At 35.3% G+C, this 144,179-nt stretch overlaps 6 protein-coding genes and 1 long non-coding RNA gene across 19 annotated transcripts; 3 read left to right on the forward strand and 4 right to left on the reverse strand.

Moving 5' to 3' along the window:
• Positions 1–30,481: 30,481 nt before the first annotated feature.
• Positions 30,482–50,775, reverse strand: LOC138311077 (innexin unc-9-like). Of its 5 annotated transcripts, none has more exons than XM_069252516.1 (2): positions 49,871–50,775; positions 30,482–33,796 (listed from the first exon to the last, which is right to left on the reverse strand). In XM_069252516.1, exons 1-2 carry the CDS (start codon positions 49,879–49,881, stop codon positions 32,527–32,529), a joined length of 1,281 nt encoding a protein of 426 aa, XP_069108617.1. In that variant the 5' UTR covers positions 49,882–50,775; the 3' UTR covers positions 30,482–32,526. The 5 variants fall into 5 exon arrangements, with proteins under 5 accessions (XP_069108617.1, XP_069108618.1, XP_069108619.1 ...); XM_069252517.1 differs by lacking the exon at positions 49,871–50,775 and adding an exon at positions 45,443–45,592; XM_069252518.1 differs by lacking the exon at positions 49,871–50,775 and adding an exon at positions 41,582–42,149.
• Positions 38,369–49,876, forward strand: LOC138311078 (uncharacterized). The gene is made up of 4 exons (XR_011206520.1): positions 38,369–38,568; positions 42,864–43,026; positions 44,578–44,750; positions 46,821–49,876. It is a non-coding gene; the product is annotated as an uncharacterized lncRNA (long non-coding RNA).
• Positions 50,776–58,081: 7,306 nt separating the features above from the next.
• Positions 58,082–66,936, reverse strand: LOC138311079 (innexin unc-9-like). Its single transcript, XM_069252520.1, has 2 exons — positions 66,779–66,936; positions 58,082–62,123 (listed from the first exon to the last, which is right to left on the reverse strand). The coding sequence occupies exon 2, from the start codon at positions 62,120–62,122 to the stop codon at positions 60,890–60,892; it is 1,233 nt and encodes a 410-aa protein (XP_069108621.1). The 5' UTR covers position 62,123; positions 66,779–66,936; the 3' UTR covers positions 58,082–60,889.
• A 10,937-nt stretch (positions 66,937–77,873) lies between these two features.
• On the reverse strand, positions 77,874–85,848 carry LOC138310284 (innexin unc-9-like). Of its 2 annotated transcripts, none has more exons than XM_069251421.1 (3): positions 85,439–85,848; positions 80,403–80,502; positions 77,874–79,374 (listed from the first exon to the last, which is right to left on the reverse strand). In XM_069251421.1, coding segments are annotated over exons 2-3 (1,269 nt in total). In that variant the 5' UTR covers positions 80,405–80,502; positions 85,439–85,848; the 3' UTR covers positions 77,874–78,107. The 2 variants fall into 2 exon arrangements, with proteins under 2 accessions (XP_069107522.1, XP_069107523.1); XM_069251422.1 differs by lacking the exon at positions 85,439–85,848 and adding an exon at positions 80,676–81,105.
• A 177-nt stretch (positions 85,849–86,025) lies between these two features.
• Positions 86,026–90,013, forward strand: LOC138310285 (glyoxylate reductase/hydroxypyruvate reductase-like). 2 transcript variants are annotated; one of them, XR_011206389.1, is made up of 4 exons: positions 86,026–87,120; positions 87,688–87,858; positions 88,616–89,878; positions 89,938–90,013. XR_011206389.1 is itself a non-coding variant. In XM_069251423.1 (3 exons), exons 1-3 carry the CDS (start codon positions 86,814–86,816, stop codon positions 89,212–89,214), a joined length of 1,077 nt encoding a protein of 358 aa, XP_069107524.1. In that variant the 5' UTR covers positions 86,026–86,813; the 3' UTR covers positions 89,215–90,013. The 2 variants fall into 2 exon arrangements, 1 of the variants encoding a protein (XP_069107524.1); XM_069251423.1 differs by having other exon boundaries at positions 88,616–90,013.
• A 4,545-nt stretch (positions 90,014–94,558) lies between these two features.
• Positions 94,559–113,987, forward strand: LOC138311174 (syntaxin-17-like). Of its 4 annotated transcripts, XR_011206540.1 has the most exons (9): positions 94,559–94,765; positions 99,438–99,595; positions 100,182–100,425; positions 103,221–103,408; positions 104,748–104,798; positions 105,306–105,392; positions 105,808–105,937; positions 108,299–111,062; positions 111,236–113,987. XR_011206540.1 is itself a non-coding variant. In XM_069252652.1 (8 exons), exons 2-8 carry the CDS (start codon positions 99,443–99,445, stop codon positions 108,445–108,447), a joined length of 1,002 nt encoding a protein of 333 aa, XP_069108753.1. In that variant the 5' UTR covers positions 94,559–94,765; positions 99,438–99,442; the 3' UTR covers positions 108,448–113,987. The 4 variants fall into 4 exon arrangements, 3 of the variants coding, with proteins under 3 accessions (XP_069108753.1, XP_069108755.1, XP_069108754.1); XM_069252652.1 differs by having other exon boundaries at positions 108,299–113,987; XM_069252654.1 differs by lacking the exon at positions 94,559–94,765 and adding an exon at positions 94,858–96,921 and having other exon boundaries at positions 108,299–113,987.
• A 160-nt stretch (positions 113,988–114,147) lies between these two features.
• LOC138311175 (ly6/PLAUR domain-containing protein 6-like) lies at positions 114,148–135,017 on the reverse strand. Of its 4 annotated transcripts, XR_011206541.1 has the most exons (6): positions 130,426–130,827; positions 117,921–118,091; positions 117,440–117,520; positions 116,649–116,788; positions 115,574–116,089; positions 114,148–115,540 (listed from the first exon to the last, which is right to left on the reverse strand). XR_011206541.1 is itself a non-coding variant. In XM_069252656.1 (5 exons), exons 2-5 carry the CDS (start codon positions 118,012–118,014, stop codon positions 115,901–115,903), a joined length of 504 nt encoding a protein of 167 aa, XP_069108757.1. In that variant the 5' UTR covers positions 118,015–118,091; positions 134,442–135,017; the 3' UTR covers positions 114,148–115,900. The 4 variants fall into 4 exon arrangements, 3 of the variants coding, with proteins under 3 accessions (XP_069108757.1, XP_069108756.1, XP_069108758.1); XM_069252656.1 differs by lacking the exon at positions 130,426–130,827 and adding an exon at positions 134,442–135,017 and having other exon boundaries at positions 114,148–116,089; XM_069252655.1 differs by having other exon boundaries at positions 114,148–116,089.
• Positions 135,018–144,179: the final 9,162 nt, after the last annotated feature.

A 144,179-nucleotide genomic window follows, 5' to 3' on the forward strand; every position in this document is an offset into this window, starting at 1 on the left:
GTTATATTGCTCCCTCTTACTTAGATGTAGTTTCTGTTAAAGAACGTGAACAAAATATCACAATTTGCTTGATTATGTTTTTTTTTATTGGTTTAGAGCCAACATGTGGTCATCAACTCTATTTGACATCATTATCTCGTGACAGAAAATTATCTTAATCTAGCGAAAACCCTGTCAATATTCAACTACACCAAGTTGACAACATAACCACAGCTAACGCAAAGATGACCATATTTTTCGCGTTGACACAGGACGTGTAGTTTACATGTATGGCGTACGGATTATTTCTCTGCTTCCTAGCATTTTCTAACTTTATTTGATTGAGATTGAATTTGAATTTATATCAATACTTTTGTCAATATTATCATTCACCTATTTCTTGCTTTATGAAGGTATTGGTGCTTTGTTCACACACCAAGTTAATCAATGGTATTGGTTAGTGGTAACCCGTTGGTGGTATGTTGCTACTAGGGATACTGTATGATGCCTTCAAATGTATGGGTCTGGTAGCCAGCACTCTAGAAAAAAAACACAATCAGTTTTCGATAACACAAAACAACACAATAACCACACCCATATTTCGCATATAGATGTGACATTACGTTTTTCCTCTTTTATTAAAACAAATTGAAACAAAGGATACAAAAGACATTTTTTGCAACGTGATCAAAAACAGATAAATATGTTATTCTTGATTCTTATCGCGATATGTCGAATTCATGTTTCAATTAATTCTACAGTAGTAATATATCACGAATTAATTTTGTTGAAGAAAACATGATAAATTCCTACTGTCGTCCTGACCTTGTATGACATTGCCAGTGTAGACTTTAATATATCTGTTGTCGAAACACTGTGTCGCCTGCTGTACATCAAACGTAATGTTTCGGAAAGGAAACTTCTTTGATTGAGGTCAGAGGTCATTATCTATGTTGTTAGATTGACGTGTCTGTGATCTCGTCAGTGAAATCGTAACGACTGTCTACAGTTGACACAAGACACGTACTGACCCCGGCTTTGATTCTACTACCGTTACTGATAGCACGCCGAAATAGCGTGCGTAAACCACGTGACACAATGACGGCATTACCATAGCAACGTAACGTCATGTGGACAAGTACATTAAGATAAAGACACTTGCAAACATCTGTTTTTCTTGTTAAAATTCCTTATATTTTTTTCATTTAACGAACATAGTTCAATTTATTATTTTGACAAGAAGTAAAGAAATGTAGACAAATCTGTATCAATATCCGCAAATGTATCCAAATCCATGTTAACATCCATTAATTTTTATGATTTAAAGCAGATAACTGATTTTTTGCACAAGAAGTCAGGGAATCTATCCATATAAGTATCAATGTATGTTATCATATCAAAATGTAATTAAATTTAAATAAAATAAGGAAACCAATTTAACATGCATACTTAGCAAAGATAAGAAAAAGTTTGATGGAACGATTGACAAATAGCGATGTTACTTTTAAAACTATTCCGTATGATGTGTTACCCATGCCACCAGCTCTTCATGTAACATAACAATCCTCACACATGATAGATTAGATAGAGTTATTGTGGTACATATAGCGTGTAGTTGGGAGACAGGCGATGTAGCTCCCTCTCCTCGGATCAGCGCTGCTGTCGACAGGTACTACGTCTTATCGGGAGACTCAGACACATCAAAGCAGTGAGGGTGGCTGTGTTACACGGCATAGATAGTGTAACAACTTTCTCCGTCACCTACATCAATATAACCCGAGGAACGTACAGCTGTCTGTACCATACCTACCAATAGGCAGCGTCATATAGGTGGTAAACTACTGAAATATATCGCCAGACATCGGGACGATGACACTTGTTTTAACCAAGCCAATCTGAATACGACGTCGCCTCTGATAACGTCATCTTGATTTAGTTAATCAAACATAACGATAACATGTAACCTAATGTTTTCCAGGTATTTTAGCAGCATTAGAATATATTTAAAAATTTAGATAACGGAATCTTTTATCCATCTGCATGTGAATTTAAAAAAGAGGTTTTGTGAAGCCTACTTCCAATAATAGGTTAAATTGTTGATTAGACATTATGAAAAGCACTTATGTAGACAATTGATCTGTGATTTTAAATTTGACGTTCCTGATACGATATAACAATACCGCAGTCTCCCAAAACAGATATACATTCACACTCGCAACACATGTATCCAGGAAATGCGTCCGTCAATGACCTTATACAGCTTATCAAAGGACGTCAAACCAATGAACCGACCAACCTTTGCAAACAAAAATCTTTTTGATATCCTTTAAAGGCTAGAAACACCTTTCATACAAATATATATGATATGGTACCAATGTTAACGAATGGCGCCATTCATCCGCGATAGATTTTGATAAATTACCATACACTTACGCCAGGCAATGATAATAATGTTGATGTAATAACATACATCATGTACACTTCTCACCAGGATGGGTCAGTGGAGGGGTCAACATCACGAGTAGTATATGATAAGGAACTTGGTGTTACGTTTCTCACACTTAACATTGGTTGGATAATAAAACCGAAGGGTCATGCTCTCTCTGCTCCCTTTATCTTTTTGGATAACATTTCCTTTAAAACTATGTCAGCTTACAGGAACTTATATTTCAGGGTTGTCCATGGCTTCTGTAGGCAATAATTATTGTATACGCAAAGAAAGTAATGCGGATATAATAATTCTTCTGAGTAGTTGGTTCTTTACAAAACACAAACAGTATTGAAATTTGTCCTTTAAAGAATTATTTCAGGCAAATTGTTTCTTTGAGGTGTTCTTAATCGTCACACATAAAATAATGAATACAAAAGACAGAAATTGAAAATGCAACAAAAGACTCACTGTGACGATTAAAAGCAAAGATTTATATATTGTAAGTACATTTCTTCTTCATATAATCTCTCATTCTGATTGAAGTTGATTGAAGTTCCGAATCATACTTCCATGCCTCCCTTCTCGCAATCTTCACACTGCCCACTAAACTGGCTACCAGAACCTAAGTTGTTGATAAGACTTTCTCAGCACAGTTCTTTACTAGATTATCTCCCACTAGTTTGAAACTAAGGAATCTAGAATCAGACATGTAGAAGAGACAAAAATAATCAAGCCAAATTTTAGTGATTCTTGTTCAATATTCGAGAGACTGGTTTCAGTCTAACTGCCAATCTACAATTTTTGTTTTCCTTCCTACTCTCGCCCTGTTCTTACTTTCTCTTCCTCTAAAGCATGACATGTCTAACCCTTTGTTGCACGCTCTACCTACCTCTTATTATTACGGCAACTGACTGGTCTTAGGATAATAATGAAATTGAAAACGCTATGTAAAAAGTAAGTAAATAACACCTGTGAATATCACATTTCTGAGTGCTTAAATTTAACATAATGACTCGCTAAATATAACTAACTGCAGTATAAGAAATGATCTGACAATATCAGTTTGACGTCGTCAGCTGAGAAGCAGTGAGCGGGGCATGATAGTTTACGACCAATAGATATAAATAACAGAGAGTCTATATTAACATGGTTCTGCAATAAAATGATATTTATAGGGTAACAAAGACGGGCGACTCATGTGATGTAGGGCTCTATATGAGATATGGCTGGTGTTTATGGCTCATTGTTACAAAGCCTCGTCATATAAACCCAAACGTAAGGAGATACCAAGTAGGTGTTAATGCTATGTAATGATATTTCTCGGACCTATGACATTGTCCAGCTGAACTCTTTCACATACAAATATATATTTTATACGCAGTATACTGAAGCTATACTAATGTTAATGAGCACAATTTTCAGCTCACTCAAAAAGTTTGAAGATACGGGTAAAACAACATGCTTGAATTTTGACGGAAAAAAAATAAAAAAAATGCCAAATCATTGCATCAACAATCAACATATCATATGAATAATCCATTCATATAAGCTACGAAAACGTTTCTTTGGACTCTTAGGACCAAGTAGTATCTCCGTAAATGGAATCCCAAAGAAATACTGGCTTCAGAAATATCATATTGCCTCAATTATATCCTCTGTATGAGTTTTATTTCATCGTAATCCATGTCCATAATATCGGTCATAGAATTATTTAGCACTGTACACTGTATTAACTACAATGTCCTTGGGGAAGCCTGGTATTGTTATGCTACACGAGAAGTTGTTAACCTGACACTTTCGGGTAGCTGACAGTTAAACTGATCATTTTAGAATGAAATGTAAACAGAGGCATGACTAGACCACGATAGATGTATCGTGGGTAGACATCTCTTAATATATCTGGAGTCAGATTTAACACAAACATACCTCCCTGAAGTGGTGTGTGTAATATACTAATGTGATCTAATATTACAAGTATCTTCACTTTAGGGTGTATAATACCTCTAAAATGAGATGATGACTATGTGATTATAGGACTTTTAATTCCAATATGACTACAGCCTGTATTCATAGTCGATAGAATCTTATGGTTGGATAACGATCAATACAAAACAAGTTACAGATCATTTTTCATCGAATGTATACGAAAATGAATTTTCAAGTTTGTCAACTGATGCACATTGGAGTAATTCAGAAGCCATCATCGGCTGCTTTGTACAAACATTAAACACGATAGCATGAGCGCAAAGAAAATGGACTTTAAAATACTGCTACAAACGGAATATGTCAACAAGAAAATGAATCCATCGGTATGGTGCATTAATGATTAAATAGACATCATAAACGAAAATTATAGATTCACATGCAAAAGAAAATATCTTTATTTCAATTTGTTAGGTTGAACCTTTTTTTCCCCCTTTCATTTGTTGCTCTTTTATCCTACCATTGATACTAGCAACAATAAATAGAGGTCTAAATTTATGAGAGACTGACACAGCATCATGCATAAAATTGGTTGAGACACGTGGATTTAACATAACACATGATATACTTTTCTTTGGGTAAAGGAGGCATTGCCTTAAAGATACACACAAAAAATAATTCATTTCAATTTTAGTACATGGGCAATCAGTACTTCATTTAATAAAGGGCATAGTGAAGTAGACTGTAACTGAAGAAAAATACTATTTTGTCTCTATTTTTTCATAGAAAAGAATACCATTCGTTAGCGAATGAGCATCTTAAAATTAGAAAATAATGTCGGTGTCGAAAGCAATGAACAACCAAATAATCTTAAAATGAAAGTTCCAACATTTCTTTCCTATTAGTCTATTTCGACCATCAACGAAAAAGAGAATATACATCAAAGATTCATTGTGGAGAAGAAAAAGGAATTGAGAGGGTTTGTTTGACTGCATACTGTCGCTAATTGAAATAAATTGAGTACTTATTTCCATGTTAGGGTACATTTTAACATATACCATATAATTGGCATACTTTGTGGTAGATACCGTATCTATGGAATCTAGGTGTGATAATTGTTCTGTTTTGACCAGTATAAGGTCCTAATGCCTCGATAACAGAGATACAATAAAGGTATTCACCACACTTAACGGTATATGATATGATAAATTACAGACTCATCCACACAAAGTCCTTACAAAACTGCCATATGGGATGGTTTAGTGCCCATGATGAGCAGTAGGGGTCCTACCACGGAACGGGACAACAGACGATCACAGCGATACACAAACTGGACACCTGCCGTCTAGGTAGATAGGTAGGTATCTCACCTGTACACAGGTGTATTCTGTCCACCTATATACGTATATAGCTAGATTACAGAGATGCCCCGGGGCCATATATCCTACAGAGACGGCACAACATCCAACATACCATGTGACCACGCCATCCGCAGAAACTAGGTCACAAATGATAGATATGATATATTATCAACCGATCGAGGTCAGCTTTTTATAAAGAGAAACTATCAAGTATCAAACTTGTCGATGCAGTAAAGTAATTTATACTCTTGTTAACGTTAGATTTGTTAAGATAAAATCATTACTCTGTAGCAAGTTAAGAAATGTTCGCCACCAATTATTTTCCCTGTGTATCTTTAATCGTAACACGCTAACAATGCGTAAATTCCCTACCCTTTTTGATTTGGTTATAAAGCAAGTCCAATGCATTTGGATACGTTCATGACTCATTTTGCTTTTTAAATGTATTTTTGTTGGCTCGTTTTGTCTGACTCTATCGAACTCTTTGTTTCTTTGACTTTTATTTTCGTTTTCCTGGTTGTTATAAAATTGTAAGATTTTTGTTAGGTTTATGCGATGTTCTGGTTTGTTGCTTTATCCTTTCTCGTATTTGTCTAGCTTGATTAGTAACTTCTGTCATCCATGTTTTCTATGAACCCACAATGACCTTTTCGTCTTCCGTGACTTTTGTGCCCATTGTCTTTCTACCTTCAATTACGGTTCGTTTCTTTTTTGTCAGATATGGTTATGACCTAAATGTATTACTGTGACGAGATATTCCACTTATAACTGATGAAAAAGAAATTGAAAAAGTGACATTTATCTGACAGATTCGCTGCTGTATCTACATAGGTATACACTTAATACATTAATCAAACGAATATATGTCACTGTTTTACATATACCACTTAAAATGACCACGATTTTTTCTAACTGTTATTATAAAGTCTTTGACCTGACACCAATCATCTTATTCTACATGACAGATTAACTGTTATGTTCGAGGGAGGACAATAGGTACCGACAGATGATTGTTTTCACCTGACAATTGTACTGGTAGGACCTCCCCCTCATCAACATACAACACTGTATCTCTGTTTAATGTTATGTCTGTATGCTAATTAGTAATCTGTGATTAATTGTTTTATTACCAAGGTCACAAAGGGCGTCTCTGAAAGTAACATTCAATGATAAAGGGTCGTATACGCATATAGTCTTAATGCTAAAAAATACATCAGGTATATCACATTTGTATAAAATATGTATTAAAATGAATATGCAATGCACAAGTAACAAAAGATAACGCGTGATATATATAATGAGATAGTTAATTAATTCTGAAGCCACACATAAAACAAATGTAAATGTAAAGTACCCCTACCAGCTTTCCTTTACCTAAAACAACGAAGAAGTGTTCGGTATATTACAGACCATATTTATGTTTTACAGTTTAAATAAGACATTTTAGATAAGAATAAGTTATGTTAACTATTATAGAGTTATATAATGCACTATAGTCGCCATTTATCACAGTTTGTTCTTGTGAAGTTGGAAACTTAACGTGACTGACGCTCTCCTAGTGAGAACCACTTAACATCTTTTTTATTGAAAATTAAATCACAGTGCAGTAGTTGTAACATTAACTTGGTTATTCTAATTTACATAACGGATAGCTACAGACGGTGATATGGATATACATGTATGTGCTAGTATCGCTTTCATTTCATATTTACAGATTCGCGATGGTCGCTTAAGAGTTTACAAAAAGAAATTTTAATTAGTAGTTCCTAAATATATTACCCAGCAATTAATCGACCTTGACATTGGTAAACTTGATCTTTTACAAGTACATACATTATATGAATTATATACAAAGAATTGAGAAAAACCAAATGAGCTAGAAACTGATTCAGGCTGGATCTTCTTATCGTCAATATACGTCAAGGTGTGAATAAACGATGAATGCAGAATGCATATATGTTAAAAAACTAAACTGGAAATGTAATTTAAATAGACGCCGCATCCTGATGTCAATACAATTTGATGTGCAGTATATAAAATCAATGAAATCTTCAAATTGAAATTGAATTAATGATGTTTACGCCGCCTTTCAGAGCATTTATCGTAAAGTTGAGAATACCGTCAACAGGCCTATTTTAGCGGTACTAATATTATTAAGTGAATTTTTGAATTTTGCACCTGATATGTTGCGCTAAAATTGGATTTACTGTATATCGTTTACAAAGCCATTATGGAGGTTGCTAAAATTCATTATTGCGCTATTTTCGATTCAAGAAATTGACATTGGACTAAACAACACGCAATAACTAAGTAAATGTTCTCCTATTGTAGGATGTAAGAGGTAAACTGTTCATAATTTATCTGGTTGTAAAATTTGATTCTGCCGAAATAAGTACGTTTGCATTAGTTCCTAACTACCAGTTTGTATTTTATTGTCGATCATATGATCTTTCATACTTTGCCTATATGGGTACTATTTGAAACTTTTAAGACGCTTGATTCGACAAAGTTAACATTTCATTTCGTGCAGAATATAAAACATCAGATTGGTCTTCCATGATACATCAGTGTGCAAATCCATCAGTCATTATATAACACCAGCGAGTTCATTTCCTGTTCAGTTTAATTATAAATGTCGGATGAGATGTGTCTAACAATCATGTAAATTTTGTATGACTGTTAAATATACCTGTCTGCACCTGTGATACGTAGCTTTTGTCTTATATAATAACAATATCCATGTCAATCCATCATTGGATCTGTCAATCCCAGATTAATTAAGATAGGGCGTTCACGTTAAAAACAACTAGTGACAGAGAATATCCATTTAAAAACAACATCACAATTGTTTTACCTGACGCTAAATGGAAAATGAAGCCATTTTTACCAACAAAATGGAATTACTTGGTGTATTTTTGGTCTATTATGTTTTGATATGTACAAAGACTTTGACGGATTCAACTTCGATATAATTCGTGTTTTCGTAGAAGATAATTTGTAGTTACAAAATCGTCTTGTAATAAATACCATGGAGAGAAACGAAGTGTTCATGTCGTAGTTACAAGTCATTGTGCAATGGTAAACATGGAAATATTCCATGTCTTTATTTTGTAATTAAACGTCATTGTGCAATGGTAAAACAAAACATATAATTCTGAATAATTTGTCAAAGCTTAGTAACGTTTACAGGCAAAATCTATCCATAATGATGTTCATTCGGAGATGAAACCCGATGTAAATTAATAACGCCGTTCACACCTCGATACGGTGAACTCTAAATTTGGTGTAATATGACAGACATCAATAAAGAAGATGATTTGTACTGTAAGCCACGCCAGCTTTGATGTATTATAGCGATGGCAATTACGTACAATGTTATATATCTACATAATCCAGACAACTACCAAAGTGCTCGATCATCCAGCATTTTCAGCAATATTATCCCACGTCAGTTTTGCATTCAAATAATCGACGTCAATGCAAATCAAATGAAAGTGAAATGTGTATTCGGTTCAAAATCTAGAATATTTATGATTCAAATCTTCAAAGAATTTATTAGTTTTCTATACATAGGTAAAACCCATCAAGAGTCTGAATAGCATCACTGTAGGTCTCCTCAGTCCGTCTGCCTTACAGGACAAGTCAGCTGGAAAGCAGCTCGGAATCACACCAAAGGTCTCTAGCTAAGTCTAGTTAAAAGGAAAGTGAAAATTGAAAGCGATCACAGCAATGGGAGGAAGCGCCAATAGTTATTTCTTTTTAATATCCAGACATTTTTTCAATCATGTCTCGAAATGAAGTGAATCGAAGCAGGACGAAAATATGTATATACAAATAACTTTATCTATTATTCTGATTTTATGGCTGCTTTAAGCCTGGTGCTAGGTTGTCCCGTTCGTCGTGTTTGTTCGTTGGTTTTGGACATCAGCCATCGTCAGGTGATGTTGTTAGACACATATCATTCCCTGTCGTCTTATCTCGCCTCCGTACGGAATTGATTTTATCTTATTACTTTCCCTTGATCCCCGTATTTTACCTTTACTTACCTGTGCAAATTACCCGTGGTACGTGGAGAAAGGACAGATTGACAGATACCTGGTGGACAGCCAACTCCAGGTGCAACATCAAATATCAAACTAAACCCTTAAGCTTTCTGTTGCAATATTAAATCTTCAAATTCAATACATTATTCTTTACTTCATTAAAAGTGGCAGTGGAAATTGGAGCATCCAAAGGTCATTGCTTTGCATTCGGAAGGTCTAAGTTATATAAATATGTAGGACTTTTACTGTACATTGGTTAAAGATACCCACAAAGGTGTGGATATCGTACCATATCCAGGTTTAATTTGAAACGTGCTTATATCCACATACGAGGTCAACTGTTTTATCAGGAGGGGACGAAGATTGGACCGCTTGTCTAAAATTATGCGCCAACTCGTTTTATATATGCCTTTTTAGATGAAATAATTACAATGTAAATTTCGCTTTCCTTTTTAGATAAGATTAGAAAATGACCTTCAGTACGAACATTCCGTTGTATACGTGCGGTTAAGTTTGTCTACAGGTATAGAGAAATTTGTTATACCACGTTTGGTACATAAGTTGGACATAATTAATAGTTTACCGCTTACAATTAAAGATGCTTTCAATTCGATTTCAAACACGATTCCTATTAGCATAATCCGAATACACCGTATCTAAATTTTAAACAAATGTTAGAGTTGAGCAATTTTGCTACTTCCTTTCATGTTATTAATCATATTTCAGAAACATATTAACATAACATCAAAATAGTATTTTAATAAAAGATGTATTATTGATGTCAAAACATCTATTGTTTATACATTTATCTGTGTGGAAATTACAACGTATAGGTAGAGGTTTTGTAACATAACAAATGAATGTTTATAAGAGACATTTCAGCTACTAGAACAGTATGGACAATCAAGTCGTTTTGTTTTCAATAACGTCGCTACATGGCGTTATGATTTTGTATTGTTTTAGAGGTAGATATGTAGATGTCTTTAGTTCTGTTGTATGTTATATTCTTTCAGTTTTATGTCATGTCTAGAAAAGACGAATCATACATTAACAGTCCGTCATTGTGTTTCCTAAAGAGAAATCTTTTCTTGTAAAATTGGGGTTTTAAAAGTTTAACCATCTTACCATGAGTAATTTAGCCTATACCAACTGACATCTAATGAATCATGACACATCACCAACGGCCAGATAATGAGTTAGTATATCTGAAGTTAAAGTCGTGCACAGCAAGCAATTTATATTCATCTCATTAAGTTAATAAGTAACTGGAAGTTTTCGCCCAACTCCGTAAAACACTATTTCGTTTTGAACAATAATAAACACAAAATTCAAACATATTCAATGATCATTGTGTGAAATTGGTTAAGAATAAATTTGGACACACTTGTTTGCCGCCGGTACAACATAATAGTAACCACTGTGTGTGTTATTCTTTCTTTTAGAGGAATATTTATCTATTTTCAAATACTTTTATTGACACATGATAACCGTAATCTATCCAGATTTCATATATATTTTTATTGCAATATATCGATTTTGGTTCTTGTCCTTTAAGCATTTAGATACCTTCATCAAACTGTCCGCGTTTATGTGAATGTTCAAAGAGACTGCATCATTAAGATAATTATGCACAAATATGTAACAAATACAGTAATATTATCATTAGTGAATACCACACGAGAGATATGAGGGTCCAGTAGATAGTATACTTATGTTAACTATTTACGTGGGTACACATCAGACAGATAGGATTAGACGTTATATTGACTCAGTGTGGTTGATAGGCTGTGACCGTATAGCCGATACTTCACGCCGTGACCTGACGCCAGTTTATAACCGTCCAGCGTCCCCACGCGCTCCTAGGGTAATTTGATGTGACTGTCTACGTTCGTAAGGTCACGCAGCATATTACCAAACTCAAATATTGTTTACGACGAAACAACTTAAGTCATCGACAAGCCACCTATGTCCGACCATTAATCACTCTATTAATGGGTTAAATACTTTTATCACTAAGGACGTAAAACCGTTACTGCAATGCGACGTTTTTGAACTAGATTTGAATATTTGAAAAAAAATATACAAATCCTTATCTTCAGAATGTTTGAAGTGGATATAACGGTTAAAACCATTACTGTATAACGACCTTATTGACTTAAATTTGAAAATTTAAAAATTTGAAAATACGCAAATCCTAATCTCCAGAATGTTTGAAGTGGGTATGCGACAGGTAAGACGTTGAAGAGCTTTAATGATATAGATTACACTCTCCATGTGTCACACATTTCTTTACATACTGAGTGTATCTCGGTGATTTGACGATGCAAGGAGGAATGCTGCCCAGGGAAGGTGTAACGAACGAACAGACAGTACCTGTTCAGTTAAAACAGCTGACAGACTGTTAGATAAAACTTGTGTATTGGAAACCCAAATATCAGACGCGTCATTCCGGTAACATGACAGGATCGGTCGAGTTCTCAGCTGAGGTCAGACAAAAGGGTAGCGGTCGTTTATATTGGAAACTAAGGGGAAGCTTTGGTATTCATTCTATTTCACATTTTCAATAGGGGTTAGCTTTAAGGTTGCGTCACTAAAACAGTTCGTGTTTGCGTCCATCTTCAAACCATATATAAATCTGTCACAAATACAAACGAAATTCTTATTCAAGCCCATCCTTAAAAGATTTCGCAATGAAAGTACCGTATAAGATGACGGGAAAGTTCGCGTTTTTATACCTGGATTTCATTAAAAGGTTAACCAATAATAATACGCTATGTGAGGCGCAATTTGAAATCATTTTCCCTATTGAAGTTCAGATAGCATTAATCCTAATAACACGGCATCAAAGACTCTAAGGCGCTTTTAATTTAATTAATAAATTTAATTTTATATCCCTTTAATGGCATTTTATTTTGGCCCATTTGAAAACTTAGACATTAGTCTCGACATTTCATCGTCTTCAATTGCAATTCGTGTATTACTATAATTATGAAATGATGATTGAAAATGCCGTTTGTATTATTATTGTTATAGAAAGGGAGCCATTTATTTGTAAACAATTAATTTCACCGGATATAATTGTTACATACAAAGCATGTCTGTATAGACAAGTGCACATAAAATCTGCAATATCAATAAAACAGAAGAATGTTGTTGAATTAATTTGGCACCATTCCTATTTAATGAATGGCTGAATATGATATGCTTGTTATTACGCGAATGCGATTCCAACTGTCCGTTGTGTCGGACTGCTAATATACTTTGTTTATTGACAGTCTCGGGAAAAATGTATTAAAAAATCTTTAATAAAGAAACATAAATATCAAAGGTAGCATTTAAAAACATACACAAGATACCGTCACAAAGTCACGACCTCGTCAAACACGGTTATAACGAACATGGTTATAACGAACATGAATATAACGAACATGGTTATAGATAGGTACTTTCCATTCCTCGTCCTGATTTCTCTACGTGTGTGTAATATACGGAACTATACAGATGACGAACGTATGCCCTTAGTCCTCAGAGATTCGTGATTACTGTGGTATACTGTTTGGGTTTGCTTCCATATAAAAGTTACAAAGTATTGGACTTTGTCATCGCAACCAGTTAGAACACTGGTAAAGCATTCGGAGGTCGTAGTAGGTTTGTAGGCTTCTTTCACGAATGTTTCTACCCATAACGTCGTTTTTATCCATAAATTAGAAAGCTTACATCATCTGTCTGTTCTTTTCGTATAATTTCTATGCTAATAAACATGAAGGGCAAAATAACTTTATTTAGTTTGAATTTAGATGAAACCATTTGCACATCTCTCAATAATGCTACCTAAGTTCACCTAATATTTTCCAATATTTCAGTTCTAGTACCAAAGTCCAAACCAAAGACATGTAGATATATTCTAGACAATTTATCAAAACAAAAGCCTATCTCTCTTTTCGGCACGCATACATATGACGCATTGTAAACAAATGCTGTTTGGAAACTTCACATCAATCTCCTCGAAGTTGTTTGAAGCTCTGAAGATCCTCATACCTTTGTTTACCAACCTATCGGTAATACGCCACAATCACCGTGTTTGTTTCACCTGTACAGACAGGTAAATTGTGTCTACAGCTAGGATTCTTTCTTTGCAAAATTGACATAGAATGTCTTAGTCCTTTAACTTTGTTGGTGATAACTGAAAATATATTCAAAATAGTGTGCACTTTGTCGCATTCACAATGATAACTCATATATTGATTTGAAAGATTTAAATGAATATTTCATATTCGTGTTTCGATCTTATTCTTCATGGTCATATAGAGAGTCCCTAAAGATCATAGACAGACATTGTTATAACATTTTGTAATAGAAAAACAAAGATTCCCAATTATCATTTCTAACATTACGCGATTAATCGTGATTATTATTAAACATTTAGTCTTACGTTTTTAAATACATATCACATCATTTTTGCTAAGCAAATTATACTGTCAAAGTAAAATAGCTATGTGAATTTGCGACTCGCCTTTTCGTCCTATTCTTTCTGTAAACTGTATTGAATATCTTTTTATGATGCATAATGAAAAGATATCCAGCGAAATTTGCGGTAAGTATAGGACCAAACTTCAGAATAATTTACTTCGAACACTTAATGTGTTACATGTATACAACATAATGTAATTGATGAATAACGTGTTAGATTATCATTTCCAAAACTATACAATACCTGTAGATTATCATTTCAAATAAGATGATAAATTGATTACAAAGGTTTAACCATATAAGTCAGTGCCAGTGATTATGAAATTGTTTCAAATTCCATTTTTATTGATTTTCGTGACAGTGCATTTGTATATTGCATCATCGTGTCATCCCAAATATACAAAAGGTCAAATGTTGTGTAAATTCAACACGATAGAATTGTAAATATTTTCTCATTTTACAGGTCGATGGAGAGAGTCCCCAAACATTTACCAAATTCATTTACAGTATTTGTACGAAATGTGGTGATCAATAAAACCGAAACAAAATATGTCAAATTGTCTGAAAACAAAACTTTGTATACCCTGTAGGAATTGTTATTGGAACAATTATTGACAATGTCTGAACGCTCAATTTTGTAGAATGTTTCCTAAACATTCAACGGAATTGTTATTGCAAACATGTATTTGTTATCGGTTCCAGAATAATTTTCAGACAAATGAATATATACAGCAATCTACTGACCGGACAACAGTTATCAGTGTACCTACCACTCATACAATGGAAAAGTCAACAAGTCTTGCATTTGTTTACAGACTTAGGAGAAGCAGAATCTCTTTTATTGTAAAGGTTTCTCCAAGGGATCAGTCTGGATCAGGATAAGACATGATTGTGTAAGGTTAGCTTAGATTGCATTTTACCTGTGTACACAGGTGTGTTAGACAGGTAGGTATTAGGTAGGTACGTAAAACGTGTTCTGACGAAATGGTTTACACTTGGACCTACGTAAGATTACAGAAGGTTGGCTAAAGGTCAGGATATAACGGTAGAAATAACACTAGACGTGTAACGTAATCACGTAAGTCAAACTGTTCAGGGTAGATAATCCACTTTAGATTAATTAAATCTACTTTAAGATTATCGTTTAACATACGTTTTTTGGAAAAATTATTGCTTATCCTAAGATGTTATGTAAGAAATCCCCTCCCCTTCGGTGATATCCTGCTGTAATCTGGGAATGATATACTGTCAACCAATTCATCACGCGGCTTCTATATTTTGCAATTGCCGATTGAGGACAAGCTTGCTTATTTTTTAACAAGAATTAAATTTCCAATATTTTTATAAGCATACCCTTTCTCCGAGAAAACTCTTTTTATCTTCATCGCAAAATTCATGAACAGAATTCGCATGCACGTGAAAGTTGGTCGCGATTGACCACCCGGCGCCTCAATGCCCTAATAGACCATGGATTTAATATCGAAATCGTTTGGGGAAAATATTAACACTTCAAAGGGAAGTACACTGTTTTATATAATTGTATACGTTTAGAAATATATTACTTACCGTTTTAACAAATACTTTATCATTAACATTTTGAATGAATGTTGCCCGCAATCAAGGAGTACAGAGTTCATTTCTGATGAAATTTGTAGTGATTTCAAAACTGATGAAACAAATTCGTTTTATTGCAGTATCAAAAATGTTCTTATAATGCAGGTTTGACGGTAATGTATGAAAACAATGATACAAAAATTATATTCAGTTTTTTTAATCTTTCTCGAATATACCTCAAACCTAGATAAAATTGATCAGCGGCATGATAAGAACATAACATGTCCATACTAGATTTGATGGTTGGTGTTTAACATATGATAAATGTCCTTCTTGAGATATGTAAGTTATAATTTATACATTAACATAATTTACGAGTCGGTCAAGTACCTTATATAATTGTATTGGATATGTAAATCGTATCTTTGCTTTCAAAGTTTAGGTAAACAAACTAAACAAAACATGCCTGTATTCATAGACATAATGAATCTTTACTGAAGCTCTTAAGTGAAGATCCTTGTAAAGATCATCACAAGTTATGGTAAATGCACCTTAGCGAATACAACATGTTATCTCTATGGCATTTTCACATTGCAAGATGTTGAGATGACAGTCTACTTGTAAATTGAACTATATTGAATTTTCCAAGTACTCTGAAACAGTATTGTGCTTTACCAAGACGACAGTGACAAATCCTAAATAATGCAGTATACAGGAACACGAATGAACATCCATGAAAATGTATGGCATAAGATATGGTAATGGGTATCATTAATTTTTCTGATATATCAAATTGTATTTATTTACATAGAAACACATTATAACTGTTTTTTATTGATTCGTCATTAAGAACTAAATCTTGGACAAACGTCATTTACAAATAGACATCTACTATCATATTGTCATTTACAGCTATACATCTACATTTATAACTTTAAAATATCTACTTATAAATCTGGGCTAATAATTATCCCATTGCATCAAATAATATAGTTTTTGTTATTTAATTTCATCTGTAACAGTTGCTATTTGTTGTATTTTAAAAATGATTATGTGAAATTTTTTTATGAAAATGATGTACTTTCTAGGTCAACATGAACGAGATGACACAGAGAAACCTGCATGTGTTTGTTTAGTGTGACAGATATTGACTATCTCCTCTCTATATTTGATCCCTTGACGTATTACCTAGTTTATGGGTAGTTAATCTGCTATCTGACCCAGTCGTACAGTCTCTACAAATACACTACCCAACGGCAGGCCCAGACGTGTGACCCAATATCTCAAAAACTACCGCGTCAAAGCTTTGTTTTTACATCTCTGAAAGGACAACAGCACCTATATATACTCGTACATCCGAAGACTGGCCAGCAGCCTATAGTCTCTGTAATGTGAAAAACATCACTTCAATTAGACTTGACAAGTTTGTATCTGTGACATGTCTGATTTTGATCCAAAGTTTCAAACTTGGGGCATATAATCAAGAATTGGAATTTTGCTTTGAATGAATTTTCAGTAATTTAGGGAATGGTGCTCAGCCAAATATATCCGTAACGCCATGGGTATATTCTTCTGTAAACGGCCTAATGTTTCGTTAAATCATTTTTCAAACTATCTTGGTGTGAGAAAGTTCGCTTTGATTTAAATGTTAAAATTGTATTTTAGAACATATTGAAAATTGTTTGTTATCTATGAAAAAGAGATAAATCTTAAGAAACGAATGTTTTTATGATATATATGAGACTTTTTTTTAGTGCTTCGAAATGGGACTTGACACTAACTTTAATTTCGTCTGATGAAAAGTACATGCATATTTACATCATTCATTAAAACGCCAATACATAGTACCATTATAGTGTATTTCATGATGTCTGTCTAAATTCAACATACATGTAAAGTTCTGATTTCCTTTCAATCAATCGAAAGTTTATATTCTATAACAAATGCCCTCTCTACGTCTACTTATCAAACCTATCCTGTACATTGGCGGTTCCTAAAAGTTTGTGAAAATTATATATTCCCCCTTTGGGAGCCCCTTGATATTGTTCACTCATCCGCGATCGACATTTTATATGAAAAATGATGAATGTATCTAAATACGGAATTCCATGATGGTCAAACATCGGTCATCCGGAACTATCTCGCACTTCGTAATTCCTGATCTCTATTTTTAGGGCCTTCCACTGACCATCTGCGATCTTCTCCTCCGGCGATTCGGACATTATTCGACCTAGATGACCATGACTGTGACGTCATAACCCGTAGGGGACGGTCGGTGTTTGGACCAGGTACCATGAGATGACCAGGTGTATGAGGACCAGGAATATTGTGTGAATGAATACCGACATCTGGTCCTTGGTGTTAATTTGTTGATGTCTCGTCTAATAGCGATGAGAACATACCACCATACTGTCAACAATACTCAAATGATGGTGATCTATTTTCGTGGCAAACAAGGAAATAATACAAGTAGTATTAATTCCATATAAGCAACAGTTTGATCTATTCGACTGTCCTCATTAAATCAACTAAGAAATTCGCAAAAATAATTTTGTCTTAAAAAAGGTTCGTTTTCATTTCCATCTTTTGCAATAGACAGACGTTGCGTTAAATAAGGCTGGTTTTCATTCAATGCTTTTCGAACGTAAATAAACCTATTGATCGCAATTAGGTACCATATTGGTCCAAAATAGATAACATAATCATACCATTCTGAGTAATGTAATTCAATGTTCAGCCTAAAAGGACCAGTCAAACAAGAATGACTTGGAACGTTAGTCTATACACAGTGGACGTCAATAGTATGATGCAATGGTCAACTCAAGTTTATTGAAGTGAAATGAAATCATGCATTGTTAATTTTGAACCCTAATATATCATTTGTCTATGTGTTGTATAATCCACCTTTGACCTTTCATCACAAGCTGACTAATCACCACCTAGATGCCCTAAGCGGTCAGAGATTGTATCATACGTAATTTACATAATCTTGCTATTCCAGGTCATTATAACTGGGGACAAGGGGAGATAATTTTGTCGGTTCCTTACAGGTAAGATTGGAGATAGCGTTAATGCAAACCAGATACACGTCAGCTGTTTTTATTACTAACATGGCCCCGAGGGAGTTAGTTTTTACCCTTCGCTATCATTAATGATTAGTCAAGCGGTACTCATACAGGTTTAACCATAGGCAATAAATCAAGGGTTATGTAATTTTTATGATAGCTTTTCTCGCTGATTTGACAAAGTCTAAATATCACGTATAATGTATTAGGACAATTAGCTGCCCTGTGTAACCGAAATAAATTTTTATAAGCATTGTGTTCAAAGAAGATGAAACTGTGCATTAAAATGCACTCGAGATAACATTACATATTGCCTATGAATCAAATTTAACGACACATGTTTTTCAATGGGAGTTATATTTTGTAAGTAAAGACCCTGTTTCGCTGTCTGTGAGTAGGTGATAAAATATGATGGCAGTATATGATGCCCTTATTCATCATTTTAATTTACCATACGCAAAAAAGCCTCACACCGAAAACAAAAGTAAATGCCCATGTGATCAGTCAGTAGTCATTTTAGTGATGTGTATTGCTAAAATCAGATGCATATCGTTTCTGATAAGATTGTTTTAAAAACTTTTTTTTTCTTTTCGAAGAAACCATATTAAATCGAACAGTCATCGACTATAACTCTAATTCATATAAACATTTGTCGCTTGATTTTTTTGTGTGTGTGTTTTTTTTGTTTGTTTTTTTTTTATTTAAGGAATATCTACCGGGTATTTACATTATGTTTTTGTTTTTAATGTTCTTAGTTCTCGATATACTGTCAAATGATATATATAGCTCGTTTTCTATGCTTATATGCGATATACATGTTAATGTATGTCAAATGATTCTTAATTGGCGTACGCATAGGCTAATACTAACTAATGTCTTATGCGGTATACATTCGACAGAAAAATAAAGGTTTCTTTTCTTGTAAATAAGTCGATTTGGTATAAATGTCTACCTATATATCATACACTCATGTCTGGTGGTTGACATAGACGTCGCTGTAAAAGTTCTTGGTGATCCGACATCTTGGTATGATATGACACATTGATGATGCGCTTGTAAGCATATTAAATGCACATCTACCCCCTGCTATCAGGGCTGTTGGCGCGAACTGACAATCTGATTGACATGTCTGGTGGGAGGGCAAAGGAACAGCCGGTCAGACATTCCATCTTATGTAACGTTACGTGCCACCCAGCCGACGTAATTACTCCCGGGACACTGATGCCTGGGAAACTACACTCTCGCCTTTGTTTCCTTTGTCCTTTCAACACCTTCCATAGATAATCGTTTAACAACTAGTTAGTGCAATGATTGACAGATAATCGGTTTCAAGGGTGTTCGTCTATCACAATAAACAGTAGTCGGGCAGCTGCCGTATTAATTATGTGTATCACAAACAACGACCTATTATATAAGTAATATACTGTCGTGTTCCTTTTATTCGCGGGATTCTATTTCGCTAAATTCGATGTCACTTTTCTTCCCACGAACGTAAATACCTGTTAATGAAATGAAATGAATGATTGTATAGCATGATATACTGGTAAAAATCGACATAGTCAGGCCGAATTTACTCACGAATTTTTATCCATGAAAATTGTTCCATGCGAATTTAAACAATTATACAGTTTTTCATATTGCTTTTGTACGAACAGGTGCGTATTTTTTCAAGAACGTGTGGTTCTAGGTCTTATTCCAAGAGACATGTTTTCGTGAACAAACATGAGGGAGTCCTTAAAATCACCACTATTGTTGACATAAATGTATTCTGACATTAGTTTTACAATATTCTACGTGATGACGTTAGAATGCTGTAGTTCCAGGCAAAGCTAATGCCCTCAAACGGTATACATTTGCATATGAGCGAGAAATCCGACCATTTCCTCTTTCGTTTGATAAAAAGCAGACAGTCTAGTTTAAAACAATACATCAGGCGTAATTACCTGTGCAACGTATCCCTAAGGCGACATTCAAAGTTAGTATTATGTGTTAGCATCTTCTAATACGGTAACGGGTTCTAGGGGAAAATCTAAAAAAGAAAAGATATGATAATATTCTCAATATAAAAGTTATCAATATTTCTCCATGTTTAATTACACGTGTACAGTAACAATAGTATGCTGAAATTCGTCATAAGTTTGCCTTGCGTTATTTATTGTAAAGAAAATATATTGTCACATGGTTGATGTGTCTTATCCTTATAAAATACAGTCCAGGATTTAGTCAAGACCGCAATAGACATTCTATCATTATAGTCTATGCATTTTTTTTCTTCTGGATCTTTATTTTAAAAACAGTAACACCCTATGTTTTGTTTTCATTTGTCATGAAGGAGTGCTTTGATTGTGATCATCAGGATGTGTGATCAGTAAAGTCCATAAAAGACTCGGTAATTAAAACTAGACGTGTATAACCTTATTAACATAGAATGATAAATTTAGAATAAAACTGAAATGTAATAGTCGTAGTAATTGCCTATTTCCTGATTTTACATGCTGTATTGTAGTATATGTTGTTTGTTGTTTTGATAATCAGTTGTTTGCTAGATAACATAACGAAAAATAACATCGATTCTCAGTGTCTTATGTTTCCTCGGATATAATTAATGTTTGTATAATGATTTTGTTGGTGTTTTACACTAAAACTTAAATACTTACTATAACATCATTAAATTTATACTCAATTTTATCTTAAATTAATCATTGACCATGGACATATAATAAAATATGGTTATTGCATATTGCGGTCCCCCACATGCATTCTTTGTATTATTTCCGTCTTCAAATAAATCACTTATTAAATAGTCTATATATTTATTTGTGTTTGACCTTTACTATATCTATCAAATGACGTCATTTGTGTATTGCACGTGCGAGGTCATCAGTTGTCGTTGCTATGGAATCAGACATATACAATTAATTTTATGTATGTGTCTTTATTTTTAAGAACATTAGGTGCGATGATATCATTTAAAAACACATTGTATGAGAATGAAGGAAGACATGCATTTCTTATCTCATTTATCATCTCTACTAAAGGAAAGATAATTAACTATGTAAATTTATAATTTGACACTTTATATATAGAGTCGGTATTACGTAATAGGATATTTCAGACATTCCACAGAAAATGTATCATTATAGCTATGTAGCTTGTTTTTGTTTTTATATTTCGATATCGAATTTGCATATATATGAAATGTGGCAATGTCTTGTAAGATAATATGATATTTTATTACGATGACATTGCATTACATGAGCCGAGAGATGGAACTTCAGAATGTATGGGTCAGTTTCATTTCAAAGACAATCTAGTGCACTGTATGTTTTTATTGTCATATTGCGATAGTCTTTTTTCTCGTTTGTTTGTATTCAAAACACACCAATAAACACAAATCAGCGGGCCTGTAACATTAAAGAAAGAATAGCCGTGTACAGTTTTTATTTCGTATTTTAATCAGGTTCTTGTTCCATCTAATGCAAGTCATTATGTTATTGCTTTTTTCCACGTCAAACAAGTTAGGATGGAAAAGGTAGTTGTGATTTTCACACGTTACAATACCATTATCAAAGCCGGCTTTGAGGCCACCATCCAACTTGGATCTTTCTTCAATACTCAAACATACTAGCAGGTCGTAAAATAGAAAAAGGGAAAAGAGATTTCTTGTATCAAAATTATTTTATTATAGGACAGTGTGTGGTACGGGTCAAATGATCCACAAAATCCTTTAAGTTTTTAAAAAAATAAAAGAAATGTTGTATTTGAAATATTTATTGCATCTCTAATTTAATAGTAATGAATGTCTTCTTTTTTGCAATTGTATATAGACTTGTCATGCTAATTATGCATTAATTAAGCGGATTTGAAATTTTGGTCATTTCTTTAAAAATAATAGATTCTGCTTTAGCAATAGAAATTCGATAGCTTTTCTTGACTGTACCTAAATCCATTAAATCCATGGAAATTCTAACCATGACCAGCTGATGAATGTCTCACCTCAACACCCAATTTAACAAATGTGAAATTATCTGTTGGAAAATAAAACGTGGCTAGTAAACACCATTATATTCACTACATTCACTTTTAAAGTCATTACATTGGATGTGTACGTTCCCTTACTAATACAAGTCGATTCCTCCTGAAGCTTGCCACCGTAAGTTCTCCATACAAATCCTTGTCTGTTATTCTCTTAAGCTTGGCATCGTAACTTCTCCATACAAACTCTTACTAACTTTACTTTCTCCATAAATACATTAATTGTCTGATAAATCAGAATTGCGTAAGGCTGTCTCTCTGGTGACTTCACCTGCTTTAGTGCAACGCCTTGCTTCCTTATAAGGAATTGGACCAGGCGATTAGCTATTAAATATTTTGGTGTGACGTCATAGACATTGAGATAACAAGTGTGAAGAGGTTAAGCTTACCCTGTCAGGTATATGGGTCCTTGGGAGATATCATATATATCATGTATACGTGCGAGGACGCGTCTTGTTACATTGCGTGATCTGTACTTTGGATAGTACAGTCATGTTCTGCTACTCTTCTGCTTGTCAGTTTTTAAGTCCGTTATAAATTGTCACCTTTTTGTTTCGTGGTGTTCAAAAATCATGTATCCCATATAATGGTTCCCAAAAATAGAGAAATACTATCAACCCTCTCCTTTCTTATTCAACGAGTTTTTCATTGTTATCATATCTTATATTTCATTTGTGCCATTATTGCACTTAAATATTAAAATCATGACTGAATTGGCAGTTGCTGGTTTTGATGGCTCATTCTCATCAGTCTCAAGTCTGGATTAAGGAAGAATAAAAGAACACGTACAATCGATAAAATAAAAAAAATCTTTATTCGGGAAACCTTCGATGACAAAATGATACAATTATACGTGTATATGTGTAACCATCTGAAATTTTCATGAATGCTATTATGTTCGATAAAATAATTGTTTTCTGATGTCAATAAATTATGGTTATTTTGTAGGATTGTTGGACAGTTAGTTTTAACGTCCTATCTACATGTAAGTTATCTCAATGACGGCCACTGCTGTATGAAATGGTGTCACCAAAGACACCGAACAACACACCCCACCGAATACTCGCCGATAGCACTGACAGCATGACTTCCCACCGAATACTCGCCGATAGCACTGACAGCATGACTTATATATGAAAAATGAACCAAATAAATTTGCTTTTAGGGTCCATGTGTGTGTAGTTGTTTCTGATCAGAAAGTGCCCACTGTCCTTGCAATAGTCAAATGTGCAGCGAATGGTTGACGTCAAGGATTGAGTTATGATTTGAGGTGTATACTAAATCACCTCCGCCGACCGGTGTGTCATTCAGATGACGGTTACACCGTCAGAGCTGACATGTGTTTGGATTAGAGCCATATAGCTACTCAATGGTGGCTTCATGCTGCACACGTTTTCTGCATATGCACATGTCTACGTGCACAAATATGTACCGTTCAGGTAGAGGAAGCTCAGGTGAGAAATCGAAACGGATAATTGATAGTGCATGTTCGGTAAACAAACAGACCAAGAGTGTACTACAAAATATAAGATAGAGGTCGTTGGTAAGACAATAATTCGGTTAAGTTTTTTGCATCAGGCATGGCTAATTTTTCGATTACTACATGAACAAAAACAACAAAATAAAACAATAAAATTTCTAAATAGAAACTGTAAGCACTTTATTGTCCAACTTTAACAATGGAGTAACAGAAACGTTCAATCTACAAATAAATTCAATTAATACATAAATGCATATGTTTTCTTTTTGAGCAATAAAATACACCGCAATTGACAAGAATAATTCGTCCTTTTTTATTAGAACAGTCGTAATCTGAAATTATAAACTATTATCTAAAGTAAACATATAAAAGCATTATTATTCATTCTGCTTATCGCTGAAAACCAAAATGGTGGTATGAATACATGATTTTTAATCGTTCAATGATCAGAACAATAGCAAGGAGAAAGTAGACGGATTCAATGTTGATATTTGAAAATGATGAATCATTATTAATTTTGTGATTTGTATTTTATACTTAATATATAACTATTCCGTCTCCTTCTTGTCAGAACTAGAATAACCACTAAGTTGTTGGTAAGATTTCCTCAGTCAAATGCCAATACTAGATTGATTTCCCCTTATTTAAACCTAGGATTAGACATGTCGGAGAGAGAAATAATAGCAGGACAAATTTTAGGGATGCTTATCATTTTCTAGAGACTGTTCGCGTGTCTAAGCCAGTATATTGTTTATGTTTTATACTGTCCATGTTTGTGTGAACAGTTCATTGTAGTATGATACTAAGTCCCTAAGGTCTCCTCCATATTACAGACCAAATCGTGGCACTAATTTTCCAATCTTTACTGGTGGAGTCTGGTAACAATCCCAGCATAATATTACGTATATATGACCTGTACAAACATGTCAACTACGTAAAGCAAGCAAAGTTAACAAGGAACTCATTGCAGACAAATACGTACATACTGTATATCGTTTTGTCAATTACCGACATCAAATCAGACATTGACCTTTTACATTTATTAAAGCTTTGTCAACTTCTATCGCTGAAAGGTTTTACCAGGGAATCGCAGAAGTCAAATGTTGCATGAATGATGAACGTCGAAGAATACATGCAGCAGATGTTTCTTAACAGTTTACTGAAATACGGTAATAAATATCTGTGGTATCGTCCAAAATAAAGACCAATCGTGGTACATTTTCCCAACTTTGTCACTACGTAAATCCTTGGTAAATATGATTTTGGAAGATGCTTCTAAACTAATTCGTTAAGATTGCGTTGCCACACAGATATTTTTGCGTATCAATACTCATTATTGCAACGGCGACAGCAAAATTCTCGTCTGCTCTTCACCCTGTTCGTTCTAGACAATTCATTCTTTACTGTGACGTTGATTATGTCAGCCTATAGCTTTAAATCTTTAAAACAAAAATCCCATGATTAGTCAAACGTCAGTTAAGCTAGCTAAATCTAAATACATGATATAAGTCAACAAAGATAGTTTTCTGTTTTGTTCTTCAAACACTTTTGGGATTGTTTAAAGGGGAGAATTGTTTACCTGATCTTGTTTAGTGTGTGTTCCGCTATTCTGAAGAAAACATTTTAAATATGAGTTCTTATAAAGACACTTTTACTGAAATGGTTCAAAGGCCCACACACTATCTCTTAAAACAGCACAAGCTAACCAATCATGTCATGACCGGGGGCATTTCAAAATAAAACAACATGACGGGCCGGATGTTTTTGTTTTCAGAAGGTCACGTGATAATGCTATCCAATGAGACGCCTAGTGTGAATGATGTAATGAGATATTTCTATTGTAGTTAGACACAGTCTAATTTTGATTCCACTAACTATAAACCCAGAGGGCAGAGGTGAACTTTCCATCACATTTACTTTGAAGCCTATCCTGTACATGTACATATATCAAGATTACATGCGTCAAGTGTGACGATTTGTTAGGTGATATTCTTGTTTCAATACACTACTAAACGGGCTCCCACAAAGTTCTGTAGACTGACCTGTAAACTAAAATGTATTTATATTCTTGATAAAACAATAATTGTGTTAAATAATGCATCTTGCGGTTGATGCAGTTGATCAATGCCTTTGCATAATGCCTACAGTTAGTCTTGCAGACATTTATGAAATAATTCCACAACACGTTATGTAATGCAGGTCACTTATGAAAGACACATGATTCATAATATTTCTTGCATTGGAATTTGCTTAAAAATGTTTGACAGTTTTAACAAAGTATCATTTAGTGTTTGCCTTAGAATTGTTCAATACAAACGACTGATGTCGATTCAATACGGAGCCTCTTTTTGTATGAGACCAACTACAAATTAATAAACCTAGGTAAGGCTAGAGGTTTGTACCGAATATACGATATTTTCGATGAAAACAGAAACTTACAAGGATTGGTTCAGCGAAGAAATGGCTGAACGTTTAAGGTTGAGTTTTTTACGAAAATGTAAAACTGTTGTTATAGTTAATATCACTCGATATACTGATTTAAACGCCACACTAAAATGATAAATATTAATGTGAGCTTAGTGCACTCATACTTCTCAGAAAATTCCGTGACGCATTCAGATGGATCGTTTCCTTGGAGACAAGAATCGTCATCCGAGGACCTGATTGGCTAAATGGCAGAACAACTGTTCCGGCCTGTCACACTTGTTCAGTTTGGTGATGTATCAGCATGGTGCCGTCACGGTTCGCTGATTTCATACTTACACTCCTTCGTGTGGTAGCGGTTAGATGGACACCACAATTCCATATCATGAACATGAAAGGGAAAAGTGCAAGATAGCTCAATCATACAGTATTTATACTGTATTGTTTGATACATCTCTGTGTAAGTTCTCCGTACATAAAATATGTTTTTGTTTAACAGTTGGACTTCTTGATCTTTATTTTCCCCAGAAAGCACAGTTTACTGTTAGATTTAATTGTTATAGGCCTTTGTTGGCGTCAATATGGTGTTATATATTCTTACAGCGTTGATAAAACACCATGTCAATCGAATCAAAAGTAATTATGTTTGTATCAGTTATGCTTATTTTTAAACGTCTGTTTTACAAATTCATTTTATTTTCAAATAATCGTGCTACTTCTTATTCCACACATGAAAATATAGCAATAAGATATCTACACGAAAAGGAAACAATGTTTTTTCTGGTTATTGGATATTGTTAAGATCAAGGTTCCATTTGGCGAGCGACAGAAATAAAAAGAAGCCGATAAAGTTAGAATTGATATGGATAGGATTTCGTCAGATGTGGCAGCTGTCAACAAACTACCGATAAAACGACCTGATCCAGACTTTGTTTTTACTTCTATAAGACCTGATAAGATTACAGATTCAGCTGCCATTATGTGGCGCGTCATGGGATACATAAGTAATGCCATCATCTGTAAGTCTCATGACAAGGTCAACTAAAGGTTTGATTCATATACACCGTGTAAATTAATAACTTAATTTTGACAGACACATTGTGGTGATGCATACAGATTCCGGTTTATCACTTACATTGCATTATGTGTATGTGCAATGGCAATTAGAATAAGAACTTCAATACATGGAAAACACTTGACAGAATTGCTACTTATAACACCGAGCACTCACAGTTTCCTGAATGAGACAGAAATTAACCCATTCCTCATTTGGGAGTGATTTCCGAGATATTTACGTCATCATCTGACTATTTTACATACATGTGGTTTATCGACAGTTTCTGTCTGGTTTTGTTTGTCATTCTTACTGGTGTCTTTTTGTGAATCATATCGGTATAAATATAGAAACTGATACCACATGACATATAATTTCGTGTAAACGAAATTAAGTATATATATTAAGAAACTGCAATATCATATGTTAATGTTCTCCGCCGGTATTGTTATTTGTTTTAAGGAAATACTTTTTCGTTATTTTGTACAATAAAGGAGAAAAACACTGATATCATACGGTGACGGTAGATCTTTTAGTTTAGTGCAAGCGAACCTACAGGGCCTGATGACCCATCAGAGTGTATATAGACGTAAATGAGGGTTCTAGATCAAAAATCGGTAAAAATTAATTGAAGTTTACCAAAAACGAATTTTACCGATTTGTTTTTATCCCAACCCCTATTGGCACTCTGATGGGTCCAAATTGATTTAAATTGTAACTAATTCCCAGACCCCTGCAAGCGAATCGACGGTAAATAGGTTAATACAACTGTAATACGACATATCTTAGGAAATATGTTAATATTCTCTGTACTAGGATTTGCGTAAGAACGTAATTATATTTTAAGAATTTAAAGGATTTTATAATGATGATGGAAAGCAGCGAAACAAACAAAACACGTTAAGAATTTGACATGATTGCGAAAGTAATTTTTCGCCCTTTAAGTACGCGTTAACTAATTTGGCTGTTGCATAGAAAAGTTTATTGTGAAATAACAGGGGTGCTGTTATAAGTTTGTGAAATGGCAGCGAAAGGTTTAGACTTTACAGTAAAGTTTGATTACATTTCAATTCGATATCAGTAGTTTAATCGTGTATCTTGATTGACTGATGGAGCTGAACGTGCATGTTCCGGTTATAACCGAGCCTACGTTATCGGTCAACCAGTGGTTAAGACTAAATTACAGTAAAGTTCTTCACAGTCTCCTTATTATCAAAGTCATATCCTTATGAGAGCCATAAAATTACATTACGGAAAATGACGAATTAATTTAGGTCTAATGGCTAAACAATTTCTACTTTCACCACAGGAAGTGAGTCGATAGCCTTCAACCCAAAGTGACACAAGAGAGCTGGACTTTGATTGGCTGATAATGATCGACTTTGGGCCCCTGATTGCTGTCGAGATAATTCGTCTCACGCTATGTGGAGATGTCACGCTGTTTACATTATATACCAGACCTCTGGCATTTACACCAAACTATCCATCAAAGTACCCTGCCGGACATAAAGTAGTGGTCAAGTGGTCAGTCGTTACAAGTATAGCGTTGTAATGACCCATAGAATGACCAGTATCCGATCAAATCCCGTCTTATGATGAGTGTCAGGTTATGATGTAGGTAATTATACAGTTGGTGTGGCCAGACTGACTAACTGACCATTAGGACTTAGACTTGTAAACAACACTGGACAATGCCTGATGTCGTAATACTGTTTGTCCACTTAGACTGACCATAATGACCCTTCACTCCCGTGTGAGAGCTAGGACAATGCCTTCAGCTGTTTAACACAAACTTTCACACACAACTAAGTGTTCTGCACTCAATTTACAATAGACATTCAGAGCTTAACACAATATCCAATGTCTCCATTGTGACGTCATGAGTGGCACGTGAAACGCACGTGTTTTCCACACTAAATGTCGGTTTAATATGACCAACAAAATTATTGACAGCTACCATGGATAAGACCATTATTGTTTATAAATACCTACTTTATCATTCCAATTTTATTCTATCTAAACGATAATTATTTATTTATATATCTTTATCTGATATGACAATGTCAGAGGAAGGCTTAAATATACCTCACCTGTTGTCCAATAGTTTTTAAAACTTTCATTAAAATTGATTGAAATAAAATATCCACTGTGAATGGCTGATCTACAGACGATACAGAGATCTATTAAAGTATATAATTATGTGTAAAATCACATTTGAAAATTTGAATTATGGACAAATCTTTTTTATAGATATCAACAGAACCATCAACATTGGTGATATGTTGGTTTCATTGTAATGTTTTGTTCTTTTTTCGGCTGATGTAGTTCGGTATTAGCGAGTGGTATGTTATCTCATTGAAATCAACATTCCAAACCTGTACTTGGTATAAAGCCCATTGTTTAAGTATCATAGCGTTAACAATTAAGTGATAACAACATCCTGTATTTTAGCCCTATCATTAGCCGGTGTGCTCCGTGGTAATTTTGTTGTATAATGATGATGGATATAATTATGTTGGATAATAAATACACTTAAATAAATGTGAATTAATCACCATGAAAAACATTACATATGAAAGTAGTAATTCTTAGTTAAGTTGATCAATATTCAAAGAGGAAATTCAATATCAGGCAACCTTTAAAGAGAAAAACAAAAAACAGAATGTTTTCAAAGTTTTATTTTCAACAGAGAATATCATATAAGACCGGTTCAAAATCAACTAAATATATTTACAATATAAATATATACGGCTAAAAATGTAATATAAATTTGCATATGCATGATTTGTTTTTAATTGGGTAATAGATATATTGCTTTCATTGGCAGAATATAAGCAGAAGGAACACTACGATTTGAACTAGACAGTAATTGACTTCTGGTGGAGTTGATAATAATGTTTATTAACCCTAGGAGGCAATGCAAAATTGGCTCTATAGGTTTACCAAATCATTTATCAACTTGAAACTCAGACCAATCACTAAACTACATTTACGTAAATTAACAGGGAATCAACTGGTATTGGACGATTGCGTATTACAAGTGATATGATTAAAAATTGATTGAAAATCAAATTCAAGAAATACTTAATTTTAAAAAATCTAAATCTATCATGGTATAAATGAATGTTTGTACATATAAATGTAACTTGGTGTATTGACAATTTCATAGAAAAAGTAGGCACGGTCAAATCAGCCCGGAGTAAGCAATAAATCGTAATAACTACTGATATCCAATAGGGGAAAAACAATCCCCCAACATTTACATTGATTCTGACAGTTAACAATTCCAAATAATGGTTTCAGTATATATCGGTCAGCGTTTGCGTATACGACTTTGCGTAAATGTACTGGCAAGGTTTGAGTATTGCTTTATTTACCTGAACATTTTATTTTAAAGCACCAAGCAGTTTTGTTTTTGCTTCAATGTATAGTGCAGACAGTCTCTAAATTAAAATGTCAATTAAACAAAGCTATCAATGGAGGAGAGAGAGTTAATGAAGTGTCATATACACAAGAGCCGTATTTACATGTGTGTTTACAGATCCAGTATAAAACAAACGCTCATTCCTAAGTGATTGATAAAGAGTAGAAAAATATCAAAAATATCTGACTTTAATATCACTTATTAACAACAACTAACAGCTAAACAATGCTTATTACTATTGTTTAACATATTCAAACCTAAACACAAGTTTAAACTCTTCCTGTTCAAAAGACAGAAGAGTTCATTATGAATTTTCAGGGGTGAATGAGTTAGTCTAGAACACATTAATACAGTTTTAATACGAGGCATGTTAGGAGTATATACAATACATGAATTAATCACGATATAAAAAAAATAATGTATAGCACCGTTATACATTGGATGTAGACATGTAGGAGCACAGTTGGTCGCGTAATATACAATTTGTTATCCCCCAAATAATCGTGACTTTCTAAATTATAAATTTATCTCAATTAGATTGTTTAAATGAATGAAAACTTTAAATCAGCAATCGAGTTTCTATTTTTTCTTAGCTATTTCTACGAAACAAACACTACGATTTTGTTTATAATTTTGATGTGTGTACCATCATATTCAGTTCCTTGTTCGGATAGATTCCATTTTCTCTCCCTGTCAGGGTAATGGCTTATTCGAAAACTGGGTTGATGACGTAGCACACATCAATTAGATACGTCATATACAAGTTTTTTTTTGCCACAGTCCATGTCGTTTTAATAACAAGCGTCTTAACACTATATACTGAAGTCTCGTGGTAATCTGTTCGGAATTAGCTTAGTCACATGATAACAAATATAATTTTTATCACAACATGATCACCCAAGACAACAATAACACAAACGTGATAGCACCTAGTGACGAAGACAAATCCACTCGGGGATATCCCCACAAAGGGGAGGGCGAAATGCGAGGCATTCCGCGGCAAGAAGTGTCGGTTCGGAACTTCTCGTATCAGTCCCATCGCTTCAAATATCATCCAATCAATGTAATATGAAAGTCATGGTAACGAAACCCACCTGATCGCCATCCTTCACCGAGATCGCTATGGTGTTCCATACATACGAAAAAGGCTAAATGACAAGCGATTTTTATATGCGGCACTGTAGTTAGAATAGGCTTCATTTGAAGTCGGACAATTTTAGATATGAAAGCGAAGCTGGGGCTGAGAGCTCTCTCTACCCTGAAATATCATGACTATCACGTGGTCACTGTGGCTGGTATGCACCGTCGGTGAGCGGTTCCTTTTCATCGAGAGGTGGCGCCATGTCGTTGGTGTCTTCGATTCCTGCATGATTATTCATGACGTTGTTATTTGGACTGTGTTTCGCTTTGAAGATCTTCCACAATTCCCGCATCAGGTCCACCACAACTAAGTCTGTGGAATTCTTAGCAATCATATACAACACAAATATACCGTCATTACGCAAATATCCCTCTGCGAATTGCGCACACAACTTCTTGTCATAATTGCTGTGAATTTCATTGCTGATTTTAAGATATTTTTTCACGTATCTGACTTTGTTTTGCTTGAAGATGTGATATATCGCGGTCTTCAGCAAACTGAAACATGCTAGCGTAGCAACCAATACGAACCAAAACCACAAAAATATAAAGATTTTCTCGTTGAACAGATTGATTGGTAGAACACATTGTACAGTCCATGGTTGAACATTCTGTAGTTGACGGATCCGGAAGTCACAGAGTGTTACCCTGGGAAATCTCGGATTTTCTCGTACAGGCTCGTTATTGATGAGACTTTCGATGTATTGGAACCCGTACATATTGTAATCTGTAGCCATGAAGGCGTTTAGAATAAAGAACTGGCTGATGACATTGACGACGTAGACGATTTTGATGATCATGTAGAGGCCTGTGAGGAAGGTTCCGGCGCGTCTGTTCATCAAACAACACATAACCTTGGTCATCTGCGCGCGCACTCTCACGATAATGTTCCGTTTATATTCCTGATAAGTTCCCAGCCATTTATCCATGTACTTAGCCAGATTTTCGATGGTCTCCATGCGATCTTCTGGTGACCCCTCCTGGGTCTCCTCCGCCAGTCTGACAATCTTGTCTATATTTATACCAGCCTGTGTATTGAGCATGCGCCATGCAATGTTAGGGATTTTAAAGAGGAATGCCTGGAGAAGCAGAATCAGAGGTATCCATTGGTAATAGGTCAGTTCCTTTTCCTGTCGGATTTCGTCCTCGTCCGGAATCGAGTCCTTCATTGGGATATAGTAGGTATTGGAAATCCAGCAGACATATTTGGTGTATTCTTCGAAAGCGTCTGTGAATTCCGCTGGACACCAACAATGTATTGGGTCGCCGAAAAATTGGCCGGAACTGACCACAATGGCGAAAATGACCAACATGATGACAGTATACATGTGGCTGATACGATCGATCCAGTCATCGCTGGTACTCCCCCGGAGTTTGTTCAGGGAGGGGACGAACCCCAACACCTCGGACACCCTGTAATATACAAATAAACAGTAATTAGTGATGTGATAATGAAACATTAAAGAAACCAATTAATATCGAAAATACAATTTCCGTACCGTCAAATATTTTCGTGGAACTTGATATTTTCGTGATTTCACGGGACATTACCATGACCGGGAAAATTTGATTCATGAAATATTGAGCAATGGTCAAATCATATATCTTTCTAAAGGCAGATCGCGAAAATTTAAACCCGCTATTATTTTATTATTATAGTGAAAATCGCGATAAAATCGACCCACGGAAATACCCGGATATACAGTAGATTCGAAACAGTGTAGTAAATATATACAGTTTATAATGGGAACAAACAACGGCAATGAGCAATGAGATATGCATTAACAACAGGAGGAAAACATGTATTGTCAGCTCCATACAACTCAATTACGATGCAAGTGAAATGTCATCGAAATGCAGGACGGTTTGGTTTCCACATGACAAGACATAGAAGTGGATACAGACATCTTATATATTTGTTCATTTCCATTTGTTGTCATTGTGGTGGCTACGTTACCATTAAAAGTTAATACCATCCTAAGGCTGCACCATTTCGCTATTTATATGACAAATCAAGAAATATGAGAGGATAATGTCACCTCAGATTTTAATCTATTAATTATTATCTGATTCTTTTTACTTCAATGCGTAACGGATATATGTTTTCGAAATAATGAGTCAGTTTGACCATGGATACCATAGTTCCAACACACAAACATGACCTCGACATTACAACATCAAACTAATGTTTCAAGCTGAGATGAGTTTTCATGAATCTCGGTTTGTTCATTTTTTCAAATCGTGGTCAACTATGTTTATAGTGAAACATTACATACAAAGCAATATTTCGCAAACAAAAAGGAAACTTTGTAAAGGCCTTTAAGACTGTAATCATCCTTCCATTGACATTCATTGAGAGGAATAACGCAAAAAAAGGACTTTCGAGGTTTCTTGATTGTTGAAAAGTTATGTACAGTAACATGGTGATCTTCCATTTTCGTTCAGAATAAGAGACATAAGAGGTATTTTGGAAGTTTATACGATAATTTTCCGTCCAATAAATATTATCCCATGTGTAATATAGCCTTATTCTGGCGAAACCAGTTTAGGTACCGGGTATTGCCTCATATATGATACCCATAAACTGATGACGTTTTCAGCAATACTTATCTGGATACTTACATATTATACGACAATCTGATCTATGTGTTTTCTATGTAGCTACTTTATAGTGTTTGTAGACGACAACTGGCTGTAAGTGGGTCACTCAACAAAATAGGTCTAGTCGTGGGATCGCTAGGTTTATACTCGGGCCTATTTCGCAATATACATATATAGGGAGTGGGTATTGGGAAACGGGCCTCTTAAAACGTCATTTATTGCCAAATTGCTGTAATAAAATGTTACAACTCTTGTAAAGCAAAATTCAAACGTGATGTTCGAGGATTCTTTACATAAGCGAAAAAGAAATCTGGCTTATTGGATCTTATATACGACAGAAATCAATTACACATCAATTTTATTAGAAACTGCAGACTGCACTTGGAATACAAAGCAACATTTTGATAAGTTTTATACAGCATAGTTTTAGCTTAAAGGGTGTGTCTGAAGCTATTTAACAGTTAACGTATGTACAGCGTGGGTTTCATGCATGTAAACTTGTATGGTGACATTTTAAACCATAGATATGTTTGTGGTAAAACACATAGTGGGCGCCAGAGAAAACAGGTCCCTTTGTAGGCGACGTGCATCCGCATCACAATCACGAAAAACAACATTTTTGTGGATGATTTCTTTACATCCACACAATCATTTTTTGGCTATTGTAACAACATCCTTAACTGTATAAATCATATATTTATTGTTGTTTGTAATAAATATCGAGATTGTTTGGATAATTTTGCATCATTGATGTTTGTTTATCAAGGATAAAGCTGACTACACTCCCGACACTTATCTTCGTATTTGGGATGGAGTAGACTTATGTTATTGCCAAGTGGCGTGACAACTCTGACTACAAAACCAGGCATGCGTGACGCTCAACGTTTACCTGAAAGGTAAAGTGATGATTCTATACATTTTAGACTTGCTCAAGTCCCTAATCCTAAAAACTTTCAGTCGTTATAGGTTATCTCGTGTCTCAGCTGAATAGGAATAAATATAAATGGAAAATAATTCTAAAGCTCACAAATATTTATATATGTTTGAACACATTTGATGCTCCTTCGCTGGCAACAAGAGCAGACGATTTAGTATTTTTCTTCAGTTACAAAAGTTACTTACTTTACATCATTACCACCATTGAAAAGTTTGAGCTTCTAATCTTATTTAAAGATAAAAATATCAAAAATAATTAATTGCATCCCGAAAAAAATCCGAGGCACTATGTACTTGGAATGAAATACTGGACACAGAGTGTCAACATGGAGCAACATTGTGCATTAAAATGACAATACTTTACAAACAAATGTCGATGTACATTCTAAATTAGGAGCTTGTTATCACGTTTGTAAACATGCATACAATCAGATAGCATATCGCCTGACCATCACACGAAGTCATCAAGTGTGTTTATAGCACTGGCGCCCTCTACTTCCTGTACATAAGGTCACTTCAGCCATCTTTGAAATAACATTTATTTAATTTATATACTCAGTAAGTGCAATACATATGCATATTTCCATGTAGTTGTCTATGATACTGTTTTATTCAAACTTTCTACAAAATGACAACCTTTGTCCATTACCAGTACTTGTCCTTATAAAGGTATATCCTTTAATATTCTTGTGGTACAGTTTCCATACAGTTGACTGATATTGCAGACATATTTCACTTGTACTGCTTTTTATGATGAGGCACAAAAAATGCGCGAATTTCCTCATGAGTTATGATCATACTAAACATTTGCTCGATTCTCATCTAGCCTGTCTATTTCGGGGGGGGGGGGGGGGGGGGGGGGGGGGGGGTAGGGGGTAGGGTAAAAGATCCATACAACAGTGATGAAGAGAGTGGCCTTAGACCTATTGTGTGAGTGAGTATCTGGTGAACCGAGGGTTTTTGAACTGGACATGGTCTCAAACATTGACCAAGGCCACGACTCAATGTCCTCTGTCCCACAGATATGCAGACCCTAATATTTTCAGTATCTCCAAATCCAGGACTAGAACAATACAATTACATTATGTGATTTAAGGGGTGAGTATTGCCTACAGTGATACAGAGAGGGGCCATGAGAGGAGGGTAAGCACCTGGGGGACCGATGTCCAGTAAATTCCCAATTTATCCTCCAATGACCCCTCTCTGCCATACAAATTAACACGTTTTACTACATATACTGTTGTTGTACCCTATTTCATGATTACAATGTCTAGCATCATCCATTGTATTAAATCAATTGTACCGAATAAAAGCAAGCTTAGTATTACACGTATATCAGATGAGATGGGTGCTATTTTTCAGATGTCAGATGTTTGATATACGATCATTCAACAATTGCTCAGGGTTTTGTTACAATCAAATGTAAGCATTGTCCAATTGCCTTGAAGCAATTTAAAATTATCGTTGGGGAACATGATGGTTCCAAATAAAGTTAAGGGGTGTAATGTCATTCCTGGTTATTATCATTATTTTTCCAAGTTGTTTGACTTGATGTCATTTCATTGACATTTTATGACGTCACAGTATAACGTGACGTCATCAATAACTTAATTAAACGGTACAAATAACAATATCATAGTTGTCTTATCTGGCATTATCAGCAGTCCAGATACATTAACAGATGTATCAACATAAACTCAGCATAACCCGATTCCATATACACTATTATACGAATCAGAAAACTCACTTTCTCTCTCTTTCGTCATACGGAATTACAAAACTCTCTTTCGTCACACGAAATCTCAGATCTAGCTTTTAACGTGTCCTCCTCCGTTCTGAAATGGGAACTACAACAGACAGGAGGAAGTAAACATGCTCCGCCATTGTGTGACATTTCCTATAAAACATCACGTGTTTAAATACCCTATATAAATGTTACGTACCACTCGAATGCCCCGATTTTCGTTTCTGTTAATTCATAATCCTGATCCTCGTAGGTTTCAGCGGCTTCGGCTGCCTCCGCCATTGTGGTCAAGGCGATTCAATATTATATAAAATGTCGACACAATGCCAAAAGATGGCCGACGATTTGCCCCAAAAATATCTACCTATTAAAAAACTTTCCCAACATACAGGGTAGCAGTAAATTTGAATACACAATCTACGTCATCGGTAGGAAACCCACATGTTCTTTATATACATTTAAATGCCAAAAATGTGTCGTCTGCTTACCGACATATATTAGTTATTATTCCCAAATGTTAGCATTGATAAACCTGATAAGTTTGAGATATATATTTATTATCTTGCTTTGATCATTTTTTCTATAAATAAAGACAACACAGAATCATGTTTAGGACCGTTCGGAGCATCTTTGTTCGGACCTTTACTGATAATATAAACACATTGCGTCATCGGCGTTTTACACAGAATAATGTGTATTTATAGTGACAAAAATTTCCAAAACAGAAATTCCTACAAAATATCAGAAGACGGCAGCGATCGGGGCGACATTTTGAAAGCGATTCTGGTTATAGAAATATAAGGACATTTCCAATACAGGAATAACAAGTAAACAATGTGTTTTACAGATGTAAACAAAGGAAAATGGCTGTTAGGCAAGGTCGGGGCACTGAAGGAAGACGAAGGTAAGTTTAGCGTGTTGATGGAGTAGGCCATACGGAAAGCTTGGGGAGTCACGGGGTGAAACTCAGACAAACAATGGCGGATCTACGGAATGTTGTCAAGTTCATTTCTTCATAAAATTTTCCCACATTCTAGGTTTTCAATGCATACTGTGTATAAATAAAATTGAATAACGACTTATCTCTTCAGTTTTCTGGTTAAGTAGGTTTTTATAAACAGCTGGGTTAGACTGTAGGTCGTGGTGGGACTACTGCGGACAATGACACTAGGTAATATAAGTAAACTTGTCACCAAAACGTATACGCCATGGTCCCGGGGAGAGGACGTGGGGGTCATATCTATAGTGGGAAAGGGTATCCGAAATGGCCGAGTGGTCATTCTATCACCGTACTAACCAGTAACACAACAAAAGTAATATTCCTCCTGACGTATCAAAAGGTAATACTGTAGGGGGATAATCAATAAGTAGGAAAGGGGGTCCGAAATGGTCAAGCGGTCAAGTTACTATCCTGACATTCCGTCGTTTGTCTTCCATGTGGTCATCTTCCCAAAAGCCTATGAAAGACTAAATGGTGTGGACAGTTGCAAGAATGGAAGCACAAATGACCAAAACCAAATGGTCCTGGAGTTGAGTCCCAATCATCAGCCAGTCCCTGTGGTAGTGTTTACGCATGTTTACTGTTCACTTATTGTCATGGCATGTGTCTTGACCTCGAAGGAGGCAAGCGATGTAGACAAAACGATTGAAGATTTTGCAGAAGAATAGTAAACGTTGTCATTATACCAATACCAATTTGCGAGCCCAGGAACTTTTAACTCGAGTTATTGTCCCTGGTCCTATTCCTTACGGTATCCAGGCTACAGACGAGTGTGACAAACATCTTAAAAGCACCTGTCAGTAAATGTATGTATTATATATTGATTAGGACTATTTATTTATTTATCTATCGATGAGAGTGAATAAAACCTGGAGTTTTTACATACCCCGGGTACAGGTCGCGAGGGAATCGCTGATAGGCGACACAAATATTACGTAACAACTCACACTCACGTCTATAAACACACACAAACATTTACATACTTAGGTGTAATAAATACCCTAAGAGACCTTCAGACATTTATGGCAATGAAAGGGCCAAAAAGGGGGTTTCTTCTGATCGAAAACAAATTTCAGGGTTTTTTTCTGTTATAAATTCTATTATCACTTATGGTAATTCCAGGTTGAGGATAGGTTTGGCTGTCAGTGAGAGGAATGTTTAGGAGTAGAACTTCGTCATGTTTAGTGAGAGGAATGTTTAGGAGTAGAACTTCGTCATGTTTAATGAGAGGAATGTTTAGGAGTAGAACTTCGTCATGTTTAGTGAGAGGAATGTTTAGGAGTAGAACTTCGTCATGTTTAGTGAGAGGAATGTTTAGGAGTAGAACTTCGTCATGTTTTTGTAAGAATGCTTTGTATCCCTTATGCATACTTTATAGCTTGATCTCACTGAAACGCTCAAACAGAAACCCGGAAAGATCGACTACATGACACCGACAAAGGGCGAGAAATAGTCCACCTTCCTCTTTCCTTTCATAATTGATAACATTTTAGAGTACAGTTACATTATTTGACAGACACCAATTGCTCGTGATATCAAATTTTATATAGAATTTCTGTTCTTTAGAATATATTTTAATGCAACATTTTTCCGAGAACAAATACCGAGGACAATATTTAAATGTCAGCAAAGATTAGTGTATCCAGACCCGCCAATTTCAGCACGTTCAAGATTACCAGATGAAACTCTCTGACAATGCATTAAATCTGCTCACGAACAAAACTAGACTTAAGTAAAATGACATTATGTTATGAATACATGATAAGTACCATTCACGCCAGGGATCTTCACAAAGGATGATAGCACCTAGGTATTAGCTTTGTAATCGGACTATGTTACATATATATGGTTAGACACAATGGTCACATTATCATTCTACAGTCTATAAGGGACTACATCTACATGCCAGATTTAACACACGACTTTTAGATGAGTTTGTCCTCTAGAATGTCCTTTTGAAAGTAAAGAAAGTCAAGTCAGATATTCGTTCAGATAGAGTAAATTGCTTCAGAATCATCTTCAGAGTGTGTGCCAGTCTATGGTGTTGTATAGAAAGCGCGAACAGTTAAACATTCAAAACATTTACTAAACAAATAAGTCCAGGTAAGTTACTTGTTTCTAGTTTCCTCTATATCATTTGTGCTCAATTTGAATATAAAGTAAAGAACGCCAGCCCTTGAAGTGCTGTTTAGTCTCAAACACTTTCGTAAAATGGACGCCTATCTGTAAAATTCCAGATCATTCACATCCAGTTTAATCCAATGGAGGCATTAATTTGAAATTTGAAATAGTTTTGAATTTTGAATAATTGAATATTTCACTGAAACTTGACTAGAAAGCAATTTGATTCCCAACTTAAAAATACACATCACATGGCGACACCGCTTGGCAAACAAAAATAACTCGTGTACTATTTGCTTCTTTTGAACGGTTTTCAGAAGCTTGCGAACATCAATAACGGTTTTTTCTTCTCAATGCCTGTTTAGATATTGCGTTCACCTTTTTGTCATGTCCATAGTAACAGTATAGCCACCATTTGTATAGTCTTTATCATTGTCCCACCCTACTCGGCCTTCCTCGACGGTGAGGCTGAGTTCTATACTTTCAGTACTTAACGATAATAACACATTAGCATCAACACTCTCTCAATCATAGACATTACATTTGTATGTGTTATTTGTTATTTTTGTATGTTTTTTTTTTTTTTTTTTTTTTTGCAATTGACAACAAACACTTAATCATTTTTAGGGTTATATGCCAATAGTCACGATATCTATCCTTTCAAAAACAGATGCAAACAGATATAATAATTAACTTCTATTTATAACTAAAATAAGAACATATTGTCAATTATGTATTAATAAATTTATCGCTGATAAAATCTCAAATAAACGATGAAAATTATTAAAATACATACATTTTCGGTCTTCAGTACAGATTCACCATAAACGCCGGATCGCTGTCAGAATATGGCTGAACTATCCCGGGTGGGCGGGGCGTTTGATTGTAAGGTGAAAACTTACGTAGCAGGTCGAAGTCGCGAGGCCGTGAATATTCTCAACCAATTAGGGTAGGATTTAACACGCACGGCTGATAGGGATTATACCCCGTATTCTTAGGTGTGTTTATCCATTTTAAGCTTGAAACACAGAACACAGTTCTTCATATGGCTACTCTGTCTATTTAAAACTCACACGGTTGAATAAGTATCATATCACTGCTATGGACTTCAAACATGCGTTAAAAACATCCACTTTTTACAAAAGTTTTACGGTTCGTACGTTACTAAACCACGTCCAGTTACATATAGAGCTATATACCCTGAACAGCTCACGAACCCGTCCGTTCACGGCGCAAGTTTTCAAATATTTCTATCGAACAGTCAAAACCACACCTTTTAGGCCAGTAAATACGTTTTAAGCTATACAAGGTGAGACGCTCCTCTATCACATATACAGTTATAACTGTATAAATACAGACCGAGATCAATAATACTCGTAAGCACTGTTTTGCACTATCTATTTAACTGAGTTATATGTATATGCGCTGGTATATGATTATGCACTAAACATCCACGTACAAATTGAGCAATCGTTTCCGGCAATCCCTAATGCACTTATTTAAAACGACGTTCATAACTTTGACAATTTCTTCGGTTGACATTTCATAGCCTATTAATGATAACGATGAGTTGGGAAAGTGTAAATAAAACACGGGGTGAAGGCCAGAAGGTATAGATATAGTAATGAGTGTTAGTATTCTGAATGACAAGTGTTTGTCTAACTTTGATGAGTCTCCCTCCCTTAGACGCTCCCCGGGGTCGGGGTCGTGCCTTGGGAGGGATATTGATTTGTTAATGGAGTAGCTGGGTTTATGGTCTGACAGAGAATATTGGCTGTAAGTATCCATCGTCCCTGGTACAAGGTTACCATATAATACAGTCTCGCTCTATGACGTCACTTATATCCCCTGCCAAGGGAAACAATCGTCTCTATCATTTTCGCCACACAGAAATTAAGTCTATCTGTTAACACTGTATGTAATGGATATTGATATCAAAGATACAAGGACGAACTTCGTCGTTGGAACTCAAAACCTTTCAACACTGTGCTTCTCATTTGAATAAATAAATAACATTTGACTTTGAAATTTAACAGTTTGGTATGAAGGTAAAAAGTTGCTTTTCAAATCTTCTGCAGGGAGATACCATGGCTAAAATAGCCTAAGTTGGGTAAACATCCAAGGCGGATCACAATAATACCATGGCCAACAGAGGATGGGTGACACTGGATATGAAGGTCTCTGTAGTGGACTAGGAAAGGTGACAAGCGGTCATGATGAAAAGAAAACATGAGAGCGGAGGTAACAATAGCTAAACGAAATCTTAAAGGCAAACAACAGACACATTCCCAAATATAATTTCCATTTATGAATAGCAATATACATTCATCCCCAATCAACCTTGTTTAAGCACGCAACACACAAGACACAAATTCTCAAATGCAATTTCAAACACAATAAACATTATTCATATTTGACAATTACTTCGATATTCTAGGACCTGTTTTTCATGCCTTTCGTAACAAATATTGACTACCTAGATTTGTATGGTGGAAGTCGCTGTGACCTAGATTTGTATGGTAAATGTCGCTGTATCCTAGATTTGTATGGCGAGTGTCATTGTGGTCCAGATTTGTATGACCGATGTCTACGATGCAGCCGAGAGCAAATCTATCTTTTTTAATGTTGTTCTCCTATTAATCTCAAAGTAAAATGGTTTTGGATAAACTGATATGTATTATGATGCCATGCCGACTGAACTGCACTCGTCCCGTTTATCACTTCACGATTCCACGATTTAAACAATAACAGAAACTTCATCGTTATTTTGTCGCCATGACTATGCCTATTAGAATTATACTGCTTGATAAAAGTAGGCTATCGATTCCCATAACTACGACATGCTCGCGTGGCACCCAGCCGAGTCTGAACGTATCAGTAATACCTCATAGTGTCAAAATATGGCCCACGAATACCTTACCGCCACCTGGCTTTATTAGCAATATAGCGTCACGCTTGCAGGACAAACTACCAATTTTAGTCGCCTTCAGAGGTATATTAAAAATCGTAATGTCATTAAATGGTTCTATTTCACACTTATAACATATACTGTAGAGGCGTACACTGGCGGTCGGGTTCTGTTACAGAGGAAAACATTCGGGTAAACGCTTCTTCTGTTGTTTGTTTTATATTACAGCAATTAAAATAACTTTATGGACAAATAGAAAAAATAAATCATTCTACAATCACGTCACGTTATTTAAATAAAACGAGACTAGAAGAAACCAGACATTAAAGACATAAAATACATGTATATACTTTTTGGGTGTCAAATTTATTTCTCAGAGCAATTTAATATTGCTACATTAGAAAGAAAAGTTACTTTTATACGTATTTTTATTTTCATTTTTGAACTTATCTAGCCATGTAACCTATAGCAATGTTCGGGTTATCTTGAAATTTCATTCAACAAGTAGAAAGCTAGTGTTTCCTTGAGTAAAGCAGGGAAGTATAGCTCTACGTCTTAAACAAGTTCTCATAGATTAGATTAGTATAGTAAGATTGAAAGTATATATGTATGTGAAACAAATCTCGGTTGGTTGATTATTGTAGCGTCCTATTGACAGTCAGTGTCGTTTAAGGACGGTCTCCTGTGTATACAGTGTTTTGGGAGACTGCAGTATGTGCGTGTTGTGACACGGAACAAGCACACATCACTCGACCAACCAACTAACCATATCAAACTTTACCATTCTGTAGTTGCGTATTTCTGCCATCGTATAATTTTAGGTCGAACTTTAAATCAGACCTGAGAATATTTTGTATGTAAGTAATCTACATTTCGCTTTTCAGGTGAGAAGACATGAGGATATCTGGAGTAAATTACAGTCCTGTGTCTATGTAGGGAGAACCGGGGACATTGACTTGAAGGCGGCATCTAATGAGTCCCATGGGTATAATAAACCTAGATTGGACTTCGCTGTAGATAGCCCAACATAAAGACGGAATCAGTTCGCCATTCTATGGTAAATGAAGTTATATAATCTTTGTTGATAGCACGATTCAGAAACTTGGGAAAACCAGGAGACTATATTGGTTTAAATGTTGTATACAAATAAAGAACGCTGACCTCTGACATTTTGACCGCACGTGGTAAACATAAATGACGTCATAGGTCATTTCTGTATTTCATGAGTAGGAACTGTAATCTATAAGAAAGAGACTACCAAACTTGACGCGAATGTAAATAATGCATGGGAAATGACCTTCGCTGGAAGTTACTTCAATGTTTGTATCGAGAGAAATAAGAGTTCAAATTTACTTTTCTGATTTATGACGTTCATCTATTCAGGATGTTTCTATTATTGATATCACTATTTAATAGCGAAACTGTCGGCTACATGTTGCCGCGGAACATGTTTAGTAAGCTGGCATAAACAAATATTGAATATTTAGAAAAATTCATAACTAAATTAGAACATTTTAAATGTTTCAAAGATCGCGTGTTTACAAATACAGTATGAAGTCGAGCACTAGATTACATTGATCTAAATCTAAATTCGATTTCAAAATGGAGATGTGAATCAGGAGTTGGAAATCCAGAAAACGTTGGGAAAATTGAAAGGCTGTGTATGACTTAGGGAAAGTTAAACAAAATTATGATGATAAGAAAAAAATCCCACATACGGGCAAAAACTGGTCATGCTAATAGACTTACTCAGGCATAGGTGAATTAAAAGTTTTGCATACGTCACTTCCTGTAAACTCGGTATTTTTGAATCCAAGTTAGTTTCGTACAAAGGAATTCGCGTCTGGTTGATATCGGGACTATTTCTATCACTGCGAACGTCATTCACCGTACAATAAACGCATATTGGCACGAACTGGTTGTATGCACTTGTTAATTCGGCAAATGTCACGTGCGATAATTATAGATGATAACATGATTAGGGACGGCGGAATATTTCCCACAACAGCTTTGGAACAGACAGTTACAGGTTTCATATTATCTAATATATACAAGAAAGAGCCAGTATAAATGCCATTAGATACATCATAAACATAATTCGCTATAGGCGTCTGTCATTTGTATTACTCGCGTGAATACTTGTGGTAACAAGTTATATAGATTTCAATATTTTCATCAATGATATGCTGTGCCGCTTTGTTTTGACATTCTGCTCGAGAAGGACCATTATATACGGGTGACCCAAAGATAAGTTGAACAGTCTCTGTAGGTCGTCATTCTTCAAATATAGATATATTATGGTAAAAAATATACGAAAATAAAACTTTCATTCTCGTGTTTTTGTTACAACCGAAATAGGCAATGTCGTGACGTTACATGTAACCTATGCGTCTGAAGGCGATTAACTTTGAGCATGTCTACCTATGGCCATCTTTGTTGTCAAATAAACCGATATCATGTGAAAAATGTCCATGCAAAATCCTGTTAACATTTGCTCGAACGGAACAGTTGACATTTCCTACTCCATCTCATTACAAACTATTGCACTGAAGGAATGTACCTGCTAAAACTATTGAGACTTTCAGTTATGTTTTTATGTTTTAATACAGTCTATATGACTTTGCAATATCTGCGTCTCTTTAGAAACATTTAAAATAAACGTTGGTTTTATGTTAATCAATGTTATCTGTGTAATACATAAGACATATATATATGAAACTGTTTTTACTTTGATGACAAAGTTCATAGGCTATCTTCCAATTGTATTTGTAAAAGTCACACATCGCGGCTTTCAATCATATTAAAAGAAATTGAATGTCAGTGAAATAAACGTTACTGTATAGATGGTGTGGTATACAGATTGCACATTTATTAGCATGTCTACGTTATAGCATACAGTACGTGTAATAATGTACCCACGTAAGTATTTACATATTAATGTGATTTACCTCATGTTTACGCATATATTGTATTTCTCCAAGGTCATAGTATATCAAATATGGCGGATAGTTCAGCCAATATCATGTACCGGAATATATTAATGCATTATTACTTTCTGATTCACTTTGCAGCTGTATGTTAAATGTTGCATTTGTATTGTATAACTCATCATTAATCTATTAAACAGGTCTTCGGACACATTCGGATGACTTCGGTTGAGTCCGGCATTCTACGTCACTGTCCACAACGTCATTACGGAATTAGTCGAGTTAGGACGAAGGATGAATCTGATGTTGAAAGTTTCAACAACCCAGAATATGTTGTGATTATTTGGCGATTTCTCTTTGGATCTTACAACCAGAATATGGATAAGCAACGCCATCGAACTAACAAATGTAAAACGTTTTACATATAATGATATCTATAAAACCTTGTAGTGTGAAAAAGACATAGGTATAGCCATATCTCTGGGTACTTCCAAATGACCAGAAGTTATAGTTGTTAATTTCTAAAGCCTTGTTTACTTTGTTAATGTCATACTCTCGTAATTTCCATATCATTAGCATAATTCTCGTAATTAACGCAGAGAATGTCTCTCAGGCTGGTAAAGTCAAAGTAATTTTCCATAAATTACCAGTCATGAATGTTTTATATGCTTAGCAAACACAACATGTTTGCTTCAGAATGTCGACATTTGAAGTAAAAACAAATCGTAACCGCATGCCCATTGTCTTAAAGACTGTGTGTAACGCAGAATTACAGGTAAACAACACAATAAAAATAAGTTATATATAACGCCATAACAGGTGTAAAAAGCATATTTTCGATTTGATGAATAGGTATGTCATAACTTAGACATAGGGGAGGCTATGTATTACTGCTTATAAGGCGTTTTATGAAGATGGATACGATCTACACCTATTACAGTGGCACTTTAGTGAACGGTTCACGAAAAAAACTATCACTACGTATTTTGTGTTGAATTCTTCATCTAGATTTAGATATATGACGGATCTCTGCACATTTTAAATAAGGATGAAATCGCATAATTCTGTATACATTTGTTATTTTATCTGCATTAACCCGAATAAGTTATCATTAGACCTTAGTTTTAAAGTCTCTATATCATGATTGTAAGTAAAACTTAAGGTCAAAACGTCACACAAGGATCTGCTTTTGTTTCATATCATCGAACGCTAAAAGCAACATTACTGACATGCTACCTGTTAAAGATAATATGTAGAGGAACTTCCGGCGCAAAGTTTAAATCCATTTACATTACAACCCAAAACACTTTTTTGTACATTTAGAAGCTTATTTATAATTCTATGAATAATCGTTGACAATAACCGTGCGGTCTTTGTACTCTTATGATTGTTTCTGCCACATTTTAACCCGATATATCTTTGAAATTTTGCCTCCAGACAGGGCGTCAGAATGTCGTTAATAATTTGAGGACAAAACGTATATAAATTATCATGTACCGAGGGGCATTGTCGAGTCCCTCTACAGCTGGTCTATGTAAGTATATACTAACTAGGTCTCTGTAAGGATGTTATATATCTTTTAGGTGTTAATACGAGATGTCTTCCCGCGGGACTTCAGTGGCAATGTTTTATCAGATTATGAGGAATGTGTATAAAAACCGTAAACTTCGCGAATGACAAACAAGAGTACAGGAATATAAAAATTAATATATTACATATTACGGATGTTTATTCTTGTGTTAACAGGATAGCAGGATATTTAGCAACTTAAAGGAAACAACAAAGATATCGTTTTCACAAAATACAAACAAATATGTCCCGACCTGTATAACCGGTCTTTATCAGCTAGGTGTTCCAAAAGGTAACATTTTTATGTAGGTGGTTTTTCGTTCTCACAAAGTACGAAGTCACATGTTTCAAAGTCTAATGTGACGTCATAAAAATGAAAGATAAAATCAAATATATATATCGGGTTACACTTCAAACACCAATCGTAAAATAAGTGATTGAAATAAAGAATAATGTCTCATTCCATTGATTAACAGCATTTGTATAACTCTTTTACTCATAACAAAGAGTAAATAGTTTAAAAGAAAATGTCTGCATTTCCACTTCCGGCGCATGTGTGAAATGTTAGAAAATAGGTCGATTCTACACGCGGTGTGGTATGTCTTGTTTTGATGTCCAGTGTCCATCAATCATATGTCCTTATCCTTGACCACTAATACAACATCATTATTCATACAGTTGCCATAACGACATCGTCAACACTTAGTAATGATACCTTCGGGTATCGTCGTCATTCATCGTCATTCCTAAGGATGTGTCTCAAAGGCATACATTCGGAACCCCTCGAAAGTCATCTTCAAGTCAATGTCGATTGGTGATATTGTCTTGGTGGATTATTTTAAGTTAATGTCACAAATGGGTCACATAATGACATGGTTTGGACACTCAATGATCATCTTGAACTAATTACAAACATAAACACAAATACGGCGGCCTATTTCCGGTGGACCATGGTGTACACAGTATGGGACATTGTGACACAGGGTGACCACCTGCCACTTAAAAGTTCTCGATATGGGATTTAAAATGAACATACACAGAAATACTGGTCTGCTCTCAATTCTATAGAAACTGGTGTAGCTCTCGTGTATATACAGATAAAGAAAAGTTTTATAAATAGTGAATGATACTCATATACATGTATAAATAGAGAGAGTTTTGTCAAGGTGTAGGATTGTGAAGCTGTCTTATATACCAATAACGAAATAAAACTAGTTTCTGCTTGATATATTAATAATCCATATTGGAATTCAGGTAATTTTAAAGAAAGAATTTTCAGGACAAAAGCCAAATGTGAATTAATATTAGTAATTTCACATGTGCTGAAGACAGACAAAGCATGGCAATGGACATTTCTGTCTTCTTCGTGTACATTAAATCACAATAAATTCAGATATTATAAATATATCCAGTACATTTTGAGTAACAAAGAAAGCCTTGTACAAAGCTACAGAACAATATGTAAATTCTGGCATTCGTGTCTGAATTACTTAAAATTAGCATGTTAGTGTGTGTATATAAAGCGATTCTTAAGTTGTTATATATACCTCAGTTCATCTTGATCTTATCTACAAAGGTCCGAGTCAACATGCCTATCTTACTTGTAAATATTATAGCATAACAATGACATTATCAACAATTGTTTCATCGTGAACGGATGAGAAATATAACCGTAACTTACCCGTCTCCCATCTTCACTGTCGGTCACTCTGTGTGGTCAGTTGAGTCTGACCGTCTGCCGTAGTGAGGGGGTGGTCAAACTTGAGACGAACGCGGACGAAATGGCGTTTACGAACGTCTAAGAGATAAACGTTGACCTAGATGATCGCCAAGACTTCCCGCGTCATGATAACCATTCTTATAATCCCAATATATTAACTGTCCTCCCTGCTGGCCCGGCCGTTACGTTAGGGTTAATTTAGGTTTGGAATCCTAAAGCGGACAGTCATACAAAATATGTCAAACAAATTACTCTGTGTGACACATGATCTGGCTAAAGTAAAATGACTAGGAGGGGTTGACTTCCTACGCGCTGTGTCAACATTCGCATGTGTGTGGGTCACACGTGTGTAACAGACTGGATGAGAGGCGTGTAGAAAACTTTAAATGGTGAACTTACGAACAGATTCCTCCGTGAAAACTAACTTTGTTTATCTAACAAAGATATCGAACTGTTAAAAACTTTATCAGTGTGTATATAGTTTATCGGTCGTGGATGATTACGTATGCAGGTTGTTTGTACGGGCTGTCAATGTGGACAGCTGGATATATATTTTCGGGGAAATTGAATGGCGATATCATTAATGTCATCAAGTATGGGGACAGCGTCACTAGTTATGTTAATATCACACATTATAGCACTGCCCAGACTTACCAAAGTAATGTCAAGATCAATCATTGTAAGGGGGAAATAGAAATTTGATAAATTGGCCAATAAAGATATCAATACTTGGTCCTGATCGGCGCACACAAAGTTAAATCGACTTTCATCATAAAATATGACTACTTTCACTTTCAATCAAGTGTGTCCGCCATTATATTGCAGTGAAAAGTTCTCCATTTATTATTTGGATTTCGTGTTAAAAAATTAATGGCTTGATTCGGTTCAGTGAAATGCAAACTTTGCTATTTCGGCGAGCTTTAATTAAATGAATGTGAAGTGAGTTAAATCTGATATGATGACACAGCCTTTTTAACTGTGATATCACGTCACACCGGGGTCAATGTGCATTTTTCGGTGCACTAAGCTATAATTGCAACTTTTGATGTTTAGTCATTTCATTATTTTTGTCTTTGATCTTTGTACTTTTGAGATGACAATGGGCAGCAATTGTGAGATATTGGAAAGTCTAAATAAAACATAAATTATCAAAATTGATATATCATACACACACTTTACTATTTACCGACACTAAAACAATTAACATAAACAATAAATAAACAATTGATAAAATACATAAACAATAAATAAACAATTGGTAAAATCGAGATATGCATGTTCCGGATGTTGTGCGTACCGTTGACATCCACCCCTGATTTACGTCACTCACGTGGGCGGAGGAGATCGAAGCAGTGGATTGACCACGCCCATTTATTAGCATATATGAAAATGATGTAAAGTCTATTCATGATAAACTATGGGTCGCTCCTCGGAATTACAATGTACACGGTATGAGCACGCGGTGTAAACGTAATTGGATATAGTATATCAAATATCGTGTCTTTAGTAATCCTGTTAACTAGCTAATATACACCGCCAGCTGTCTGTGGAGTGACATAGTTGGGGGCCAAGTAATTCTGTGAGACTCACAGAAAGTGCGGATGTAAGAAAGTAATATTACATGTATGTGGTAAAGCTGCTAGGCTAAAACGCATATTTGTGTTTATTTCACAAACCAATCATCAATTTTCCAGATGAATTTGTCTTCATTTAATTAAGTATTTTACAATGAAAATGTTATACATGTAAAGGAGTGGCGCTTAATTTTTTACCGCTCATAACCATTTGATATTTATAGAGTTGTTTAAATTAACAATGGTGTTATCTTATTGCATATTAATAGAATCAAACAGTTCAGTTATTTATATCTTAAAATTATTTGGTTTATCAGTACAGTCAAGGATTTATAAGTATACGTCCTTGGTACAGTGCATATATACTACTCAAAATTTGCTAAGGATAACTTTTACTTTGTAGTACTGTGTATCAAATTCATTCTATTGTACAATATTCATAAAACATACTTAAATGATATATTTAAGATGTCTTAAGATGTCTCAAAAAAAAAAAAAAAAAAACCATGACAATGGGAGCGAATATGAAATACGCGTGAAACACAGTTTAACAGGCCTGCTCGTTCCCTGAATCTAAATCCGATAGAGCACATGTAGGACATGCTACGGGAATCCAATTCTTCCCGCGTTTACCAGCCAAAGTCACTGCAAGAACTTGGAACGGCTTTGCGAGAGAAATGGGCATCCATTCAGCAAAACCGGAACGGGACTTAATTGCGAGCATGCATCGGCGATAAGGGACGCCACACAAGATACTGAAATTTAAATTACACGAGAAAACTGTTTTTAACGCGAATTTCGTATTCGCTTCCATTGTGGGTTTTTTGTCGTTTAGGGGGGTAGCTCTGTTTCGCAAGAAATGTATCGAGCACTCGTGAAAATTTCATAGTTTTTCTGTTGGAACCTGTGTTTAGACATCTCAATGTCATCATTAAATTATTATTATGAATAGTGTACAATAAAAATAAATTTGATATACTTTAAAATAAAAATGATCCTTAGCAAATTTTGAGTAGTATATATACCGTACAGACAGGAAAACAATTCAATATGTACAGATACACAACACACTCGCAGCGCACACGTATTAATAGTAGTATAGAAAATGGAACAAAATAGGTACATCTTTATATAATCATTGTTATTGAATTATTTGAATCATCAGCTCAGAAACTAAATAAATAAAAAGAAAAAAAGTAAAAGGCTTTCACTTCTTTCTTTTTTTCACCAAAGTAATTGCTATACTACAGATATGCGTTAAGATCAAGTTATATAGAAATTAGTATCCCCCTAAACCAATAGTACGCCTTAGGAACCCGGAAGACAACTTGATTACGGTTTTTTGTCATCATTATTTTTCAATCTTAGGTACAACCACTAAGAGAGACAATATATCACTTAATCACCATTAGATGTAATAAATATATAAGTAGTAAGAATACTTTCGCCATATGACATTTATGAACATCATATAATAAAGTGTTCGTAGAATAATTGTGAGCGTTAGTACGGAAGCCCATTGATGCCAAATTAGATATGAAAAAAAAATGTATTGCGAACAAAAAAATGTATTGCGAACAAACGCAATAGTATTACTGGCAATACCTTTTTTTATTTTTATTTTTCATATAAAATTTGGCACCAATTAGCTTCCATGCGTTAGAGTGTTTTTTGACCAATCGGAATGCAGCATTGTGCACAAATTTTTGTGTGTAAAAATATGACGTTATGCTCACAAAAATACGACCGACGTAATAATCGCAAGAGCAAATAACTTTGTAAAATACAATGGCGAAATAACCTTTATTTCATGCAAATTCATTACAAGCGTATAGGGAACAGTACAGACATTGTCATTAGTCATATGACATGGACAAGCACAAGATGGCGGAGGACAATATTGCAGTCAATATAGTGCTAATAATACATATACAATATAAACAACGCGTGATCACTACAGGTAGTGTTGATACTGATGCCAAATCACCATGTAGATAAGCACTAAAGCAATTTTATCATTTACATGCAGTTAAAAACCAGCAGAATGTTTCTTTTCTCTGAAATTGGAAACAAATATTTACTTACATATTCAAATTTTTTAAATGCTGAATGTTTTGGGTAAATTGTTATATTTAGTGATTATATAATAATTTAAAAATAGCGTGTATATTTTGGTACAGTAGGTATCATTGCAGTTGCAGTTGCTATAGTAACCATCCTTGACATGCATAAATAATGAAAATGCGGACATTTTGTAAATTTTGATCATATTTGGTGTGCTGTTTATCGTATAGAAACCATAGAGCACATCCTTGGATGGTCACGAGTTAGTCGTTGATATTTATTGAACTGGATGATTGTCCTAGTAAAGTCCTTCTCTAAAGAAAGACACCTGTGTTAACTGACCAAATATGATTGTCCTAGTAAAGTCCTTCTCTAAAGAAAGACACCTGTGTTAACTGACCAAATATGATTGTCCTAGTAAAGTCCTTCTCTAAAGAAAACACCTGTGTTAACTGGCCAAATATGATTGTCCTAGTAAAGTCATTCTATAAAGAAAGACACCTGTGTTAACTGACCAAATATGATTGTCCTAGTAAAGTCCTTCTCTAAAGAAAACACCTGTGTTAACTGACCAAATATGATTGTCCTAGTAAAGTCCTTCTCTAAAGAAAGACACCTGTGTTAACTGACCAAATATGATTGTCCTAGTAAAGTCCTTCTCTAAAGAAAGACACCTGTGTTAACTGACCAAATATGATTGTCCTAGTAAAGTCCTTCTCTAAAGAAAGACACCTGTGTTAACTGACCAAATATGATTGTCCTAGTAAAGTCCTTCTCTAAAGAAAGATACCTGTGTTAACTGACCAAATATGATTGTCCTAAGACAACTGTCAACACGATAGACAAAAAATTACCAAATATTCAAATTCGCTTGATAAATGCATATTTTTTGTGGCTACCATGGCAACTAAAGCTGCAAAAATCAGAAAAACTCTGTTAAATTTAATCAAGGATGTAATAGATGTTTATTAGGTTAAAAACATCAATGGATTTGATGGCCAAAAACGGCCCCAACCATACATGGTAAGATGATTCAAATGCCATCAATACATAACGTCCTTGTTGTCTCTATATCTGAGCTTAGGACACGACACAAATTGGATCTCGATCTCTCTTGGTATTTCAAGTTCCAGTTGTGCATCGGCAGACAGCAGAATTGTAAACTCAGAAAAATACGTTTATTTAGATGCACGAATTTGTCAGTTGCATATTTATGTTGTAAAAATATATAAGCCATATCCATTCCTTTTTGTACAATGATTTATGCATAATGTATGTTAAAACCACAAAGCATATCTATCTTTGTTGATATAACAATCACATGCGGGCCCCATCACTCCTCGCCCCGTATGTTTATCCGCGACATGTATATAGGCCCCTTAACTGTCAATATCACCATGTAATGTATCTTCTTGACATCTTCATATTAAAGTAAGTAAACCTAAACGCTTCGTGTGTGATTTGACTAGATATGATGTGTCAACATTGCATTATGATTTAAATAGCACGATTGTAAAGTGTTGCTTAGATACGAAAAGGTAGATTTTATAAAATTGTCACGCATTTAAAAAAACAAACAAACAACAACTCATCAAGTTACAAATTACACAATAACTGCTCAGCATTGAAAGACTTGCGAGACACTACACTGTATATGGTAAAGGTTGGAAGTAATATCTACGTTGGCTGGGAATGGACATTAAAATAAGTAAATATGTACATGTATACGAAGTTGATACCAGGATTTAAAAATCTACCTTACCCAGAAACACTGGCACTATATGGCTTTTGCTGTTCATCAAAAGAATTACGTAATTGTACACTGGCACTATATGGCTTTTACTGTACAGCAAAAGAATTACATAATTGTACACTGGCACTATATGGCTTTTGCTGTACATCAAAAGAATTACATAATTGTACACGGACACTATATGGCTTTTGCTGTACATCAAAAGAATTACATAATTGTACACTGGCACTATATGGCTTTTGCTGTACATCAAAAGAATTACATAATTGTACACTGGCACTATATGGCTTTTGCTGTACATCAAAAGAATTACATAATTGTACACGGACACTATATGGCTTTTGCTGTACATCAAAAGAATTACATAATTGTACACGGACAAAACACTATATGGCTTTTGCTGTACATCAAAAGAATTACATAATTGTACACTGACACTATATGGCTTTTGCTGTACATCAAAAGAATTACATAATTGTACACGGACACTATATGGCTTTTGCTGTACATCAAAAGAATTACATAATTGTACACTGGCACTATATGGCTTTTGCTGTACATCAAAAGAATTACATAATTGTACACTGGCACTATATGGCTTTTGCTGTACATCAAAAGAATTACATAATTGTACACTGACACTATATGGCTTTTGCTGTACATCAAAAGAATTACGTAATTGTACACTTGCACTATATGGCTTTTACTGTACATCAAAAGAATTACATAATTGTACACTGGCACTATATGGCTTTTGCTGTACATCAAATGAATTACGTAATTGTACACTGGCACTATATGGCTTTTGCTGTACATCAAAAGAATTACATAATTGTACACTGGCACTATATGGCTTTGACGCTGGATGTTGTTGTCTCTGTAATCTTTTAAAATGTATGCATAAATGTAATCATGTAATTGGTCATTTAGATTCTTCTGAACTGCATATAATATATCCACACCAAGGACGTACTTATAAATCCTTGATCCACACAACTCCGAAGTACAAATTTAAGCTTTCAATGTATATTACAATTGTAACTTGTATCAAAAGAACTTGTCTTTGATATTGTACTAATTTCCATGTTATTGTATATATGTGTGTGTGTGTGTGTATTTTATTATGTGTTACAAATCCAATAAGTTGTAAACTTAAGGAAATAAAATAATTGAATTGAACTGCCTTCAGTTTTAGTAACAACTTTCTTAATTTAATATCGATGTATTTAGCAATACATTGCTGCTCTGCGATGATCGTGGCAGTTTTACAACAGTTGCTATATATCTGTACCATGCACTTGACTAAGGGAAGGAATGCACCTTCACCAAGTCCAGCAATGGCGACTGTAAGAGGGGTGAAATGTTTCTTTTTTTTATCTAAGGCACCATGAACCATTTAAAGGAAATTATTTTAGTTGTTTACCATTTATTATAAATCATCATCTTGCATTCTTTCAGCGAATAGTTTGTTTTTTGATCGGAGCCCTTATTTAGTACATACACTTTTCAGTTGTTTCTGTATTTTTTTTTCAATTTGAATGCTTTCTTTGGGTTGGATTGTGGAGTGAATTAATGTATATTAAAATAGCTATAGTTTTCCTCTCGTTTCTCTTCGGTTTTCTACATTTTCTACATTGATTCATATTCACTTTTCAATTTGCAGACTTTCTCTCGAATATAGGTTCCTTGCACAAGGTTTTCGCCCTAGTCATTCAACTGCTTTCACACTAGTTATTTAAATTCTCTTTTCAATTTGTTTATTTGCACTCAAGTGTATGATTTCTCTAGTTTTATCTAGTTTTATGTACTTGTATCCTGCAAACATATAACTGTCAATGTGTTTTGTTTTCCGTAGGTTTTAGCCTCATCAATTTGTATACCTTTATTTAGAATACTTTCCCCAGTATTGAGCCCATTTCCGTCCGCATATGTTTTATTTTTCAGTGTAAATATCATGATTAAAATATATAACTTTCTCCATTTTTGAACTTTCCACATTGCAAACGTTCATTTCTTCTTTACTTTGCATGAATTGAGTATTTTATGTTATCTTTGAAATCTTGGGTCTAAATAAAGCTGGTATTACAAGTATGCATTCTCCTGTACCCTTTTCATACCTTTACTCTACACAGCAATCTTTCGTAGCTTTGTCTCATAACAAAGGTAACACCTACATGTTCGAATCAATATCCCTTTTCTAGTTCCGAAACGGATTCACTTTTATTAATGGGAATAAAACCATTAAAATTAATCAAGTTAATTTTCATAATGCGGGTCGTCTTATGTAATTTTTGTTACGGAAAGGTACAGGACGTATAAGAATAATCTTTTAAGTTACCTTATCTTAACAAAAACACAAATACCAAATATACTTATGAAACGTAAGTTATGAAATACTATTCCAAATTTAGTCGCCTTTACTATCATTATTCCTGTGTAGAGGACGATGTATACCCTCTTTGGACTCCGAATCCGTCTATTTTTAAATAACTTTATCTAACTTAACAAAAACACCAAAATTAGTTCTTATATTCACGTTTTTGTTTTATCACTTGCTGTCTTCGACGGCATGCAACAGTGATATAGCTCTAAAAAAGGGCAAGAGTTCTATTATACGAATATACCGCAACGTTAGAAATGCAGGACACTGCATACATATGGGGGACCGTCCTTAAATGACCCTGACTGTTAGTAAGACGTAAATATATACCAACTATTGGTCATTCGAAATCGTAATCAAATAAATTCACATTAAAGAAAACAAAGAAAGTGCAGTTTTGTAAAATATTTTTTTTATTTATGGCATTTTTCACAACTAGTGGCCCTTTTCCTTCACATAAAAATAACTACAGCAGACGGACAAAGGACAGTATGGCGGACATCGTTTTGGCTGACAGACGGACATTTTAATTTGATAACAATTACGTGAATACAAAGCTAGGCATTCAATAATAACGCTGCATATACTTCATATTTTTACGCTTTTTTTTCCACATTTTGTGCTGTTTTCCACATTTTGTGCTTTCCCATATGTTGTGCTATACACTATATATGTGCATACGAATTGTACCAATTTGTTTTCATTGTGTCATAACGAAAACCCTCGGTAATATTTCGTGGGACATTTTACAAAGCAAAGTGATTAACATAAACGATTTAGTTTTCTTTTTATCAAAACATCAACCTCCATGTGTTGTACAATTGTGTGAGTGTCCTAGGCTCGTTACCGGAACAAGGTCGTTAAGCCCCATCAATCAATTAAACAATCAATCAATCAGTTGTACAATTGTAAAAGTCGGAATATCCTCAATATCATTATAAATGCTGAACAAACAACAGAAATAATTCCCAGTTTTCTGGCAATGGAATGCTATAGCAGGGCCCTACTAAATCAATAATGCTATACACAGATACTAAATATATGTACAAGCTTGTCGTTTGTTCTACTTCCAGAAACTATAACATATCATATCTTATAATTCAAATGAACAAACTAGAAAGAGATCAAAGTCAGATGTTAATATTAAATGAAACATGTTTTGTTCTAACTGGCAAGATTAAATGGTGAACACAATTTTAAACGAGTGCAAACTGATCACATTTACCCTGTTATCAATTAACATCAATAACAGGTTCTAATTAGCACCAAGGAACTAGGATTAACAGACGTAATGTCAGAGCTCTTATATCAATTAGTAACAGCTCTTGGGTGGCTGAAATATTTTGAAAGCAGAGCTCTGATAGGGTGAAATATTTTGAAAGCAGAGCTCTGATAGGGTGAAATATTTTGAAAGCAGAGCTCTGATAGGGTGAAATATTTTGAAAGCAGAGCTCTGATAGGGTGAAATATTTTGAAAGCAGAGCTCTGATAGGGTGAAATATTTTGAAAGCAGGGCTCTGATAAGGTGAAATATTTGAAAGCAGAGCTCTGACAGGGTGAAATATTAAAGGAAGCAGAGCTCTAACAGTTATAGACTGAAATCTAGGTACCTTGTAGTTCTATTGAGAGCTTCATAAAGTCATGATTGAAAAAAAAATATTTTGAGTCTTACACAAGTTATCGTGTTATTGATGATTTAGAGTGTAATATAAATATTTACAAACCAATTACGTAATTATTATCTTTTATATTTGGTCATCTCTGATCATGTCGGATTCACTAACAACAAATGATATATAATTCTTGTGTTGATCGTAATCTAGCTAAAAAATAAGAAAAAAATCTGTACAAAATGGAAGACGGTGTAATTTTGTGTTTATCAAACATGAATAATATGCGTTATTAAAATATATATTTATATCTAAATGTATACTGTCAATGCATAGTTAGTATGAATAATATACATCTGTATTTACAGAAAGGCACATGTTGGCAGCCATTTGGACATACAATGCCCATATATATGTATAAAGTAATGAACATATGACGAAGTAAATAATGAAAGCACGAAAATGAGTTTGTCTAGCTGTTGCGTGACGAGGATTAATGAAAACTGATCAGAAATGTGAAGTTATGTAAACACAAGACTTCTAAGTATAAAATTGCTTCTGAAGCAATCGTGATAATGCTTAAAAGAAACTAAGTCCACAAAACATCTGTACTTTTTTGGCTATCTTAAAGTGTCAAAATGCGGATGAATTTAATAATAAATTTCAATATCTCATCGAATCTATTAGAATATAAATGCCGACAAAATCACAACACATTAAAAAAAATATGTGTACAATGTATAATTCAGAAAATATCAGATAATCAGAGATTTCATGATTGAAATGCCCCCGTGAAACTCAAAAGCATAATAGCTTACAATATATACTCATAGCTTTTCACCATAAATTGTATAATACGGTCAACAGTCTGAAAGTGTCGGTCCGACGTCATCACAAAATCCTAATTTGTTGTATTTATCAAGGTATAATATTGGTAAGCATGTGTCCATCCTGGGTCACTCAAACGTGACAAGCAAAAGCAGTCTAAGATGGTGGTCATATATATCAGGCAAATGGGAATGATTTACACTCCTAGCTCCAGTATTGTGACAAGTAAGTTTGGGTTACACAGGAGTACTTCCGGAAACCTACCAAGTTACCCCAATCACTCCCAGAGTTCATTGCGGTTCCCTGAATGTGGGGACCGTAATGAACCCTGGGAGAGATTTATGACTCCGCTAAAAATCCATGAACTTTATCATTACACGAAGTATACATTTTTTTCTTTGAAAGGGTGACCATTTTGTAATTTTGTGGCATTTAGGGCTTAGGACTTTGGCCCCTTGTCCAAAATCCAAATCCAATACCAGATTTAGTGTTTCTTCTTTAAATGTAATATCATGTGTTTGCAAAGATAATATCCATCCACATGTATGCTGTATTTGTTTGATATAACGGAAATGAAATAGATCTAATCTCTGAAATGACAAGTCTAGAGACCTATAATTATAAGGGATCGGATGTTTCCGGAAGTTCTCGTGTATAACCGATACCTGCTGCCACACTGGTCCGTCTGCTGTTTTCCCGCCTATTTATACAAAAGCGTCACATGATAGTCACGTGTCACTGGACGTTCTCAGTGTCGCAGCATGGACATTGTCATGTAAGGGGTTCTTTCTCTTTTGCGTCATCGAAATTGTTCTCCATTGTTGGTTCTAATTCGTTTTTCTTTGTGCTCTGTTTGTCCTTGAAGATTTTCCAAAGGTCACGCACGAGGTCTGTGACAACAATGTCTGTTGAATTTTTTGCAACCAATCGGAGCACGAATACGCCGTCGTCGCGAAGATAGTTCTCGGCAAATCGCGTGCACATTTTCTTATCGAAATTGGTATGTAGTTCGTTGTTGATTTTAAGATATTTCTTGACGTAATCGATTTTGTTCTTGGCGAAGACAATGAGGTACAGCCACCGGAAGAGGTTGATGCAGGCGAGAATGGCGATGAAGATAAGCCAGAACCAGATGAAAATGAAGACCTTTTCGTTGAACAGGTTGATGGGCAGTACACACTGCACTGTGAACCTTTGGATGTTCTGCAGCTGGCGGATCTGGAAGTCACAAAGTGTGATCCTTGGGAAACGAGGCGATTCCCTCCATGGACGGTCCGAGTTTAGGTTATCCAGAAACTCAAATCCATAGAAGTTGTACGAGGTGGACATGAATGCATTCAGTAAGAACAGCTGACCGATGGCGTTTGCTACATACAGGACCTTTACAAACAGATACATCGCCGTAAGGTATTTCCCAGCTCTCTTGTTGCAGAAGAAGCACATGAAGCGAGAGATTTGGTGCTTGGTCCGAACCACCACGTTCCATCTGTGCTCTTTGTTCGAGTCCAACCACTTGTCCATAAACTTTGCCAGACAGTTGATGGTGTCATCACGGTCAGCTGGACTGACCATCTGGGTCTTCTCAGCAAATCGGACAACTTTGTCTAGGTTTAATCCTGACCCGCCATTAAAGATTCTCCAGACCATGTTCGGGAACTTAAAGAGGAATGCTTGGAAGAGCAGAATCAGTGGGACCCACTGGTAGTAGGTGATTTCCGCTTCCTGTCTGTCCGAAATGTTTTCCGGTATAATATCACTCATTGGAACATAGTAAGTGTTTTTCACCCAACAGTTCCATTTTGTATACGACTCCATTGAGTCCTTGAACTCTGCAGGATGCCAGCATTGTATCGGGTCTTTAAAGAACTGACCGGAACTGACCAGTACCGTAAAAATCACCAAGACGACCACGGTGTACACGTGACTCATACGGTCTATCCAATCATCATTCGGCTTCCCTCGAAGTTTCGAAAAACTTGGGACGAATCCCAGTAGTTCAGACATCCTGAAAAGACAAAAATAAATATATGTCAAGATTTCCGATGACACTGAATAATGACGTCACGCTGCACGCGTGCTTATACGTAACGTGTTCATGTCTAAGACGTAAACTGGCTTGGTTCTTTACTATCAAGGAAATTTGTCTAGACTACCTTGCCACAGATAATGGACGTGCTTTTACATTAACATTAATAATATTGCGCATCAGATAACGAAATCTCAGCTCTGTACGTTTTAATGATATTTCACGTGCCCGAGTTGTTTCGCTTTTTTACACTTGTTGTACCTTGGATATATTCCAGGGTATGTTTGAAAGGGGGCTATATCTGTGGGGATCTGTGTGCAGATTTGTCCCGTGTGTAAGGTAGTTATAACGTAATTAGATGAATGATGTGATATTAAACAGCATACTGCTGCAGTAAACAACAACTGTATTCTACTGTAATGCTCTATCATCACCCACTCATTACATATCTATTATTTTATTATACCGTACTCAAATGTTTCAAAACTGAGAGCGCAAAACAAGATTGGGAATTACGAAATAATCTGTTTGACGTTATGGTTTTTTGACTGAATGAGCGATAACGTCGTAGCTGTGTTGGGCGGGAGGATGAGAAGGTGGTTCTACAGATAAAACCAGAGCAGTTTTAAGGGAGGTTGTACCTTTGAGAGATTTCTAATTGTGTTTACGACGAGGGTTGTCAACCGACTGATAATCCTGCTCACAGAAGGTCGTAATACACATAGATAGAAACTCTTTGTTATCATCTGACCTACATAGATTACAGGTAAACACCTGATGTAAATTAGCTACACAACAGGTAGATATATGGGAAACAAACACTAACGTGACCTTTGACCTACAATATATTGTCTGTTGCTAGGCATTTCACCCGGAGTCGCCGCTGGACATAAAATACGATCTGGATATCGCGTTATGTAAGACAATTGGTGACAATGAACTATACGTCTCCCATTGTCGTTAAAAGAGATGAATAGTGTTGGTGGTATCGTGAGACTAAATTGATATTAGATAACACTATAAAGTCTCGTCTGAAAACGGAATTTCTGGAGTTTTCTCGTCACGTCATTTATTTCGTGGATGCGCATGCGTAGAACTAAAAGCATTTAAAATGCATATATGACAATGTTTTGGAGTTTTTGACGATCGATATATCGTGATTAAACCGTATATTTCATTTGTACAATCGAATGCATTGTACTTCTAATTTCTTTTCGTTCCATTGTGCTAACTGCTTACTGCTAACTTTAACTGCAAACTCGGAAGTTTTTTACATGATCATCCACGAAAATATCTCGTCGTAATATTTTTACATGGGTCGGTGATAAACAAAACTCTTTGTTTCCTGCCACACGCTCATAAATTTTATTTTTACTATTAAAAGGTTGATAACTAATTAATTATGATGTTTCATGGCATTCCTTATCATACAGTGTGGATATCAGAATCTAGTGCGTGGTTGATTGTATATCCACATCTTGTACAAACCTATATAATCCGTTAAGCATATTTGCCAAATACCAAGCAGCGTTATTGTCAACAATAATTATCTTGTCATAACGTGTAAACTATAATCAAACCTGACAACGACCGTCGCTAACAACATTGCAAAATGCAACAGGTTGCCATCGCTTATATCATAGAAAAGTAACAACACGGCGCCATCTACGTCTTCATCAAATAACAACGTGGTTTCTTGTGAATATTGCGTGTATTTCTGTCACAATAATTAATGTTTTAGGGAGTTCATAGACTTGTTCGTGCATTATAGTTTATAAATAAGTTTTTTGTGTTTTTGTGTGGTTTTTTTTTTTTGTCAAAGTGTGCCTTTCTTATGTAACACACTAATACAATCAGCTTTTTATTAAAAATAGTTTTGTTTTCATCGAAATTCAAATCATTGTGAAAGGGAGATAATAACACGTGTGGTACGGGCTTCCTTAACTGATCTGGAAAGGTGTGTCTGGGGCCTTATCGACTGTTGCTAGGTAATCTAGATTGATGACGTAATCGTGGCGGGGTATGATAGGTAGTTAATTAATACCGGTTGAGTTGACACGGACTGTCCCTTTGATAACCTCCGCTACATACCCGGGGGTGATACGACACCACCCGGGCTACACGTATATATGTCATAAAACCGTCAGGTAAACTGGTTATGAGGGTGTATATATGCCAGGAAACGCTTTAAATCGCCATCATAAATTAGCATTATAATTCACACTTAAGTGTTAAAATGAAAAATAGGGTATCATTGTCGGAATATGTACATTTTAAACGCATAAATAAGACGGTTACGTACCTAATGTAGTAGATACAGGTGCTAAGTAGAACAAAAATTACACGGTAAAATATCGGGTGACTGTAATTCGTACCAGTTATGTATTTTGGTATATTTTTATCTTGTTACGGTTGGGTGGTGGTTATTTATGTAGTAAACCCTGGTTGGATATTTAGAAAAAGTCTGTCTTAAAAATAGGTCTAAATGTAAAGTGATACAGATTCAGTGACGTGTATCAGCCTCCATCAAATGTTCAGTGATGTGGAACAGAAAAACATCAAAAATATTCGTGTCAAGACAGTATCAGACAACAAAAGACACACAGAAAATGTGTAGAACGTATTAAATGTTAGAGATCGACTGTAAGATATACACTAGTCAGTGGTACGGCAAGGTCGTGGATAGAGTGTTCATAAATTATGATGATGATATAAGGCTCAGACAGTGAAAATGACGGCATCGGTTTTAGATTTTAGATACACGTCTATTACATCTATACATCTCCATGTACTCACGTATACAAATAAATATTTAAATTTATCAATATAAATGGTCAATTTTATAGAAATTCGGTAATTAAATGCTCACTATTTAATTCTATAATAGTAATGAACTACAATGTACTTGTAAATATGTTCTTTGGCCGCCGTACTTATTATTACCACTATCAACGGTCGTTTTTTCCATCATTTTTTTAAATTTAGTATAAAAATATCAACACGTGAAATTAATGAAATCAATATTTCGTTTAAAATTATTTTCTGAAATTTAAGACATAAAAAAATCAAGATTTCTGATATATTATAAAAGAAAACCATGAGAAGGTTGTGTTTTAGAAAGAATGTTAAAAACGAGAAACAATCTCTAACTGACACTATCTTACTGTCTACTGAGTGTAAAATACATCAATATTAAAATATATTACAGACTTGGTAATGTCATAAACATATGATTATCATATTATATGTTTCTGCTCAAATGTGAACAAACAATGTCCCATTCATGAATTAATATACATTGATGCTAGGTTTCATTTTGATAAATAAAATCGAAGCAAGAAAACGAGCGACTGTTTTATTTTGACGAAAAATACATTTTAAATATATGACAAAATTTGATTTTGACGAAAAATGCATTTAAATATATTATGATTAAGTATCTGTAATATATAAAACAGAACTTTCACTTCTTGTATCGACATAAAAATCTTATTTAGTAGGTTATTGTTTCGACATTAGATAATTAAGATAAATGTATATTATTCAGTACGTTGACGCTTTGCTCGTTCATTTGCGTCGCGTATGGACAAGGGGGAGATAACCCGTCTCTGACGATGCAACAGGTGAGACTGGTGTACATGTATAGGTATGCAATAAAATTCACAAACACGGATGTAAAACACTTGGGGTGTAACACGGGTAGATAAAGGCTGAAGGGGCCCCGGGGGGTCGGGATAGCTTACTGTCAAATCAACATTATTTGTCGGTCAGTTTTCGCCTTTTGTATAATCGGTAGTTAAAAGGACAATAGGCTAATTAGCGTTAGTATCAAATCCAAGGTGTTTGTATAGAAATTAACCACGATATACATTTGTACATGGATATATTTCGACAATGTATGACATTAGCATATCTTTAGCGAGTTATTCACTGTAGTTTTGAATGTTTGTAAAAAACACCAAGTTTTAATGATAACATGACGCGGTAGTCTTGCTTACTTTAAAAAGAATAGTTATTTGTACACGATGTATAGTTTAATATAAAGTTAAGACACAAGGCACATTTGTGTGGCGATACCAATATATACAAAGATGTAATTAAATCTTATATCAAAAGTAATATACATCAACATTGGTACGGTATGGGCATAAAATTTTCACCTTTTAAATTCAGTTTAATATAACGAAATCAACAACAGATACAAGTCGTATCATCTGAAATTGTATGTCGTGTTGTAAAAGGCCTACTTTGGGAGTGTATTTTATGACAACACAGTCGCTTTGTCTCCGACACATAACGACATACACTTATGTTATATCTATATACAAAATATATCGACGAATTCTTTGTTTACATGTATATAAACCTAATTCCATGACATTGTGACATTTTATACGGATACACATATATAGTCATATTCAAAGGCATTTGATTGTACTAAAGATGACCCGTGGTAAAATTATAAACTTTCCATAGCCAAGTTACACACATGCATACATGTACACAAAACTTATAGAACTTATAACTTATATTTGATAAAGTGTCCCTTTTACGGTTAAAATTGTCAACTTCGATGGTGACATATATTTTTGGAGACAATATAAATAACGAAAAATAAAGTTTTAATATCTTACCTGGATTATTTGTGCCCTCTCTGTATATCCGAAAGTGTGTAAACTTTCTATCGAAAACGAGAAGTCTGCCAGTCGCTTGTCCTGTGTATAAGCTCACGGCTCGGTACTCCTTTGGGCTCCGATAAAGGCTAAAGTGTGTACTACAGGGGACAGGGGCCCCCGACGGGGTATTCGTGAAGGTCACAATATATATCCTTTGATATTTAGACAATATCTTAAGACTTTAAGCCTTATTTCTTCAGAACAAATTAATTAAAACTCCAAACGTGATTTTTAAAGTAAAATTAAGATTAAGACAATATATTAAAAAACATAAGAAAGAAATCACATTTTGTATACATTAGGTATATTTGAATCGTATTTATATTCAATCCTGGGGCAAAATGTAAGTGTACAGATATGTATCGAAATGGATTTTAAAATATGCTGTTAATCGTTGTAGAATTTTGAATATGAAAACAAAATGTCCCCGTATTTTAAACTTCCATTTGTTGACATTTTTTTTTAATTTTATTTTTTATTTTTGTGACGTTCCCCACTCTGGGTGTGGTATGGTGTACACTATATTGGATTTCAAAACACTCACGCTTGTGCAATAGCTATGCGGATTTCATTGTATGTATTTCAAATATGACCTTAACGGGATTATTCCATATTAGTCCGCTAAACCTGCCTGTATTATTAGGCTTTTTTTTATATATTAGGCAAAAAAAAAAAAAAAAAAATTAAAAAAGCCTAATAATATAGAAAAAACACCCGTATCATATTACAATTCAATGTCAAAGATTTTAAATCTATGAAGAATGGAAAATATTTTCAAAACGAATTAATAAATAAGTGTGAATGAATGTTCTGGGTATCGGCATAGAAACGTCCGAGAGATTTTTCATTGTTTACCAAAAATAAAACTGGGTTTGATATAGCCGTAAAAAAGAAAAGCCTAAGAAAGTTATAGTTTCGATGTCACTGTAAATAAAATAGTTCAAGGTTTTAGAAGCAATTCCAATTTCTCCTGTTCTTGATTTTATAAATTTAATTGTTTAATTTGTTTGTTTTTCTTTTGTCAGTTACGATCACGTTGTCAGAAATATTTATGACGTGTAAGCATCCCCTGATAACTATATTTTTCTGTAATTTTCATTTTCTTATTTTATGTCAACGCGATTTTACATATTCATGGTACATCATTATCTTAACACCATTTTTTATTTATGGTACTTCATTCTTTCAATACTATATCGATGCTAACTATATTTATGTGTTAAGTAATTTTGAAAGTAATTAAAATTTTCTTTTTATTGTTGAACTTTGGGAATCACGTGAATAAAACGCAACGTTGAAACGAGTTGTTGTAGCTATATAGGTTATATTGTAGAATCGGTGTTTTTATAGTAAGTGTATGTACATGTATTTGGAATAATGAAATAATTTTGAATTAGAATATTTGTCCTCTAATTGATTTCCTACAAATCTCACAGTAAGATAATTTCCTCAAACTGTTTTAAACGAAAGAATTAATCTTCATACACCCTTATAATTTCTATTGTAATATTATCTCCCCTTGGTTGATAGATCGTTACTAAATCTATTAACAGTAATAGTATGTAAAATTCAAAATTATTTATACAGATTTTTATTCCAGAATTTTAGCCTGTCTGAGAGCGCGATAAAAAAATAGAACGTTTAGTGTCATCCTTCAAAGAGTTGACTACATTTTCAGAAATGCCCCGGGATGTTAATAGCTAATGAGGTACTGATGGAAATCGATCAATTAAAAAGTGGTATAATTATACTATGTTCATTAATCATGGACAAGTTAATTGAAATTTAAAAATAAATAAATTAATATTTGATTTTTAAGACATAAAGGCACGTAAGTCAATGCTGTGTATATAGGATCTTAGTGACAGGAATATCACCACTAACACTATATATTAACAAAAACATACATATCTTATGTAGGTTTTTGACAACAAACAACATTCGGTGTCATTCGTCTTTTAACATGTAATTCTATTTCAAACCTTCCAGAAAAGTTTCTGCAGACAGTTAATTTCATGCGGTTGGCAGTTTTTTTGAGGGCCCAGTTTCATGAACATTAATATTGGACATAAGAAAGCAATACTGATTTTAAGGAAGGCTCCTTACATATGTTGCTTAACTTCTGTAATGCTTTTCTATATCAAGTATTTATTATATATGTTGCTGGGTCCAGGGGGCCTGGTTCTGTGTATACGAAGCACTGTTAGAAGGGAAGCAACTCTTGTAAAGATGAATGACTGTTTAAGGCAGACTCCGTTTATAAAATAGCGATAAACACATCACACAACGCTTTTAAAATCCACATTGATTTAGATATTCATGATTATAATTCTTTGTTAAACGTAGAAATATATTGTTATTTGTACATTTAAAACGTAATTACTAGCTATTCTACATATTTTCTATTGTAGACTTTGAGATAAGATCCAAGAACTCCTATCGGCAGATCTAGTACAGTTCATTAATTATTATTATTATCACCCAGTAATGACATAACAAGAAATGATAAAGTGAATGAAACTTCAAATGTGCATCTTATACCGGAAATGTCTAGACGAGATTAGCCGTGGTACAGGAAGCCAAAAACTGTCGTACACTTGTCAACCTCGCCGGTATTTGTACGCGTCACCACAAAAACATTTCCCGTCTTTTGTCAGTAATCGCGATGTTTGTGTAACTTAACAGCATCATAAATGTTTTTTTTCCTGTTGTGACAAAATGCACGAACACACAATCAAACACTCTCATTTACGTTAATATTCAAATATATCCTATGTACATGTGATGCCGGTGTAACGTTGAAAATGGACCCCCGTTGAAAATTGACCTCGGGTCATTTTTCAACGTTGAAAATTGGCCTCGAAAACCGTTGAAAACTGAACTTTAAGCGCACTATCTACACCGACCCGTTGAAAATAGACCCCGTTGAAAAGTGACCCCATTAGAACTCGTTTTTACACAACAACACAACACGACACTACAACAACACGAAACCACACAACATCACACAGCACGTCAACACACCAACAACACAACAACACTACACAACACTTCACACAACACAACAAAATAACACAATATCACATAACACAACATAACATGACACAATACAACAACGCATCACACTAAACACAACATCACACAACACATTCACACAACACAGACAACATTACACAACAACACGACAAAACATCACAACAAAACATCACACAACACAACAACAAAACCACACCACAACACACAACCACGCAAAAAAATACAGCACCACCCAAAAACAACACAACCCAATAATACACAACAACACAACACACGATACATCACACAACACAACATAACACAACACAAAATTATACAACAAAAAAATCACACAACAACACATCACACAACACAACAACACAAAACACAACCACACCACAACACACAACAACAATACAACACCACCTAACAAAAACAACACAACAATACACAACACCCGACAACACACAACATCACACAACATAACGCAACAACACATCACACAACAACACATCACACAACAACATATTACACAAACACGTAACAACAACACAACACACAGCATACAACAACACACAACACAACTAAACACCAATGACACACAACAAAATAACATTACACAACCACACATCACAACACAACACACAACATAACAACACAAAATTACACAACAAAACATCAAACACATAACACAACCACACCACAACACACAACACAACAACAATACAACAACACCTAACAAAAACAACACAACAATACACAATACCTGACAACACACAACATCACACAACATAACGCAACAACACATCACACAACACAACAACAATACAACAACACCTAACAACAACAACAACACAACAATACACAACACCCGACAACGCACAACATCACACAACATAACGCAACAACACATCACAAAAACATCACACAACAACACATTACACAAACATGGAACAACAACACAACACAACACAAACACAGCCACACAACATACAGCAACACACAACATAACAACAAACCAATAAAACACAACACAATAACATTACACAACCACACAACACAACACACAACAACACACAACATAACAACACAACATCACACAACAACACAACACACAACCACAAAACAACACCACAACACAACCATACGCAGAACACAACATAACTGATCCATAAGCAGATACATAATACATGTATTCTTGTATTGCAGGGAATAAATATATATTAATAATTACTGAACCTGACAAACGTAAAATCGTCGAAAATATACATGTATTAAAAAATCAATAAGAAACGAATCAATAATATCACATAATTATAGTTTTGTAACACTCCACATAGTAAAAACTTTTCAAAAGACCATCCGTTGATAGTTTGCCAAGGTCATTTTTCAACGGTCATTTTTCAACAGACCTGCTGTCGTTGAAAAATGACCCGAGGTAAATTTTCAACGGAGGTCCATTTTCAACGTTACACCGGCACGCATCTTTTTTATATAAAGTGGTATTATGGTAAGATTAATAACAAGAAAACATAACACGGACTTCTGTTTAAATTATCGTGTAACAAATATTTACCTGCACATAATGTCTGAAGAATAAATTTTGGGAGAATTCTGCAAACTCTGTCAAATCGTCATTATGAATTAATTAACTTCGGGTTTGTAAAGAAAAAAATAAATAGACGTCATCTACATGTATTATAGTGTGGTAATGTCATTATAATGTTATCATAATGTGAAACAAGAATGAAGGTTTATCAAAATCCTGTTACTTATAATGAAAATTTCCTTTTATAGAACACATAGTATAATTTATATTAAAATTCATTCATCCTCCTGGTCCAAACTGTCCTATATTGTAGTGGAATCTCACGTCCCTGTGTTAGCGACAAGACTAGGTATTCATCAGGTCCCTGTGTCGATATGTACACACACGATCTATTCTACCTGTAAAATTTACACGGCAGATGGGAGGTAACTCTTTTAATATTACAGGTATATAACAGCAGAATTCGTTCAACAAGACAAACAAAAAATGAAATTCTAAGATTGGATCGACAGTTTTAAGTTACTAAACTAAACAAGGTCTCACTATAGCATTAATTATTATGGATTACTAGAATTTGTAAAGTTAATTGTTTGGTAAGAATTAGCACGTTCATGGAAACTTTTGCCTTTTTGCTGTACATTTTGTAAATCTTAATAATTACAAAAATGTAATATACAGTACATACCGAGGATCCTTTTGACAGTTTTAAATATAAGATAAAAAATAAGGACTTTTGATTCGGTTAATATAATGCTAAAATACCCTAGCTAGTAGAATATAAGATAATGGATTTCCACTTATTTAAATTCATACCATTCAATTCGATCAGAGACATATATAATTTAATTCTCCAAATCTCTGATTCTATGTACGTGAATTTGTTATCATTGTAAACTAAATAAAATTTAATTTCAGAAGGAAACAACGGTTTAAACAAAATTTTCCATGCTTATCATCAAAATGAGCACTTGTTCATTATTTAATAATAGATATCAGGGCGGTATTACATTATATTAACCTCCATTATATGATAAAAGTGGTATACAGATTCTAAGTGCATGGATTCCATGCCAAATACCCGTGCCAGGTTCGTACATGTGTATATTATTGCTGGCACGAACATTATACAATGCTTGTGACATAATTTGCTTTAGATTTTCTTTTATTGTTTAAATCCCATTGTTTTCAGCTGCTGAAGCCTTTGTTCTGTTTGTCTGTCATCTCTGTGGCCCCTCCTGTCGACACACAGCCAGTGTAAACACCAGAAGTCTGAACTCTCTGGGTTAGATATACACTTGACATACACCAATTACTGCTGGTATATACCGGTATGATTACATATAAAACAATGAAGCCATTTACAGTATAATTGTTAACGTGACATTTGGGTGCGGGGACGGGGAGGCTGGAGATGAAGCGATGACTCGACTCTCTATATAATGTACAATATTGAATTTATTTTAAAGGTATACGTTCAGTTTCTGTGTAAATGATTACAAGAGATCCCTGGTTATTTGATACACACAAAGAAAAATACAAATAAGGTATTATAGCGTCAAAACACGTGTCAATAGCAAAGACTACCTTTCATCTACTTAATTAAATCAGTTTCCGAAAGTGTTGTTAGTACAAGTAGTCCCCAAGGGGTAACTACATACCAAATCCAATAAAGATTATTTTAGTAATTTCTGAGAAATAAAGGGAACATAACCTCATAAGCCTGTTGACCAAAAGCTTTAAAAAAAGGTTAAGGCAAATCCTTGAGCAAACTTGTAAAGCCATTTTTGAAGATACTATCCTTCTAGCCATGTACCAGGCACCTGCTTCTCTTTATCACATTATCATTGTGACGTCACAATTGTCGTGCCAGCGATCACGGAAAACGGTTGTTCAAATGGCTGTTCCGTCTTCGACGATAACGAATGATTAATTCATTATAGATGCAAAATCCTGTGGTATTTCATCACAAAATTGTTACCAAATGTCATTTTAAGCATTGAATGTCTTTCAGTTGGCAATCATAGCCAACATGAATGCCTACTGGACAGACGCAAATCCAGCATGAAAGACGTTCAATGCTTAATTGAATCAAGGTCAAGATAATCCAATGAACGTTATATAACAGCAAGTCTCCAATATCATAACAATCTTAATGAACAAGAGAACCGACCATGGAGTGAGCTATGTCAATCAATGGAGACAAGTACCGGGGTACCTTCCCCTGCTTTTCAACTCTTCTCCTTGCTACATGAATGGAAACTTCATATACATTTCCATAGCAACAACGCACTTCAAATGTTTGGATATTATGCAGAACTAGGGATTACTCCATTTCCTCAAATCTAGTTTTAAGATAACCTCTGAGCTACGGTCAGTATTTCTTTGAAATTAGCAAAATCTAGGGCAGCTGCTTATTGCTTACCAGCAAATTTGTTTCTTGATGTTCACAATCTTTCACAGGGATACATCAGTGACATTCAGTAATATCCACAGGGAATTGGCAGGGACAGGTGCCAAGTCCCTGTGTTTCTATCTGGGAAATAGTGATAACAAATTTCAAATGTCTAAATCCAATATGGCTGCTAAATTATAAATTATTAACCATTTTTATTTCTGAATTGTTACAGACGATGAACAACGGATGACAGATCAAAGGTGATTTGAAAAGCCAACCACGATTTGAAAAGCCCACCATCTCACAATGGGGTGATAATAAATACAAGATGAAGATATTATCAAATATTTTTATTTCTTCATAAAAATAATTAATGTACCTTGGTCCGCAGCTGGAATAAAAAACACAGGCACATGGAATATGTAATGTTGAGCATTTTACAAATATATTCTGATCATGAACACATAAGGTAATACTGACAGGTAATTAATCTCATTATTAAGGAGCACAGGGGCATGACACCAATTTTACACCCATAATTCTGATGGTTAGAATATCAATAGTAAGGCCACAGGGGCATGACACCAATTTTACACCCACAATTCTGATGGTTAGAATATCACTAGTAAGGCCACAGGGGCATGGCAACAATTCTGATGGTTAGAATATCACTAGTAAGGCCACAGGGGCATGGCACCAATTCTACACCTATACTATAACACTGATGGTTCATTAGTAAGGCCACAAGTCTACACCAAGAACCAATCTACGAACACAATAGAAGCTGGAGGTGGACTTCGACAGCATATTTTCGTAGACTTCGATGCTTTCTATTTTCATTTGTAGAAAATACAAAAATATACATAAAATCATCATGAACACATACTGATTACAAACAAATGTATATATATCGGAAATTAGAAACACAACTAATCAGAAATTGTGCAAGGTTCATGTGATTATTACTGAATAATGATTAAAATTCTGCAAACTATAATATGTACATCAAATAGATGGCATGTACACTGTAGTCAAAATGAAATACAATTTTAAGACACTTCCATCAACAAAATCTTTTATACTGAACACATGTTGACTAGTTATAAGTAAAACACATTGATAGAAAGTGGAGCAGCATCAATTACCCTAAAGTAGATGTAGATCACTTTTCAATTTGATTCCAAAGTGAAAATCTTGTTTTAATGATATTTCTGAAAATTGAACCATGAAATGAACTAATCTAGTTGAAAATAATTTAATTGAAATGAGCTCCTAACTTACTTGAAAGTTTAAATTCTTTATGAAGAACTTGAAATGTACTTTTTTGTATTGTGTATATATATGGGAGACAAGATAACTCTGAATGTAAATCACAGGTACATACAATGTAAGTAACATTGTAACATCAATGTTTAATGACTAGTCTACATACTATAGCTAAACTAAAGAAACTAGAGCCAAAAATAAACAATAAAACAAAACACAAATATGAATGAAAATGTAAACAAAGGGTCTTCACATATAAACTGAAATAAATAATTACATACAATGCAAGTGGACTAGAGAAAAGTCTTTTCATGGTCTTATTAATATCAACAGTATCTTCACAAGAGTATCAATGGAGTCGTGACTGATGAAATCATATATCGGGCTATCCATATAACTTTGACCTAAAAACCTCTGATCATGATCAGATCTACAAACCATTGATATACAAAACATATATTATTATTCAACATGATCAACATTTAATTGAATATAGTCATCCATGAATAATCATGAACAGACTTTTCAATTTCTGTTCAATAATTAAAGAATGCCCTAAATCCTACATCACATACTGGCATATAAATGGCCAATCACATTGCTACAATCAGAATCTTGAATGTGACTTTCAGGGGGTGAAATAGTTTGAAAAAGCTGTCAGAATTATTTTCATGTATGTAGTCACCTCACCCAAATAGCACAACAAAGCTAATTGTATATGTAAAACAAGAGCTGTTGGAGAACAGCAAAGCTCGCCTATTCAGAAGAAGTTGATGTTCAAGTATTTACTATTTAAACATGGAAATATGACAAATTAACAGACTCAAAAACCCCCTAAAGGGCCCCAAATTGGTTGTATTATCACGTTCAGCATCCATACACATTAGGAAAATAAAATCATAAACATTTATGATGACTTAAGCTTAAACAATAGACAAAATAGAAACTTGCTCAAAAACTTTAACATGGAAATATGACAAATTAACAGACTCAAAAAAAACCTAAAGGGCCCCAAATTGGTTGTATTATTACGTTCAGCATCCCCCTAAAGGGCCCCAAATTGGCTGTTTAACACGTTCAGCATCCATACACATTAGGAAAATAAAATCATAAACATTTATGATGACTTAAGCTTAAACAATTGACGAAACAGAAACTTGCTCAAAAACTAACGTGAAATGGGACGCCAACGCCGACGCCGGGGTGACAACATTAGCTCCCCATATTCTTTGAATAGACGAGCTAATGAGACGAAATGACATTTTCAATACGTAGCAATGTGTAGAAAATGCATGTGCTCTGAAGTACAGGTGGTATAAAGGTCACCAGAACATGACCCCTTATGGGATGTTGTCAGATCCTCTATTGAACAGAGTGGTTTTAGAAGGAACTGTATTTGAAACAGATTGTCTACAACACTACTACACTTTCGATTTGTTCCCAGTACCTACTACTATGTACGGTATTTTCGAAATTTGTAATTAAAACTGATGGTGGTAGACCTATGTTTGATAACACAGTGATGCTGCATTTATTACTACATATACTAGTACAATCAACTGTGGGTCTCAGACATGAGGAGAATAATGTGAAACTCTTTTTTATTTCCGTCTGATACAGCGGCACCCTCATTTTTATATTTAACAGTAAGTTGTAAAATCTTCATAATAAGTGATTTGGCCATGACATGTAACTATAAATACAAACTGGGAAAATCTCATCTTTTTAACCTGCTGTGCACTGATAACCTTTTAAACAGAAATCAATGTCTTTATCATGCAGAATATATACCGTTACTGCAATGAAAATCAGTAGCTAAAAGTTGTGCATAATTATTTAAATAACTAATAATATATGTACGATATATCAAAGAATATTGTACATTATTTTCAAATATGCATACTGGTGGTCAAAGAATTTTATTAATATTAATATACAATATTTTAAAGCTGTGATTTAATTTGGCAAACAATTATAATTAGTTGAGCTTAAAAATAAGTGGCCTGAGGCTAAAGGACATAAGTTTATAATTATTGAAATAAACTTAAATTGAGAAAAATAACAATCTGAACTGGTTATCATGCAAGTAAAATCATAAACAAGTTCCGCTGACTTTGAATCATGGCAGTATTATTTTAATACTACAGAGGGTTGGAATGAGGGGCATGGACAGGGTAAACTACAATATTTTCGTATTTCAAAGTCAACATATTATATACTGACAATGATTACTGCAACACCATCATGTAGATCTACTAGTAAATACATAACAATAAAGGACATACATAATTAGCTTATGATCATCATTAAAATCATGGTTGTTTCCACATACCCAATGAAATTCTGGGTATGTAGCTATTTAACTATTTTTATTTCATCCTTTTTTTTAACAAATCTTATTTCTCAACAAAGAAGACTGTTGTATCTAGGTGAAGTCACTGGAATGCAGCTTACTTTGAATAATAAAATCTTCCTTCATTATATTTATTTTAGCGGATTCTCACAAAAGTTTGCAAACAATTTTTTTTTCATAACCCGATAAAATTAAAAAATAGTGACATCAATACTTATAATTAATTTTATACTCTATTTGATAAAATGAAGTATGTTTAAATGTAACATTATAGTGGTTTTTCAAGGGATTCTTTTTTCCGAATCAATACGCAACGTCAATGTCTCTATTGTGACGTCACGAAAACGTCGGGGTTTCGCGCCATTCTCGGATTTTTTTTTTCATAGTGGTATGCAAAAAAAATATTGACCAATCAGAAAGCCAGATTTGGTATAAAAACAAAGAAAAATTAATTATACATGTATGAGGTGACAGATGTATGAGGTGACAGTTAGTATTTATATAATGGCTGAAGAGAATTTCTTTTCTTCCAAAAAAAAACCAGTTACATGATTAAGTGAAAAAATATTTTGAGATTTCAACAATCTAATATGAATTATGATCAATATTTGTAAATGCACTAATAAATGGTCAAGGAATTATATTCTGACAATGTGACTAGTCTACATGTACTAGATAAAATGAGCATTTGAAGGTTCAAAGTTCACCATCATACATTGTAGTTATTTTCTTTGGTGTGGATAATATCGCCGTTCATTTTGTCTTTTTCTGAGGGTTCGTGATCGGACACACCGTTGTCTTCCCTTTTAGGAAGTTTACAATGTTCCTCTTTGAAAACCTTCCACAGATGTTGAACCAAGTCTGTTAGAACCATGTCGGACGAGTTCTTACCAATGACTCGTAGAACGAAAACACCATCCCCACGTAGATATTCATCGGCAAACTTCCGCGACACTTTCTTGTCAAACCCTGTCTCCAACTGTCCGAGAATTGTGAGGTATTTTCTGACATAGCGGACTTTATTTTCACTAAACACTATATAATAAATCCAGCTGAAAAGGTTAATGAACGTTAACACGGTGACAAATAAAAGCCAGAACCACAGAAAGATGAATAACTTTTCGTTGAACAGGTTGATTGGTAAAACACATTGGACTGTGAAGCTCTGTAGATTGTTCAGCTGGCGGATCTGAAGATCACACAATGTGACGCGAGGAAACCTCGGCGAAGCCTTCCACTCACCGTTGGCCAACAGAAAGTTGATGACCTCGATGCCAAACACGTTATAGTCCATGGACATGAATTCATTGAGAAGGAAAAACTGACTTACAACATTTACACAGTATAGAGCCTTAACAAACAAGTAGAATCCTGTCAGATATGTACCATCTCTCTTACCAATACAGAAACATAAAATGTTGGAGAATTTCTGTCGCATACGTACAAAGAAATTATAATGCCAATCTCTGTGTGTCTCAATCCAGCGATTCATATACTTGGCAATGTACATGATTTTCTCGTTACGTTTTTCTGGCGAGGCGAGCATGGTATCCTCGGCCATGGTCGTGATTTTATCAAGACTTATTCCAGAGTATCCGTTCAACATGTGCCAGGCGACGTTAGGTAACTTAAACATGAGAGCCTGGATGAGAAAGATGAGCGGCACCCATTGATAGTATGTGATTTCTGCATCCTGTCGTACCTTGTCTTCTCTTGGTATCTCATTCTCATCTGGGATGTAATAGGTGTTCGAAATCCAGCAAACGGACTTTGTGTACGCTACCCTTGCCCCGGTGAACTCTGCAGGACACCAGCACTGTATTGGGTCACCCACGTATTGGCCAGAGCTTACAATGACCGCGAATAGGGACAGCATCACCACCGTCCATATATGGTTAAGTCGGTCAATCCAATCGTCGTCTGAGCTTCCAGTCAGCCGTGACCACTTCCCGAAACCTCCCAACAAACCACTGATCCTGTAACAGAAACAATACACTCAAGTCCACTATAACCAGATCATGAAGCAATTTCAGTTTCTGTATGATAAATAATTTAACTATCTCATAATCACAACAGATGAAAAAGATACTATATTTTTTAATTTGATGTCTGTGCAATCAGTATCTCAATCATTCCATGTATACGACATCTGAAATCAAAGGTCAAAATATAGGTAACAATGACCCGATTTTTATAGTGACACCATCTCACTTAGTTAGTAACATAATCTTGATTCATTTTACAAGTTATATAACATATGCAAATCACTTTGAATGGCTCAGGTGTTTAAATTTACAAGTGTGTGATTGAGGGATCTAAAGTGGGAAGAAACTGGGGTGGTTTGAGAAAACCCATGTGACTGGGCAGGTAACCTCCTTTTCACATTGACATTCTGGTCAGGGATTAAACCCCCGCCAACCAGATGAAAGGTCATCAGTGGCTTATATTTACCACCACCAGACCACCAATCTCACTTCAGTGGAGTTTCTCAAACATAAAAGTCTCTCCCCGGTTAACTAATTATAAACTGTAACAACTTTCATGGTTGAATGAAAATGACTGCAAGTGTGCAGCATTTGGCGTGTTCAGTAGGCCTATAAAATTTGATTCAAAAGTTTAAAATTTAAATTTAATGATTAAAATGATTTTATAAAGATTATGTGTGTAAGCCAAGGGTTTATAAGTGAGCATTATAAATCCTTGGTGTAAGCTTATAATTTTCAATTTAGCTAATGTCAAATTTCTGTCAAAAGCAATTAAAATTTCTCATTAAAAAATTGCACAAATCACATTTCAAACAATAAAAGTTTAGTATTCTTAGCGTGCTATTGAATATTTAATGTGTACAATGATAGAGAAAGTAGAATAATCTGCGTGAAAACTGCCAAATGGTTTTATTCCCGTCAAACAATGAAACGTCTGACACTAGAAATTCAATTTAGGACCATTTCCATTGTTCTTTTTTACCGTTATAATAGAAGTCTTTGTTTCCAATCATACTCACATGTTTGGTTTTTGTGTATATCCTTAATTTTCTGGTCAGACTGTCAAGTTCGCAGGAGCATCCCTCTCATTCACGAATCGATCTTTTTCTCACGTGGACACTGCAAAATAAACGAGGGATGGTGTTCGCTACAGTTCACTGAACAAATTCGGCTACTGTTTCAAATGTTTCTATTAAACTGAAAGGTTCACGCAAGAGCAAGATGTTAACTTAATGAAAGATGAATGTCAATGTCCAAAATGTTAAATGGTAAAGAGGTTTTATAGAACTTACAACACATTTTCACACGTCATATGCAAATGTAAACAAAGGCCGTGGGTTTCCTGCGGGAATGGCGGGTACAGGGATAGTGTCAGAACGCGCGACTTTTGTCAACTTCCAAGGGGCGCTTAGGGGGTAATGTCAGAAGTTTTGATACGCATCATTTGATGCGGGCCAGACATACAGTAGTGTCTAGCCTAAAGTCAGATGTACATAACCACTTCTGTTATGTACTCTGAATAAGGTACACTTCAATCAATCAGTGTAAATAATGGATTTATTATTTTAACCATAAATAAGATATCTTGGCCTACAGATAATTTATAATCGTTTTAGAAAACAAGTTTGTCTAATCAGTAGACAAACATATAATTTTGATTACTTGCTTTGTCATACACTAGAATTATTCTTTGTCAAAAACCATTGTTTTAAGCAAGGATTCATATAAAAAGAACCTTTTAAAAATGAGAATATGTTTAAAATTATTAAATGCGTTATTTGAGGCCACTGATTAACCCCCCCTCCCTGTTTTAATATTGATCAATATATATATATTACATATTAATTTTATGTTATTTCTTCTAATCAATGCTTCAAATGATTCAAGGACGGATCTATAAATATATATAATATACATTGTATATTTGAATAATTAGCTTCGCATATAATTAGATTTCATTGATTAGAGTTGTGGTATTTTGAGTGTTCTCTGGATGTCCAGTAAATGTGCTTCAGTTTACTATATATATGCACATTGTGTTCCGGTTGACTGCTGATCCGTGGCCCCATCTGTTCTGTAGACAGCCTCACCACCAGGTGTTAAATGACGGACACTTATATACAATGTAAATGACAAATGGTATTTAGGGGAAGCGGCAGGTGATGACAGTTACCTACCATTGTTAATTGATGTGTGATGATATCACCGATATATACGGCCTTACCCGGTGGCATTTTTAACATTTCTGAAGCAGATATCCAGACTCTCTTAATCTCTTAATATTTAGCCAAAACGTAAAGTTTGTACAGAACATTTAAATGCTAACTGGTTGAATATGCAATAATTACATAAAAAAAACATTTTCTGTAAAAAATCAGTATCTGTATCTATAATGTTCCTAGTCGTAACACATTTTCTCTGCCACATATTTCCTGTAAAGGACAAACAGATGTTGTTCCAGTTTGATGAACTTCGGTACTATTTCCGGGGTCAACAAGTATAATTCAGTCAGTAGATGATTTATAAAATACCATTTCCGTAAACTAAATACATGTAATACAACTTAAAATTGTTTTGACGAAAGATGGAAAACTATAGAAATCTAATGCCTGTATATCCGATTTTTCACTTTTTACATGATAATTCATTCCTAGTACGATTTCACAATAGCGTGTCACGATTTCATACAGATCGTGTACCCCAAGACCATATTCACTATTTTAAATGCATATCAACATGTAGCCTTTATCAGCATATGAAATACACAAACATCATTTGTCGAGTCCCAGACTGTATCAAATAGCTGGGTCGTCACCAACAGAGTAGGGCAATGTCTAAAGTAAGAACTGTAGCAAGAGTTCAAAATTATAAACATAAAATCTTGTTAACCAATACCACCAAAATTGGTCTTTTAATCAGAAACATATTGTATATGTTAAATAATATATATGTTTCTGTCTTAATTCGTGACGATAAATCAAAAGTGGACTAGCTCGAAGAGCCAAAGAAATTCTACACGTATCGTCAAACCACTGTGTCTGATATTACCGGACCCTGAGATGGTAAACATATTACTTTAGCTTTGTTCGCGTCTTTATCACGGAAAGTCAAGATAACGAAACAGTTAGATAAGAAAATCCCTAACTGAAGCATAAGGTTGTCTTTACCGTAAGTGGATTATGTCCCCTTTTCTAGATTGACTTTGATCAATTGTAAAACAAATCAGATTATGTTGATGATCTAAACAATCACTGGTAAACACAAACATAGATTGTGGGTCTATAACATATTTATTTTACAACATAGATAGAATAATGACTTGAGTCAGTGAGACAAAGTCTAGTAATAAACCAGTAACTAACTAACTCTACTTATTTATGATTAACAGGACCAAAAACAATCATGAACTTGACTTTTCCGATACACAAATATGTTTCCACGCAATAAGATAGAATCCATGAATTAGAAATTACGTCTTCGTGAGTTTTTCGTTTTTCAAGTGAATATTTAGGTGTTTGATAGAAGTTTTTATATGATAATGCTCCGATTTTGCGATATAAATTGTTAATGGCATAAATAATTATCATATTAGTAGATAATCTAAAATCAACAATTCAGATTATCTACTAATATGATAACATTGATAATCTCGGCCTCACAGAGTTTAGATCCTTATACCCTTACAGACACCGTTATTTAGTGTGTGACAGACGTTATTAGTGTGTTGTGTGTTTGTGAAAGTTACCTTACAGACCAGACCGTTATTTAGTGTGTGTGACTTGTGTGTGTTTGTGAAAGTTACCTTACAGAACAGACCGTTATTTAGTGTGTGACTTGTGTGTTTGTGAAAGTTACCTTACAGACCAGACCGTTATTTAGTGTGTGACTTGTGTGTTTGTGAAAGTTTCCTTATAGACCAGACCGTTATTTAGTGTGTGACTTGTGTGTTTGTGAAAGTTACCTTACAGACCAGACCGTTATTTAGTGTGTGACTTGTGTGTTTGTGAAAGTTAAGTCGTGAAAAGGAAGTCAGAGTTAGTGGGGTCAGTCAAAGTTCCCCAATCACTACCAGATGTGGGGAGGGGGTCAGGGGAATCCCCCGGAAAGGGAGGGGCGAAGGGGACTTATGTTTGTGTGTCGACGTCTCCGATTCAGGGGTGTTGACGGGGAAAGATAACATTTGTGTTGCTACAGAATTATATCAATTTTAGTTGAAATTCATTCAATGTATCTTTTCTCTTATAAAACTGTATGAAAACAGTATCTTACAAAGACTTAGATAGCCGGTTATTATTTACAACAGTTCATAGTTTTGCGATACAGATGAGCAACGCAAGGACGTCCTTGGAAAAGCGTGAGTAAAAAATTGATAAAGATTGTTTATAGAATCGAAAGCCTTCAACAACACCATAAACCATGAAAAACAATCGTTTGACCCTGACCAAATAAGGAAGTTGCGCGTGTTTCGACAATTACTTGTAATAATGGAAGATGAAGAATACCAGCAAAATCCGTTAGGAGGTCGGTCCTCACAATGGAGGTCAATGTCCGTATAACACAGTATTTTACCAATGTCAAGAGGCTACTTAAAGGATCTGACACGCCAAAGTCCAACCCGTCACGGTCAGAACACAGGGGCATGCAGCATATATTGTGTGTTCAGAATATTCGAGTTTCCATTGCATGTATGTAACTCTACTGCGTTATCGGAAAAGATATTAAACGTAATTCTGACGACATTTTTCGCCAGAAGTGTACTATCTTTTCCGCAGTTAGCTAGTGTCTATGGAGCATTATGTGCCAAGATTAATTCAGCATTTCAACATTTTCAGTTGTCCTAAAACACACATATAAAAGTCCATGCTGTACAGACTATTCATAATTTTCAGGTCGTCAAAAAAGTACCGGGACATTTTCTTACCAACGACCCAAAAATGCTTTCATCCCCCCCCCCCCCCCCCCCCCCCCCCCCACCCCCGTTAATATCATGGTGGTCTCTTAATTTAATATTGAAAATCTATACATGTTAGAAATCGTTTTTGAAACACTTAATTTGGGAAGGTTAAAAACGCCCATATCATTACATATCTAGTTCTGTAATCACTAATACTTCCGGGGATCACGTATCCTAGTATGGTGACGGTATATAGACTGGCCACACGAGACACCAGCTGTAGACAGGAATATTTCAGAGTTTATTACTAGTTTGAGACTTTCTAGTCAAGGACAGGACATATCTAGAGACAAAAAAGGATAAAATGATGAAGCAAAATATCTATGATAATTTTTAATATGCTATAGACTGGTATGATAAGTCTAGTGATATCGCTATGACTGCAAGTTTCTAATTTAATTATTTACGATCTCGTGACTTTATGCCCTTATTTGGACCTATTGTTTTGCACGTGCACATCATTTAGTCACGGTTTGTGAAGCTTCATTTCCGATTTTTTTAAAGCTACTTGGATCATCGGTTAAGACGTATGAATCACTAAACATCACATTAAAACTGAAAGGAGAGGCACATAATATCATTGACTTCCTAAACAAAATATCATTTCATAACTTTATAAAATTCGGTGTTTGATCCATTGTGGTTATGCGGGGATAATCGCTGTTTTCTATTCTTAACCAGTGTCTTGTGCACACGAAGGAGGGATCCGAAAGGAAATTACTTAGTTCAAATTGGCACAATTATAATTTCATAACCAAAGTTTTGCCTGTCATGAAAATGAATATTACATTTTGTTCCTGTAAAATACACATTTCGTCGATAAGTTGAGAACCTGTGTTGCTGTATTTGCCAAATTAAATCGTATCTCGTACTAAATCAATTGCATACAAAACATGCATATTTTTCTTAACATGTAATTCCGTAAAGATGCTCCACCGCAAATTACTTATTTGAAATAGTTTGCAAACATTTCACAATGAAACAAAATTAAATGACATTATGTTACATATAAGAGCTTTCCATAAAAGACCCATCCTTTCTCTGAACACCCCCAATATAATCGTTCTACTGTATATGGCACGTGTAAGTAATGATACATACGGTCCTCAGGCTGCTGAAACGAGGCCACGTTGTTATTCTCAAAGTCACACGAATTCCTGAAGTCGGTCATGTGATGGTTGTGTAACACACTGTAGCAGCTGATATATCCAGTCAAGTTTTACAACACTCAGTACACAGTATATTCCGATTGGTCAGTGATATCCAGATAATTCTAACTTTAAATTTTGTCATATTCTGATTTCGTCATTGACTCCATTGTGTTGTGCATGGGTAAGCCTCTCCCTCTAATGTACACACATATACGTACCAGTTGTCCTATCGTCGTCCCACGTCAGTGGATGGAGTGGGTGACTTCAGCTACTTATAAAATATCTCCTCCTCACCATATACAGGCAATGTTCTACATCCATCATCAGCTGCTATTTACAAGGTCACCAGGGGCTACTTGACGGGGCGACATGGACACATATCAGAGAACAATCGAGAATAACGTCCTCTGTCGCAATAAACAACGCAATTACATGAAATTTAATCGACTTTGTTTAGTTAATAAATATAGATATAAAAAATTGGATGGGTACGTGTATTTAAATTGCACAAAAGGGCCGCGGTGACCGAGTGGTTAAGATGTCTTGACGTATTACCACAAGCCTTCCATCGCTGGGTCGCGAGTTTGAATCCCATGTGGGGCAGTTGCCAGGTACTGACCACTGTTCAGTGGTTTTTCTCCGGGTACTCCGGCATTCCTCCACCAATATAGCACATCCTTGAATGACTCTGGTTGTTAATAGGACGTTAAACTAATAACACCCAAACACATAAATTGCACATTTGGGTTTAAATTTGGTTCTCTAAAAGTCAAGTTTTGGGTTCAACTACAACCTCTTCTCAAAATGGGACCGGTTACAACGGAGTTATTGCTGTAATGACGTTAGTGTCACAGTAACGTAACAATATTAAAGGTCAATAATCTCTAATGTTCCAGAAACCGATTACCCCGTATTAATATTGAGACATACAATGCGCTCATAAAAATATATAAATGTGAATCTGGAAATTGATTTAAACAAACATGTACATGTTTGAAAATATTCAATATTGAGGCCTAGATGTGTAGATTGAAATTCGACATTTGTTCTCCTGAATAGAGCACTTTTAGACTAAATATAATTAATTATATAGGTCGACAATAAACACACATTTTCAACCCTTCTTCTGGAAAACAAATATTGCTATCGGTAGAGATATTTCAATGGATATTATTACAATATGATATAATGAAGCATTGTGACTTTATTTATTCACATGATTTAATTAAATTGTAAAAATAACTTTTAGTTGCGTTACACCTAGGGTAGTTGCAGTTACCTCCCTTGAACCATGCCAGTTTCGTACTTCTAGGTTTCTTGTTATCATGCGGCTAGAGAAGATAACGGCTGTGTGCAGGGTCATCGCCGCGTCCCAGTTTTCTTCTGTTAGTAAAAACTGTAGCGTTAGATTTCTCAGCAAGATGTCAGCCACTATTTCTCCCCCGAAAGTATTCGTCACGCGCTACGTCCCTCCCGTGGGGTTGGAGGTACTGTCACGTCATTGTCAGGTAGACCAATGGGACTCACAAGACCCAATTCCCCGGGCCGAGCTACTGAAGCGCGTGAAGGGTATCGAAGGTCTGTACTGTCTTCTTACAGAACGCATCGACAAGGAGGTGCTGGATGCAGCAGGTTTGTAATAAATTGTACTTTCACTTTACCTATATTTAGCATTTTACCTACAGGCTACAGTCGTATATGAATGCAATGCCAAGGTTATGCAATTGCCAACCACGACACATGTTCTGATATAAACTGTCTTTGTCATAGAATAACGAACTGTTTGAACTAATTTAAGAGATCATGATGTTTTTATAGTTGTTAGGATGAAAAAAGGGGAAGTAACTCTTATAGGTTTGGAGTACATGTTAGCATGCCAATAATTTTAATATCAGAAAATAAACTAATTGAAACATAATTCCACTGTTATACATGTACTTGATATTCTTATTTTTTGACATAGTCTAGATGTTCTGGAGTAATATTTAATTGTTATTTTTAAGTTGAGATGATACTTTTGTAGTCTAATAGATAGCCTCTGGAAGCACCATTGCAAGATCATTCTAGGATTTCTTGCTTTCTGGTGTAGAAACGGCTATGTTTATGGTTCCTGTGAATTTTGTTGAATTAATTATGTTAAAATTTAAAATAAATGTAGAACATAGCTAAAATATGAATTAATGTTGTTGTAATGTCTAGGTTCACAGCTGAAAGTTGTGGCCACAATGTCAGTGGGATATGACCATGTTGATGTAGCTGAATGCCGGAAGAGGAACATCAAGGTTGGATTCACTCCGGATGTACTGACCAATGCCACAGCTGAGCTGACCGTCTCCCTCCTATTGAACACATCCCGGAGGATATATGAAGGTATGGTAGGATAATCGATCTTTAAGTACATGCAATATTAGATAAATTCTCTACAGTTAGCCTGAGGTCTGGAAAAAGAGAAGGGTGCTTATTGGAATAGAAAAGCCTATTAAAGGTACTTCATATCAAACAGAATTTGCTCTTGTTGGAAAGTAGTCTTAAAGATGAGCCAACGCCGACAGAGCATAAATGGCATTCATCATTAGAACAATAATTGGTGTTTAATCTTGTATATATATGTCTAATTAAAACAAAAAATAATATAAGATAATTTATTTTGCCATTTGTGCATGCGCAAATTAAAAAAAAGTGTATATACTCTGTTTATTTAATTGCTTCCCTACATTTCATACATTAACTCCCCTAGCTTATTAACTGTTTTCTTAACATGCAGCATTTTACCTTTCCTTGTTTACTGTTTTCTTACCCTTACCAGATTACCTCCCCTTGTTTATGATTACCTCCCCTTGTTTATGATTACCTCCCCTTGTATGTGATAACCTCCCCTTGTTTGTGATAACCTCCCATTGCTTATGATTACCTCCCCTTGTTTTTGATAACCTCCCATTGCTTATGATTACCTGCCCTTGTTTATGATTACCTCACCTTGTTTGTGATAACCTCCCCTCGTTTATGATTACCTGCCATTGTTTATGATTACCTCCTCTTGTTTATGAATACGTCCCCTTGGTTATGATTACCTCCCATTGTTCATGATTACCTCCCATTGTTCACTGTTTTCTTTATTAACATTCAGGTATCAAAGCTGTACGTGAAGGGAACTGGGGGACATGGAACCCGGTGTGGATGTGTGGACAGGGCCTAGATGGGGCCACTGTAGGGATCGTGGGGCTCGGCAGGATTGGTTTCGCTGTCGCCCAGAGACTAAAGCCGTTCGGAGTTGAGAAGTTCTTGTATACAGATTCTGAAGTGAAGTCATACGATTCAGAAGTGGGAGCAGAACGTGTAGCTTTTGACGCGTTATGTCGGCAGTCTGACTTTATCTTAGGCTGCTGTGCATTAACAGATGAAAATAAAGGTCTGTTTAACAAGGATGCCTACTGTAAGATGAAGAAGACTGCAATTCTTATAAACACAAGTCGGGGCGGACTGGTAAACCAGGAGGATTTGTATGTGGCTCTTAGTACCGGTCAGATTTTGGCCGCTGGACTGGACGTTACTGTCCCTGAGCCTCTTCCCTTGGACAGTCCACTTATGAAACTGGACAACTGTATTGTGTTACCACATATAGGTAGTGCCACTGAGAAGTCTAGGGCAGCTATGTCGGAACTTACGGGTCAAAACATTGTGGCCGCTTTAAAGGGTGAGAAAATGCCACGCGAGGTTCCTTACTAAGGTTAAATGATACCAAAACTTAAAATTATAATGCATAACTGATATACAAATATATAAATAATGGATAAATGAAGTAGATAATGTTGTTTAAACATATTAAACATATGGTAGAGTTAAAATAGGGACTTTGTTAGGTACATGTATAAAAAAAATGAAGTCTATACGTAAAGATGCTCCACCGCTGACAAATGACAATTTTTCATATCAAAAACAGGAACAGACGAATTAGTAATTTTTCAGTTACAAAAGTTACATACTGTACACCATTACCACCATTGAAAAGTTTGAGCTTCTTATTTTACTCCAAAACAAAAATATCAAAAGTAATTAATTGCATCCCGAAAAAATTCTGTGGCGCTATGTCCTATATGGAATTAATTATTTATTGTGTATGCACCAAATGCAAAATAAATTATTTCATATTATCTTTTTTGTTTTAATTATACATATCTACACACGATTAAACACCAATTATTGTTCAATTAATGAGTATCGTTCGATCTGATTAAAATGCAGATCCTTATACCCACTCTATGCTCTGTGGGCGGTGGAGCATCTTTAAATACCCAGATTATTTCAGATGACCATGGCTATACATTTGTTCTCCATTAATGTGATGTTATAACAAGAGCTTTTTATCAACAGAATGAAATGTATTCTTCAGGTTTGTTAGATAACCAATCACAAGAGCTTTTTATCAACAGAATGAAATGTATTCTTCAGGTTTGTTAGATAACCAGTACAAAATAAGGATGTATGACTGTAAACAATATTTATTTATAATAAAGAATATATTGTTCATGCTGTCTTTGTTGTTCAATTGGATTTAAGTACATGTACATAATTGTATAATGTGATATAGAACACAGTGTTGGACATTTGTTCTTTGAACCACAGGGATCTGAGAATTAGTGACAGATTTTATAATTATGGACCCATCATAGTGCCCTAAGACCATTTTTAAGCGTTTTAGGGGTCTAGAAAAAAAAAATCAGTAAAAATCAAAATCTGAATCATACTCTACTTAGTATGATATGCATATACCGTATTTGACCCAATAAGCGCCGAGGACGTTTAAAAATTGAAAAAAATGAATAGGTGCTTATTAGAATAGGTGCTTATTATTACAAATCTATACAGTTTTGTGTAGTTTTGGTCTTTATTTATGCCTGGGCAATTGAAATTGAGGCCTGAAAAAGGGGGAGGGTGCTTATAGGGACATGGGCTCTTATTGGGTGGAATGATTTTACCAATTTTTACTTAATGATTTTTGTATTTGCGATATGTCTGATTCAATGCTAAAACTTTGGGGAGATAATCAATTATAAGAATTCTGGTGAGAACTTTTATCAATAACATATAGTCTGGTGGTCAGTCTTCTGTTCTGGCCGTATTACAACTACCCGGATGGAGCTCCATGAGTTACGGACTGGTTAGTGGTGCACAATAAACATCGTCTTTTGTCACAAAATAAACATCGAATTTTGTCTCGCACTAAACGTTGTCTTTTTTTGATCCCATAATAAACAATTTTTTTTTTCCCAAAATAAACATCGCCTTTTGTTCCACAATAAACATCGTGTTTTGTTTAATAATAAACATCGTCTTTTGTCCACAATAAACATCGTCTTTTGTCTTACAATAAACATTGTCTTTTGTCCCACAATAAACATCGTCTTTTGTCCCACAATAAACATCGTCTTTTGTCTTACAATAAACATCGTCTTTTGTCCACAATAAACATCGTCTTTTGTCTTACAATAAACATCGTCTTTTGTCCTACAATAAACATCGTCTTTTGTCTTACAATAAACATCGTCTTTTGTCGTATTTTGTACAATAAACATCGTCTTTTGTCAATAGTTGTACATATGTCTTGAAAAACATCGTCTTTTGTCTTACAATGTCTTACAATAAAATAAACATCGTCTTTTTGTCCACAATAATCATCGTCTTTTGTCCTACAAAAAACATCGCTTTTGTCTAACAATAAACATCGTCTTTTGTCCACAATAAACATCGTCTTTTGTCCCTACACAATTGTTTTGTTTTCCAAAATAAACATCGTCTTTTGTTCCACAATAAACATCGTGTTTTGTTAATAATAAACATCGTCTTTTGTCCACAATAAACATGTTTTCGTCTTTTGTCCACAATAAACATCGTCCTTTTTGTCCACAATAAACATCGTCTTTTGTCTTAACAATAAACATCGTCTTTTCTTTCTACAATAAACATCGTCTTTTGTCTATACAATAAAACATCGTCTTTTGTTTTACAATAAACATCGTCTTTTGATCTACAATAACATTCGTCTTTTGTCTTACAATAAACATCGTCTTTTGATCTACAATAAACATCGTCTTTTGTCTTACAATAAACATTGTCTTTTGTCTTACAATAAACATCGTCTTTTGTCCACAATAAACATCGTCTTTTGTCCCACAATAAACATCGTCTTTTGTCTTACACAATAAACATCGTCTTTTGTCCCACAATAAACATCGTCTTTTGTCCTACAATAAACATCGTCTTTTTTTGTTTTTGTCTCACAATAAACATCGTCTTTTGTCTTAACAATAAACATCGTCTTTTGTCCACAATAAACATCGTCTTTTGATCTACAATAAACATCGTCTTTTGTCCACAATAAACATCGTCTTTTGTCTTACAATAAACATCGTCTTTTGTCTCACAATAAACATCGTCTTTTTTCTCACAATAAACATCGTCTTTTGTCCAATAGACGTCGTATTTTGTCCTACAATAAACATCGTCTTTTGTCCACAATAGTCATTGTATTTTGTCTTGAAAATTAACATCGTCTCTTGTCTTACAATGTCTTAAAATAAACATCGTCTTTGTCCTAAAATAAACATCGTCTTTTTTGTCCACAATAAACCTAAAATAAACATCATCTTTTTTGTCCACAATAATCATCGTCTTTTGTCCTACAATAAACATCGTCTTTTGTCTAACAATAAACATCGTCTTTTGTCCCACAATAAACATCGTCTTTTGTCCACAATAAACATCGTCTTTTTCCCCACAATTTTGTCCCACAATAAACATCGTCTTTTGTCCCACAATAAACATCGTGTTTTGTCCCACAATAAACATCGTCTTTTGTCCACAATAAACATCGTCTTTTGTCCCACAATAAACATCGTCTTTTGTCCACAATAAACATCGTCTTTTGTCCCACAATAAACATCGTCTTTTGTCTCACAATAAACATCGTCTTTTGTCCCACAATAAACATCGTCTTTTGTCCACAATAAACATCGTCTTTTGTCCCACAATAAACATCGTCTTTTGTCTCTACAATAAACATCGTCTTTTGTCCACAATAAACATTCGTCTTTTGTCTTACAATAAACATCGTCTTTTGTCCACAATAAACATCGTCTTTTTGTCTTACAATAAACATCGTCTTTTTGTAAACATCGTCTTTTTCTTACAATAAACATCGTCTTTTGTCTCACAATAAACATCGTCTTTTGTCTTACAATAAACATCGTCTTTTGTCTACAATAAACATCGTCTTTTGTCCTACAATAAACATCGTCTTTTGTCCACAATAAACATCGTCTTTTGTCCCACAATAAACATCGTAGTTTTGTCCCACAATAAACATCGTCTTTTGTCCCACAATAAACATCGTCTTTTGTCCCACAATAAACATCGTATTTTTGTCCCACAATAAACATCGTCTTTTGTCCCACAATAAACATCGTCTTTTGTCACAATAAACATCGTCTTTTGTCTTACAATGCTTAATAAACATCGTCTTCTGTCCTTTGTCCCACACAATAATCATCGTCTTTTGTCTACAATAAACATCGTCTTTTGTCTAACAATAAACATCGTCTTTTGTCCACAATAAACATCGTCTTTTGTCCCACAATAAAATCATCGTCTCACAATAAAATCGTTTTTTCCCACAATAAACATCGTCTTTTGTCCCACAATAAACATCGTCTTTTGTAAACATGTATTTTCCACAATAAATCATCGTCTTTTGTCCTACAATAAACATCGTCTTTTGTCTACAATAAACATCGTCTTTTGTCCACAATAAACATCGTCTTTTGTCCCACAATAAACATCGTCTTTTGTACAATAAATGTCTTTTGTCACAATAAACATCGTCTTTTTGTCCCACAATAAACATCGTCTTTTGTCCCACAATAAACATCGTCTTTTGTCCACAATAAACATCGTCTTTTTGTCCCACAATAAACATCGTCTTTTTGTCCCACAATAAACATCGTCTTTTTGTCCCACAATAAACATCGTCCTTTTTGTCCCACAATAAACATCGTCTTTTTGTCCCACATATAAACATCGTCTCTTCTTTCTTTAAATAAACATTGTGTGTTTTCCTACAAGAAACATCGTCGTTTGTCAATAAACATAATATTTTTGTGCTACAGAGATATGAGAAATTATTGATAGTTTATATCAATATATAAGGCATAAAACATGAAATTTAAAGTCTTGTGTATTATAACTAATGTTTAGAACGTGTTATGAATGTTTGTCTGTCCATTTGAAAGATTTTCACAGCTTAATGATTATAATCAAATCTGATGGTTATCAAAAGATTTCTGAGAAGAAAAGTCACATATCAAAATTTTTGCCCAGTTTATTCGTGCGGTAATTTTCATATCACGAATCAAGAGCAGATTTTAATATGTTACTCACCACCAAAAGTTTCAAAAAGTAAAAATAAAAACTCAAACACAGTAATTAGTACAATGTACATTTTTGTTTACAAATTTTACCGATTTTAGATCTACAGTAAAATGGTCTATGGACAATCTGGCAGGTCCATATTGATATAAACTGTAACTAATTTCCAGATCCCCGTGGTCTACAGTGCAGTACAAACAAACAAACAAACAAAATGTAATTCACAATTTTATGTCCATTTATAATTACTAGAAGTTACTTCTTCAGGCATATTTTCATTTAAACATACACAAAGCATAAAAATCATGAACTGTTACAGTGCATAAATTCTTCAGATAACTGGAGAAAAATATTACTACGGTACATGTATGTCAAAATTATCGCTTATAGTTAGGCTCTATGGCACTTTAAACCGTAAATAATGTATTATTTAGCTAACAAAAAATCTGACATCAGCACAGTTAAAGTAATAGGAATTATCAATCATATCAAATTTTGATAATTATTAGACTGAGAGTAATTACATCGTCTTATGACTAGTAGGAGTCATAGAAGTAGCACACGTACTCAGTACAGTATTAATAAATCCGGATAGTTTTTTCCGCCTTTTCCAGCAGTCGATTAATTTATTAGTATGCAACTTCCTGTTTTCATTTTGTGGAAACTACTTTCAGTTTGTGCGTTTTATGGGTATTTACGTCTCTTTTCTATTTGCGGTGAGGTGTTATTCCTTCTTTCTTTTTTCACTGACGATAGAGATTTCTATGCACTGTTGTTAATTCATCTAACCAACAAATGAGAAATATATAGACATCAAATCTCCATAAAAGCAGAAGACCTGAAAAGTCTTGACTATGTAAGTATATCATACATATATATCTGTATCTAGCACAATGGATTTCCACATTTCATTTATATTGAATTAAGTCTCTTATAAGTTAAGGTGAGCAAAATAACCTTAAGACATCTTAAACTACCTTTTAACATCTATTAATGTGTTATAAATGTTTTTTTTAAATTCAGTTTTAACCAAACCATTTGTAAATAGTTATGTGGTTGCCTTTTAGCCAGCCTCTCACTAAAAGGAATTTCCATTTAGCTCAGTCGTTAGAGCAGCAAATCAGTAAGCTGAAGTCCAGGGCCATCGGTTCGATCCTGGCCGACGGCACACAACTCTGGCCCTGTTACATAATTGATGCCGTTATCCGCTCAAAGTGCAAGCTAAATATAATGTGCATGTCTTCTTCTTCAATGTACATGACGCCGTCAAAATATGACGATTATATCACGATTATGTAGTAGGACTGAAACAACGTCTCCAATACCCAGGTTCTGTTTGGGTGTCAGTGCAGGAATTATAACGAACAACTGGAATACATTTAAACGTAAATTATCATATACAAGAAAAAATGTAGATAGACATACATGTAAAATAGACTATAGACATGACACAACACTCATTTCTTTTATGGCTTAGCTACTAAAAAACATAAACAATTGCACGTGCGAAATACACCACTCACAGGTCAGCTAGTACATACCCCCACCACAAACACAAACATACTCTACACACACACACACACACACTGAGGAGAATAGATAGAAAGAGAGAAGAGTGAGTCTGAACAACTTTAGAAGCTTCTACAGACTAGCGAAAAGCCGAAAACAGAAGTAAAACTATTCCTTTATTGTTTCCCGGCCAAATGAAACACAAGATAGAACTGAAAGTGAAAGTAGAATATATATAGATACATATCCCTTATGGTAGACACTTTAACGATAATACTACATATATAACATCAAGGTAATTAAAATGATTAACATTCTATAATATCACTCGCTCATATTACACTCACACTTCACAATGGTCAACATATGAAAATATTGAAATGTCCACAAAGGTAGGAAATTGAGAGGCTTCATTAGAACCTGGGCTGGTGTGTGTTTGGGGGCAAACACATGTGAAAGGGGTGAGTTGTGTACTTTTGGTTAGAAAATCTTACTCTGCAAATATGGCAAGTTTAGCTATAAGGAATGACTTACAACATTTTACTAGACAGAAATGTAGTTCCTTAAACCTGTCCTCATATGACCCTGACTGCATGGTGTCCCCCTAGACACCTGTCCTCATATGACCTTGACTGTTGGTGACCCATAGACACCTGTCCTCATATGACCTTGACTGTTGGTATTCCCCTGGACACCTGTCCTCATATGACCCTGACTGCATGGTGTTCCCCTAGACACCTGTCCTCATATGACCTTGACTGTTGGTGTCTTCCTAGACACCTGTCCTCATGTGACCTTGACTGTTATTGTCTCCATTTGACCTTGACTGTTTAAAGTTGACTTTTCCTCTGTTATTTGACCTTTTATCCTTCATTTTTCCTGTATGTATGTGTCTTTGGCCATAAGTCATCTCTGACCTTGTCCTCATATAACCCTAGCTGTAATATATTGGTAGATTGAAACCTAGGTCTCCTGGACGGCTCCTGATTCTGAGGGAACAGTCAAATATTTTACCCGATATAGCAGGGAAGACCTAAAAAACTGTAACTCCAGGCTGTCTAGGCCGAATACAACAGTTCCATAGGGTTTCCCTGCTATTGAGAGTCAATCATTTGAATGTTCCTGAAGTATTAATGAAACAAATGAATTATCACCTGACTCTCTATTTAAATAAAGTCGCCATTAAAAGCAACAACAATTATATCTGAAAAACAAAATCTGTAATGATACGCTTGAATGTGGCCTTGGAGAAGGCGACTACTGCCTACAGATGCAACTGTCCTATGCATCAGTGATTTTGTTTGTGTGTTTAGGTAAAGGCGTGTATATACCTGTATAATATACCTGTCAGGTAATGCAGGATACAGAGTTCACTTAAGATGTAATCAGTACGTTGTAAATGTTCTATTTCAATTCCTGCTTTCTGCTAATGTAATAATAGACAGCCATGTAACCACCTACATGGTGTGGATGATTTTACACTGAGCAGGATTTAAGCCTTTGGTAAAGTACATTCGTGTATCATTCTAAAATTTTATGGGAATTATATGATATATAAAACATATTTTGATTTCCACTAAGTTATTTGCAACAACTTTTACTGATTGTACCTCAACATATTAAGGGAATGAACATTTTCAGACTTCATTTTTACAGAAAACTAAACGTATATTGAGATCATGTATAATCATATTATGAAAACTATGAGACTGGATATGCCATATATGGTAATACATGTTTACTGAGGGAAGAAGATAACATGCAATCTAGATAATCAATATCTATGACATACAAAAACTTACATGTACGTGTATGATTTTGTGTGGATGTTATACCAAACAGATTTTAAAGATGCTCCACCACCGATAGAGCATAGATGATATTTACCATTTGAACAATTCTTGATAGTTTTATTGTGTATGAATATGTTTATTGAAAAGAGATATCTTATAAGATTGCTTTTGAGATGTTTATTGTTAATGAATATCCACCGCTGATTGCTTTTGAGATGTTCATTGAAAAGAGATATCTTATAAGATAGCTTTTGAGATGTTTATTGTTAAAGATGCTCCACCGCTGACAAATGGTATTTTTTTCACTATCAAAAACAGGATCAGACGATTTGATATTTTTCTTCAGTTACAAAAGTTACTTACTTTACACCAATACCACCATTGAAAAGTTTGAAGTTCTAATTATACTTCAAGTTAAAAATATAAAAACTAATTATTTGCGTCCCGAAAAAATTCCGTGGCACTATATCCTATATGGAATGAAGTATTGATTGCGCATGCACCAAAGGCAAAAGAAATTATTTTATATTATTTTTGTGTTAATTAGACATATATATACAAGATTAAACACCAATTATTGTTGAAATGAAGAATACCATTTATGCTCTGTCGGCGGTGGAGCATCTTTAAGTAATTAAAGAGATATTTTATATTGTAAGAATGCTTTTGAGATGTTCATTGACAAGAGATATCTTATAAGATTGCTTTTGAGATGTTCATTGACAAGAGATATCTTATAAGATTGCTTTTGAGATGTTCATTGACAAGAGATATCTTATAAGATTGCTTTTGAGATGTTTATTGACAAGATTTTTTACATAATACATATGAAGGTCTTTCTGAAGGGAGATTATATGACAAGTCCATAAATTGTGAATTTGACGTCTTGTGAGCGATACGATAGATATTAAGAATGGTAGTTATGTTTGTTTTAGATAAAACTAATATGTAAATTGTTGTATACGCATAAAATAATTGGAAACCTACAAAAAGTATAGAAAACTGTGCCTGACTGATTTTCGGAGGCAGTGCTCCACTACGACACATAGGGACCAATTCGTACCCGGCCGAAAAGTATAGTAGGCGGCCGGGTACGTAAATTCGTTCTAATTGACGTCATAAGTGATGACAGAAATAATTTTAAAAGTGTTGTCAGGAAAAAGGACATGACATCAGGATTTTTGTCTTTGAAATGAAGGTGGTTGTTGTTATGTTTTTGTAATTCATTTCATATGTCATTGTGACGCATGCAACGCAAGGGTGACACTTAGGTATCGCTTATGCAATTCGGGGATAAATGTTTCTGTGCGATAACTTATTAAAGTGAAACTGGGCAAGGATAGCTAAAGTCGGTAAAAATTGTGTGAATGTATCCAGTATAATTTCTTATGAAATGGGTGAAAAAAATCTCTCGTCAAAATCTGTCTGCGTCGATGAAATTAATTTAAAGTATGGAAATTCTAAAACGTCCCGGCTCACTTTGGTCGTGGTTACATTTCCACGCAGCATGCTTTCAACTTTTCTTTACTTTAATGGTCAGAAACTGGAAACTAAGCAGAACTTTTCCGTCGTATTAATATGTGAGAAGTTTTGGAAGGCCAATGAACGCATCTAGACTGGTTTTTCTTTGCCCGACTATTCACTTTAATTATTCTGATTTCAACCATATTTGGTTTATTGCCTTATATTAATGAGATCTCAATAATGGTCAAAATCTGTCAATATTAACAAGAGTTATGGCACTTTGAAATCGTCAAAACAGATAAATCCATGGTTTTCTTTAATATTTATTTTCCGATTTCAACCAAATTTTATAAATTGTTTAATGTCAATGAGATCTCGGATGCGGTTGATAATGGTCAAAATCTGTTAAGATTTGCAAAAGTTACGGGACTTTAGAATTGTAAAAACAGATAAATCCATGGTTTCTGCTTGATATATTAAAAATTTATTGATAACTTGATAACTTCACCTAGTTATTAAAATATTTTCAATTGTAAATAACTATTTTTTGTGATGCTCTGCAGGCGACGCATCCACTTCCATGGAATTCTTGTTTTATGAAACTTGTCTTAAAGTTTTAGTTTTTGCTTGCCAGTGCCGTAAAAATAAAAAAAAAATAAAAACCTTCTAAAACTTGTTTCATAAAGTCTGAAATGAAATGTACTCTCATGTAAGATCCTACATAGTAGTCATTCACTGATTATAATTTATAACCTTCTCCAGATCTGATGATGTCGTTCGAGAACCCCAGTAAGGATGGACCGACCGGAGATATACAAAAGTTCCCACTGCGTCGTCTACAGCCGGCCATCAACAAGTTCCTTAAAGTCGTGGAGATTGACCTCGACAGACTACACAAACACCAACACAATATAGAGAAGGTAGGTGGCCGAGGGAAGCAACAAATATCTAAAGTCGCTTATAAGTCAAGTTGCACTCAAAATAAGCAGCGGCGACCAACAAATATCCTAGCTGATATCTGCTTACAAATAAACCCAGATGACATCTGCCCAAATAACCCAGCTAATACCTGCCTATTAATAACCTAGGTTACATATGTCCACAAATAACCCAGCTAATATCTGCCCAATCTGATTGAAATACAGATCCTTATAACCACTCCGTTCAATAGAGGATCTGACAACATCCCATAAGGTGTCATGTTCGGATGACCTTTGTACCACATGTTCTTCAGATTCAATGCATTTTCTACACATTGCTACATCAATTGACATCGCCTTTTCGTCCCAGTATACATATCATTTGCTTTGTTGTCCTGTTTGGGCGAGATGACTTTGTACACAAAAATAATTTTGACTTTTTCATACAATTTCACAAATAACCTAGGTTACATTTGCCTACAAATAACCCTGCAGATGTCTGCTTACAAATGGAGCCTGGCTACAAATACCCTCTCCTTGCTCCTTGAGGAAGAATTCTGTATTGAAATGTATCTATGTGTTGTAGTTTAACAGACTTGAGGACTGGACAAACTTGGACCGGGAACAGGTGAACGCCTCTCGGACAGTCCAACAGATCATGGCGAATATCCGGGAGATGGAGAAGATGAGGAAGCAGGTCCAGGAGGATGAGATCGGGGCATTCGATGGGAAAACATCCCAGATGAGACAGACGGCCATGGCCGCCATCATGGAGTTTTTAGATATGGGTCAGGGAAAGACAACTCATCAGAATAACGAAGAAGAAACAGGTTAGTTTGTCCCGAGGTTACGAAACGTATCACATATTATGTTAAATATACAGTACAGAGTCATCAATGAGTTGATGAAATTGTTGGTTAGACAAGATCTTGCACCTTATAATGTAAGCATGTTACTGTATGAGCAATTTTAGCAGTTCTGGGCAAAAGATGCTTTTGTACAATGATGTAGACATACAAGATGTTGGACCACAATGATGTAGACATACAATATGTTGGACCACAATGATGTAGACATACAAGATGTAGGACCACAATGATGTAGACATACAAGATGTTGGACCACAATGATGTAGACATACAAGATGTTGGACCACAATGATGTAGACATACAAGATGTTGGACCACAATGATGTAGACATACAAGATGTTGGACCACAATGATGTAGACATACAAGATGTTGGACCACAATGATGTAGACATACAAGATGTTGGACCACAATGATGTAGACATACAAGATGTTGGACCACAATGATGTAGACATACAAGATGTTGGACCACAATGATGTAGACATACAAGATGTTGGACCACAATGATGTAGACATACAAGATGTTGGACCACAATGATGTAGACATACTGGACCACAATGATGTAGACATACAAGATGTTGGACCACAATGATGTAGACATACAAGATGTTGGACCACAATGATGTAGACATACAAGATGTTGGACCACAATGATGTAGACATACAAGATGTAGGACCACAATGATGTAGACATACAAGATGTTGGACCACAATGATGTAGACATACAAGATGTTGGACCACAATGATGAGTAACATACAAGATGTTGGACCACAATGATGTAGACATACAAGATGTTGGACCACAATGATGTAGACATACAAGATGTTGGACCACAATGATGTAGACATACAAGATGTTGGACCACAATGATGTAGACATACAAGATGTTGGACCACAATGATGTAGACATACAAGATGTTGGACCACAATGATGTAGACATACAAGATGTTGGACCACAATGATGTAGACATACAAGATGTTGGACCACAATGATGTAGGCATACAAGATGTTGGACCACAATGATGTAGGCATACAAGATGTTGGACCACAATGATGTAGACATACAAGATGTTGGACCACAATGATGTAGGCATACAAGATGTTGGACCACAATGATGTAGACATACAAGATGTTGGACCACAATGATGTAGACATACAAGATGTTGGACCACAATGATGTAGACATACAAGATGTTGGACCACAATGATGTAGACATACAAGATGTTGGACCACAATGATGTAGACATACAAGATGTTGGACCACAATGATGAAGACATACAAGATGTTGGACCACAATGATGTAGACATACTGGACCACAATGATGTAGACATACAAGATGTTGGACCACAATGATGTAGACATACAAGATGTTGGACCACAATGATGTAGACATACAAGATGTTGGACCACAATGATGTAGGCATACAAGATGTTGGAGCACAATGATGTAGACATACAAGATGTTGGACCACAAAGATGTATACATACAAGATGTTGGACCACAATGATGTAGACATACAAGATGTTGGACCACAATGATGTAGACATACAAGATGTTGGACCACAATGATGTAGACATACAAGATGTTGGACCACAATGATGTAGACATACAAGATGTTGGACCACAATGATGTAGACATACAAGATGTTGGACCACAATGATGTAGACATACAAGATGTTGGACCACAATGATGTAGACATACAAGATGTTGGACCACAATGATGTAGACATACAAGATGTTGGACCACAATGATGTAGACATACAAGATGTTGGACCACAATGATGTAGACATACAAGATGTTGGACCACAATGATGTAGGCATACAAGATGTTGGACAACATTGATTAAGACATACAAGATGTTGGACCACAATGATGTAGACATACTTGACCACAATGATGTAGACATACAAGACGTTGGACCACAATGATGTAGACATACAAGATGTTGAACCACAATGATGTAGGCATACAAGATGTTGGACCACAATGATGTAGACATACTTGACCACAATGATGTAGACATACAAGATGTTGGACCACAATGATGTAGACATACAAGATGTTGGACCACAATGATGTAGACATACAAGATGTTGGACCACAATGATGTAGACATACAAGATGTTGGACCACAATGATGTAGACATACAAGATGTAGGACCACAATGATGTAGACATACAAGATGTTGGACCACAATGATGTAGACATACAAGATGTTGGACCACAATGATATAGACATACAAGATGTTGGACCACAATAATGTAGACATACAAGATGTTGGACCACAATGATGTAGACATACAAGATGTTGGACCACAATGATGTAGACATACAAGATGTTGGACCACAATGATGTAGACATACAAGATGTTGGACCACAATGATGTAGACATACAATATGTTGGACCACAATGATGTAGGCATACAAGATGTTGGACCACAATCTGTTTTGTTGGACATCTAGTGACTTTAAATATTACACATGCTGTGATGACCACATTGGCATTGCTAGCATATTACAGTGATGACAACCACCCCAATATTCATTAGAACTGGTGTGTGTCCAAAATACGCACATTTCAAAAATCTCAGTCTCAGAAAGGATGTTAGAAAAATTTACGTCATAATTGAGGAGACGAGTTTGTGGTAATGAGTGTGTATCTCAAATTGTAGGCTTTGGTGTGGAACAGTTGTCATTTGTAGATATAAAGATTTCTATTGATTTTACACCTGTAGGGTTCTCAGATTCAGGAGAGGCCCAGTTCCTGATGAGTTCCCCGAGTTCGTCGGCCCCGGTAACCCCCCAGCGGGAGTACACCATGGTCCCTCAGAGTCTCCCTCCTGACCTCGGACGACAACAGACCCAGATCAACTCACCCCCAAAGGACTCTGCCGCTCAGGAATCCTGGGATAATCTTCACGAGGTCAGAAACCAGGCTCAAGTTTGAACTACAGTTGTATTAAAAAAATCATCAATGAATGCGTCCTATACTTGATATGTATATTTTTTTCTCATACGTTTTGGTGGCAATGTACATATTGACAATGTAAAAACAAAGATGCAGTGATTAAATCCGATCAAAGGAGTAGATATGATAGGACCAGTATTTGGCCTTAATTTTGCAGGCCGAAAAAAATTAACTCTGATCCCCATCAATTTCATATCAATAAATACTCTCATACTTGCCATTCATCAAAACATAATTTTTTATAACCATGTACACGATGTGTCCCACCTATGACGTCATCAAATTGATGATTTTCCTCTTCTCGCCAAATTTTGCTAGAAATTCATCATCTTTAGGTTAGAAAATGCTTGAAATGGATTTGGCCGCCACCTTGGAGCAACTTTACATTTTGCATGGATATGCGTAAGTACACGATACACAACGTGTGAAAATCTCTTTCTGCTCCACTCAAAAAGTATGATTTTTCAAGGATTTTTGTGAAAAATGGCGGGAAACTGCATGTTGATGACGTCATAGTGAACATAATTGGCACATGCAGGATATTTTCGGGATGTTATGTGTTAGCAAATGTATTCAGCTGTTATATGGCAAAATATGTTGTTCTTTACTGGAGAATTAACTTTGCGGCTATATTCAAGTCTTAACATACCTTCTCCTTTAAGATTTTTATTCCTACTTTGTTCTACAGATTCGAGGACAACATTCCATGTGATGTTACAATTTGATGACTCTAATACTCTTTTAATAAGACAACTTTGTAGATGGTCCCAAATGACTAATTTCAACACTATTAATGAATTTAAATGCAATTTCCCACCATCTACATACTATAAGACTCTTTATTTAGAGTATTTTTCTTTCATACCTCTGCGTTTTATTGCAATTTCACAACTATAGTATCCGCCATTTTGAAATAAATTCGAAGAAATCCTTGGATGAAAGTTAATTTGAAAAATTACGTGACATTTTCACCAAAAATTCTATTGTTTGCATCTTTTATAGTAAAACCAGTCAAGTTTGTGAAAAAAATGTTAAAATTTTACCGAGAAAATAGAAATTTTGTTGACGCTGTGACGTCATGAGGCTTTATTACATGGGTAGCCATGCAATACAGCCTCAGGCGGCATGAGTGTATTGCCCTAGACCAGCCAGTATTACATCCGTAGGTATGAAAGAAATGTATGTATTCAGCTGAAAACGACATTTCACCACACATCATGTACATGTAGCTGTATTGTAAACATGGAATACCAGAAGTTGTCATTGTGATATATAAATTCATTCTTACCTTCAGAACCTGGTGGATTTAAACTCCATGATCCATGAATTCGCCACTGCTGTTGAGGTAAGTTATGTCTCTGGCTTTCGCTTAAGATTCTCTATAAGTGTTTTTGCAGTATCTGTATTGTTTCCTATAAATTCTAAAATTAGTACCACCTGTTAGTAGTATTTTCGAGCTTTCTATTGTATCCCATTTACAATGTCCTATTTTGTATTTGCATATTACAGAGTTATCTGCCCTTGTGGGTAGGTATTGATTGTGATGTCATGTATTTGCTAGAATAACGACATACTTTTCAGAGTAAATGATATGAATTGCGCTCATAAAATAATAACCTAACAATCGATACCTATCCGCAAGGAGCTAACTCTGTAACATGCAAAGATGGAATATCAGGTAGTGTATACATGTACCTGCTGCTCCAATAAGATGTCTTTCTATGATCTTTTTCACTTTCTTAATGACTTTCGATCTCACCTCAAATGTTTCTTTTGACACTGTGTTTATTGTGAAAATGTTTTTGGCAGCTATACAGTACAACACATTTATATGACAAGTGTTTACTTACAGTCACAACAAGAGAAGTTGGATAGTATACAGGACCATGTTGAGACAGCTCAGGAGGAGGTCAGGCAGGGGACACAACAGTTAGGGAAGGTACGCTTAGTTATAATGTTCAGTAAGAAACACAAATATGAAATATCCTGTATTGACCAACATGTTTGCCTCCTGTTAGCTTTTTCCACAGATGTATAATGTTCACAATAGAGTTACCGGGGCTACAAGTTTTGCAACATCACGTTGTGGTATGAGATAGAAATTTTCTTAATGTTCATTACATGTGTGGTTAGATGAGAAACTCATCTCACAGTTTTGTATTTTAAAAGGCACACAAATGAAAACAATTGCTGTGATTTGTTTCAAGATATCACAAATGGTTTTACATTTCAAACTCTGTCAGTAAATAACCATTTCAAAGGCTACAAAAAAGAGTTGCACAAATAACATTAAATCATCAAATTTTACACCCGCGACTTGTAGCAACTATACATCAGTTTCATTAACATTACAGGCGAGTAAGTTAAAGAGTGCTATGTTTCCTATAGCCGGAGCTGTGATAGGCGGTGTGATTGCCGGACCTGTAGGATTGGTGGCCGGATTAAAGATCGGGGGAATGGCCGGATTAGCGGGCGGAGCTATAGGTAGGTTCAATCTCCTCAGTGTATTCTATATATAAACCTCAGTGGCCTAGTGGTTAGGGTGTGTATCAGACATTCTAAAAAAAAACCTCATTGGCCTAGTGGTTAGGGTGTGTATCAGACATTCTAAAAATAAAGCTCAGTGGCCTAGTGGTTAGGGTGTGTATCAGACATTCTAAAAATAAACCTCAGTGACCTAGTGGTTAGGGTGTGTCTCAGACATTCTAAAAATAAAGCTCAGTGGCCTAGTGGTTAGGGTGTGTATAAGACATTCTAAAAATAAACCTCAGTGACCTAGTGGTTAGGGTGTGTATCAGACATTCTAAAAATAAACCTCAGTGGCCTAGTGGTTAGGGTGTGTATCAGATATTCTAAAAATAAAGCTCAGTGGCCTAGTGGTTAGGGTGTGTATCAGACATTCTAAAAATAAACCTCAGTGACCAAGTGGTTAGGGTGTGTATCAGACATTCTAAAAATAAACCTCATTGGCCTAGTGGTTAGGGTGTGTATCAGACATTCTAAAAATAAACCTCATTGGCCTAGTGGTTAGGGTGTGTATCAGACATTCTAAAAATAAACCTCATTGGCCTAGTGGTTAGGGTGTGTATCAGACATTCTAAAAATAAACCTCATTGGCCTAGTGGTTAGAGTGTGTATCAGACATTCTAAAAATAAAGCTCAGTGGCCTAGTGGTTAGGGTGTGTATCAGACATTCTAAAAATAAACCTCAGTGGCCTAGTGGTTAGGGTGTGTATCAGACATTCTAAAAATAAACCTCATTGGCCTAGTGGTTAGGGTGTGTATCAGACATTCTAAAAATAAACCTCATTGGCCTAGTGGTTAGGGTGTGTATCAGACATTCTAAAAATAAACCTCATTGGCCTAGTGGTTAGAGTGTGTATCAGACATTCTAAAAATAAACCTCAGTGGCCTAGTGGTTAGGGTGTGTATCAGACATTCTAAAAATAAACCTCATTGGCCTAGTGGTTAGAGTGTGTATCAGACATTCTAAAAATAAACCTCATTGGCCTAGTGGTTAGGGTGTGTATCCGACATTCTAAAAATAAACCTCAGTGGCCGAGTGTTGAGGGTGTGTTTCAAACATACATGATGGAGAGAAGCTCTCTCAGTAACAACACATGTTTATTGTACAGAAGCCATCTACACATCATGTATAATGTACACACAATATGAGAAGGGAAATTACTCTATTTACCTTACAAGTGTAACAAGGGAGTTAACTCCACTGACTTTATGTCTGACTGTAACAGGGTTTACAGAACACCTCTAGCCTTGAACTCTGGGTAGCTTGGTGACTTTTCTAATGAGACTTTGGCTTCCCTTTACCTCCTTAATCTCCATTCATCAGATACAATCTCATTACATGTATATCTGTGTAACAGGAGAGGAGAAAATGTAGCGGCCAGACCGGGATTCGAACCCGGGACCCTCAGAATACTAGCCGAGTGCTCTACCGACTGAGCTACCTGGTCACCCATGATCCACCCCCCGCTACACTCCTCCCTCCTTTCTCGAAGTCTTCACCCTCGAAGACACACGAGACCCTTCCAAACACCACCACCGTGGGTTATTTAGTTGGGCGCCAATTTTGTAACAGGAGAGGAGAAAATGTAGCGGCCAGACTGTATTTCGAACCAGTGACCCTCAGAATACTAGCCTAGTGCTCTACCGACTGAGCTACCTGGTCACTGATGATCCACCCAGTCCAGTCCCGCTACATCTGTCCATCTGTAGACACAAGGGTCGACCGACTTCTCCTCCTAGACTACTGGAGGGATGTCAACGAAACTTGGTGGCATTGATTCTTAAACAGTGTAGATCTTCATTATAACATCTGTATTGTAACAAGCAGTGTTCTCCCTTAAGGACATTTTTCAGCTGGTCCTAAGGACAGACTTGCCTTAGAAGTTACTGGTCCTGACTGAAATTTACTGAACCGTACAAAGTTTCAATTCATCCTTGTAGTTTACATACTAGCAAAGTCATAGTTTTACTAACAAAAATATCAACATATCTATTTTAGTATCATGCGCTCTCAACAAAGTTGACTAAAAACCAGAATATTGTGAAAATCTGTTTTGTACAGTTTGATCTTCAACCTTTCTACAATGCTACTGCTATTTTTATTTTGAATATGTTAGTACTCTATTAGAAATGGACCAAAAAGTTGCCGGTCAAAGGACGAGTTACATGGCAAAATGTCTGCCCTACTATAAAGTTGCCGGTCAAGGGCAGATGGACAGACGTTAGTTTCTAACGCTGGTAACAAGATTAATCCTTGTTAGCCTCCTGGACGACGGTTCTAGTTTAGGAAGTTGTTAATAATCTCTTTTCCGTGTTCAGGTTTCACAGGAGGTAAACTGATTGGGAAAAGACAGAAGAAGGTGGTCGAAACAGAACTACAGAATCTCAGCGAAAAACGATCAACTTCACTGCCAGATTTGTCAGACACCCAGAACAGTAAAAGTGATAGCTGGTTTCCCTGGAGTTAATGAAAATCAATGGTTGTGAAAATTACTGCAGAAAAACACAATTATAACAAACAGAGGGAATTCATGGTGATAACATAGTGGTATCATTTCCTGTGAAGGTCCCTATATAAAGTTGTTTGTAATACATGTATATGTATGATGAACTATGATTATAACAAAGCAATTTTCTAGATCCCCTATTCTGTAGGTACATATACCAGTGTTACCTCCCTTGGGGACAGGTATCCATTGTGACACCATTATTTTGTCAGCTCTATTAATATTGTTTCCCTCAGGTTTATCATATGGTGTAATATATGTAACTGTGTTTTACTGTGGTGTATAGATGCTTGTGTTCTGTCAATCAAAATTTAACTCATTTTAGATGAATATTCCTAACACCATGACATCATTCCTATTAATACTATAGCTGTTACATATACAATGTTGTTGGTTCTCGTGCCCCGAAACGTTATATTTAGCGTCACGGTACGTAAAACTCTTCATTCATTCATTCATGTTGTTGGTTAAGCCTTAATGCTGACGATTTCAATGTAAAAAGACGACTTCTAGTATTTCAATATTATCACCTCCACAACTGGCGCCATTCTTCATATGATTGTGTTTAACTGTTTATACATACATCTGTATCTTGCATTTTATATATTGTAGTTAGAGAAAAAAATCATGTCACAATTTATAAAAACATTTTCTACATATTATCGATATAAGGAAATGATCAAATTTAAAGACTAAGGGAGAGAATCCATGTACACGTTATTCTTTTATTACTTAGTAAAGATAGTCATATGATTATGAAACAGCTTGTAATTTTTAAAATTGGAATATAAAACGATATGTAGATTCACAACAATTGGATTAAATTTTCTTCTGCAATTATCGTTTTCAAATAACTTTCCATAATTAAGATTAACATAGGTAAATTATACGATTTTGGGACCAGAAAACAAAAATAATACATCCTAATATTTAATTTCATGTAATATATTTATATTTATTACATAATTTTCCAGTCTCTGATTTCTCAAAACAGACTTAAGTCAAAAGGTTTCACATAAGTTATGTGAGAAGAAAAAGTTTTGACTGCACTTTTGTTTCGAGAAATCGGAGCCTGATATCCAGCGACTTCACCTGTATAATTTTGTTGGATGTCACTACGTGTAATACCGGTAGGTGATTTCCGTTGGCTCTGCCTGACGAGAGTTCAATTGTGATGTCATATTATAAACAATAACATGACACAATCATGTTGCGCCAGGATTCCAGGCCTGTGCAACAAAATGGCTGCCTCTGCTGGATTTACACAACACATTTTTACATTGAAATTATTAAAAATTTACTTAAGGATTAACTTGAATAGATTTTTTATGTAATGAAGATATAACACAAAAATCTGAGTGTACTCTAAATAAACGGCGAAGCAGTTTATGATGAGAGTACACTCAGATTTTTGTGTTGTATCTCCATAACATAAAAAATATATTCAAATTAATCCTTATAATTCAATTTACTACAAATAATATCTTCAATATTCAAAATTCATTTTTGGGACTCTTTTGTCTATGAAATCATTAAGCCGTCATCTCAGCCAATCAGAAGCAACATTATAAACGGCGGCGCCATTTTTTCCTTTATGGCCAGCTGATAAAGTAAATTTTTAAGCCAATGAAAATGCTCGTAACAAGCAAAATTGAATTATATTGTTATAGTGATGATTATTTGATAAAATGATTTTTTTTTCTATTTATTTTCATCATAGGAAACTCATCTCAGAGTTTAATTTCTTACCTTCCTTGCAAGGCTCGCACAAATGAAAAATTCTGAGACCTGTTTTATGAAATCTCAAATGAAATTAAATGAACAGTGACATTCATATCAGATCATATATTTATGGAGATGCTGACATACATGTACTCAACATTTTGATTGCAATTGCTTGTTAAACCTTGTGTATAATGATTATTGTACAAATGTGATGTGTAATTGGTCATCACATTTTCGGCCAATATCAATACATGTAGTTACATGTATGATGCACTGTTCTGATGCTTGCCATCTAGTAAAGATATTTGTTTTGCAAAATCCTCACATACAATGTATTTATGTTCATGTTTTGTTACCATCATTGAATAATTATAGTTCTGATGAATCTCATAGTTAATGCTTGACATAAATATACCGTAATCAGTGACATATTGATTGCAAATTATATTTTGCAATCCCACAATTTTATTGCTACAATGCATATACATGTATATTATTTAATAATTATTTCATTTCCTGTAATTATTACCCATAACAATAGGTAAACCCTTAGGAATCTACATATGATCTTACAAAATAACTCCTGTATTAATTCATTTTTTAACTCATATTAACTCATATTCTGGAAGAGTTACTTCCCCTGTACAGTATGGACAGACTAGCTACCATGGACAGAGACCTCCACAGTTTTATACTTATATCTACACATCATATAATGACTTGTAATCTGTTACTTACTGTCGTATTAACTCATTCATCCCTGAAGATATGTTTGAACTCTTCTAATTCAAACACTGGAATAGTTCATTATGAATTTTCAGGGGAGAATGAGTTAACAGTTTTATAATTTGGTGCTTAAATTACCAATTTGTTTTAATGTGTGAATAGAACAATATATTTTTCCAGGTACATGTTTATAGTTTTGTTTTGGATTATTTATGCTTAATGTAAAGAAAAAGAGGATACACTGTTAGTATCTTACAATACAAGTGGGTTTTTTTGGTGCTCGAGACGGAAAGCAAAGATGACTCGGCAAAGTTTCTCATCTCGGCTTTCCTAAGTCTCGCACCAAAATAAACCTTGTATTGTAAGATACTAACCATGTATTCTCTATGTACAATGAATATGACGTTTTTTTTGGTATCTTGAAGCTCATATACATTTATTAGAGAAATTGTCAAATTATTTATATAATCGGTCAAATTGTCATCATGGATATACATTGTATTTACATTTTCAATTAGCCTGTGTCCAGTTGGCTATGAATGCCAACTTAAAGACATTCAGTGCTTAAATGAATACTGTAGATTGTCAGTCTTGAAATGGGCATTTCATACCTAGAGAAACTAGGTTTATAAGTTCAGTGGTAATTTAATGCAGCAGATTATTGTACTTACAAAAAAGTTCATTCATTTATTATTTAGTGGTATGTCTGTTTATAGAAACATGGCTGAGATGAACTATCTAATAATTATAAGTTGAAATATTTTGCCTGATTCCGTTGACTTTGACTTGTTCATGATTTGCTGTAGTGTGTATGATTATGTTGGTTAAAATCCATCACCAGATACCTAACACAGGGACTTGGCACAAATTTTCAACAAAGGGTCTATTTACAGTCAAACTTGCCTTAGCAACCACCTCTACATAAAGACCACCTGTTTAAATGAGACCACCTTCTTAGGATCCCAATGGTCAATTCCAATGCATTTTGACCAGTATATATAGAACACTTGACTATAAACTCAGTCCCTTTAGTGGTCTTTATAGACAGGTTTCAATGTAAATATAATATTATACATGTACTGTATAGACTATTATTTTTGCAGACCAAAATCTTCGCGATTTGAAAATCATATATTAGCGATTTCAAATTTTCCCGATATAGATTTTTAAAGGTAAATATCATTCAACCATTTCTCATTATTTTGTTGATCAAATTTTCACGATCATAGCAATGTTCCATGATATTAAGAAAATATCCCCCCCCCCCCCACAAAAAAGGAAGGCTATAAGGTATTTACATTTTCACTGCAGCCCCTCTACCTTATAAAGCACAATTGTCATTCATGAACTGCCATCCACTTATTATGACATCATCAAGATTGTGATGTTACAGTTATTTAATTGTCAAGCAAGCCAATCATGAAGATAGCTGTTTAAATGTCTGTTCTGTCTTCAACATTATTGAATTCTTTATTAATTATAGATGCAAATTCCCCCAAAATCTCTTGAGATTTCATCATACAATATGTATATACAGTACAATGTATAACCATTGAACTGCATTCTGTTTTAATTGGCAATTATAGGAGTATGAATGCTGACTTGACATTGGCAAATTCAACATTAAGCACTTTGTTTGTCGATGTACAGATCACATTCATACTCCCATAATTGCCAACTGAATGCAGTTCAATGCTTAAATAGACTGTTGGTTGAAAATTCATTCCAAGTCCTTGTGATACCCGAAGTTGTATAATCCACATTCATGTCTGTTTACATGTCAACATAAGATATATTGGCTGTGATTCAGGACCTTTTGTTGAAATGTTTACCCCGTGCATTCTGTTATTGAAATCAGATACTTTCAGCAGTTAAAAAATATCACAGATTGACAGGGTTTTAAAATCAGTCAAGGGAAGTAAATCCAACAGATCTTGCATGAATTAAGGTTTAAATGTCAAGGGAGATAACTCCTATATATTATTTGTAAAAATAATCAAATTCAATGAATATTATAAAAATCATATGGAGCCGAACTTAACAGTATTGATATACATGTGGTTAAATGGGTTAATTTATATGGATGTCAAAATATATCATTTTGTATTGCTGAATGGTCTATTTGCATGAAGTATGTATAACTGTGCAGGGTTGTGTCATTACTTTATTTTGATATTTGGTTTAAAAATGAATGGAATAATTTTAGTGAAAAAAATAATTGTGATTACTGTAATAGTATGTAAGTATAGTGATTGTGGGATATTCTTGGTTGCTTGGATAATTGTGATTACTGTAATAGTATGTAAGTATAGTGATTGTGGGATATTCTTGGTTGCTTGGATAATTGTGATTACTGTAATAGTATGTAAGTATAGTGATTGTGGGATATTCTTGGTTGCTTGGATAATTGTGATTACTGTAATAGTATGTAAGTATAGTGATTGTGGGATATTCTTGGTTGCTTGGATAATTGTGATTACTGTAATAGTATGTAAGTATAGTGATTGTGGGATATTCTTGGTTGCTTGGATAATTGTGATTACTGTAATAGTATGTAAGTATAGTGATTGTGGGATATTCTTGGTTGCTTGGATAATTGTGATTACTGTAATAGTATGTAAGTATAGTGATTGTGGGATATTCTTGGTTGCTTGGATAATTGTGATTACTGTAAATAGTATGTAAGTATAGTGATTGTGGGATATTCTTGGTTGTGATTACTGTAATAGTATGTAAGTATAGTGATTGTGGGATATTCTTGGTTGCTTGGATAATTGTGATTACTGTAATAGTATGTAAGTATAGTGATTGTGGGATATTCTTGGTTGTGATTACTGTAATAGTATGTAAGTATAGTGATTGTGGGATATTCTTGGTTGCTTGGATAATTGTGATTACTGTAATAGTATGTAAGTATAGTGATTGTGGGATATTCTTGGTTGCTTGGATACTGTGGTCATGTCTTTTGTTATTGTTTTTGTAAACAATGTATTGTGTTTGTTATAATGTATTGTGATAACCCAGACAATAAACTTGTTATTATCAATGTCTTTTTTCGTTTGGTTATTTTTTTTTAACATTTTTTGTTAAATTCTATTGTTGAAATTTGCTGTTGTGTTGCAGGTACTCATTCTAGGCCCCCAGAGTCCAATGAAGTACCAATATCATCTGTTGGAGTGAAACAAAGGCTGAATAAAACAAACAAGGATACAGGTTCAATCATGTTTAATTAACAATAATAAATATTGTAAACATATAGATTAGTTGATGACAGGTAAACAGATTCTACACATAACAAAACCCTCCCTTTCCATTTCCAGTGTGAATTTTTCCTACACCTCCTTATCTAACTATGTACAGTAACAACAAAATGGACTCGATATGTAGGAAACCAATTAAATCAAGAAAAAAAAACATGTTAAATTGTATAGGAGTTTTAGCGTTTTAAAATTCCTGCACATTATGAAGTAGGGGTAGAATTTCCTTTCTTTGATAGAAAATATCTAGATGGTCCTGATTCCTTAATATAAACTGTTTTATTGCACATTTAGATAAAAATACTACTGTAACAGAGACCTTCAAACATAATTATCTCCCCTTATACGTTAGATATACAATGTATATATACTTGTAGGTTGTCATGGAGACTCTAGTATCACAACTCTTGGTTGTCATGGAGTCTTTAATATCACAACTCCTGGTTGTCACGGAGACTCTAGAATGATAATTTATAGTTGTCATTGACGCACTCGTATCACAACCCTAAGTTGTCATGGAGATTTGAGTATTAAATAGTGTGACTTTCTATGTAAGACAAAACGAGTATTTTGATTAACAGAAACACATACTTTTGATTGATATTAAAATTTCAAGAGTGAAACATAAATTAAGTTACAATATGTACATATTAAAACTTATATACAATAAACACATACGTAAAATAACCAGTTATACCCATTAATACAGGCAATAGTTATATATAACACTAGACGCTTGGCACTATTATTGTCAGGTAAGGCTCATTTATAGTCTGTCCAACACGGCTGGCATTCATAGGAACAAGAATGCATACAAAGTTTACAAACTTTGTTGAGTGTTCAGTTTCCAAGCTTAATATCACACGATCCTCATCAGTAATATCGGTCCAGATGTAGGGGCCTTGACCAGCTAGTAACATCGGTCCAGATGTAGGGGCCTTGACCAGCTAGTAACATCGGTCCAGATGTAGGGGCCTTGACCAGCTGTTGGGTTTTCTCTCAGAGTTATAGACCGTAAAAGACTTGTTTAAAGTTCACAACAGTGTAATGTTCGAGGGTGTTTTTTATGGGCCAGAAATGGTATATTCCGTGATAATGTATGATGTCCTGTATACTTTACAAAAGGAAATTCATACACAAAAGAGCACCATCACTGAGAATTATAACATCACTGAGAATTATAAAATCACTGAGAATATACCGGTAATATAGTATTATCACCAATAAGCACCATCATTGTTTCCATGATAGAAACTTCCAGTATAGCTGCAGCACACAAGCTGAACTTCCATGAAAGGTTCCCAATGATTATCCGTGTCTAATACTGCACTAAGTCCGGACATTACCTAGTCGGACACTGCACTAAGTCCGGACATTACCTAGTCGGACAGGTCCTCTGCTCTGTACCAGCCCCTGCTTGACCTGGCAGACGTGACATGGTCTGCACATAGACCGGTTCCATGTCACGTCACTGTTCTGTATTGAATACAAGCTCCATCTTGTGCCTGTGACCTTTTGTTTCGGTGATAACCTCCATAGAGGTTTCGAAATGTTTCATCACAACCATGTTTACAGAAACAGCTGTTTCCATGGTAATCATCGCTTTGGACCACCACGCTACCGGATAGTTTTGGTACACATAGGATGTTTCATTAAGAAATTATCCAGCTGTTTCATTTTGCTCCAAATTCCATAAGAATCAACAATCATCCCTGTCCGTTCAACTTGCTGGTAGATAGGTAACTCATGACAACGACCAAGGTGAGGGTCAGCAGGTGCAGACTGGGGTGAAGGTCACTAGCTCCACTGAAGTATGACGACAGTCTGATGGCGGTGGTCGTGTTGACAGGCACAGCGACGTTACAGTAAGGCTTGTCACAGCATGACACACATTTCTGTCAAGTTAACATGATAAAATTAGTCAAATAGTTCTAATGGTCAAAAAGAAATATATAGTAAGATAATGTACCCAGGGTAATTCATTAAAGGTGGTGAAAGGATCCGTAATCAAATTTATTATTTGTTCTCAATTGTTTATAATCATTTTTTGTGTGATATTTTCTCTACTTGTCACAAACATTAAAAATGAGATTTTAATGTTTTTGATCAGAAATTATTAATGCATTTGAAAGTCTTCGCGGTGAAAACATTCAAATCTGACCCAACGGACGTAAAGTTATATGAGTCACGTGACATACCCTCACTCCAGATAAATGAAGGCATTCAAACAAGCAGAAGTAATATTGACAGCTGTTATATGCTTTCGAAACCGGTGTGCATCTAATCAGACTTTGAAATAACTTTGGCCTAAAATCCATGTATTCAAACGCATAATCGTTTAATTATTAGTCCAATAAAACAACGTACATCAACTTATCAACTTATATAACAAAGTAATTTCCTAGAATTGGTGGAAGTTTATGTTACCAGTTATAAAATGTTAGAACTACTTACCATGTGTTCTGTGTGGGGTATGACCTTGCAGCCGACGGAGTCAAGGTCACACTCGGAGGGAGGGGCGCACTGTTTGATGACGGACACACTCTCCCCCGTGGTTCTATGTAGGATGTGGGTAGTCTTACACACTGTGTTGTCTGGAGATAAAATAAACATGGTTGATATGAGAGTATATTGAGTATTTAACTGTATTTATTGACGGACATCGCCTGTCGTTGAAGAAAGGATCGAGAGTATAATTTGAAATATTGTGACCATTCATTACATTGTGATCTTCTCAATAAATCATTAGTCCACAACCACTGAACTTCCTGCCTGATATCACACTTCTTTACACAAAAGTCATTTTGTATATTAAAGATTTTTTTTGCAATTAATCCAATAAAAGTATACGTTGATATTTAGAATCTTTTGATAGGTAATATCGACACGACGTAATGATAAAAAATGTCTAGTCGTGCTATTCAGTAAACTGAAAAATGTTGTCATCAAGGTCAGAAAGACCATGTTGATTATAATATCGTAAAACTTTAAACTGTACATTTATCTTCAAATGAATACGCAGGTTCAACTGCGACAAATATGATTGGTTAAGTTGTGTGACGTCATGTGTAACTTTTCTCCTGTGGTATGTAGTAATTACACAAATCGGTAACCCATGTGCTACATTTTTACGCTTTCTCTGAAGAAATGTTTTATTCCAATAAATAGTACAAGACATTGATGACTTATATGTTATCTTAGGACCTAGATAGAGGTTTATGTAACTTCTAGTTACATGTACTTACTGAGTGGGCATTTCACATCCGGGGCCCAGTCGTTGCACGCGTCGTTGTTCTTTTTTATTGGACAAGTCCAGCATGTGATATCTGGAAGAAAATGACATGGTAAAAATGTTTCATATATGTGTTTTTTTATGTCATAAAAAATGATGACACAATTATAACCAATATTTGATTTGTTGTTTAAATACAGTAAGAAGTGTATTATTGATCCGAGTTTAGATGGGTTTTTTTCTTTATGAAAACAGATGTCTATTACAAATTACAAGTGAATATATGCAGGGAGGGTCAAAACTGTCCAACGTTTACAGGAAGACGTCATTGTAACATTGAAACCAAACAGACGGTATAGCAAAAACTATAAATGTTTGTGAAAGATCCCCATTAAACCAATATTGGCGCCGTTGAGCACACTTTTCACGGTGACGGCCATGATGATATGTATGTGCAGACGGGTACGTTTCTTATCAGGAAACACAAGACTTACCACTAGTTGGGTGTTCGTCTGCCGTGATGACGAGGTTGGCGGCACAGATCTCTATCAGGACGACGAGAAGGAAGGAGTGACCGGTTAGAGACATGGTGACGTAGCAAGGGTCAGTCTATAAATCGGTACGTAGCAAGGGTCAGTCTAAATAGTGACGTCGATAGGGTCTGCCTGGAAGTAGAGGTACAATACCAGGTGATAAAAACAACATAATTTTCAGTCTTAGTCAAGTGGTTATGTTCTGAAATGAAATTTTCAACTTTATATCCTCACTCGATATTACAGGGGTTACTATCACTGTAGTTATATCCACCCCCTGGAATATCATATCAAAACAGAATGCAGTTCTGGAGAAACGAATCTGATCAATCACTGGCCACAGCCTAACTTGGTGAAATTACAGAGACTGGGTAATCAAGTCATCAGATTAAACTACCTGTCTTATCTGTGGTCGCACACAGTGCCTTCAGTTTTGCTATGACATATTACAGTGGTGGATATCATCAAAGTGATCGATAGTAACCCATGGAACACCAAGGTTGTCATATACCTACATCGAGTCGTTCAAAAGCGCCTGTTTGTTAAATCTTAAATCTCTGTCCGTCGTTCTATCTCTTCATTAACCTCTGTGGTAATTTAAACTTTAATGCTTTATCCTCGTACAAAACAAACCAACACTGTTCTCACTCTACCACGATCATACAGTACATTAAATAATTCTATTTCTTATTTTACTAACAGCCGCTGGAATGACCTTTCTATCAGATGAAATGACCTTTCTATCAGATGAAATAACCTTTCCTTTAACAGCCAATTATAATTTGTAGATATTTGCCGACAAGTGTAGACTATATGCAATAAACACCAATACAATCATATAATTAATTTCTAGACCCCTCTGAAGATATAGAATTACCTATAGACGCGCTATAACTTAGAATTGTTGATAATGTATATATTGAGTATTTACTCGACTGTTCATTGTAAAGATAAAACGGTAAATAGGAGACGTAATGTTTTATTGGATTTTTATCTCTAGATTTCAAACGTTTCTACTGAATGGTGGATTTCAGAGTTCGTTAAGAAGTCAAAATGATGATTAAAAACATTATAGGATGTTCAGACACTTAGACTAGAAATATCAATATCTTGTTTGTTCTCGTTAACTTTGACGGGATCGTTTTAAAGTTGTGATGTTCGCGATTTAGTTTACTTGGAAAATTAGCTTCAATGGTTAGAAATTATATGTATGCATATCTACATGCAGTCGATAAGATCAGTGTACCGTATAAGATTTGACACGGTTCAACGTTAAAATTTCTCTCCTGATATGTATATGATATATATCGATATTGGTGTGAGCCCGGGCCTAAAAACTTAATGTGCTCTATTTCAGTTTTAACAGTAGGTCTAATTACTTTTTCGTGTGCGTGTATACAAGGTGTATATTGTGGTATTACCACGCATCAGAACCGAGACATTCGTTTATTTTTATATCAAACTTTGCATGTGGTCGTATTCTGATCAGGACTAAATGAATGTTTTCTTATAGAAAATACTCCAATACATGCAATGAATACATATAAGGGGAAATCACTCATCCAAAAGTCCGGACGAAATCATAATGTACCGTTCAGTATATATGATAAACTGTACCCAGTCTCTACATGTTACGGCCTTCTGTATCGATGTAGTCACGTCATTGTTTTACCTTGTTTTACCTATGTCCTGTTTTACCTTGTTTTACCTATGTCCTGTTTTACCTTGTTTTACCTATGTCCTGTTTTACCTTGTTTTACCTATGTCCTGTTTCACTTGCTGTGTTTTCTGTTATTTTACAACTCTTTGTCGCAGAAATAGCGCTACAGGGCAAATGTTTGTGTCTGAGTAAGCGATAGTAAATTTTGTGTGTGAAAACGACATCAGTTTCTCTAAAAATGACGTTATAATCTCGTGAATGACGTTACATTGATACCTACTCGTCAGAGCAGTTTACTCTGTATCTGCGAATACTGTCAACAGAATACGGTTAATGATAGACTCTCCGTTCTATCAAATCATTACACTGCTGTATTAGCCAATCAAGGGTTACGTCACAAACAGCGACGTCATTTTTATCATTGTGAGCTGACAACACACAATACTTTAAACCAGTCAGAATGCTCTTTAGAAGAAACATTGGGTTATAAATAAATAAGCGTTATTTTTTGCATAATTATAGAGAAATATTTCAGTAGTTCTTTAGAGCATTTATTAAATTACCAAATGGAACCATTTCCATTATTGGTGCAAGTTCACTCCTGGGTACATTATACAACACAGCTGTCTCACACATGAAAGAATTTACAAGAATATACATTCTAGTTAAAAATAAGAAGAAAAAAAAAAAGATTGTCATTATAACTATGAGGGTACCGAAGCGAAATAAAACCAATTGATATTGTATCCAATTAACGTGAAAAGTTTAAATCGTTTGTAATATGAATTACGCTCGTTACAATAAATGGCGGTCGTCATTTCGTTACAATGCCGTGTCAGGTTTTTACCCGGATAAAAGGAATCGGCCATGCGATCATTCCTGTGTCGTATCAAATTCGGATTTATTTGTTACGGCAATTTAACTTTCGTGAACTATCCTCATTAATGTTACAAATTAAACCTCTGGGAGATAAAACTACATTAATGATCAACAAAAATAGCATTCCTGTTTAGAGACACTCGGTGGGTCCTCACTAACATGCGGAGACATTTATTGTCTCATTCTGTGGGAAAATGGATGTGAACGCGCGTTTTTTATTTTTTATTTTAAAATGATATTAGAGCATATTTTTTGTCTGTTGCATGCGTAAACTTGGTAACGAATTGAATCATCCGTGTTCCAAATGATTTTACTCGATACTTCAGACTTAAAAACTAGTATTTTACTAGTCCCTTTACAAAATACTTTGTGTAGAGAAACATTTTTTACAACATTCGGCAAATGCAACAAAGAAGGAGGAAAAATTATATAACTTTTAAATCTCTTGATATTTCTTTATTCATAAGCTATGAAAAATTAATAAAATTTGATCTCGTGTAGTAGTTCTCATTTACTGATATAATTTTCTGTCTAGGGTCAAGGCAAGATAGTTATGATCACAACACGAAATATAATGTAAAATTGTATCTGTAATATCTCAACTTTTAACATGATGATACACTGGTTCTCTGATATGCTTTAAAATCCATTGTTATTTCATTAATAATTGATAAACTGATAACTCTTGCTTTTATGAGTTACGCATAATAGAACTAAAATCAGTAAATCGTATTTTTGCAAAAACTTATCAAATACAGTCAAATATATGTTATGATCACAAAAGAGTCAAAGACAAATAAAAATTACATTTTATACATGTATACTGCAGATATCTTCAATATTTATTTATAACATACAACTTACTAAAATCGATAAATTTCCGATAAACTAATCTAATTTATTTATAATTGGCGACACTCCATTTTCTGTATAAACTTATAATATACTATTGGTTTGACAATTAATAAATGCGGTCCCTAAAATATTGAAAGTCTTAAGTCAAAAACAGGCTGAAGTTAACAAATGAAGGTACAATAATGATTGGTACGAAATTTATTTTTTGAATGGATAAGGGAAACAAAATGAAGTCGGATATTGTTTCATTCTCAGCTTAACAACCCCATGGTGATGTGTAAAGAAACTTAAGTCTGTAGAATATCTATAATGCTGTATAATGATACCAGAAATATATATACATTAATTCACAATTGATCACCATTAAGCTTCTCGTTACATAAAATAATTTAACGGTAAAAATAATACCATAGAAAATCACGCAATTTTGGCAGATGAACTACCACAACGATGTATATTCGGGAAACTGGTTTCAATTTTCTAAAACATCAGTACGTGTATTGCATGTACAAGCACATGTGTATATATACGTACATTTGTACTTGTACTGACAAACAAAAATGCTTCATTTACATGTATTACAAAATCATTTGAATTTATAATTAATACGAGACGCACCTTTTTGAAAAGATTATTTACAAATTTTCTCCAATGAATTTCGACACGCAACAGCGCATTTTGCAGGTTCAATACCAAACTGCAGTTTTGTTTATCACCAAGAGCATTTTTTTTTAACTTCATGGTGTAGATAACATCTACCAAAAGATTCAAAATAGTAATAACTGGCTGCAAATTAGTAGATAAAATATAATGAAAAATATCTTACCTAGTTTATTTCTTAAAATGTATGCGATCAGTGTAAAGGTATGTAGTGGAATGATATTCCTTCGTCAACGGGTAGAATCAAAGTGTCCACTGTTACGTTTGATACAGCGAGACTACACAAGAAATACTCAAATAAGCTCGGCAATTTGAGTCCTCACACTTATACACACAGAGTATGATTGAGTAGGCTCTGTGTAGTCGCCGAAATCTGAGAAATGAAATTAAGGTTTCAATGTTAAGTAAACGTCGCTCTAATTACTCGGAGGGGGGCGTGGCCAGAGCACAATAAATCATTATTTGTCAATAATTGAAAGGTTAGAGCGATAAATACGTCAACAATGGCTGTGGACGGCAAAACAACACGGGGTCTCTTGTTAGGGTTCTCTAGGTAAACATCGTACAGGTGGGCAGTCGACTGATTGGCATTCTATGCTAATTAGCAGGTAGTAGGCTATTACGGCGATTTAGATGGACTCAATCTACGGGGACAATGTGCTCTGGACGTTTGTTTTAGGACTCGCTATTAGGTTTGATAATAATAAAAAAATGAGAGAAACAACAAACTGTCTGTCTGTGTCGAGGACCTTCTGACATCATGTGTACAGGTATGTCAATTCATGTTTATACGGCGTTTTATTTGACACCGCCGACTGTTTGAATTTTAATGGAGGACCTATTTATCTTTAAATGATTTGTTCGCCAATATTGACTTTTGATTTTGTATATAGGTAATATTTTATTTCAATGATCCTTTTTTTTTAAATTTAAATTTAGTAAGTTTTTTTCTTCAATGTTGACTTTTTGTATTTTTATATAGCTCCATAGTATCTGTTAAGGCAATCCTCATTATTTTTTTAATAAAAGTTGAATAAAGTGAGGGTGACCAACATGATCACTTAACACTAAACAAACAGCTTCTTAAGTCTGATGGATAAAGTAACAGCGGTGGTGGCAGTAAAAAGAATTTAATTAAAAAAATATATAGGATAAATTTGTATATTAAATCAAGACCCACGTATAAATCAATCACTTGGACAGCTGATTTAAAAGGCGGTGCATTTCACGTATTTTACAGTGAACGTTGTAACAATTGGGTTTCGATTTCAGTTAAAATTTGCTTTCTTAAAAAACCGTGTTAAGGTCAGGTGTAATATATCGACAAATCTCGTGCAAATCCCACGTAATTTACACATGACACGTGACAAAAACAGTACTAAAGTACCATGCACCTGTTGGTTTCTATAATAGTCGGAATTTAAAGTACCAAAAATATTGACACTATAAATGAATGGCTTGACACTAAATAACATCTATATTTATACCGTTCTGACATTCCAAGTGTGTTTAAATGTCTCTGACACCTATATGTACAAACATGGAAATAGTGGGGGTTTAATGTGTTTTAAGGAAAACAGATCCTTGTAACAGATCATGTTTGAATGTATACGATATCTTGACAAATTGACGCCCTTTTCTGTTCCAGGTTTATTGGTTTTATTAGTTACATGTCCCTATTCGCAGCCAAGGTCATGTAAGGACGTGCCAAACTTGCTGGTGGAGCAAACCTGGAGTAACCTGAGAAAAACACCGACCAGAGGTCAAGACCTTGCAACTGCTTCATATGGAATTCGAACTCGCATCCCAGAGGTGGAGGGCTTGTGATTTTACTGGTTGTTCCATGCTTTACACAAATAATGATTGAGAACGATCCTCAGAGCTATGTAAGGTAAAATTAAGATGTATTTTATATGGTAATTATATTTTCCCTGCTACGATTTGGCAGAAAAAATCTTTTGGTTTCTTTTATAGATGTAATCACTTCGAAAACAACTTGAATGAGGAGACTTATATTCTACTATTTATTCAAGATGGACCGCTGGATCACGAAATCAAAACCTGCTCAGGTACATTGAACAGCATTTGTTTGGTTAATTATTTTTTTTCGAGTACTCGGCCTGCTCTGACACAAGAACAAGAACAGTAATTACAATGTAGGTCCTATACCTTGGGTCCGGCGATTGATAAAAGGGGTCAAACGATAAACATATTAAATAATAGTAAGGATACGAGAACAATGACATTTCACTTATTGTTACAAATTAATAACACGCGGAACAGCCATACGGAGTTACTGACAGTACTTTTATGTAAACATTCGGAATTGTTTGGGTTTTTGTCTATCCCCGTTCCGGAACACCAGGAACCGTTCCGCTTATTAGACAAACCGTTATCTTGAAGTCGTCTATACAAGTTCACTTTCTATGTTAAAATAATTAAATCCGCGAGTCTTTTCTACCTGTAGATAAGCACGGTGATTAAATTATCTATAAAATTGACATGTGACTGGTTTTGTATATGCCGAGTACACATTCCGTTCCGCAGTCGAGGTTTTCATTATAAAAATGCATGGACGTCAGTTAGTGAAAAATGTCGTAAAATGTATTTAACAGTATCAGGGAAAACATTCCTGGACGTTTCACACGAATACCAATATCACAAGGAACGGACATACATAGTATCTTTAGCCTTACATACAAGGTAACCCTCTATTATATTGTGTTTGTATTCAAAGTCATGAACGCGGGACTCCGTAAAATAAAATCCGATGGGAATAAAACGACTAAAAAGTAACATTCATGGCTGTGTATACAGTATATAAAGTAGTAGACTCGCCTTTAGTCGACCTTGACCTCGACCAGGTGTGGGATATGAGTCACAATCATCGATTGGAATCGCTCCACTTTTGTCTCAAACATTGGTATTATCTTTGGTAAATGGGAATGACATCATTTAACGATTTTTATCTATCAATGTCAGTGCGCGTCCTTAACCCAGTCCGGATTATAATGCCATTCTCTAGGCCTGTTTTAATAAAAAGACGACACAGTGGCTAGTATAATTCGTCCTTGCTGTTCATTCTCTAAGGCCTTAACCCACATTTTCCTCAATAAACTGTGCTCCTGAATTGAATGTTGCTGAAAGATTCCAGCATCCCAGGTTCATTGGTATGCGCACTTCTAATACCTCTAAATCGTTTTATGCTCCATTTCCATGAAATCGATCAAAGTATTGAATGCAATATCAGTTCCTAAGCGCACCGATATTTTTTTTATGTTGATCAACAGTTATCAATGAAATTATTAATTAAAATTACAGAAAATACGCGTAAAAAAATATTGACACTATAAATGAATGGCTTGGATACTTCATTAATATCACGTAGTTGAAATAACAAATACTAAATAACATCTATATTTATACCGTTCTGACATTCCAAGTGTGTTTAAATGTCTCTGACACCTATATGTACAAACATGGAAATAGTGGGGGATTAATGTGTTTTAAGGAAAACAGATCCTTGTAACAGATCATGTTTGAATGTATACGATATCTTGACAAATTGACGCCCTTTCTGTTCCAGGTTTATTGGTTTTATTAGTTACATGTCCCATTCGCAGCCAAGGTCATGTAAGGACGTGCCAAACTTGCTGGTGGAGCAAACCTGGAGTAACCTGAGAAAAACACCGACCAGAGGTCAAGACCTTGCAACTGCTTCATATGGAATTCGAACTCGCATCCCAGAGGTGGAGGGCTTGTGATTTTACTGGTTGTTCCATGCTTTACACAAATAATGATTGAGAACGATCCTCAGAGCTATGTAAGGTAAAATTAAGATGTATTTTATATGGTAATTATATTTTCCCTGCTACGATTTGGCAGAAATAATCTTTTGGTTTCTTTTATAGATGTAATCACTTCGAAAACAACTTGAATGAGGAGACTTATATTCTACTATTTATTCAAGATGGACCGCTGGATCACGAAATCAAAACCTGCTCAGGTACATTGAACAGCATTTGTTGGTTAATTATTTTTTTCGAGTACTCGGCCTGCTCTGACACAAGAACAAGAACAGTAATTACAATGTAGGTCCTATACCTTGGGTCCGGCGATTGATAAAAGGGGTCAAACGATAAACATATTAAATAATAGTAAGGATACGAGAACAATGACATTTCACTTATTGTTATAAATTAATAACACGCGGAACAGCCATACGGAGTTACTGACAGTACTTTTATGTAAACATTCTGAATTGTTTGGGTTTTTGTCTATCCCCGTTCCGGAACACCAGGAACCGTTCCGCTTATTAGACAAACCGTTATCTTGAAGTCGTCTATACAAGTTCACTTTCTATGTTAAAATAATTAAATCCGCGAGTCTTTTCTATCTGTAGATAAGCAAGGTGATTAAATTATCTATAAAATTGACATGTGACTGGTTTTGTATATGCCGAGTACACATTCCGTTCCGCAGTCGAGGTTTTCATTATAAAAATGCATGGACGTCAGTTAGTGAAAAATGTCGTAAAATGTATTTAACAGTATCAGGGAAAACATTCCTGGACGTTTCACACGAATACCAATATCACAAGGAACGGACATACATAGTATCTTTAGCCTTACATACAAGGTAACCCTCTATTATATTGTGTTGTATTCAAAGTCATGAACGCGGGACTCCGTAAAATAAAATCCGATGGGAATAAAACGACTAAAAAGTAACATTCATGGCTGTGTATACAGTATATAAAGTAGTAGACTCGCCTTTAGTCGACCTTGACCTCGACCAGGTGTGGGATATGAGTCACAATCATCGATTGGAATCGCTCCACTTTTGTCACAAAAATTGGTATTATCTTTGGTAAATGGGAATGACATCATTTAACGATTTTTATCTATCAATGTCAGTGCGCGTCCTTAACCCAGTCCGGATTATAATGCCATTCTCTAGGCCTGTTATAAAAAGACGACACAGTGGCTAGTATAATTCGTCCTTGCTGTTCATTCTCTAAGGCCTTAACCCACATTTTCCTCAATAAACTGTGCTCCTGAATTGAATGTTGCTGAAAGATTCCAGCATCCCAGGTTCATTGGTATGCGCACTTCTTATTCCTCTAAATCGTTTATGCTCCATTTCCATGAAATCGATCAAAGTATTGAATGCAATATCTGTTCCTAAGCGCACCAATATTTTTTATGTTGATCAACAGTTATCAATGAAATTATTAAAGATGCATACAGACGAAGGAGCTACCGGGTAAAATACATTTTGATCTGTCAGTCCGTCAGTGAAACGATGGAAAGTAATTCTGATGAGCAGATAGACACTTCATTAATATCACGTAGTTGAAATCAACAAATGTCATCACTTTAAAATCACATTTCCTGTTAACGTATGTAATACATTTTTATATTATATTTATTAACGTCACAAAAGGTAGCATACACCCTAAACATACAAAAGGTAGCATACACCCTTAACATACAAAAGGTAGCATACACCCTTAACATACAAAAGGTAGCATACACCCTTAACATACAAAAGGTAGCATACACCCTTAACATACAAAAGGTAGCATACACCATTAACATACAAAAGGTAGCATACACCCTTAACATACAAAAGGTAGCATACACCCTTAACATACAAAAGGTAGCATACACCCTTAACATACAAAAGGTAGCATACGCCCTAAACAGCACAAGCTAGAGTCCATTGTCCGCCATGTTTAGATAACGCATCACTGGCATGTCTATTCATTTAATTCCATTAGCAGAAAAAATCTAATTCATCATTTCAGTTCAAGTCTGCTTATTCATCTCAAAAATAACAAAAAAAGTTTTTAAAACGACTGACGTGACAAGATAATTGACAATAATTCGTTTGTAAACAAATTGACATACTGAAAAATTCAGGTAATGATTTTATCACACTGACAAAATCATTTCACTCGGAAACGTGTGATTGACAGTTTTTGTTGAATGACGAACGACACAGAGAAAGGCGGTGAAAGGTCTCCGCCTTGCTGTCACCCCCTAATGGGGGAATAAAATTGATGAAACATTAATGCGTATATATACTTAACTCACATTATTAAAACAAAAGACTGTTAATATATTTAACATTAAGGTTAAATGTTTTAACAAATATAATAATATGTACAAGTATTTTCACGAATACTTATCTTCAAGTGTTTTAACATCAAATGTATATGCCGATTCTAAAAAATCTCGAAAAACCTATTGATTAAACATTGAAATGTATTGTCACGTTGTGTGCCTTCCTGTTACATATTTGTACTTGCCTGTCTGAGAGAGAAATGACACATGAAAATCTGACCTAATTGTTAGTTGCAGAAACGATGAACATCAGTTGTTATTCTCGGCATGTCGACCGAAAAAAATGAAAAGAAGTAAAACGATACGATGTGGTATTATACCAAAACGACAAAGATATGGCGATCCAGTTCCTTCTTATCACGACAATGTGGTAATACCATTTGAAATATTATACCTTTGTATATAATTTTCTCATACGTTATTCACTGCGACGTTCGCAATTACAGTAATATTTTCATCAAAATCCACGGGGAGTTGACGTTGGCTGAGAACGGAGACGGAAAACAAAAACCTATTTTGTTCTAAAACCGAATACTATTGAAATTGGGCCAAATAATCTTGTTTGTGAACGAAATAGCATTAAGTGCGAAGACAATGACATACGTGTAGAACAGAGATAATTCAACGAAAAGTTACACGCAACAGTATTGCGCTAAAATGCAATATTTACTGCATTCACGTGCAATAATTTTGCGTTCGCACGCATTATACTTTGTGTCATTATCGCCAAGAAGCGACCAAATCTGTAGAGTTCAGAACTTACATTCCACAACCGGGCCGATAAGGACAGATAGGGTGTATTCCATTCTGATGATTTATCAGATTTCTCCCCTTCGTTTTAGGCTCCGTCAGTACCGTCAATACTGACGGAGTAAAACGAAGGGAAGTAATGATTATAGATTGGAATGGCATTCTTTTCTATACGTCACATCATTTAACATCATATTTTCGAGGAGACAATTATAAGAACTTTTCTTTCTAATTTTTATATTTTTCATACCAATGGTTATGTCTCTGGGCAAACATCATGATAGCAATAACACTTTACATTTGTTATTTGAACAGTGATGTTTACCTCTAAATATCTAGAACCGATAAATAATGCGATACGTTTACCGTAAGAAACAATTAAACTGTTAAAACTAATCTAAGCTCTATACAGATTACATGTGTAAGTTGGATCGCGCACCTGTCAGCCGATTTAATATCTAAGTAGGAAATCAGCGATATCGATTTCGAAAGACAAGTAAGATCTCTACCATTCAGACATATCGCTGACATATAAATACGGTCACATGTCAGAATATAGGGCCTTTATGTGGAGATATATTGTGTTCAATTAAACTTCTGTCAATCAAACATAAACCCAGTACTTCCAAACTGCAAGCCGTCTTTGTGTGCTGGATGAGGAAAGATGTTATACTGTCGGACGATTATGCGTATTTACTTGTTCAGTTTTATTGAGAAGTTTTTTTAATTTCCATATCCCATACGTTTTGGTGTACTTAATAGTCTTGAAAACGTCGTCCTATCATAATTGCTATACTCTTACGGATTTTGTACAGACTATACGCGATAGTCATCGACTACATATGACTTATGCTAGTCTTATCATAATTTTACACTTTTAAGCTACAGAGTGTAACTATAGTTCTCGTGTTTAGAAATCTGTGTCTCGATTTACAGGATAAATACAATCTTACACTGGTATACAATGCTTTGATTAAAATATAAGAAGATGCTCAACAGCTGACGAATGTTATTTTTTCTCTATCAAAAACAGGAGCAGGCCAATTAGTATTTTTCTTCAGATATCAAAAATACTTAATGTCGTCCCGAAAAAAATCCCATGGCACTATATCCTACATTTATGCTCTGTCGGCGGTGGAGCATCTTGAACATGACCAGACAAGGCCATTTTATATTTGTTATGTTAATTTGTAAATGTACCATATTTTTCGAATTACATGTTTTATACCATTACTCATCTGATTTGTTGTGCAATACTGATATAATCGTAAATCGTTTGTAAATATAGAAAACTAATGTCTGCTACTTGACTGAAAATTTGAAAATCTTCACTACATCGTCTCGTGATGGAATGAAATCATGACGACTTGTGTTGGCGAATCAGAAGCGACGTTTGAAACAGCGACGTTATTTCCTACGTCAATGTAAAGAGTTGTTAAAGCAAGGTTGAATTATTTGTCATTATATACTGCAATTTTGCACATATACTGGAATTGTATTAATACACAATGTTACATATATAAAAACTACTCACCAGAGTAAACACCAGCTATACTTTATCAGAATATCAGTTCAGGCTCTAGAATTGTACATATTACACATACATCCATCAACATTAAGTTTGGATTCCAAATAGTAAACGATAACACTCCACACGAGATGCACATTTACAAGTGCACCACCACGTTAATGCACGTGCATCTACACTGGACGTGCGCGGTAGATGTGTGTAAATCGACGATATTTGAGATGGAGGGTAGCTGTGTTATGTTTTTTATGACTGACTGATGACTCATGGCTGATCGATTAATGAGGAATAGTTCATCCATAGGAACGAGTCCAGGAAACACAGAAAGGAATCCACGAATCTCGTCACGTCAAGAAAAACACGTGCATTATTAACGAGTAAAAAATATAAACAATGTAATTTAACTCTTACTCTGTTCATGCTAAATTAATAAATTGCATAATTAATGGCTTCATTTCACACAACTGGGAGAATCGTGGTTTCTTTCTGCGGAAACATATGGAACATACTGCAATAACAAGCCTTATATAACAGATGTTGTTTAACTATAAAACTCGGAAACATACCGTGTAACGGTATTTGTCTGTTTTCCCAGGCGATTGCCAAATGGTGCAGTTAATTAAAATGCACATTATGCACGTGTACATCCACTTTCAGTGAAATTCGTTAGTCTGCACATCCGATCGGGACGTACCGACCTAACAGTTATTCTGTAAACTGAACAATCTCCGATGTTTAAGTATTGTTAACTTCGTCCCGTTTTATTAAATCTAGACTACCGTGGACAGAATAACCAGGCTTTTTTAAGAGTAATTGCAAGACATGGAACTGATGAGGATTAAAACACGCGAATATATATATATATATAAAACGGAAATAGGAAAAGGAACGAAAAGAAAAAAACTAATATAGCTACTGAAGCTGTCAAAACTTTGATTAACTGTACAGACAGACCAGTTATGCATACCAGTAACTATAGTTGATTTCACGGATCATTGAGCGATGATTTCACGCTCCAGCACAGACAGATGTTGAGCAATGACATCCCTGGTTTAGCAGATGATACCCGGCTTAACAGTTACAATAAAAACCGGGTTCTTTTTATAACTACATAAATACAAACCACTCCGTTGTGACTAATGCTTGTATCTCTTTCTTCGGAATATAGTTATGATTTTATAGGAAATTATCTGCTATTTGTTACGAGCACGCCGACTGTTTGTGAGATAGTTTATCGCCATTCACTCGGACAAGGGCTATGAATATGGAATAGGCCGTGCGAGCATCGGCATTGATGAATTCAATAGCAATGTCATAGAATGGATTAATATATTGTAAAAGGAGCGGGTCAGTGTGGTTAGTACAGAGTGTAAAATACGTATACGGTCTCTGTCACCCAGCTGACGGCGCATGCATCTTTGGCTCAGTCGGCGGAGTTCGATTCCTGGTCGGGGCACTCGACAGGAATCATATGCATGTGTATTTCCCCTGTTTTCCTCAGGATTTTAGAGCAACGTTATGGTTGTTTGAGAGGCATCCTCAATACTCAGTGGTTACTTTCATTGTCATTATATCCACGATATTACGACAGCGATAATAGTCCCTGAGATATCGATGATGTTTAAGGGGCTTGTACATTGTAGTAGGCTAGCGGATGGCAACACCACTAGTAATGTGAGTAAAGTGTGACTGTCCATTGGAAAGATCTCTAGTTGTCGTCATGGCAATGTTTCTGTACAACAAAAGACATACTGTAACCGTCCTTGTTTTAGAGGTATTCATATTTTCGCTCTCAAACGGGAACCTTCGTCACTTTCCGCAAAATGGTATTTTCTCGTTTACGGAAACTGCCGAGTTTTCCCGACTGTTATTTTTTGTGTCTCGTAAGTATAACAGTTGTTGCTCTTTACCTGTTCAAAATAATTTTTGCCCTTAAATTAGTTTGTGTCAAAATAACAACGTTTACAATATTCGAGTTATTTGTTATGTGCGTCACGTGACCAACAGACTCACCAGTTGGTGAAACTTACTTAACGTGACGCTACCCAATTTGGAACGCTACCCAAAATGAAACGCTTTTAAAATATGGGATACAGAATTTTCAGTTTACAATCTAAACTAACAATAACAGTCCTGAACAAATATTAAGGTGCTGACTAATAACTGTGACAATTTTAATGTCATTTTCTTCCCAGTTTCTTATTTTCTGTATTTAAAAATGAAAATAATGAAATTTTGAAAAACTCCGGGAAACGACGTCGTGCGACAACCCTAAAAACACCATATATCTTAAAATAAGAAAAATAAATGCTGAATGGAATATTTTTGAAAGACATGTGACTTGAATAAACTAAAAAAAATTGAACATTCTTCTAATGAATTCAAACATTTTTTTTATCATGCCTGGGCATTTATTAATCAAACTTTATTTAGGAGGTGTTCCATTTTGGGTACTCAAACCTGCTGAAACACAGGGCTGGACCGTGCATGATTCCAAGCTCTGTATTTATAAATATATGCATTGCTGACAAGTAAACAAATCATGAAATTAATAATAAAAACATCTATTTGTGGAATGTTAAGAAACAAATCTTGATTCGACAACAAGTAAGAAATTTTTTACAATTATCTTCAAAAAGTGGGTATATATCGGATACACACCCATCAACAGTCCCGTGCTAATACCTGTGTTATCCCTGGGGTGGGTATATATCGGATACACACCCATCAACAGTCCCGTGCTAATACCTGTGTTATCCCTGGGGTGGGTATATATCAGATACACGTCACTAACAGCCAATTATCTTGTTACTGGGAGGGAATGTTGACCAAGGACATCAATTTGTGGTCATTCAAACAATAACAAAACCATTTACACTACATTTGAGGTTTCCGCTTTGTTACAAGGTGGTCGAGTTTCTTATTGAATTTCCCGAGTCCTTGGAAGCCTTAAAATTGTGTTAAACGTTTTAGTAATGTGATGTCAAAAGCTTTGACTGACAACGACCGTGAAATCACCACATAAAAACATTACATTGTGGTTTGTAAATAAAAAAATAAACCCATTGTTTCAAGATTGATGAATTTCGCACTGAAAGTTGTCGTGGCATTCGCAAATTCGAATCCACGAAATCGAGTTACGGTAAACGTATTCTCTGAGTGATGTCAAAAGCTTTGACTACTTAATAACGATCTTTTGATTACCACTTAAGAACATTACATTATCATTTATTTATACATCAAAAGCTTTTTAAGCCTTGTTTTACGATTGACGAATTTCCCATAGATTACCTAGTTATCTGAAACCGTAAAATGCCGTTGAACGTTTTATCTATATGATGTCAAAAGCTTCCATTACTCTCTAACGATCGCGGAATTACCAGACACATCTATTTGGAGTCATTTTAAACGAGAATACACAAACTGGTTAGTGTTTGCTATACGGCTAGTGTAAACATCGTTAGCTATTACGATGGTCAGTGTAAGTGTAATATTAGGATATAGGGACACTTATACTAAACATTAGTCTCTAAACTGGACAAACAAATCCCTCTGGTCAAGCCGGTCAATTCGGTGTAGGTCCAATCAATATGACTTTTGTGTACCGTTCTATCTAAACATTAGGATTCTTGATTTAGTTCATAGTTATTTCGCGATAATTACCAGGCGATTTTATCAATAATTTTTAGTTTTGTTAACACAGGTTCTCGTTTGGCAATATGTCCTCTCCTTTGGGGATAAAACCAAAAGACCTCTGATTTGTAGTCGCCGGGATATTTCCGAGGTTTATTCATTGACCAAAAACACACACACAATTTACCTTTTCTTGTGGGTCCATAATTATATAAAATGTAACTAATTCTCAGATCCCTGTGGTTCTGCGTTTTGCTGAACGCTAAACTACATAAAATCATCATCGCTCATTGTTATTTAAAATACAAGTTTAATTAAGATGCATTTTTGGCAAATAATTGAAGAAAAAAGAATTAAAAAAAAATATAATCTGAATTAGGTCGACTCACCTGTTAACACCAAGACGTTCGTCCAAAACTCGCTTTACTGCCGTATGAACGGTTCCTCGGGGTTTTACTGAAGGAAATTGTCACTGTTTATATATACATATATCCATCTGGCGTCTCACACCTTTAAGGGTACTTAGTCTGATGGTGTAGCTACAAACGTCCGTCTTATGGTCAACGAGGAGGTCCCAACTCCCCGACACTACAGGTACTTGTTGACTCTATGTTTAATGTTGATGCTCCGCTCTGTCGGGCGTTTGTAGAAGTATTTACACATACAAACCGACTAATAGCACTTGACAGATTAAGTTGTGTGTTCAAATTGTTTGCCTTTTTAACGGAGTGTTTCCCGTACGGACACTAACAATGCATGTCTTTTAAAGGCAACGTAAAACACGACAGGTAGACAGAGTAAAAAAAATAATATCGCCAGGTACTAAATACAGGTGAGACGTCAGGTAAACTAATCAATACTGTGCAGGTCACGTTCGATTTCAATCTGTCTAATTTCCGAGGTGTTTTGATGAAATCACTTCTGACACAGGTATGTTGATAACCGTCCGTGTCCTGCGTGACTTTCTATACCACACACACACACACACGAATATATAAACAACTATAGATCGCACACGAGATGTCCGAGCACGTGATTTAGGACAGGTATTTCTGTGATACAGGTACAGGTATTGTGTGACCACTTAAAGACAGCTTTATGATAACTATCTTCGGACATAGCACGTGCCTTGGAGGCGCTATAAATAGACCTGATCGGAACTGTCTAACGGTTATTTACGATCCGCGGCAACACAGAACAGAGGTATAACTGCTGAAAGTGGACTACCGTACATCAGATTTTATAACTCTGGTTTTCAGATGTGATAATAAAATAAAATTTATTGGTGGCCCGTCAAAGACAGGTTTCCCAGACAAGAAAAAAGATAAGATTTAAATTCTAGTTAGTACACAATTAAATAAAGGTGTATGATTTGCTGTGGACCCGCGGGCATACTTTTTGACGTTAACAGGAACGTTAATAAACAGTTCTTAAATGAAGCAGTTCGACACACCTTAAGGCCTTGTGTGTGGTTATAAACCCGTCGTCACATCATCTACAAATAACGACTTAATTTATTAGAGCTAACCTCTGACACTCTATAGGAAGACTGCGCCGACAGATGATTTTAAGATTTAATTTTTAATTGCAATATGCATAAAAAAATTAGTACCACCACGTCAAATTAGTTTGTAAAAGCCGAACCATTTAATTCTGATTGAAGTTTTAATTTTGTTTCTCATTTTTAATAATTTCATATCCATTTAAACTTTCCATACCTGACTGCGGTATTTTAAAGAATGCGTTTTGTACACGAGATTGTGTCGATTTTTCTGACATGTAACACGTCAGGTTTAACATGTAATTGGCTTTGGTAAGACGCTTACACATTAAAAATGTGACATCCAATTAGGTCTGTTATATATTGTATCATGTCACCAAAGCCCCACACGGTCGACTTTTTAAGTCTTTATAATCAATTCATGGGTTTCGCTCGGTCAAACATTTGATGGCAAGATAAAGAAATCGGGACGACAGTCGTTGAATAACACAAACACGAAGAATTTGTTTTATATTGTTGTCATCTCGGAAACAAAATCTTAAGAAAAGTCAAATAAAAAGGCGAACTTAGTACGACAATGTCGAGGAGAGTAACAAAGATGTGGACCTGACGCCGCCACGCCCTATAATTACACGTTAAAGCACTACATGTATATATGACAACTCCCCAGAAATTTCCTTTAGTAAGAAAACTCGTATAATTGCTCGTATTCAAAATATATAAAATGGTCACAGATAAATAGTCGACATGTACATCTCCGTTAAACGATACATTTAATCCGTACGTTTTGGCTTCTTTGGTAAACTTAATTCCATAACTCATAAACAACGAATTTAATTTATTTTGATTAATTTGTTCAGAAGGCAACGGTAAGCATAGTGTTAATTACAAAATTATAAATCTCGTTTTACAATGCCATTTTAAAATGAAAAGCTGTTTCGGAAATGTAGTGGAACTTTAAGGGATAATCTTCGTTTAATATATAATAGTAATCAAGCTTTGAAAAGAAGAAACAAGAGATCCCAGAGGGATCTTGGCGCCCACCAAAGAATGATCTATGTCTGATAATGGAAAGAGGGATCTTTTCTCTGCTTTTCAAACTTTTTCAAACATACTACATATGAAATTTGAGACAGATCCCTTCAGTACTTTCTGAGAAATATCGGTAACAAACTCCAACTATCAAAATACAAGATGGTGGCCTGTCGGCCATCTTGGTCAACGTTCAGTCCCAAAGTGCAATATGCAAAACTAAGGCCCTAGAGGAACCCGGATATGATATTTGTGACAGATCTCTTCAGTACTTTCTGAGAAATAGCGGTAACAAACTTCAACTATCAAAATCCAAGATGGCGGCCTTTCGGCCATCTTGTTGACCGATCGGTCCCAAAACGCAATGTGCACAACTTTGGCCCTGCACCTACATATGAAATTTGAGAACGATCCGATCAGTATTTATGAGAAATACCGAGAACAAACTTTAACAATCAAAATCCATGATGGCTTCTTGGCGGTCATCTTGTTAACCAATCGGTCCCAAATCGCAATATGCACAATTAAGGCCCAAGTGGAACCTACATATGAAATTCAAAAATTATCTCTTCAGTACTTTCTGAGAAATAGCGATAACAAAAATCTATGTCTGACAATGGAAAGAGGGATCTTTTCTCTGCTTTTCAAACTTTTTCAAACATAAGTACATATGAAATTTGAAAATTATCTCTTCAGTACTTTCTGAGAAATAGCGATAACAAACTTTAACTATCAAAATCCAAGATGGCTGCCTGACGGCCATCTTGTTGAGCGTTCGGTCTCAATATGCAATATGCACAATTAGGGCTCTAGAGGAACCTACATATGATATTTAAGAACGATCACTTCAGTACTTTCTATGAAATAGCGATAACAACTGATAAACAGTTTGAGCATTTATTAAAAATCTCGATAGTGCAACAGCAACACTGTTTGACTTATCACCACAATAGTGCAGATGTCATTAATTTACATTACAGGTTTTGTTTGATGTCTATCGTCCACTAAAATGGTATTTTGAGGGACTACGGTGTGTTCACCTGTCTGTTTGTCCTGATAGTGTTATCTCATGGAACCATACTGCTAAAGATACAGATCAGCACACCCAACCCCAAACATTTACAACGGGAAATACCAGTCGCATTATTCCCTTAATGAAATACAATGTAACCCGATTATAATGAAGTTTTTGGGGAATGGGAAAGTTCTTCATATTATCCAGATTTCAATATCAACAAGGAGAAAGACAAGATGAACGCTCAAATACGGCAAGATTGAGGCTGGTCAAGGGAGATGCCATGAAGATGAAAGTCATTTAGGAAGAAGAGAAAAATAATATAGATCTAGCCGCTTTTTTCTAACGACCTACCTGAACAGACAACTAGATCTAAGGCATTCAGAGTTCCTTTGTGCAAAACACCATGACCTATTTATTCGTCATTCGAAATACATTCAGGAACTCAAATACATTGTCTTTGTGTTAAAACCACTACAAAATCCATTGACATTTTATGATCTAAAGAGAGTTGTTCCTATGATGTTGCGTGTTTTGGGAAACTGCGGTATGTTCGTGTTGTGTCTTCTTGTATAGTGGAAATCCTGCCCTTTTTATAGTGCTATATCACTGAAGCATGCCGCCGAAGACACCAATTCAAGCAACACACCCCACCTAGTCACATTTACTAACAACGTTAAGCAGGAGTAGAAACTACCACTTTTATAGACTTTGGTGTGTCTCGACCAGGGGACAGAACTCAGAGCCTTACTCACAGGGGCGAGCGCTCAACAGAAGGCCAAAAGTGAGGCGGTGCCAAGGGAGGCATTAGGAAGAAGATTATATCCTAAATTTAGCCGCTTTTATCATGCAATAGGGGCATTAGGTACTAATCTAATGCCTTTTTTGCAGAGCAGGAAGATACCCCAAAACAGGGTGTCACCATATATGAAGACAGTGATAGTAACCCCTGGTTACCGAAGATGCCTATAAACAGTTACATCCTTTATATGAAGTTTGTTTAAATGACTTCTTAACTTGACTTCGATAACTAAGAGGCCTAGATACCCGCTATTGGGCATGTAACATGCTGGGATGAAGGGCTACTCTTGGTTCAAGGTCATAAAGAGGTGAACATCTTCAAACAACCTCGCAATAAGTTAAAGACCGATCCAAATATTAGGCCTGTAGCATCTAGTATAAAGCACTTCAAAGTTAGTTCATCTAAATGTCCACGACCGACTTTCAAGTTCACATTTGTGAAATACTGTATGTCAGAAACTATCAGCTTCTATGTATTTCTACTACTTCTAAACTAAACAATAATTTCTTATCTTCTCAACTTATCTCCTTTGCCTGTGATCAACATACCATTCTTTTTATATAAGCAATACTGAGTATAAAAGGACTCAAGATGTCATCATTTTGAACAGAAATATGCATGTACAAACTTAAGATAAAAGTGTTTTGCCAAACCTCAAATGATTGTTATATAGCTGTTTAGGTCCTTCGTGCCTATTTTAAAAAGAAATCTTTGATAATACAATCGAGTTTTTTTATTTTCTATAATTTCCACCTTATATATATATAGCTTTAAAAGCATAAACTAAGGTATCATGTACCACTATTCCTCTCATACCTACACGTGTAATACTGGCTGGGCTAGGGCAATACACTCATGTCACCTGAAGCCACTCGCATACCTACACGTGTAATACTGGCTGGTCAAGGGCAATACACTCATGTCACCTGAAGCTGTATTGCATGGCTACCCATGCAATAAAGCCTCGTGACGTAACAGCGTCAACAAAGTTACTATTTTCTCGGTACAATTTTAACATTTTGTTTTCAGAAACTAGGCTGGGTTTTCTTTAAAAGATACAAACAACGGGATTTGCGTTGAAAATATGACGCTATTTTCTTGTATGGAGAATTGACTTGCAGTTGGGTTTTGTTTTCGAGCCCCGGGTGTGATCCTCGGGTAGAATAACCCTATCCATCATATCCACGTATGAAAGAGTCTTATATTATTATTACTAAACATTATACTTACATTACATAACAAACAATCATGAAATATATTCACAAGTAAAACATAAGTAAAACATTTTGAGGATACAGATATTTTATTCTCCAAGCTGATAAAAGATGAACAGTATATATACATATAATTCTGTACAATCAATATTTCTGTAGATATATCTATTTACTGTATAGTTACTAATATTCGCGTGAGTTTTAATTTCGAAAAATTCGCAGGTTAACCTCTAACCAGCAAAATTTAAAGGGACAATTCAGTCTAAGAGTACACTGAAATTTTACTGTGATATATCAGAAAAGCCCATGGTGGTGAAATATGTGTTAAATATTCAAACTAGCTCATATATCGGGAACAAACCAGTTCGTTCTAATGGATTTAGATTTGTTGGTTTTACTGTGATATATCAGAAAAGCCCATGGTGATGAAACGTGTGTGAAATATTCAAACTCGCTCGCTGTCCGCCATTACACATCGGACGTCTGGTATGCCGAACCCTGGTCCTTGCCAGTAGAGTAAAGCAACATTTGTCAAGAACGAATCAAATCGCTGTTACAGTAGTGTGTTTATATTATTAGGTGCATGTTCTTGTCTAAAAAAATAGTTCATCAACTCGTAAGTGTTTATGTAAATGTATTGCATTTGTTTAACGTATATGAACGTGACATTGACTCGGGTATGAGTACAGATTGTACCCGCTTAAACGTATTGCTCTAGGATTGGAATTTTAGCGATATCAATCAAAATACTTAAAAATTTGATGGAATTTTTGTCTCTATGTAGGACATTACATTAACGCTATAATTTGCTTAGTGGTTGTGTAACATAATTAGCCTCACTGAATTGTCCCTTTATAACCTCGCAAAATTATTAAAAAGTAATGGATATATCACAAATTACCGCGTGAACGCGATGTTCAAAGGCTAAAAAGGTAGCTCCCGAAACTAAACCACCGCGAATAAGTTACAAACAGTAAATGGCAAAATTTACACAAGCAAAATTGAACACATATACAGTATGTATAAGAGGTGTCGGGTTTGGGAATAGGTCTGATCAACTCCCTAAACCATATTGATGTCCTCACACAGGAGGGGATCTTGTATAACTACCCTCTAATCAACTGCCTAAACCATATTAATGTCCTCACACAGGGGGGATCTTGTAAAACTGCACTCTGTTCAACTCCCTAAACCATATTATTGTCCTCACACAGGAGGGGATCTTGTAAAACTGCCCTCTGATCAACTCCCTAAACCATATTATTGTCCTCACACAGGGGGGGATCTTGTAAAACTGCCACTCTGATCAACCCCTAAACCATATTATTGTCCTCACACAGGAGGGGATCTATGTAAAACTGCCCTCTGATCAACTCCCTAAACCATATTATTGTCCTCACACTTGTAAAACTGCCATCTGATCAACTCCCTAAACCATATTATTGTCCTCACACAGGGGGGGGGGGGATCTTGTAAAACTGCCTCTGATCAACTCCCTAAACCATATTATTGTCCTCACACAGGGGGGGGGGGGATCTTGTAAAACTGCCATCTGATTCAACTCCCTAAACCATATTGATGTCCCCACACAGGATATTATTGTCCTCACACAGGAGGGGATCTTGTAAAACTGCCCTCTGATCAACTCCCTAAACCATATTATTGTCCTCACACAGGAGGGGATCTTGTAAAACTGCCATCTGATCAACTCCCTAAACCATATTATTGTCCTCACACAGGGGGGGGGGATCTTGTAAAACTGCCCTCTGATCAACTCCCTAAACCATATTATTGTCCTCACACAGGGGGTGGGATCTTGTAAAACTGCCCTCTGATCAACTCCCTAAACCATATTATTGTCCTCACACACAGGGGGGGGGGGATCTTGTAAAACTGCCATCTGATCAACTCCCTAAACCATATTATGTCCTCACACAGGGGGGGATCTTGTAAAACTGCCATCTGATCAACTCCCTAAACCATATTGATGTCCCCACACAGGATATTATTGTCCTCACACAGGAGGGGATCTTGTAAAACTGCCCTCTGATCAATCAACCCTAAACCATATTGATGTCCCCACACAGGATATTATTGTCCTCACACAGGGGGGATCTTGTAAAACTGCCATCTGATCAACTCCCTAAACCATATTGATTGTCCCCACACAGGGGGGGATCTTGTAAAACTGCCTGTGATCAACTCACACCACAGGGGGGATCTTGTAAAACTGCCATCTGATCAACTCCCTAAACCATATTGATTGTCCTCACACAGGGGGGGGGATCTTGTAAAACTGCCCTCTGATCAACTCCCTAAACCATATTATTGTCCCTCACACAGGGGGGGGATCTTGTAAAACTGCCCTCTGATCAACTCCCTAAACCATATTATTGTCCTCACACAGGGGGGGGGGGGGATCTTGTAAAACTGCCATCTGATCAATTCAACCCCCTAAACCATATTGATGTCCCCACACAGGAGGGGATCTTGTAAAACTGCCATCTGATCAACTCCTAAACCATATTATGTCCTCACACAGGGGGGATCTTGTTAAAACTGCCATCTGATCAACTCCCTAAACCATATTGATGTCCTCACACAGGGGGGGGGGATCTTGTAAAACTGCCCTCTGATCAACTCCCTAAACCATATTATTGTCCTCACACAGGGGGGGATCTTGTAAAACTGCCCTCTGATCAACTCCCTAAACCATATTATTGTCCTCACACAGGGGGGGGGGGATCTTTGTAAAACTGCCATCTGATCAACTCCCTAAACCATATTATTATGTCCTCACACAGGGGGGGGATCTTGTAAAACTGCCCTCTGATCAACTCCCTAAACCATATTATTGTCCTCACACAGGAGGGGATCTTGTAAAACTGCCATCTGATCAACTCCCTAAACCATATTGATGTCCTCACACAGGGGGGATCTTGTAAAACTGCCATCTGATCAACTCCCTAAACCATATTATTGTCCACAGGATATTATTGTCCTCACACAGGGGGGGGGGATCTTGTAAAACTGCCATCTGATCAACTCCCTAAACCATATTATTGTCCTCACACAGGGGGGGGGGATCTTGTAAAACTGCCATCTGATCAACTCCCTAAACCATATTATTGTCCTCACACAGGGGGGGATCTTGTAAAACTGCCATCTGATCAACTCCCTAAACCATATTATTGTCCTCACACAGGAGGGGATCTTGTAAAACTGCCCTCTGATCAACTCCCTAAACCATATTAATGTCCTCACACAGGAGGGGATCTTGTAAAACTGCCCTCTGATCAACTCCCTAAACCATATTATTGTCCTCACACAGGAGGGGATCTTGTAAAACTGCCCTCTGATCAACTCCCTAAACATATTATTGTCCTCACACAGAGGGGGGGATCTTGTAAAACTGCCATCTGATCAACTCCCTAAACCGCTATTTATTGTCCTCACACACAGGGGGGGGATCTTGTAAAACTGCCTCTGACTCAACTCCCTAAACACCAAATTATTGTCCTCCACACAGGGTGGGGGATCTTGTAAAACTGCCCTCTGATCAACTCCCTAAACCATATTGATTGTCCTCACACAGGATATTGGGGAGGATCTTGTAAAACTGCCCTCCCTGCATCATCTACTCCCTAAAAAACATATTATTGTCCTCACACAGGGGGGGGGGGATCTTGTAAAACTGCCATCTGATCAACTCCCTAAACCATATTGATGTCCTCACACAGGGGGATATTCTTGTAAAACACAAACTTGTACAACTGCCATGATTGAAACTCCCTAAAACCATATTATTGTCCTCACACAGGGGGGGATGGGATTAAAACAAACTGCATCTGATTCAACCACCCCTAAACCATATTGATGTCCCCACACAGGATATTATTGTCCTCACACAGGAGGGGATCTTGTAAAACTGCCCTCTGATCAACTCCCTAAACCATATTATTGTCCTCACACAGGAGGGGATCTTGTAAAACTGCCCTCTGATCAACTCCCTAAACCATATTAATGTCCTCGACACAGGGGGGGATCTTGTAAAACTGCCATCTGATCAACTAGCCTAAACCATTGTCCACAATCACAGGATATTATTGTCCTCAAACAGGGGGAGGGGGAATCATGTTAAAACTGCCCTATTGATCAACTCCCTAAACCATAATTAATGTCCTCACACAGTGGGGGGGGGGATCATTGTAAAACTGCCATCTGATTCAACATATTAAGTCCCTAAACCATTCTGGGATCTTGGAAAACTGTCCGCCACACCAGCCTATTAACCATATAATTGTCCTCACACAGGGGGGGGGGGGATCTTGTAAAACTGCCATCTGATCACTACTCCCTAAACCATATTATTGTCCTCACACAGGGAGTTGTCCTCACAACAGGAGGTGGATCTTGTAAAACTGCCATCTGATCAACTCCCTAAACCATATTGATGTCCCCACACAGGGGTGATCTTGTAAAACTGCCATCTGATCAACTCCCTAAACCATATTATTGTCCTCACACAGGGGGGGATCTTTGTAAAACTGCCATCTGATCAAA

This window comes from Argopecten irradians, chromosome 16 (genome assembly GCF_041381155.1).
Source record: "Argopecten irradians isolate NY chromosome 16, Ai_NY, whole genome shotgun sequence".
In the NCBI taxonomy this organism is placed as follows: domain Eukaryota; kingdom Metazoa; phylum Mollusca; class Bivalvia; order Pectinida; family Pectinidae; genus Argopecten; species Argopecten irradians.

Coding starts and splice junctions, on each gene's coding strand:
- LOC138311174 (XM_069252652.1), top strand. CDS start 99,443: ATGATGTCGTTCGAGAACCCCAGTAAGGATGGACCGACCGGAGATATA. Junction 105,393..105,807: donor GGACACAACAGTTAGGGAAG/GTACGCTTAGTT, acceptor TTAACATTACAG/GCGAGTAAGTTAAAGAGTGC. Junction 105,938..108,298: donor ATTAGCGGGCGGAGCTATAG/GTAGGTTCAATC, acceptor TTCCGTGTTCAG/GTTTCACAGGAGGTAAACTG.
- LOC138311079 (XM_069252520.1), bottom strand. CDS start 62,122: ATGTCTGAACTACTGGGATTCGTCCCAAGTTTTTCGAAACTTCGAGGG.
- LOC138311077 (XM_069252515.1), bottom strand. CDS start 37,946: ATGGCGGAGGCAGCCGAAGCCGCTGAAACCTACGAGGATCAGGATTAT. Junction 33,797..37,863: donor AAAATCGGGGCATTCGAGTG/GTACGTAACATT, acceptor TGTATATTACAG/GGTGTCCGAGGTGTTGGGGT.
- LOC138310285 (XM_069251423.1), top strand. CDS start 86,814: ATGCGGCTAGAGAAGATAACGGCTGTGTGCAGGGTCATCGCCGCGTCC. Junction 87,121..87,687: donor GGAGGTGCTGGATGCAGCAG/GTTTGTAATAAA, acceptor TGTAATGTCTAG/GTTCACAGCTGAAAGTTGTG. Junction 87,859..88,615: donor ATCCCGGAGGATATATGAAG/GTATGGTAGGAT, acceptor ATTAACATTCAG/GTATCAAAGCTGTACGTGAA.
- LOC138311175 (XM_069252656.1), bottom strand. CDS start 118,014: ATGTCTCTAACCGGTCACTCCTTCCTTCTCGTCGTCCTGATAGAGATC. Junction 117,521..117,920: donor AGACGAACACCCAACTAGTG/GTAAGTCTTGTG, acceptor ATTTTCTTCCAG/ATATCACATGCTGGACTTGT. Junction 116,090..116,648: donor TACCCCACACAGAACACATG/GTAAGTAGTTCT, acceptor TTAACTTGACAG/AAATGTGTGTCATGCTGTGA.